Genomic DNA, 115,645 nt, shown 5'->3' with positions numbered 1-115,645 from the left:
ATATTCAGAGTTTAAAATAAGACTGCAGCAATGACAAACCCACTTTTATTCATACACAGTGCACATTTAAGAACTACAAGAAGAGGAACGCAGATGTTGCACCACTAAGAACAGGTAATCGCCATGCTGGTTTTATTGTACATTCTCATTTTCACATCATTCATTTATATATCATTGTCTTAGCATTTAGGAATGTATTTTTGTCAATTTTTATATATTGTATTAACCAGCTGAAAATGGTTCCAATAAACTGAAACATGTTCTGGTGAAATGTAAAATAAATTTATTTCCATTATTTAATAGTGTAATTTGTTTAAAAGTGTACTGAATAGGTGGAACATTATAATTACTTTCTCTTAGGAGTACATATAAGTCAATACGGAACTATCATGAAGTTTATTGTGTGTAACCTAACCTAAAACATGTAATCTACTGAATGTCTATGGAATTACTCAATGTAAAATTTAAATAAATGTCAATAATCTCATTAGTTTAAACTCTAGATGCACCCAGCAAAGTAGAAGAGTTACTAGCCGGTCCTTGACTACCTCAAAATGTCTTGTGACTCTTCAAATTGTGAATTGTATCTAATTTATTATTGCTTTCAAAACTATTACATTGGAAACAAAGTGCATTGCAACATTTTATTTTCTAGGTTTTCTTGCAAAATATTTCATTATCTCCATTTGCACGTACGCCGTTGCTATGAACAGAAGTCATATAACCACCACCTGACTCATCTGGTTGAGAGTGACATCACAGCATATTAGTACTCTCAGAGTACTGTGCAACGTCAGAAGCGTACTTACCATTTTTCAGAGTCTCATGAGACTTGTCTCGTCAACAAGACATTAAGCTCTCAGGACATGCACTCTCATTTCTCAACCCTAATTAGAAGCAACCGATATCCTATGGTTTTTCCTCATACACAACTATGACTTTACATGTGTAAATAGTCATATTAATAGGCTTGTAAAGATTTTAAGATCTATTTAAACACACATAACATGGAGAAATGATTTCTAATGTTAAAAATGCTTCAATAAGCATTAAATGATAGGCTACAATTTGTTTGTGATACACATGTTAGGCTTTTAATATAAAGATGCACCCCCACTGAAAGAGAACTGAAGGTACTTGTTCCCAGTGACCTGATTCATTTATATACAACAGAGTCAGCACATATTTGATTGATTTTAGTCCAGAATTATAAATTTATTGTCTTACAAAAATATGGCACACATACAGACATTGAAGTTTTCTCTTCATGCACACATAAATGCATTTTTTCAAAGCATATTCTTAAGGTATGTACAGAGTAACATCAAGAATTAAGGCAGACAATCAACAGAGAAACAACAGTCAAGCTTATGTAGTATTAAAAAAGTTTGGGCAGGTTTTTAACTGTTCTTCTGTGGAATCTTGACAATAACAGTCTTCACCTCTGTGTATGCCTGGAGGCCGTACTCTCCCAGTTCTCGTCCATTGCCAGACATCTTGTAGCCACCAAATGGAGCCTGTGCACCCAGTACATTGTACGTGTTCACCCTGAAAATACCAACAATTGGACAGTTATATTCCTCCAGCTTCAACGAACTGACTGATTTTTTAAAATGTAAAAATAAAGGATTTCTTTGTATTACTATAGCTTGCTTTCTGACTACTGAACAAAGGATACTGCAACAGAAAAAGAAGTCAGTAATGCAGGGACGCGCTTGGGGGAAATAAGTAATTTTCAAGAGACAGGATAACAATACCAGCTTTAACTTACTATGCGCACAAAGTAAGAAAATCTTGAGATGTAAACAAGTGCCAATTTACTTTCATAGTGTGTTACCTCTTACCTTGAAACCAGATTTAAAAGGCAATGTCTTACACAAATATTTTATAGTTACCCAGACTAACAATTAGTTGAAAATTGTAGTGTAGTGATTTTATTAGATAGTATATTGCCTAATATATTCATGTGTTATCCTTGTATACGGTAAACCTCTCGATACTCCAGCATTTACAATGACAGTTTTCATTTCTGTGAGAGCATAGAAGGGTAAAATAATAATAATAATAATAATAATAATAATAATAATAATAATCTGTCATGAAATGAAATGGCATATGGCTTTCAGTGCCGGAAGTGTCAGAGGACATGTTCGGCTCACGAGGTACAGGTCTTTCGATCTGACTCCCGTAGGCGACCTGCACGTCGTGATGAAGATGAAATGATGCACCCAGGCTCCATGCCAGAGAAATTAACCAATGATGGTTATAATTCCCGACCCTGCCGGGAATCGAACCTGGGACCCCTGTGACCAAAGGCCAGCACGCTAACCATTTAGCCACAGAGTTGGACATAATCTGTCATACACATGTAGCTTTGTTGTGTCATCCGTGAGTAGTTCTTGAGAATTTCAAATTTTAATTGCAATTTTCATCTCCGTTTGCCTGTAGTAATAACCTATTGTAATTATAATAAGTCTGAATGCAGTTTAAAATTATTGTAGTGTAGGTATTTTATAAGAAATTAGCATGCTTATTTTATTATTTGCAAAATATCTGTGTAGTAGAAGTATCTCCCTAGAAACCTAGCTCTTATAGAATTCTATTGTAATTAGGACAGGCTTAACTGCAGTTTTCAGTAATTAATGGCAGTTTTCATTCTGTTTGGGCACTGTAAGATAAAAATATAATACGACTAAGTAGTATTGTAGTGTAGTTAGTTTATTAATTTACCTTAACTGTTGTGTGATCTTTATATACTATCCTAGACAATACGGTATTTCTTTCCTGTGATTTTTTTTCACACAGAATGAGTTATTTTATCTTTGCTTTTTTTTTCAGTATTCTGTAAATAATGGGTAAAGAATGCAGGTGTAGGAACTGTGGGTATGGCCAGGCATTAAGGAGTCTGAGGGAGGAGTTTGAGAGTTTGAGGGAGATAACTGGGATTCTCTCAGAGGACAGGAAAGAAGGTAGGCCTCCCTCAAACAGTGTTCGGAGTACAGTAGATGTACAAGAGGGATGGGAAGGAAAGTGGGGGAGTTGTAGAAAACAGGTGGTCTAATGTTTTCAGGGGAAGGAAATTGCAGGCTAAGGGCTTTACTCAGGAGCAGATTTCAAGACAGGTGTTTGTGAGAAAATAGTATGAATCAGTGCAGGTAGAACAACAGAGGGCAGGTGATGAACAGAGAACTGTTGCTAAGGAGTGCAGAAGTAGGAAGAAGGAGAAATATAGAGTAAAGGATAGAAAAAGAAAGGTGGAACATGGTCATGGGAGGGAGAAAAGGGAGGAAGAAGTAGCATCTACAGCCATCAAGAAAGATAGGGGATCAAATGAGGTCAATCAATCAATCAATCAATCAATCAATCAATCAATCAATCAATCAATCAATCAATCAATCAATCAATGATCTGCATTTAGGGCTGTCACCCAGGTGACAGATTCCCTACTAACTGTTTACCTAGCTTTTGTCTTAAACATTTTCAAAGAACTTGGAAATTTATCAAACATTTCCCTTAATAATTAATTCCAATCCTTACTACTTGTTCTATAAATTAATATTTGCCCCAATTTGTCCTCTTGAATTCAAACTTTATCTTCATATTATGATCTTTCCTACTTTAAAAATCTCCACTCAAAGTTATTTGTCTACTTATGTCATTCGATGCCAACTCTCCAGTGACAGCTTGAAACATACCACATAAGTAAATTCTTTCTTGAATAAAATTACTGTGTCCACCTATTCAATACAATTATATTTTGTAGTGATTAAATTCTACATGAAATATAAACACTAGTTAGGGACATGTTTCGCCCTAGTTTTGGGCATCTTCAGCCTAATACTAATCTTAAGGTCAAGTCTTAAATCTATTGACACTGGAACTTAATACTAAACTTAAATTAATATCAAATACCAAATACAATGGTCTTATGCTTATTACATATTTACATAGTTTACAATATGTACATTAACTAAATGCCAGAATTTGTGAACAAGGAAGCACTAAAATAATTATTTTACCATGACTAGAAGACGTTTGAGACGTCTGGATGAAAGTTTATGCAAATGTGCACATATTGGCTAGAGATTGATCACAGCGTTAATATGTACATTAACTAAATGCCAGAAATTGTGAACAAGGAAGCAATAAAATATTTTAATTATACAATGACTAGAAAACATTTGTGACGTCTGGATGAAAGTTTATGCAAATGTGTACGTATTGGCTAGAGATTGATCACAGCGTGAATTGGAGTATTTCCAACTGTTTGACTATAGATTGATCACAACGTGAATTGGGGCTTCTCAAACTTTATAGATGAACATTAGGTTGAAGGTTTTTTCAAAGATGGTTATGGTTATTATCATAAGTATATTGTTGCAAAACCGGAACCGTGGTTAAATTCGATCGTGTTGGATTTGAATATTCCTTTAGAAAGAAGCTTGGTTGGTCAGTAATGTTTAATAGGCTAAAGCATGGATGTTGGAAACATATTGTTGGTATTGTTCATTGGAGCTCATCTGATTAAATATTGAATTTTGTGCCATTCTTGTCGATTAACGTTCCCATTGGTGCATTGTTCAACCTTGGGAGGAATTATGAGATCTCTGTAACTGAACAAGAGAAAAAAGGAATTTAAAATGTGAATGTGGAGCCCAATTAATCATAATTGTAAAGTGAAAGTGTTTGCTGCATGAAAGTGGACGAACTTACTTACATCTGATATGTTTTTGACATGCTCTATTGGTGAAAAATATCTAATTCCCTCCATGGGAATTCAGAATTTTCCATTCGGAATTGCTAGGCGGGCAATAATTCCATTGTGGAGATTTATCTCCCGTATGCAGTTATCAGACTGTGCCTCTTATATAGGCTTCTGATAAGCTCACCTGCATACACCCAGCGTTAGTGGGTAGGGTTTGACACATCCCACTCTGACGAGTCTAGTGTCAGACCTAAGACGAAGCGCTGGTTAATAGAGCAAACGCCTGAAAAGCCTTACATCTGATATGTTTTTGACATGCTCTTTTGGTGAAAAATATCTAATTCCCTCCATGGGAATTTAGAATTTGTGGAGATTTATCTCCCGTATGCAGTTATCAGACTGTGCCTCTTATATAGGCTTCTGATAAGCTCATCTGCATACACCCAGCGTCAGTGGGTAGGGTCTGACACATCCCACTCTGACGAGTCTAGTGTCAGACCTAAGATGAAACGCTGGTTAATAGACACGTCTGAAAAGCCTTACATCTGATATGTTTTTTACATACCACATAGTCAAGCATCTCCTCTCCCTACTCCCAAGTCTTCCCAGCCCAAAGTTTGAAACATTTTTGTAACACTATTCCTTTGTCAGAAATCACCCAGAGCAAACTGTGCTGCTTTCCTTCAAATTTTTTCCAGTTCTTGTATCAAGTAGTCCTGGTGAGGGTTCCATACACTGGAGCCATACTCTCTGCGGTCTTGCCAGAGACTTACCATACATGCCCTCTCCTTTACATCCTTACTACAACCCCTAAATAATCTCAGAACCATGGGAAGAGATCAGTAACCTTTTTTAACAACTCGTTAATATGATTTCCCCAATGAAGATCACTCCTTATATCAACACCTAGGTACTTACAGTGTTCTCTACGAGGTACTACGTAGGTGGATCAAAAGGTTAGTTGCACTAATGCACCGCAGCAGTGCGCTGTGTGTCGCAAACGTGGGCACAGCGGAGAAAGGGACAGATACTGCCCACACGTCTGTTAGGCAGGTCGCTGTGATGTCTCGTCTAGTATTGTGTGAATAGCGGCCAAATGCAATAGCGTGTCAACTGGACGTTCACTCCAAATATGAGGTGCGTGCGACAATCCGATTCCTATGGCCCAAAAGGAAGAATTGCACGGACATTCATTGTGAAATTAGTGCTGTGTATGGGAGCGGGCCATTTCCCGGCAAGGTATCGTAAAGTGGTGTCAGCAATTCGAAGCTGGACGCACGGATATCATGGACAACCATCGTGAAGGCAGGCCCGCAATGTCCAGGACCCGTGCACAGGTCAACAGTGCGAATGCGATCATCAGACAGAACCGGCGCATTAAACTGAGAGAAATCACGACGTAGCTGAACATGTTGTATGGCAGTGTGTTCGCCATTGTTCACGAGGACTTTGGATATCGTAAGCTGTGTCAAAGATAGGTCCTATGTCTTCTCACCGATGAGCACAAGGGACTACGTTTCCAATCCTCCCTGGCATTTTTGCAATGCTATGCCACAGACGGCAACGGGTTTCTGCGGCGAATCGTCACAGGCAACAAAACGTGGGTCCACCACTTCACCCCCGAAATAAAGCGAACATCAATGGAATGATCATCACCACAATGAAAGAAGGCCATTCAACCTTCAGCCGGTAAGGTTATGGTGACAGTGTTCTTTGACATGGAGGGTTTGCTGCACGTGGAATTCATGCCAAAAGGAATGACGATCAACGCGCCGTCGTATTGTCAAACGTTGCACTGGTTGTGTAAAGCAATTAAAGAGAAGCGCCGGGGGAAATTGAGCACCGGTGTGATTTTGTTGCACAATAACGCAACACCTCACAAGGCCCGCCAAACGAGAGAACTGCTGCAGAGTTTCAAGTGGGAGGTCTGGCAACATCCACCCTACAGTCCCGACCTAGCTGGGAACTAATATGATGGGAACAGAAAATCAGCAAAGCCTCGCTGTTTCTCGGGTGTCAATTAATTACCGGTCATGTACGAAAGAAAGCCCAGAAGTTGTGGATGGCAAGCTCCATTTACAAAACTCGGTTGCATAGTATTGACGAGAAGATTTAACATGAAGGGAGGAAAGGTTAACAGTAACAAACAGAAGAGACTAAGGGATTTTTTCCGAAGGTGTTAACGGAGCTATGTTTCTTGTTTCACTACTGTATGTACTGTATCCTGTCTTCTAAATAGTTGCTACAATAAGTGTTATAATTAAAGTGTTGCCATAGAAAAGAGTTTCTTTGTATATTTTTAAGTACTGTTAAAAATACTGTATTCAGTAAAAGCCCGTAGATACATATGATTCAATTATGTGCTATACAGGCTCAAAAACGGTATTCTCTATATCTCAAAATTTCAATAATTCGAAATAAAATTTATCTCCTGAGGTGATTTGAGATATCGAGGTTCCACTGTATTTATATTACACAGACATACGCAACAAAACGCATAATTGTTTCCTTTATTAAACTGTAAAATGAATGGAAATTTAATTTTATAGGTATCTCTGAGCACTTGGAGATAAGTGAGATAACGTTTGTTATGTTTTTGGCCATAACGTGAAGAGAAAATACCAGAAACTGTCACCGACACAACTCCCTGAAATACATTCAAACTCATTCAAATTATGAAGTAATAATGAACAAAATTGCATCGAAATACATGAAACTACCACATACAAAACAGATCGGTATGTTTCATGCATTATTAACATACGACTCTGACACGGGGAAAAGCACGGAACTGCTAGAAAAAACATGTGGCCTACAACTCCAATGAAATTACACACAGAAACGATGTTAATAGTGCGCGAACTACACAATAAGAAAGTCATTCTTTTGTCCCGATTAACTGAGTCACTGATATAGATGTTGATTCCCATAGAGAACCTGAAATATTTGTCCCGAATGAGTACATTTATAATATCAATATAAATGGTCCGTTATTGAACATTATAAATTTTCCAGCTAACTCATTCCTGTTTGCCAGCGTTTTGCTCCCGTGTGCTAAGTTGGGCTCATCAGCTGGTACTTAGCACACCCACCAATGCACATGGCTAGTGCATACCGTGGAGGCCACTGTGTAGGCTACTTGGAGCCACACTTGACAATTTGAAGGAGACTATGAACACACCCGTGGCAATGCCTTTACCGTTGACTTTGCGTGTGATGCGCCGGACGTGTGTCTTGCTAAGGTGCTTCATGTCTTCCATCAATTCATTATCAGTGTTCAGAATGAGATCACAGTGGAAGATAACTCCACGAACCAGATTCAAGGTTTTATGCTCTTCTACTTTGACAGGGATTTCGCCAAAATGGTCACACTTAAGCAACTGATCTGCTTGGAGAGCAGTGCTGGTCTTAAGAAACAAACTACCATTGAGCATTTTCTTAAGATCCTCCAGTTCACCGTATACACCTTCGATGTGTCGACTGAAAAGGATCGACTTAACCAACTTGAAATCTTGCCCAACAGTTCTGGCAGCAGCCAGAAACCTAGGGAAACTGGAACCCAAACTAATTTGCTGCACTTGTTACCACAGGGTTGCCCCCCTTAGGGATTAAAATGTTAAAGACTCGGGTAGCGAACCACCCTGGTAAGGTAAGGGTGTGTTCTGCCCGAAGGCAGGTCCGAATCTCCGCAGAGGTGTACCTGAACTGGAGTTTACGTACGGTAAGGTGGCCAGTTCCTTTCCGCTCCTCCATTCCTTTACCCCCCACCAACAGCGTGTGGCAACCCATCCATTTCTCGACCACGCCCAATGTTGCTTAACTTCGGAGATCTCACGGGATCCGGTTTTCAACACGGCTACGGCCGTTGGCGAACTACCCTGAATAATTAAAAAAATGAATATGAATAGATGAGTAAATAAATAAACAAAGTATCAAACTTAGCTCACTACGAAAATCATACCTGCCAACTTACAAAAAAAGAGAAATCCAGAAGATCCTAAATTGGAAATATTTTAACAACACGCGCATACGTCAAAAAGTTTTGAGACACAGTGAAAAAGGATGGCAAGGGGGGGGGATTATAAACAATACTAATACAAGTCAAATACATGTAATGATCACCTCCGAAATTAAATACACAAAGTTACATCTTGATGAGTGCTCGTCTGTTTTCACTTAACACTGGGAACAGTTCACACAGTACACAAACAGTATTTTTCTGCACTTTAAATTTGCGGGTCACAATATGAATGTCACCATCAAAATTAAACTAAACATGTACACTTATTTACAAAATTTTGTCAAGTTCACAGTATGCAGGCTATTATCCATCACAGGTTGGAGTGGACAGATGGAGATGAGTTGCTTTCTTCAGAAATTCTGGAGGTAAACTACTTGAGTAACACGGACCAGTAATTCTGGTTTTCAAAACAGAAATAGAATCCAGAATTTACTTTGATATTGAGGACCTAAACTGACTTTGGTTCTTTTTCACCAAGCTGAGCACACGTTCACACTCAGTGTTGCTGTGCGGTAGAGTCAGAACAGAAAGCATTAGCCTGGATACATACTTAGGAACACCATCAGCTTCATGAATGTTCATCAAGCAAGCCCATTTGGTGTCATCTGTCAGATTCTCACTCTCAACAGTAGCTTAGTCATCAATCTGAAGAGTTACAAATTGGTTCTGAAGCACATTCATTGCATCCTCATCCGACTCACTGTCCTTCCTCGGCAGCAATGATGGAAATATTTCTATAAAGAATTGTACAGAAGAAAACTGGGCATCTTCAACATCTGCAACCTTTGCAAGTTTCAGTACTCCATCATTGGGAGGGAACTTGTTAATATAATCACATGCTGTGCAGAAATAACCCCTGGCAGATGAAAAGAATGGTGATTTTCTCTATCATTAAGTTTCTTCACCAAGTTCATTGTCTCAATGCCAATGACTAGCTTATTATTGATTCTCTGATTGTCAATAGAATGGTATGGAACTTTTAATAAAAGGGAACTTTTGATCACTTTTAGTTTAACAAATCTGGAAAGCACCTGCTTTAACAGTTCGTCATTAGTTCTAGTAGTTTATGAATGTGAGGGGAAACGCTCTGAAGTGTAGAACTGAGATTATCAAATAAAGGAATGACAACATATGGGAAGGCACAGTGTGCCTTATTTAAGCCTGATGACAGAACCATAAAAAAGAATTTCTTCACGATTTTGAATAATGTTCTTATTCTTTAGAACAGGAGTGTCAGATTTTGAGACGCAAATCTTTCGAGAGCGACCAATTCTGACAACTCAGTAGCTTTCCTCTTTTCATGGTCTTTGGAACTACCAGGCTTGGCTTTTGGCATTGTAAATGATGTTAAGCTAGTAGTTAATGCACACTAAGCATTAACAAGCACCTCGTCTTTAAAGAAACCAAGTAGTGGATCCCATTGCTTTAACAGCCTCTGCAGACACCTTCCTAACGATAGTCATCTTGTGCAAACATGTTTCAGTATCTTCTTCGTTTCCTTCTTCTGAAGCTCTTAGAATTTCTTAAGGCGTTCCTTCCTCTTGCAACTCTTTTCTAAATAATAGAAGATGTCAACTAGTAGTTCATCAACTTTAACAGGCAAACTGCTTGCACCTTTCTCAGCAGCCAAGTTAATCAAATGGCATGAGCAACCCAGTACGAAGACAGATGACTTTGCTTCTCTTAAAACAGCAGCAAATCCATCCTTATTTCCAGTCATGATTGGAGCATTGTCGGAACAGAATGCTACACAATTTTGAATGGGTATTTCGTAACACTCTAAGTGTGAAATTACCAAATTACCAATGTTACATTCTGTTGAATCACCCACCAACTCTGGGACAGACAATCTTTTCCAGCTTTGCCACAAAACAGGTGACGACAACAGGGTAAAGTTAGCATTACTATTATTGCTCCCATCCGTAGCTAAAGAAAATGGTTCACGCTGCATGTAACCAACAAGTTCACTTCTTGAATCCGTAGCCATTTCTGTCAAAATGTGTGTGGTTTTCGTACGACCACAGCCATATTTCTTTGCAATTTCTGAACCTGGAAACATATTCCTAAACAGAGCCCCAGCATGATCAGAAGCAGCTAACGGGTTATGTTCAATTAAAAATGAAATGAACTAGCATTCTGCTTTTACTATATCAAGGTCGGCTGTAGAAGAGGTGAAGAAACTAATTAATTTTCTGACCGCCTCCTTAAATTTTGTACTGGAGATGTGTTTAACAGATTTACTAATTCTGTTCTTCCTCCGTGAGAAACATTTACATCACATGAGCACATGGAACAGAATGCAAATGTTTCATCTTTCCATGATCGTATAAAACAAGGAAATTCAGCAGAATATGCCTCCCTAAGAGACTGATAATGTTGTTTCTTAGTTGAACTCATTAAGCCTCTGTGGCTCAGGCGGCAGCGCGCCGGCCCCTCACCACTAGATACCGTAGTTCAAATCCCGGTCACTTCATGTGAGATTTGTGCTGGACAAAGCAGAGGCAGGACAGGTTTTTCTCCGGGTAGTCTGGTTTTCATTGTCATCTTTCATTCCACCAACACTCTCCATTAACATTTCATTTCATCTGTCAGTCATTTATCATTGCCCCAGAGGAGTGCGACAGGCTTCGGCAGCCGGCACAATTCCTATCCTCGCCGCTAGATGGGGGCTTCATTCATTCCATTCCTGACCCGGTCGAATGACTGGAAACAGGTTGTGGATTTTCAGTTGAACACCACTAAAAATACTAAATCGCTTACAAATTCCATGAGTTTCAGAACTACCGCCAATGTTACTCACACCCACATACAAACAAAGCCTTTCAGCTGCTACAAAGCATGACGCAGTTACTAAAGTTGTTATATATAAATTCACAGCCTGCTACTTTTCAGTGATTTCTTTTCTTAAAAGTCACAGACTGCTACTTGTTTGGGAACATCTCAGTGAATGAAGTAGCAGCTGAGGTCGAACAGGTGACAAAAGCACGGTGATAATAGACAATGTGATTATCATATACTTTTACTGGTCGAATTTCAAACACTGCATCTCGTAGTACCAGCTACTATTGAAAGTGAAAACAAATCCAATTTAACTGCAGAAAGCGAAATCAAGTGCAGATATTCAAAATCCATACAATAACGTTTACCCATACAATAGTAAAACACACTCAAAATCCGTATATTTTACAGAAGAACGGAATACTTAGCAGATATGGAAGATTCATCTCGCTTCATACCAGACCCCGCCCAGAGAAATGAGATCACGGTTGGACATACATCAAATTTAGCTCACCAAAGAAGTGCTGATCTAGGCAGGGTTGTGTTCTAAGAAACCTCTTATGTCAAGGAGTACGTCAGTAATTTAAAAGATCATCATCCACTGTTCCCTCTTTTTCCTCTGGTGTGTGGTCCATATTTTCTTGATCAGCAAATATATTATTGAAGTATCTGTGATAAGTTGCAGGAATGTAAAGAAGTGAGCAAAGATTTGTAAGCTTTTCTGGTGAAAGAACTACAGGTTTAGTGTACTTATTTCGCAAATAAATTGATGAAGGTTTGAAATGATGAACATAACTCTTTTTACGTCCTTTCTGCATATTTACTTAATAAGGTTCTCCGTTGTAAGCAGGTTTAATACCAAATCCCATTTTGTGGTTGTTGGAAAAACAAAAGCTCTTCCCTCTGAAAATATTGTACCCTTAACTTGCTATTTCATTATGCGATGTTACAGAACTCCTACATCTTTAATTGGGTCTCTCTTTGCTAAAATGACATCAAAAGTGCCCTTCTTTCTGCAAATTCTAATTAGTTGGCCACAATGAATCACAGTAAACACTTCTTTTCTTTTTTTTTCCTTAGATACAATTCTATATTCACAAAATCATGATCAAAAGGTAGATACGAGTGGCCGGGTACCATAAATATGTGCTCAATTTTTGAGAAATGGTCTACCTGAATGTACCTGAGACAGGTCAAAACCATATTCAATTTTTTTTTCTGCCCATTGCTGAAAATATATAAAGCACTTCTGATGGTATTTTATTTTCAGTATAGTCCATGAGGCAACTTGAAATTTCAAATGAGCCTTGTGTTCCAGTGCTTTCATCCCATAGGTACATTGAAGCAGTTCTGTCCATTGTAATGTGGACATAAGATTGTACATCTATAAATTCCTCTTGTCAGATTGTATTCCAGAATTTATATTTGATGTTGGAAGTGCTTGTTATATGTCTATGGCAATGACACAAACTGTTGGATCCTTGTTATCAGCTATCTGCTTTAACAGTGTTTGTGCAATCTTAGCTCTTTACATTCATGCAAATTCATTTCTCATTTTCATTCCTTTACCTGTTCAGAATCAATGTCTTCTCTCATCGCCTCCAGTTGTCACTTTCTTTTGTCACAATAGTTGCAGGTGTTAGACATGGGAGGTGAAAATCCAACATTAAATTCAGAGTTTAGAGTTTGGTGGTAGAATGATCCAGAAACTGGGCAATCCTCAGCATGATTTTCAACAACCCAATCACAACAGGCTTCGTACATTTTGGAGATAACTAAAACCAGATGCCAAATACCATATTTCTCCAAATCCAAGAAGACCCCCACTTTTTCCTTTAAAAAAAATTAAATCTGGCTTAAAAAGTACTTTGTGAAATCATAATTTTATAACAAATTTCAAAATGTAATGTGAGAAATAATATAAACACAAGTATCATGAAAATCCTACCTACTTCCCTAATCATTTTCATTAGATGTATCTGATGCTGCCTTTGAAAGTTCAGGGAATTCCTATTCGCAAGCCGACATTCGTACCGCATGTTGTGTTACGGCCATTTCAACCTTGTGCCTTACACCTCATGTGTTTTTTGACATGCTCTATTGGTGGAAAAATATCTAATTCCCTCCATGGGAACTTAGAATTTCCATTCGGAATTGCTAGGCGGGCAATAATTCCATTGTGGAGATTTATCTCCCGTATGCAGTTATCAGACTGTGCCTCTTATAATGGACTTCTGATAAGTTCACCTGCATACACCCCAGTGTCAGTGGGTAGGGTCTGACACATCCCACTCTGATGAGTCTAGTGTCAGACCTAAGACAAAACGCTGGTTGATAGAGCAAACGCCTGAAAAAGCGTTACATCTCATCTGTTTTTTGATATGCTCTATTGGTGGAGGAAAAAAAAAAAAAAAAGAAATCTAATTCCCTCCATGGGAGCTTAGAATTTCCACTTGTGTCTTTTGTGCACATACCTCACAATTCCATGTTAGACTTCTTTAAAGAATCCTTGTTGCGGGCCACTGAATGCCTTTCTTCTATAGTACGCATTTTTAGACTACCTTTGTCTTCAAGTCAATGCCAAACATTGGCTTTAGGTATACCGTATTTTCTTGTGGCTGCACAATTATTCTTTATTTCTGCGTGTTTAATAATAATTAATTTAAAATGGGCACCAGAATATCGAAGAGAACTCGTTGAATATTTGCCGGCAATACTTGTTCCACGTGCCTCTACAATATGACGATCCATCATGAAAGTATTCCTGTTGTCTGTAAAACTCTTACTAAGCGTCTGGTACTTCAGACTGCTGCTAGACACACATCTCACTTGAAGCTTCAGCCGCCTTCAGTGGCTACCGATGTACAGTATATTAAAGATGCGGACACTGAAGGTCACCGAGTTTTGTGCACCGTGATATGGCCAATCTGCCCTTGCGTTTTTCGTGCACATACCTCACAATTTCATCTTCGACTTCTATAAAGCATCCTTGTTGTAGGCTACTGAACGCATTTTTTGTACAGTACACTTTTTTAAGCTATCTTTGGCTTCACGCTAATGGCGAACATTGGCTTTAGTTATGCCATATTATCTTGCGGCTGTACAATTATATATTTCCACATGTTTAATAACAGTTAACTTATAATTTGTGTCATTTTATCGATGAGAACCCACTGAAAATTTTCTGGCATTACCTGTTCCACGGGTCTCTTCAATACAACAATCCACTGCGAAAATATATCTGCTGACTATAAAATAGTTTCTAAGCGTAAGGTACAGCAGAGGTGTTATAACTCCGTTACTGAGTAATTGTGGCCTTTCTAAGAATTCTAAGGGTTGCAGCCTTGCTATTCCAATTTGAATGTCATTTCCTACACAGCTGGGGCTTGGAAGTATGGTACATTATAGTCGATCTTGCAAATAGCTCAAGAGAATAGGCAATACTTGTTCCACGTGCCTCTAGAATACAATGATCCATCATGAAAGTATTACTGTTGTCTGTAAAACTCTTACTAAGTATCTGGTACTTCAGACTGCTGCTAGACATACGTCTCACCTGCAGCTTACATTAAGAGTTAAATACTTAGAATATGAATGAAATAATAATAATAATAATAATAATAATAATAATAATAATAATAATAATAACAACAACAACAACAACAACAACAACAACAACAACAATAATAATAATAATAATAATAATAATAATAATAATAATAATAATAATAAACTGACTGTAGTAATACATTAGTGGCCTCTTCATTGTAAATTAATACATTCTGAACAATGCGCCCTCTTCACAGTGCGAGAAATGTTACCGCCTTCCTTGCAAGGCGACCTGTGATTTTTCACCTGAAATTCTGAGAAAAACTGTCGTCTTGAATTTGGAGAAAAATGGTATTTCCTGTATGGACTTTTAGCTCTTCTGTAATGACTAGATAAGACAGGGAAACTGTTAATGTGTGCAATTACTTTTTCTCTGTCTGAATCAGGTATTATTCTAGTGTTTTCTTGATGGCCATAATGATCTCTATCAATGGTCCCAGTTCCTCTAACTTTATCACGAACAGTACAAAGACTTTTTTCACTCAAACCACGAATGTTCCAAAAAGCTACTGTGCAAACTTTATAACTATTATTAACACGAATCACTTTATAACCTAATGTGCGCAATCTGCGAGAACCCCTGCCCGTTACACAAGAACTTTCCACATCCACACTTGTCATTCGTTTTTTTAAATAGGTTTTCTGTAAATTGTAATCTCCTATTTACCAAACTTCTCAAAATAATCAATTTTATCTCAACCCCTTTCCTCAAAATAACCACATCGGCAAGGAGGCCCTACTTTCTTTACACTTACAACATTTATAGTTTTTGAACTGTAATATTCTTCACTTGTATTTTTCTTCTTCTTGGCCATGTTTATTTTCTGTTTGTGCTTCAGTATAAAGCACTTTCTAGGATAACTTATGTGATAAGAAGGAGAAGCACTGCCTGTATCACTCTGTTTGTGCTTAATAAAAGAAAATAATAATGAAAAGTCTACACTACAAATTTCATTCCTTGAATGATATGGTTAAAAGCACAAATTTATACACACAACACTAAATACACCAAATAGATATTACTGCAAGATACTGAGAATGTGTGTTATAACTAGCTTTTAAAGCAAAAGACAGAACAAAAAGCTAAACTTTCAAATATATACCAGCATACAAGAAAGATTAAATGCAGACAAAAACTAAAACAAGAAATAACCATTAAAATACTTAAGGTATTTATGAGGATGAAAGGACTGAAAACAAATACTACTCTTTGTTAAGAGATTTATTGACCTGTGCTGTTAAAAACATCCTGGCTGGCATACTGGCTCACATGCCTTTGCTATTCTCGAGATTTAGCTGCAGTGCATAAGGTTGAATGCCATGCTATATTCAAATGGAGGTTTCCTTCATAACCAAGGCGTATTGACCATTCACACTTAACCGACATGAAAGAGTACCTTTCATACTATATACTGCAGGCAAAAAAGGCATACTTTGGCACATACGCCTCTTCTATTCTAAGAGCCTCATATATACTGCAATGTCTTATATGCACAGACATCACCTTATTTACAATTCCTTCAAACCTACTTACCAAACAGTACCAGCTCTTAGACCTTGGACAATATGCATAGCTTTGTCAATGTCCTTTGTGAAGACAGCACCTGCCAGACCATAATCAGTCTTATTTGCTCTTGCAATCAACTCGTCCATAGTCTTAAAACGGATAATTTGTTGAACTGGCCCAAAGATCTGAAAAATGTTTGATAACACATTAGATCAGTCAACATTCAATACTATGTTTAGTCAATTCATAAATAATTAAGCGGGTTGTCAGGATTACATGCATTTAAACTGATCGTACACTTAACAAGAAAGATCTGCTCAAAGAAATTAATGGCACATATTTGTTAAAACTATAAAAACCACAATTTTCTATTTCAGGCCTACTTTACATTGTGGAGTGTGGTAACTACTATAAAGGATCTGATTTACATTAAAAACAATGGATAATAATAGTTCTTGATTGTTTAAATATTTGAAGTCGTCATCGTCAAGCCATTTCCAGTTGATCTGGTATGCTGCAAAAGTACTCTCCATCTCTATATATCAATGTACACTTCTTCCCTATGGACGTAGAATCTTTCCATACATCTTCCTCCAAGGTTTCTCCTCTTCACAGATACTATGAAATTTCCTTAGAATGCTAACTCCCTCTGCAGCGATTAAACATTGTAATCTTGGTATAAACATGATGTGAGTAAAATGGTGTGTCAGTAAGAGACGAAAACGCATTGTTTCTGCGCAGGTGATGTCACGCGAGAAACACTGCGAGAAACTGGTCTCCACAGCCACATGGCTTGCCGCTGTTGTATTTTTACTGTGATAAACATGTGTTATGTATTGAAATACGTGCTGTAATATAATTTGAAGCTCTGTAATTATTCTCATTAATGTACACGGATCACACCTTTGAAAATGCTGGGCTGTGCAGTAGGAGGCTGTTTAAGCTACTACAGGAAAACTGAAGGATCAGACATAAATTATTTTTCATTCCCGAAAAATGAAGACCTCGCCAGACTATGGGAAAACGCACATCGGTGCAATGATAAATTTAGTTTGAAACATGGAACGTATTTATAAAACATGATAAATTATTACTATATTTATTCAATACATGCTGTGTTTAATTAATACAAAAGTTTCTTATTACTTTAGGTCGAGTTTGCTTGCTTCATTTTGCTATGACGTGCTTTGAAATCCCTTCAAGACAACAACTACTAAATTATCAGAATACGAACAGCCATAATTTAAAACTGGATGCGTGAGAATATATCACTAGGACGAAATATATTAACTCCTAATAATGACAGGAGGCTTGAGAGGGAAGAAAAAGAGAAATCTACATAAGGATGTAGCCGAGCTTCTAAGATCGCTGGTTGCTGATTTGAACAAGTAAGTTAAGAAACCAATAAATACATGTTTAAATGTTATATAACATTACCATTTTTTTTCAACAGAAAGAATAAATAACTTGTCTATGTTGATTTTAGGGAAGATAGAAGAAAATGAGGACTGTAACGGAGACAATGGAACTAACGAGTTGGATGATTTGAGAAGCAAGATCCTACTGTTGGAAAGAGGAAATAATGACTTAAGGAAAAAATGTGAACAACTATTAAAGAATGAATGGGAATTACAACTAAAAAAGGCAAATTATATTTCTGAGATAATTACTTCAATGTTTGGACATATTTTTTTCTCTTGGGCAAATAAAAGTGTTAATGAACCATGAAAATAAAAGCAAAAGTAGAAGTGAAAGAGTTTGTTGGACTTCAGACGATATATCAACAGCAATACCATTGTGAAGTGTTAGTTGAAAGGCATACCGTTGCCTAAGAGCCCATCATTACCTATTTTCGGCTCATCAACATCGCGCACATGGGCAGCATGTTTCAATGTAGAACTGCATGTACTATGCGATGCGTTTGTTTTAATAAAAATGAAGGCCCATGAATTAAGCAGTCAGGAGCATTTAACCATGCTGGTATTTGATTAAATTTATATATCGAATGAAATTTGCATCGATAAGAAATTGCAACAGAGCGTAAGACCACACAAGACTTGTCAAATTGTCATAGCTAGAGGCTTAGTAAAAGTGTGGATGACTCCAGAACATGTAAATATCCTTGAAGCTTTCAAAGTTATGCTATCAAAAGAAACAATTAATCAGGAAGTCTTGAAATACATTGCTGGCTATATCGCTCACAAATTTTGCAACAAATATTCCTATTTAGGTACAACTGTTCAGCATCCAAAACAAACAAACAAACAAACAAACAAACAAACAAACAAACAAACAAACAAACAAACAATCAAACAAACAAACAAACAAACAAACAAACAGACCAGCTCCAATGTGTTTCAAGAGGAAATTTAATGAGTCCCAGTGAAAAGATACTGAAAGTTACACATATACTGGAGAAAGAATTTAATGACATTCACAGTAATTACCGTTGCGGGGAACCCTACATATTTGACAAACTAACACAGAGAACCATGATGCAATTACCGCCAGTGGTGAAAATTCCTCGAGAAGTGATTTTAACCTTAGCACGCACAAAATCTTGTATTGGTTTAAAACCATTAAACAGGAAGAGCATTATTTTATATACTCAGAGAAAAACGTTCAGGAAAATTTAAAAAATTACAAACTACTAGTGCCATAACGCTTATGTATAAGGTATTAATTACATAAATATAAGAGTTAAATACTTAGAATATGAATGACATTTGTAAATTAATACATTTTGAACAATGCACCCTCTTCACAGCGCAAGAAATGTTACCACCTTCCTTGCTTTGCTACCAGTGTGACGTCACTGCAGTAGAGTGGATGCGCACTGACACACCATTATACTTACATATAAATTCCATTAAGGCAATGTAAATTCTCCCTTGGTTTAACAATAGTCTTAACCACAAATATCTCTATTACAATTGCTTTTCTGATGCCAATGATGCATTGGTCTCCCAATACTACAACATTACAAACTCAGTAAGAGTCCAATTCCAGATGTGGTATTCTAAAGCAAGTGGAGTTTGCACTTTGTAATACAATATACAGATTTAGCCATATGATTTTTACAAAACTTTTTACCAAAGTTAATTTGAAAGTCTGGTGTGCTAGTTTTGCTCTGGGACATTAATGTTCGACCACATGTTAAAACAGAGCACCTTGATGAAGGATACTGCAGATGATGCAGTCTCCTGACTGTTTCAGGAATTTAGGCCTAAAGGGGAAGCAGTCATTTGAGAGGGAGAACCTATGAAGCTTACGAGTACTTACAAACTAATACTGACCATTATGAGGTCATTTGTCATAATAAAATATACTACATTATAATCATAGCAGGCATTTTTTCACCTGTTATTGTTACATTTTTATTTAAAATAAGCATGCATCCGTGTTGAAATTATACATAGGTCACCAGATGGCAAGACTTCAAAAGACTTTCACAAAATTGCCACAATCACATTATTATCGTTATTACTATTATTAGCACGATATACCACTATTAACTTGAATTTGCATCATAATCACCTGGCACGCAAAAGACATTCCCACATGATAATTTCTACTCAATCAATCAATTCCTACTGATCTGCATTTAGAGCAGTTGCTCTGGAGGCAGATTCCCTATCTGTTGTTTTTTCCTAGCCTTTTCTTAATTGATTGCAAAGAAATTGGAAATTTATTGAACATCTCCCTTGGTAAGTTATTCTAATCCCTAACTCCCCTTCCTATAAACGAATATTTGCGCCAATTTGTCCTCTTGAATTCCGCGATCTTTCCTACTTTTAAAGACGCCAATCAAAATTATTCATCTACTGATGTCCTCCCGCGCCATCTCTCCAATGAAAACTCGGAACATACCACTTAGTCGAGCAGCTCGTTTCCTTTCTCCCAAGTCTTCCCAGCCCAAACTTTGCAACATTTTTGTAACGCTACTCTTTTGTCGGAAATTGCCCAGAACAAATCGAGCTGCTTTTCTTTGGATTTTTTCCAGTTCCTGAATCAAGTAATCCTGTAAACCCCAATGAAGATCTTTCCTTATATTAATAACTAGGTACTTACAATGATCCCCAAAGGGAACTTTCACCCATCAAAGCAGTAATTAAAACTGAGGGGACTTTTCCTATTTGTGAAACTCACAACCTGACTTTTATCAACATTTATCAACTGTCCATCTCACAACATTATCGAGGTCATTTTGCATTTGCTCGCAATCTTGTAACTTATTTATTACTCTGTACAGAATAACATCATCTGCAAAAAGCCTTATTTCTGATTCCACTTCTTCACACATATCATTGATATATATAAGAAAACATAAAGGTCCAATCATACTGCCTTGAGGAACTCCCCTCTTAATTATTACAGGGACAGATAAAGCTTCACCTACTCTAATTCTCTGAGTTCTATTTTCTAGAAACAGAGCCACCTATTCAATCACTCTTTTGTCAAGTCCAATTGCACTCAATTTTGCCAGTAGTCTCCCATGATCTATCCTATCAAATGCCTTAGACAGGTCAATCGTGGTACAGTCCAATGGACCTCCTGAATCCACGATATCTGCTATATCTTGCTGGAATCCTACAAATTGGGCTTCAGTGGAATAACCTTTCCTAAACCCAAACTGCCTTCTATTGAACCAGTTATTAATTTTGCAAACATGTCTAATATAATCACAAAGAATGCTTTCCCAAAGCTTACATGCAATGCATGTCAAACTGACTGGCCTGTAATTTTCAGCTTTATGTCTATCACCCTTTCCTTTATATACAGGGGCTACTATAACAACTCTCCATTCATTTGGTGAAGTTCCTTCATGCACAGAATAATCAAACAAGTACTTCAGATATGGTACTATATCCCAACCCATTGTCTTTAGTATATCCCCCGAAACCTTATCAATTCCAACTGCTTTTCTAGTTTTCAACTTTTGTATCTTTCTGTAAATGTCATTGCTGTCATGGGTAAATTTTAATACTTCTTTCGTATTAGTCACCTCCTCTATCTGGACATTATCCTTGTAACCAACAATCTCTACATAATGCTGACTGAATACTTCTGCCTTTTGAAGATCCTCGCATACACACCCCTCTTGTTCATTAATGATTCCTGGAATGTCCTTCGTGGAACCTGTTTATATCTTTAAGTACCTATACATACTCTTCCATTTTTCACTAAAATTTGTATGGCCACAAATTATGCTTGCCATCATGTTATCTTTAGCTGACTTCTTTGCAAGATTCAATTTCCTAATAAGTTCCTTCAATTTCTCCTCACTTCCACAGCCATTTCTAACTCTATTTCTTTCCAACCTGCACCTCCTTCTTATTCTCTTTACTTCTGTTATAATATAGTGGATCTTTACCATTCCTTACCACCTTTAAAGGTACAAACCTATTTTCACATTCCTCAACAACTGCTTTAACCCATCCCAGAGTCATTTTACATTTTTATTTACCATTTTCCACCGATCATAGTCACTTATTGAAAACTCCCTCATGTCTGTTTTCATCAGCCATATGGTACTGCCCAATAGTCCTAATTTTAATATCTTCCTTTCTTTCACATTTATTTTTAATTACCACAAAAACAGCTTTGTGATCACCAACACCATCTATTACTTTCGTTTCTCTATAGAGCTCATCTGGTTTTACCAGCACCACATCCAGAATATTCTTCCCTCTAGTTGGTTCCATCACTTTCTGTATCAGGTGCCCTTCCCATATTAACTTATATGCCATTTGTTGGTCATGCTTCCTGTCGTTCACATTACCTTCCCAATTGACATTTGATAAATTGAGATCACCCGCTACAATCGCGTTCCTTTCCTTATCGTTTCCCACATAGCTGATTATCTTTTCAAATAATTCTGAATCAGCATCTGCGCTACCCTCTCCTGGTCTGTACCCTCCAAAGACATCAAGTTGCCTATTATCTTTAGAGATAAGCCTTACCCCTAGATTTTCATGTTTGTCATCTTCAACTTTTTCGTATTTTTCAATTCAAAACAAACACATACAATCCTTTTAATATTTTTCTATACTTTATGCAAGAATGTACTAAGTATTTTCACACTGAGATAGCTTGTTTCTTCCTAAAAATTTCACTGGGATAAAAATTTGAAATTATGTATTTCAAAGTTTAGTTAATATTTAATTCAATTTAATTTGTTTCATTTGGTCTCAAATATTTATTTGATTTATTGTTGAAGAGGCATTTCTGCCCACTCTTATTTCCAATCTTACTGTATAACTACTGTGATATACAACAAAAATTAAAATATGAAAATTAATACTATACTTATGGACTATCAACCGTGGTAAGTATGTATTTCAAGTTAGTATTTTAAACCTTAATTGGGGAGCTTGGTAGACAATGGGTCACTCCCAGGTGGGGAGCAATTTCCCTGATTGAAGAAAATATTTAATTATTTGCTTAAAAACAATCTTAGACTAAAATGAAATACAGAAGAGCCCTAAGAGAAATATTTACTTGAATATAGTATATTTAACTGTATATTTAATTGTTTTCAATACTTTGCACAAGAACATACTAAGTGCTTTAACACTGAGATACCAAGCTTGTTTCTTCCTATAGCAAAGCTCTCGTTTTCGTTTATACAGTAACTTATACCTAAATATTTTAGGCAGTTTACATGTACTTAAAAGATTTATAATGGAGTAATTTATAATACTCATGAAATTTTTTGTTATGTTGGTTAGCGCTTTTGAGGGATCCAGTTTATATACCTACAATTCAAAGTGACACACACAACTATATTACAGTAGACTACAGTAATATTTACAGTATCTACAGTCTTCACAGTTTTCTGTATTTTATAGCTATTCATTATGATACGCACGGAAGCAGATCATGTTACGTACCCTGTTCCGGCTTCGAATAATTTGTATGATTCCATTCTGAAACGAGATCTTTTCTTGGTATGTAAACTTTCCAACCTAGCCACACTTTCCATAACAAGAGGTTCTCAACAATTGACACTTTGCCATCAGGGGTATAAGCTTCCAAAAATGTTGCTACCAGATGGTCAAACACTGGGTTTATCTTGTATATTTTGGGAGGAATTTGTCCATTATATACCTCATTGTCAGATAAATGAAAAAAGCTGTGGAGGAAAATCTAATAATAGTAATAATAATAATAATAATAATAATAATAATAATAATAATAATAATAATAATAATAATGATGTTTATACTTTACGTTCCACCGACTATTTTTACGGTTTTCAGAGATGCTGAGGTGCCAGAATTTAGTCCCGCAGGAGTTCTTTTGCATGCCAGTAAACATACAGACACAAAACTGACGTATTTGAGTACCTTCAAATACCACTGGACTGAGCCAGAATCAAACCTGCTAAGTTGGGGTCAGAAGGCCGGCCAATGCTTCAACCGTCTGAGCCACTCAGCCTGCCGAGGAAAAATCTCTTCCATGTCATCAGCTCATAGAAAATACGTGTAGTCAACAAGCAATTGCAAGAAATATGATGTCCTAATTTAGGTTTCTGTACAATTCCCTGTGGCAACAGTATGCCCTTAAGAAGTTTATTTCATCCTTACTTGTCTGGACCTGGTCTTGATTTTGACTCCTTATTTTCATCTTACTAAACTAGGTTTTATGTGCGATTTTCTTCTGGGCATCTTTTGTCTGTTCAAAAAATAATTCAAATATTTTGCTCAGTTTTGTTTTCCATTAAAACTCTCCCTTTACATCATGATGGAATTTTGGATCAAAGCAGGACCTTCTTGTCCATTTTCAGTCTAAGCTGAAGAAGAAGTTGCACGGTTGGAACATTATCTGTATTATCGTCACCACTGTCATAGTCATGATCACTACTTGAAGTGGAATAGAACAAGAGTTGTCTTTTTTGCGACTGCTGAAAGTATGCATCAGCTGAGCCCAAGCCTATTTATTTGAGCCTGCAGTATTTGTTCCAAATAAATTCCTGTCACTTATGAATTCCCCTTCAGCAGAACTTAATTCACAAAGATCACAATCCTCCCCACTAAATTCCAACATTTTGTTTATCATGACCCGTAAATCATCTTCCCCTTATGGCGGGGGCCTGTAATTCCTTTCAGACATTTTAGCAGGAAAATGTACGAAGAAAAAAAAAAAAATCAAATATAACTCTGCAGTTTGGAAGGAAATCATGAATTGTGCCTGTATTACAGAATACATGCGTGCGATAATAAATGTTGTGTAACTCGCTGTACACACACACTCCAGTCGTGAAGGAATAACTCAAGACTGGGCATAATAAATCAGGTCATTCTAATGTGTCATCAAAGAGGTCTGTTTAATATAATAATCTCCAGAAATTCCATCTACAGCAATATTATTGTATCCAAGGGATGATTAGGCGATGAGCTTAAGCTTCAGTGCGAGGCTATTATGCTTTAGGTCTTTCTTGCCTGGACGTAAGATGCGTTCTTTATGATGCAACTTGTGGATGACACATTGGTATTAGAACATAGTTGAAAAAATTCACATCAGAGGGCAGACTCATCCAGAACACACTGCCGAAAAAGAAATAAACCTCTGTAGGCAGGCAACTGAGAAATTTTTTTAAAATTAGAATCGGTGGATATATCTGCATTCCCGCCGAGCAAGCGACTTGCAGCCGCGGATCTCACCGCATTGCCCACCGAACGGGTTAATGTCTCCTAAAATATACATTTTAATCTAAATTCATTTAAGGACTAAAACTATTCATATCGATGGTACACAAGTATGGTACTCTATTTAAGTCTCCTTTCTGTGTGAGTTCCCTTCTGACTGACCTTAAGAAGATCCTCTCCTCGTCAAATGTCTACGTTCTGCACTTTATTAACTGACCGACATACGCTGTTTAAAAGTGAGTTCATATGGTGATTGGTGTTTGACCTTTTAATAAAGAAAGTTAAATTATTTCTGTTACTTTCAACTGGTGAATACAGATTTATTTGGTTATCTACTTTACCTTTGAGAATTCTATGTAGGTATTTTAGACAATTAATTAACAATGCTTTTCTGTCAATGGAGCTTTACTGTAACAGTTTAATGTTACTAATTTTTTAAGATCATAATTTGATTCAAATACTAATAATAATAATAATCATGTTATTGGCTTTACGTCCCACTAACTACTTTTACGGTTTTCGAAGACGCTGAGGAGTCAGAATTTAGTCCAGCAGGAGTTCTTTTATGTGCCAGTAAATCTACTGACACGAGGCTGATGTATTTGAGCACCTTCAAATACCACCAGACTGAGCCAGGATCAAACCTGCCAAGTTGGGGTCAGAAGGCCAGCGCCTTAACCGTCTGAGCCACTCAGCCCGACAAGGTTCAAATACAGTTGGGGGAATTGCACCACTATACTGCAAGTGAATTTAACAAAGTACTCTTACCTCCTCCCTCGCTATTTTCATATCATCCTTAACATCGGCAAACACAGTAGGCTCGACAAAATATCCTTTGTCACCATGACGAGAGCCTCCAGCAACAATCTTAGCACCTTCCTTTTTGCCACTTTTAATCAGATCTAAGATTTTGTCCATCTGTTCTTTATCAATCTGAAATTAAAATGATGAAAGCAGGTTTATAACATATTCAGTTCAACGTATGTTAAATGCCAATCATGACAAATGTATTGCATTCCAAAATATAGTAGGATTCCAATGTTGCCATTAATTTTCTGTCCCCAATGCTTTACTTAATTAGCTGTAATGAGTATACCACCAAATAATGAATACATAGAAATGATTTAATCACCAATAACATACAAAGAGAAACAGTCTTAAATGTGACAGAGCAAGCTGACTGCGTGTTTAGGGCTGCGTAGCTGTGAGCTTGCATTCACAAGAGGGTGGGTTTGAATGCCATAGTCAGCAGCCCTGAAGATAGTTTTCCATGGTTTCCAATTTTTAAATGAAAACCTTTGATGCATTATTGCAACGTTAAACCACTAACAAAAAAGTCTTAAAAAGGCTTGACTTAGTGAAACAGGAAAGTTAAAAAAATATACAATAAATAATTCAGGCCAATTGCTCAAAGGTCACATTCCCCCTTTGACTAGGAGTTTAAACTAGACTAAGTTTCACAAGTCTTAATAACTGCAACATTATGTGAAAAACTGCATAGCAAGAAATGTGTGCTGAGTCATGAGAAATCTGATTTCAATCTAGTCTTTCAATCATTGAAAAGGTGTACTCTATGTAGGAACAACCACATATCTGAGTTAAAGAACAGATTCCACTGGTAACTCAACCATCATCATCATTATTTCCTGTTTCCCAGCTGAGACTGGGTGGGGGAAAATATTGTTCCTCTCCACTCCATCCTGTCTCTCCACCATTCCTCATCCTACATTGTGTTCCAGTCCAGGTTCAGTTGTCTTATGCTGTTCTTCACAGAGTCCATCCATTGTAACATTGGTCTTCCTCGTCCTCTCTTCCCTGTCATCTGTCTTTCCATTGCTTCTCTTGGCAGTTTTTCTTCTTTCATTTTTATTTAGTTTTTGCACATTTAGCTCTTTTCGTATGTCTTCATTTCTCATTACATTCTTCCTTCATACCTGCCAACTTTACAAAACCAAAAATCAGGAGATTTTGATAAGAAAATCAGGAAAAAATCAGGAGAAATCAGGAAATACATTATTGGTCAAAACTGCTTATTCTACGTCTAGCACAGTTCAGCACTATGATATATTTATAACACTTATTGTCTCAAAGCCCGACTGTTGCTATACGAAGCTACAATGCTAAAAATTACACATCTCTATTCCCTCACAGGAACTATGTGAGTGAGATGATCGGTCTCTGATAATATTTCAAAAAATAGCATGAATTCATGCTCCACACGTGTGAATCAGTCATGCACTTAGATGCCATTACTTAGCAAATGCATAGATTAATATATTGCATCAAGTTTCCGTGCGATTATGCGAAGCACAATACTGTCTGTATCAAATAACTAGCTGATGTACTCGTGCTTGCTACGGAATTCTCAGAAAGACTGTCCTTACAGTTTTCCCAACTGAAGTGTCAACATAGGTCATTACAATCACGTCAGTACGAATGTTAAAAGCAACGCTGTCATATGAAATATTCGAAAAAATTTAAAACAGCACATTATCTTACTTTTAACGAAAATAACACGGTGTCGATCTAACAGTTCAAAGTTCCAGAGCTAGAATGACCAGGACGCAGACAGCCATGAACACTCCTGTGTAATTATTCCATTTAAGTGTTCACACTGCTCATTCCAATCACTGCCCCAGAGTAGGGATTGAATAGCTGGAATACTATGATGATCCAGTGTGTTACGTACCAGTAGTATCAGAAAATTTATGAACCAGAGGAATAGCATGCTAAAGAAGAGCGAGATCTAACTTCCCTGTTACTTTCCGCCAATATTCAGGCAGGCTGTTATACGTAATAACAGTACGCAGCAGTTGGCTAAATGGTTAGCGTACTGGCCTTTGGCCACAGGAGTCCCGGGTTCGATTCCTGGCAGGGTCGGGAATTTTAACCATAATTGGTTAATTCTGCTGGCACTGGGTCTGGATGTATGTGTCGTCTTCATCATCATTTCATCCTCACCACGACGCGCGGGTCGCCTACGGGCGTAAAATCAAAAGACCTGCATCTGGCGAGCCGAACTTGTCCTTGGGCACTCCCGGCACTAAAAGCCATACGCCATTTTCATTTCAGTACACAGCAGTAATCCCATCTATCGGAGATAAATGGCAGAATAATACACAAAGCACATCACATCAAACAATGGCCAATGTAATGTTATTGTTGATCAATTTTATGAGCTTTCTATACTGCAGGCCTTCACATTTAGTTTTCTTCTGACTCTGTGATATTAGAGCATCTAATGTAAAGTGAGTCCTCCTTTCTTTCATGACTCCCTCTTGTGTTATTATTCCAGCGATCGTTCCTTCATGACTTTTTTCTCATTCTTATAATCATCTTCACAATTTAATTTAATTTTAGTCGGTACACTAAAACTGAATAAGACATAAATAATCGGAAATTGTATTCTCTATTAGTTATGTAGTAATTTTCGATATGACTAAGATAGGTAATCAAAAATTAAATTTCTGGCACCTTCCCTTAAACTACCATTTTGAACAGAGTGAATAAAATTATGTATAGCATAGACTGTAGTTCCTTATTCCCCGACATAACATACCGATTTTCATTAAATTCTGTTCTCCCATTTTCTCGTACCTTGGAGCTTATATGGACTTAGCAACTAAAATCCAAAGTCATAAATATCTCTTATCATAGCCGGTACGGTAAAAATGTATAAGACATAAACGATACGAAATTTTAAAATATATAACTTTAGTTATATAGTATTTATCAACAGGCCCAATAAAAATATAAATATTTGAGAATGACATCTTAGGCCTTCCTCTAAACTACCATTTCACTCAGTGTGAATAAAATTATTTATGGCCTAGACTGTAGTGACCTATTCCCCGACTTTATATAGCGATTTTCATTAAATTCTCTTCGGCCGTTTTCTCGTGATGGGCGTACAGACAGACAGACAGACAGACAGACAGACAGACAGACAGACAGACAGACAGACAGACAGACAGACAGACAGACAGACAGACAGACAGACAGACAGAAGTTACGGAATATTAAAACTTGCATTTCCCCTTGTTACTGTGGTCACGGCCGGTATGGAGATATTCTTTTTTAATTCTGAGCAATGTGCAGACAAAACTCTTATATTCTATTTATATTGAGATAAAATTAGTCAGAATTTTCTCCAAATGGCTCCTAAAATCTCTAGAAAAGTCACTAGTCATTATCATTGAAATTCTGTCACTAAATTACTAAAAAAGACTCCGTATATAACGACTAGTCTCTAGAATCATCTAGACTGATGTGAACGAACACGAAAATAGCACGCGAGAACGAGAGATTGACAATCTATATACGCGTCGCGATATACAGGTTTCAATAAACGTCGATATTTTGTTTGAAAGCGGCCAATGAGCGAAGGATTTCCGGCCACTGGCATAAAAAAAAGCTGAAACAGCGGGATTTAAAAACAAATGTCTGAAGTTCACCAAAGAATAAGCTAAAATCGTGAGAAATAATAGAATAATCGGGAAGCGGGAAAAACTGTTGAAAATCGGGAGTCTCCCGCCTAAATTGCGAAAGTTGGCAGGTATGTTCCTTGTCTTCTGTACCATACTCCTCAGGAATTTCATTTCAGCTGCCTGTACTCTGCTCTCATCTCTGAGTCATTGTCTAGGTTTCTGCTTCATATGTCAATGTAGGTAAGTAAAATCCCTTGTACATTATTTCTTTAGCCTTCATCAGTACATCTTTATTCCATATTAATCTCCATACCTGGTGGTAAAAGGTACTCCCCAGTTGTATTCTTCTACTAATTTCCATATCCAGCCTTCCATTTTCTATCATTTCCCTTCCCAAGTATTTGAAGTGTTCTACCATTTCCAGTTCCTTGTCTTCAATTTTGATAGCTCCTTTTCCTTTTTTACTTCCTCTACTCATCATCATTGTCTGCTCTTCTCCACGTTGATCCTCAATCCCCATTGTTCAATCTTTCTATTCAGTACATTCAGTTGTTGTTGTACCTCCCTATCTTCACCCAGATCACATCATCATCATCCACAAAAAACATTACATTAATTCTTTCCCCTCTATATTCTACCGCTCCTGCCTTTACGATGTCATCCATCACCTTTATGAACAGTAAAGGTGTCAACAAACTCCCTTATTTTAATCCATTGTCATTTCTAAACCATTCTGTTCTACCAAATAGTGTCTTCATACAGCTGCAAGAGTTACCATATATTGCCTTTATTGTCATAATTACAAAGATGCACATAGCAGATGCTGTTAATTGTGTACACTGTTTTATTTACAAATTATATACACGTTTATACACACAAAGTAATGAACTGCTATCTTGAACAAAACACTGCTAAGAAGAAGAAGAAGAAGTAGAAGAAGAAAAAGAAAAAGACTGCCACATTGGCATGTCAACCCTACCAACACAACAAAATCACAACATTTCACACAATTGACTAACGACTTTCACTAGCAACTCTCAGTAACAACTCAACTCCACTCCCAAGACTGTCTCTTTATATACTTTGCCTGGCCAGGCTTCTAGAAAAGTATGACATAATATGTTTTCTCAAATTTTCTTGAAGTCACCAATAACCTATTTACAAATGAATAAAATGTTCTATACAACTCTAGTGACAAAGATGTGCTGCATTGTTCTGGACTATTACCCTGTGTTGCACAACATTACATTGGATTTATACATCATATTTACATGTGTGTGTGTATGTTCAGTCCTCAGCCCTAAGGCTGGTTGGATCCTCAACAGCTCTGCCATCAGCTGTCATAGATGGCCTAGGTATCACTGAAGAGGCATACTAGGGAAATGAGGAGTGAAGTAGTTTCCCATTGCTTTCCTCACCGAGCCAGAAGTTGCTATTACATATCAGTCTGCCATTACAGATAATAATAAATTATATACTGTTAATGACATGTTCTTACATTAAATTAACTCTTATTAATATACATACAGCAAATGTACCGTGACATGTTTTGTTACACAAGACAGATCATACAACACACAATTAGTAAATGATACGATCACAAATTATACCAAATAAAATCCGTACATAACTATGTAAATAATAATAATACTAATAGACATAAATGCACTATCTCCCCTTCTATTCAACATTGCACTGGAGAAGATTATCAGGAAATAAACTCTTGTACCTGCTGGCATCATATTGGGGAGACAACATAAAGTCTTTGCATATGTGGATGATGTTGTTCTTATTGGCCGCAACGAATTAGAAATTAGGCAGTTATTTGTTGAACTAGAGGAGGAAAGCAACTGGAAACTACCTCACTTCTCATTTCCCTAGTACGCCTCTTCGGTGACACCTAGGCCATCTATGACAGCTAATGGTGAACCTGTTGAGGATCCAACCAGCCTTCGGGCTGAATACCCAACATACATACACAGAGGAAATGGCAGCAAAAACTGGCTTACAGGTAAATGATAAAAAGACACATTACATAGTTGTATAGAGACTGAATCATGAAGAGGTTGTCAGACTGCCTTTGAAGATTGGGAAATATATATTTAAAAGAGTAGAGGAGTTTAAAATTCCTTGGTGTATTAATCAATGAGCAAAACTGAAGGCAACAGAAAGAATTAAGAATGCAAATAAGGCATTTTATTCTATGAGCCCTATATTAGGCTCCAAATTTTTAACAAGGAATGCAAAAATGATTATCTACAATACAATCATTTGACCAGTACTTCTATATGGTTCCGAGACATGGGGTATAACCAAGAAAGAGCAGCAGCAGTTGCAAGTCTTTGAGAATAAAGTTTATAGAAAAATATTTGGCCCATGGTTCGATCCTATCTCTCAAAGCTGGCAGAAAAGATCTAATTATGAAATGTCCACCCTCTCTCAACAACACACTACAATGGGTGTGATGGAATCCAACAGACTGCACTGGGATGGACATGTACTGAGGATGCAGGATAACAGAGCACTAATAGATCTATACAAGGGATCTCTTAGTGGGAAAAGACCTTCAGGAAGACCCCGAAGCACCTGGAAGAAGGAGATCAGTAAGGTATGCTGGACCCTCCAAACTGATAACTGGGAAGAGCGGGCTCCAGATCGAAAAGGATGGAAGAGGATTGTTAGATTGGCACGGGAACTTCACGTCCCTCAGAAGCCTACAGAGTGAGTGAGTGAGTAATAGACGTAAACAACTTCACAGCCCCACCTCACAAGTCATAATAATAATAATAATAATAATAATAATAATAATAATAATAATAATAATAATAATAATAATAATAATAATAATAATAATAATAACAACAACAACAACAACAATAACAACACCTACTAACCGAGCTCGATACTTTCACTATTTACCCATGGGTTTAGAGAATTGTTTCCAAGTTATACTAGTCCATTACACTTGCATCATTATAATTATTACTAGCTTCTTGCCAATATTCCTGTGTGTCAGACTTCCCAAACTTTCGTTCTAGGAATGCTGTCATATGCCTTTTCTAAGTCTATACAAGCCAGCACTATATCCTTCCCATATTCCCAACATTGGTGTTATAACCCCCTTTACTCAATCCTTGGGCACTTTCTCTCTCTCCATACACACTGGAGTATTCTACCGGGTGAGCAGAATAAAGCGGAACCGCTCCATCCTGTGCACGGGAATTCCTGAGTGAGTCGGCTGGTGACAGAATACAAGGAGTGTGGTGCGCTAATAGTGGCGAGAGAATAATAGCCCCATTTTTTCCAGAAGTTATCAATAGTGATAGGTATGTGCAAACCATTTTGCGGCTGTTTTTTGGAGAAAGAAGCATCGCATTTTTCTAGCAAGACTCTGCGACGGCACATACACTTCTTCTTACTTCTTACTGGAAATCTTGTTGCTTGCTTGTTGTTTTAAGGGGCCTAACATCGAAGGTCATCGGCCCTTACAGGAAATCCATGCCGTGTTTGAAGATAGTTATCACTAACAACATATAGCCTCCTCAGTCCCCCTATTTAACCCCCTGTGATTTTTATCTCTGTGGGGCAATGAAAGAGAAAGTGTACAAAACAAACCCACATACTTTAGATGAACTTCAAAATAACATTCATCAAGAAATTGCTGCCATTTCCCAGAGGGAACTGCAGAGGATAATGAACAACTTCTTAAGCAGGTGCCAGAAATGCTTGAACAACAAAGGGAGGCAGTTTCAACATCTCCTGGTGTGATATATGTGAGTATTTTTATTTTTTGTATTGTTTTGTGTTGTTTGTTTGTTAGTTAGAAATAGCTTACGCGACAATGCATTTACTGTAGACTTCCTGTCACGCATGCACCTCCTGTGTGCAGGCTGCGCTGCGGGACTGGTTCCGGTTCCGCTTTATGTTGCTCACCCTGTATTAGTCCACTGGAGTCCTGCTGGTCCTGCAGCCTTGATCATTTCTACGACTACTTCATCTATTCCCACAGCTTTTGCCATCTCCACCTTTCCAATGGCCCATTCCACCTCTTGTCATTGTAATGTCTGATTCCTTCTCTGTTACTTCTATTCCCGCTGCCTGGAAACCTTCTCCACATGTCTGTTTTCTCATGTTCAGCAGTTCACTTAAATATTCCTTCTGTCTGTTCATTATCTCTTCTGGTTTTGTCAGTTTTACCCCTTCTTTATTCTTCACAAACTCCATGTTCACTGTTTCATTCCTACAGTATCTTATAATGACAAATAATAATTTTCTCCTATATTTCAAATCCTCCTTTACTTTCTGGGTGAATGTTTCCAAACTTTTCTCTGGCTACTACATTTATTTATTTTTTTTGCTTTTTTTGCTGTGTATCTTGCTCTACTCTTTTCAGTCTTGTGTGTTTTCCATTCCTTCCAAATTTTCTTCTTTCCCTTTACTTTATCTTTCACTCTATCATTCCATGTTGTCACTTTCCCCCATACCTTTCCTGATGTTCTGCCACACATTTTCCCTGCAGACCTTTCAAGTGCACTCTTAAAATTATTTTATTCCTGTTCAACATGGCTAATAAGTAGGTCGAGTCATAAGTCATAGCAACTATTTTTTTCCCTCACAAACAGGAGACAACACGGAAAATCTAAGAAATGCATTTGGAAACGTATGGTATGTACTTGCGTATGATGCCACAGTGTGGATCTAAATATGCCCCCAACTTCAGTGTGTGAGTGAGAGCATCACAAGATTGAAGTCAACAAGCAGGAGCAATGATCATACACAGAGATGCCAACTTTCAAGAAAGGCAATTAGTAATGCAGCCGAGAGGGCACGGGCGGGGGGCACGGCGGCGGCGCAACCAAAGATTCTTTTTCGAGATCTCACTACCTTACACATCATTGAAAAATCAGTGAACAACATACAATTCAACCAAAAATAACATACTCAAAGATTGGCAATATAAACACTGTATGATTCTTACCTGCTAGAGGAACAGGTGATCTGCAGTACCTATCTGAGTGGAGGTTGAAGGGTCATTTCTTTTGTTCAGTACTGTAGTTGCCCCCTTAGCAGCTTGTAGTTCCTGTTTCGTAAAGGTACACTGGTGACAGGCTTTTTCTTTTGATATCATATGCATCTTCTGCACTAACAGAGCACTTAACAGTTCGGTGTTCATATTAGCACGGAATTCAGTCTTATTCTTCCTCACCAAACTAAAAACTCTTTCCACTGGAGCATTGCTATGGGGTACTAGAAGAATAGCCATCATTAGTTTACTCAGTGAAAGGTACTTCCTCATACCTGAAGCATCAGTGATCTTCGATATTTCGAACCAAAGTCTGTCAGCCTTTTCATCCTTGTCAAAAGGGAATCCATCAAATTGAAAACGACTAAACTCAGTTTCCAAAGAATCAATTTCTTCCGATGACAGTACTTTAGGAAACCGATCAATCATAAATTCTACTGATAAGAAACTCTTCAATTTCCTCTGGAGAACATCAGCAATTTCAGCATGCTCGAGAAACTTATCCCTAATTGGCCATTTGTTAACAATGTACTCACATGTTTTTGTATAGAACAGTCTCACATCGGAATAAAAGTTTTTCAATGTAGTATCATCTAGAGAAACTGCCCTTATGTAAGCCCTTGTGTTTGCCCCAATGACCAACTCGCTGTCACTTTTCTGCAACTTAGCAGAACTAAATTTCACATCAAGCAAATTAGTATTGGACTCGGGAACAGAGGATGCTCTCACAAAACGAACAATAAGGTCACTGAAAAATTCATTTAACTTTGAGTGAAGTTTATGAATAAGCAGTGTCTCTTGTTGGAGGAATACATTTAAGGAGTTGAAAAGTGGAAGAACAGAGCTGAGAAACAAAAGGTAAAGCTTAGTAGATGGATTTTCTAATTGTTCCTTAACTTTCAGAAATTTTGAGTTGGCATTGTCAGAATCTGATTCACAGAAGAGCATTTTTAAAGGGTCCCACTGTTCTAAGACCCTTGATACACACTGTAGAAGAGATAACCACCTGGTAGAAACATATTTCAAAATTTTGTATGGCTTTTCACCAAAGACTTCCTGGCACACCTTTAAAGCATTTTGCCTCTTTGAACTCTTCATCAAATAGTAATAAATATCAATTAAAAACTGTTCAATATTAACATTTACAAGAGCACTGCACCCCTTTTGAGCAGCTAAGTGCACAAGATGGCAAGCACAGCCTTGCACACGAATATTAGGATTTTCTTTACAAATGAAGGAGCTCACACCTTTGGAAACACCAGTCATAGTACTTGCATTATCACATGCAAAACCTACGCAGTTATCCCACGGAATCCCCCTCTTCTTCAGTTCATCATCCAAAATATTGAATATTCCTTTGCCTGTATTGTCGCTGGATTCCCGAATTGTAAGAATTATCGTTGAAATCTGCGTAGATTCCTCATCGAAAAGCGTCACAACTAATGGGTAGAGCTTTTTGTCATTCATATCGTTACTGCCGTCTGTTGCCAGGGCAAAGGGCTGGGACTTCATTAACTCCGTTACCTTTCCCTCAACTGTAGAAGCCAAAGTTTTAACTAGCGCTCCCGTTTTTGTCCTCGCACAACCGTACTTCGAAGCTATTTTCGAATCGGGAAACATTTTCTTGAACAAACGTCCCGCAGGGTCACTGCAGGCTAAAGGCAAGTTGTGTTCAACAAGAAAAGTCGTAAACAACAACTCCGCGTTTGTCACTAAGCTTTCATCTTCCGTGGATTTAGCAAAAAAGGTTAAATTTTTGTTTGTATCCCTCAGCTTAACTGTATCCGTATGAATTTTGCTAGCCATGTGTTTACGACAGTCGTCTCGCCCAGCATGCGCAACTGAAAAATCGCGGCTACACACACTACAAAACACGTGTGAAGGAGATTTTGAGGGCCATTCTTTCGAGTATTCCTCTCTGAATTTTTGAACGATTTTTGGTTTCTTACTAGCGTCACTGGTCACGGAAACTTCACCACACATATTTTCCTGAACAAGAAATCGCTTCATTGTTTATTTCAAACTGTTCTCATTTCGTCACACGCGATTAGTATATAAATACTAGAAGAGCAATATTTGAAAATTTGCCAACCTAAATTGCAATAAATACTTATTCAACAGTCACGCACACAGTATTCACAATACACAGAACACCACCACCGCCACTTTACCGCCAAAACAAAGAGAAGAGAGCTCAGATACTAGCATGGATGTCCGATCACGTGACGAACAAAGACAACAACTCAGCAAGATATACCACTTCACAGGCGGCTGCTTTTTCCGATACTGGAAGGACACACTGCGTTCGGCGCGTGAAACTCTAAATATTCTTAAACGAGGATTACTGAGAAATCCAAAAAGAATATTCTGAGACTTCAAGCTGACATGGCATTCCTTGTGTATCTTTTTGAACACTTCATACACTTACATTTAAAAAACATAAAATCGTAATTTGTGGTGTGTCATTCGTAAAGGCGTAATAATGATGGGTAATTCGTAATTATTACGATTGAATCGTAATAGTTGGCATCTCTGCATACATTAAAATAGCAATTTCTGCAGCAGATATGCATGTTAATGCCATGCAGGGCTGCGGGAAACATTAGGTGTGCATGCCATGCCCTATACAACAGTTGTGAGGTGGGCGGAGACGATCAAACGGGGTAGAGTATCAACTGCCGATTTGCCTCGCCCAGGCCGTCCAGTGTCCATTGACAAAGATGTACAGATAATGGTGATTGATCAGTGTTTACATGAGGACAGCGCTGGACTCTAGTGGAATTGCAAGAACATACAGCAATACCAGCGTCAACAATAAGGTGCATTTTACACAAGGACCTACAGATGCGTACCACATCACTTAACTGAGGTACAGAAGTGGACTCGTTACGAAAAATGTTGCATCAATCTGGAGAGGTTTCAGCAAGAAGGACAAGCCATGTTGAATTGCATTATTGCCGTCGACGAAACATGGGCACATGCTTAAGAACCTGAGCTGAAGAGACAGTCAAGTGAATGGCGTCATCAGGAGTCACCACGGAGACACAAGGTTCAACAAAATCAGTCGCCCAATAAGCTTATGGTAATCCTGGCATACGATGTTCAAGGTGTTCTTGTGTGTCATCCATTGTGTGAGAGGCACACTGTCAATGCAATTTATTACAATTCCTTTTTGTTGTACCAATTGCGCCGTGCAGTGCGAACCAAACGTCCAGATCTTTTGGACAACGCCATAATCCTACATGATAACGCGACAGCTCACACAGCAGCCATCGTTCAGCGTCGATTACACCGGTGGGGATGGGAGGTTCTTCCATACCCGCCTTATTCACCTGATCTGAGCCCATGTGACTATGATCTAATCCCCAGAGTCAAGAAGCCATTATGTGGACAACGGTTTGCTAACAAAGAGGACAGCGTAACAGCATTTCGGAGAGAGGTGTCACACGTTAGCGATACACATGCAGCGAATGGTATTCAGCACCTGCCCCACCACTGGCAACGCAGAGTGGAAACCTTGGGTGAATATTTCGAAGGTCTGTAACCAGTGGAGACCTGTCCTTTGTACATAGTCTTGTGTATTTGCTGTCTATACCATAATAAAACAATGTTTACCAATGGCCTGTGTTCTGTCACTTTCCTACGAGAATCTCCTGAAGTCAGAATTTGTCTTCAGGCACTATGCGTAAGTGCATGCCAAAATATTTCCAAATGTATATCTTAGATTTTCTGTACTGTCTCCTGTTCACGAGAAAAAAAAAATAGTTGCCATGACTTATGACTCGACCCTTGTATCTGTCCTTGGTATCAGCTTTTGTACTTCTTTCTTAAACTCTTCCTGAACCTCCTTTTCTTTCAACCTCCAGATCTTAATCTTTCTTTCTCCTTTTTCTTGTAGTTTTGTGACCTTGCCTACTTTCAACTTTGCTATCGATGATGATGTTTGTTGTTTTAAGGGGCCTAACATCGAAGGTCATCGGCCCAACTTTGCTATCACTGCTCTATGGTCACCCCCAAATACTTTCTCAGACATATCGATGAGATCTTTCCGATGTTCATTTTCCACTAATATGTAATCAATCAAAGTTTTTGTTCTTCTGTCTCCCCATCTAAACCTGGTAATCTTCTAGCTATTTTCGTTCCTGAACCATATGTTTCCTATTATTAGTTGGTTTCTTTGGCAAAAGTCCATTAACATATCTCCTTTCTTCCATATCCATATGGCCCCAGAATCTTTTCTCAACCAATCTCTCTCTTTCTACTTGTGCATCCAGATCTCCCATTACAATTACTTCCTTATCTTCAATGTATTTCTCTTCTTCAAGGAATTGTTCTACAGTATATTCTCTTTTTTATTTCCAGTTTGTGGAGCACATATTTGGAACAAATCTCATGTTCCTGTCTCAAACTGTATTCTTGCTATGATAATTCTATCATTGTTCTTCACCTTCTCCACATATTCCAGGACATCTTTTCTAATGATCATTCCTACTCCATTTACTGCATACTGTCCTCCACTGTAAAACATCCTGTACCCTTCCTTCACTTTTCTTTCTTCTCTTTCTTTTCTTTCCCCTCGTCTTCTCCATTTTGTTTCACAAGATCAAGGATGGCTATGTCCTTCTCTTTCATGAACTCTTATCAGATCTTCGGTCTTGTCTGCTAGGGTTAGGATGTTGACTGTCACGATTCGGATATATTGTGATACTGGTTGCCCACTTCTCACAGCTCTCCCAGTACCTGAAGAACTGTGCTTCGACTGCAGGGGCGTTCTATCATTTTCTGAGGCCACAGCACATTTTCATTCATTTTAGGCTTTTATTACGATGTGTCTGCCATCCTAAAGGCATTTTAGAGCTGCTGCAAGCACGTTACAAGGCTGGTCCTAACACGAAGTACTGATGCCTTTTGCAGCCACCCCTAACCTAGGCACATGTTGCTTGATGGGTTCCAGTGTCATTTCCTATATTGAGAGGACCATAACCCCACCTGAGATGACTCATCTGCCCAAAGCCGTTGGTCCCCTTAGGGGTAGAGTTATTTCTCACTGCCTGACACTTGGCACAGAGTCACTAGCTGTATGGTCTACTCAACAATTCAAACAAATCAACAGTAACCATGTATCATAATACAATAAAGCTGCCTCTGTAGACCAGTGGGAGGTGTAGGCCTCCGGATCCCAAGATAGCGGGTTTAAACCCAGCAGAGGTAGTCGGATTTTTGAATGATGAAGAAAAATCCATTCGACACTCCATGTCGTTGGATGTCGGCATGTAAAAGATCTCTGGTGACACATTTGGTGTTTACCCGATAAAATTAATTAAATCTCAGCCACAGACGCCCAAGAGAGTTTTGGTTTACTTAGTCTGCCATCTAGTAGGCCTAGCGTAAAGAGGAACGTCAAAATTGATGAGCAGACAGCCAGATGACGTCAAATTGAAATATCTGCATACAGTAGCTGAGGCCATACGATTATTATTATTATTATTATTATTATTATTATTATTATTATTATTATTATTATTATTATTACTATTATTATTATTATTATTATTATTATTATTATTATTATTATTATTATTATTACAATATGATATTACAGTTGGATATCAGAAAAATTTCCAGAACAATGGACAACACCTATAATTAATCCAATTCATAAGGAAGGTGGAAGAAGTAATCCAGACAACTATAGAGGTATTTACATCCTTGAATGCACGTATAAGATTTTCTCCAAGATACTACAGTATATAATCGGATTAAAGAACAACTTGATCAAGAGTTAGGTGAATACCAGGGAGGCTTCAGACCTTGGAGAATCTGCTCTGAACAAATCTTTGAAAGTAGTCATGGCATATTACAGAAAATGAAACAAGCCACTTTCAATAATGTTTATAGATTTCAAGAAAGCTAGCGACTCCATCCACAGACCATTATTATTAAAAATTTTAAGACATTTCAGACTTCACCCAAAGCTAATCAAATTGACTGAACTTACTCTAACTATTGGTTTAACATTGCACTTGCACTTTTTTTGCTAGTTGCTTAACGTCGCACCGACACAGATAGGTCTTATGGTGACAATGGGACAGGAAAGGCCTAGGAATGGGAAGGAAGCGGCCGTGGTCTTAATTAAGGTACAGCCCCAGCATTTGCCTGGTGTGAAAATGGGAAACCATGGAAAACCATCTTCAGGGCTGCTGACAGTGGGGTTTGAACCCACTATCTCCCGGATGCACTTGCACTTTGTGACGCTAAGATGGGAAAGGGCTACGAGTGGAAAGATAGCGGCCATTGTCTTAATTAGATTAATTAGACATTTGCCTGATTTAAAAATAAGAGAAGCTACAAAAAAAAATCTTCAGGGCTGTTGACAGTGGTGTTTGAATTTACCATCTCCTGAATACAATCTTACAGAAATACAAACCAGCCCGTATAGCCAATTTGTTCAGTAACGTGTGTTTTAATTTCCATATCCCCTTCACTATATATTCAACTATATGTTAATGTATAATCAAATTTTCTAAGATGATCTTAGCAATATCTTAAAAGTGTCTTCTGAGAGTTAACCAGTTTGACTTATTTTGCACTCACCTGAGGGCCTTGCTCAACAGAGAAGTCAAAAGGATCACCTACAGTACGTTTCATTGCTCGTTCAGCACTTCTCTCCACAAATTTATCATAAATGGAATCCTCCACGAATGTTCTGGAACCTGCACAGCAACACTGTCCCTGAAACAAAGAACAATTTCAGAAATTTATTTATTTTTATAGAATAATATTCACGCATATGCTACACATGAACCATTATTACCATACCCTGAAGAAGAGATAGAAGAGTTAGATCACTTTCCTCACACCTATGGTAGGGATTGCTTTGGACTCATCAATGCCAGCGCTGTGATTGCTGGTTATTGTTGGTGAGCTGCTTAATCTTCGAGTTACGTGCAAAAAGGAGTTGTATCGTATATAGTTTTAATTAACAATGTGTGTTAATGATATGCAGACATTCTGACTGACATAAATGCTAAAAGTAATATGTCATTGAAATGTCAACCTGTCTTCCACCAGTACTTATGAATGGATTTGTATCTCTTATTATTCATACTGTGTTTATTTAATTTTAAAAAGCGTGTGAGTGATTTATAGTCCTTGTGGGGCTGGGTTGAATGTTCAGACAGTTGAGGCGCTGGCCTTCTGACCTCAACTTAGCAGGTTTGATCCTGGCTCAGTCCAGTGGTATTTGAAGGTGCTCAAATAGCCTACATCAGCCTCATGTCGGTAGATTTACTGACACATAAAAGAACTCCTACGGGACTTAATTCCGGCACCTCAGCTTCTCTAAATCCTTCAGAAGTAGTTAGTGGGACGTGAAAACAATAACACTAGACCTTGTGAATAACATATGTGAAAATATATAGCAGAAATGCCATCCAGTTTTGTGCCAGGATGTAGAAATGGACATGGTAAGTATCCATACAAAGGGAATCGCTTCTTTAGACCTCCTGGAGACAAAAAAATCTGTTTTCAAAGTGGTAGAGGCCCATTCCCTGGAAAGGTGTCTTACTTACAAATCCTATATTTGTCAGGTTCATTTTTCAGATGATTTGATTGTGAAAGGTGATTCATTTCTTGTAAATAATGAAACAGTGGAAAGTCTGTGACTGAGGTGGATCTTAAAGCCTGGCGCAGTACCTCATATTTTTCCAAATTTGCCTACACATTTATCAAAACCTCTAAAAGCTACAAAAATTGCCTGCAAGAATAATAATAAAGTAGGCATAAAAGAATGATGGAAATTACCTTTCATCTAATTCTACTGTGACAGAAATAATTAATTCAGACCAACCACCAGACTATTTTGCACTGAAACGAACAACTAGATGAGCCAAGTGAAATAATGTCATTAAAACAGAAAATAAAAATCTAAATCATGCTTTGATACAAACTAAGAATAAACTGTGCGGTGAAAAAAAGGAAAGTTATTTTACTGGAAATGAAACTTGATAGGTGACACAGTTGTGTCATGTTCATTTGCCTTCTCCTCCAACATTTTAGTTGTGGCCTAGTCGCCATTGAAATCTGTATCTTTTAATTATTTTTTCCCAAACCATCCTTTCCCCCAATTTTTTTTTCTATGAACTTTTAATAACGTGTGGTTTTACAAACCTTGCCTTCACATTCTTCAACAGTTCCTCCAAAACTGACTGCAATAAGTGGACGTGTGGCATACTAGACTGAAGAGCTATGGTTCGTTTGCATTCTCAAAGATATCCGTAAAACTTCAGAGAAAAAGGCAAAAAGATTTATGTAAATTTGATGAAAGAAACATGAATAGTCGTTCTTCGCATGGCAAAGCATGGCTTTTAGCGTCATCATTAGTTTCATTTTTGGGGGGGATGAAACTGATGAGTGGGTTTTCCTTTTAACTGAGGAGTGTTGTGAAATGTTATGACAGTGCTTCACCTTTTCAGACAAACAAGACACATCTGCACTTAGACTGTGCTTAAGAATTTTGTAGTCTTCAAAGTTTCCATCTGAGAATACTTACAATTTTTCTCCTAAATAAAGTAACCAAACGGTGTTGCAGTAAAATACCATCTAAACACTTTCTTATTGATAACCATCGAGTAAGCACATGATTCAGAATTTTCCTGATCTCTGTGTTGTGTATAAAGTCTCAAATTCTCTGAACTTTTCTTTCCTCTTTGCACTCCTTTCCAGATAATGAAATATATCAATTATACTTTCATCTACATTTACAGACAAGCACAGCACACCCTTCTCTGCAGCAAAATTAATTAGGTGACAACAGCAACCTACGATGATTATGTTACTACTTTCCCGCTTCAAACATCCTGCCACGCCATTCTTTAATCCTAGGCAGCTTTTTAATGGCAAGCAGAATTCCTGAAAAGTTGAGGGCAAAAGATTGGCAATGTTAGCTCTAGAAGCATCCCCTTCTTAATTAGGGACTCTGAATTCAATCAATCACCATTGATCTGCATTTAGGGCTGTCACCCAGTCGGCAGATTCTCTGTTGTTTTTCTAGCCTTTCCTTAAATAAGTGCAAAGAAATTGGAAATTTATTGAACATCTCCCTTGGTAAGCTATTCCAATCCCTAACTCCCCTTCTTATAAATGAATATTTGCTCCAATTTCATTGAGTTCAGGCCTAAAAAATATTGCAACAATAGGATATATTTTCAAGTCGCTTTTATTGCTACCATCAGTAGTAACAGAAAATGCATTCGCCTGCAAATGTGCTACAATTTTTGCTCTTTCTTCCATGCACATTTCTGTAATGATAGCCGCTGTTTTTGTTCTCGCTCACACATATAGTTTTGCGATTCCCAAATCGGGAAACATTTTGTGAAACAAAGACCCTGCGAGGTCAGCACAATTTACAGGCAGGTTATGTTCTGCAATAAATGACGTAAATAAAGCTTCAGTGTTTTGTCACAGGATTTACATCTTGGTTTTTACATGAAAAGTTCAATTTCTGGTTTCTTTCAACACACTGGACACTCTCCTTATGTTTTTTTCCGTTTACACATGTTTGAGTATATCGCACTTCCCACCATGCACAACTGAAAAATCACACCTACATATAGTACAGAATGTGAATGTTGGTCCCTGCCTGGATTCATTGAGACACAGAAACTCTTCGCTATAAGCGCTTTTAAACACTGCATCATATTTCTTTTTTGACATTTTGGCCAAAACAAATATTAAGACATACAACCAAGAAGCACTACTACATGACGTAATACAAGCACTTATGCAGGTCCTGCCCCGTGTAGACGTCTATGGCGTGCTACTTCTGAGGTTAGGTTACTCGCTTGTGACTTCTATTTCCTATTATTAAGCTATTTGAGTATTTGACGTATTAAGCCCTTATTGAAGCGCTCATTTAATTAATCAGTCATTTATTCGAGTGTACAGAGAATATTTCATTCTTATTAAGTACTAGTAACTGGCAGGAAACATCTACATTCAGCAGAACATGTTGCAATTTCTGCAGGGAGCTTAGAGCTCGGGTTTGTTTGCTCGCCAGCTAAGTTTACAAGGTGGAATTTGGACATGACGTATACAAAGCAGAACAGGGAAACAATAGAACTCCAACGGACAACATTTCAGAAGCCCGGCAAGGGACTCGAGAAGCCTGCAAGAGACGTTTGAAGTAAGCATCACGAGCACGATGTGCTGGACCAATGATATGATAGTGTCACGGTCATCTTGGCTAGACATTGGTCTATGTAGGTGATGGCCCCGATCGAGGATACAACGGCGTCTTAGAGGATGAATTAATAAAAACGATGACTGCATGGGCTAGCTACCCTCTTATTCGGTGAGATTCTGTGCAGGTAACATCGTGAGAAGAAGTTTTCATTTACGCGAGTGATCGTGTGGGGACTTGTAAATTTTGTTGGAAGATGCTCAGTCTGCATTTAATCTATTCAAGTTTTTTTAATACTGGGAAAATGGCATTTAACTTTCGATTTCCAGAGGGAGAGAACAGTTTCATTTAATCATTTTGAATGCATAGTAGCCTGCCTGTGTAAATAGTTTCCCGAGGGCATACACTTTACAATTTCCAGTCCAGCTTTTAAATGGAAAATATTTGACCTAGTTATGGGATTAGATAAGAGAAGTAGTTCCGCAACTGAATGGGAACTGGTTTCACGGTCAGTGGAAATTACCCCGGCTGTAGTATTCTAGTAACTGGCTGGTTTAATCTTGACCTATTTTCTACATCTTGAACGAGGGGATGTTTTAGACGACATCCAGAAGCAGAAGCAGCGACGGAAAATACAACATCACTTTTCGACACCAGAATGGAGACCAAAGGACTGATCCAAGTCTTTTCTGAAGGCATCATCATTGAAATGCCTGGCTAAAACATGATGGGGGCCAGCTGTTTCAAAGGCTGGCGACGATAAGTCAACGAAATAGATGAGTACAGAATTTTCAATGTAATTGTGTGAGTGTGAACGTGTGTTAATGTTGCAAAAGGGGATAGGTTAGTTTTAATATTTAGTGACAGTAAATTTTGCTTTGTTTGGAAGGACTACGTCCTATTTATAGTAAATGATAGGAAGCTTGTTAATGTAAATATAATTGTAACATGAATGTGGACCGTTTGCATAAGGTCACACCTTGCTTTCTTACATTTTATTCTGATTTATTTAGCTGAGTGCTTAGCGTCATTTCTTTTACGAGTTAGTTTCATACTTTAGCCTCATATATTTTTTTGATTTGTTTTGCTTCAATGTTTGAGATGCAGTGTACGTCTCGGGGCTTAAATTTAAATGTAAATAAGGATTGAAATTAAAGTCAGGAAGGACTAGATTACAGTATTATTAATGGGAGTTCAAGGTGTACGGAAACATGGCGTCACGTTTTCTGGGATTTATTGCATGATGTGTGAATGAGAGAGTGTGAGACGGTGGAGTTTGGATCCACAAATTTTGATAGCGTCATCTTCACAACTATTTTGTATATCAAGATTGTAAATTAGTAATTGATTCACAAGTTCCACGTACGCAGTTTCATATTTTGAGTTCCGAATATTATAATAAATTTTCTGTAAAATTTATTATTATTATAAATGCGAATTTCTCAAGTTGTAGGACTGAGATATTTCAGTAACTTTCCGATGTTCAGACATGATCGATTGTCTATGTGGCAATTTCTTAGTTTCAGTTTATCTTATTTATTATAGAGATGGTCACTTTATTATACATGTTTAACTTTGAGCGCAAGTGCTTTGATTTGTGACCAGCACAGTCTTGTTTCTTTTCATGCGAGCGTATGTTAGACGTCATTTTATATACTTTTCCAGATTCAGCAATTTTAGGACATGAGATATTATTTAGTGTGATTTGAGTAAGAGGACAGGTTCCTCATCTGAAAGACCTGCATCTTCGTGTTTTTGTGACTTGTCTCGGGTAGACTGTTGAGCAGCGTGTGTAAAGGGTTGGACCCTGTGTTTTTGGTGATTGCTGCATTATTTTGGGAGACTGAATCTCCACTTTTGAGTCATTCCGCCGTGTGTTGGCGAGGGTGATATGTGCGTCTACTGAGGAGAGTTTATTTTAGCGGCCTATACTTCGTGATGATTTTATTGGGTTTTGTCCATGTCACTACGTGTTGCCATAGACGATTTTATATCGTGACGTTTATTTGGTTTTCTTTCATGATATAACTGCACTGAGGAATATTTGTGTCATGAGATTTATTTCAGGAACCAGCGCTGAATTATGTGTTGAAAGTCAAAGCCTCCTCTGTTATTATTATTATTATTATTATTATTATTATTATTATTATTATTATTATTATTTTGAATTTGTGTCCTGTAATTTATTTCAGGAACCTGCGTTGAATAGGAAGTGTTGCTTAAAGTGTAATTTGCTTCCTTATATTTTCCATCGAGGCTTAGAGTGAATGAGAGTTGTGTGAATGCCGCATGCTTTCTTGGTGAGCCCTGGAAAATATGGCATCATGTTTTTGTTTCTTTGAATGTGTATATTTGCCATTTATGTGGTTTTGATTTTGTGTGGTTCTGATCCACATTGTTTGTTGTGCTCATGAGATTGCTCATGATTTGAGGTGTATATATTTTTGCGTAGGATGTTTAACCACTCAGCGTGTTTTATTTTGTACAGTTAGATTAGTTTTTGTCTCCCCTTTTTGCGCATTAAATCACGTCTTTTCTTAAGGTTAGGGACCCCCACTGCAATGTCAAGTGTGCAGGAAAGGGCAACATACTCATCTACAGTTCAAAGTGTTAACAAAAAGTACAGCCAGGAGCATGGTGTGAGCACGCAAACCCAAGGCGTAAAATTAATAAAACTTCAAGATTTGATATGATATGTTAAGTATGTGTGTCGGCATACATTGTACATTTATAATATATTTTTGATTCTCAAGATGGACTTTATCAAGCTGAAAGAAAATTCTGAGTCATGTACAAATTTGGATCATTTGGTACTTCTTGTTTTTTTTTGGTTTTTCTTCATAGTTTCTTGTTTATTTTAATAAACAGATTCCTCAAAAAACTGACATCATGCTTCGCCTTGCTTTATTTGTAGGTTCTTTTTGTTAACCTCACCGTGTCCATATTTAGTTATATGTTCCTCATCAAATTCAGGGTGTACGTAATTTTAGGGCAATTTTTTATCATAGTTCGAACTGAGCATCCCTGGGAGCGGCTGACTAGTCTGGGGCAAATTACCTTGATGGTAGAAACGGGGACAGAATGATAGACCAAAGAGGAGCACATGGCTGGCCACTGTGCCCTGTACTGCCATCTGGTTGTGATTATTACTATCGACCAGCCACACTCAGTCATATATCGATAGAACAAGGAAACGCACGGGGGTTTAAAATAATACGAAAATTACTGAAACTGCTCTGAAAATCGGGAGATTGGTCCCGGCGATCACGAGATCGGGAAGAGCGATGAAAAATTGGGAGTCTCCCACTTAAATTGGGAGAGTTGGCACGTTTGATAGTTCCATTTTGTTAATATAATAAATTTATTGATTTTATGTCCTGCTAACAACTTTTACTGTTTTCGGAGATGCTGAGGTGCCAGGATTTTGTCCCACATGAGTTATTTAACGTGCCAGTAAACCTACCAACTTCATTTTGTTTTTTCTAGCATAGAGAAATTAAGTTGCTATCATAATTAGGTGAAACTAATCACTTTCAAAATGATTGCTCCCCGGCAAAAATTTGCATGTGACTTTCGTGTTTTCATTGTTTTCAGGACATTCCAGTCCTAAAATAACTTGTTTCCTGGAAAGCGATGTAGGCCTGTACTTATGCAGCCATCTAACATTCAGTGCCGAAAAACATTTCCGCCAGTTACTGTATTAGCAAAATAATATGTTGAAATGTTGTTTTATTTCAATATTTGTATAAACTACTGGTAAAGACTTTCAGATATAATTTCATAAAATAATATGGTAACATGACAAAACTGACAAAATACCCTAAAGAAACAAAATTCTCTAAAATATGACTGAATAATCAAAGAAAATGCTCTTAAAATGAAAGAAAAAATCCTGCAAAAAATGCAAAATAATAAGAATGTATTTGTAATCGGAACACCTTGCACAAGATTTTATATACATATATATATTGCAGATTTACACAAGACCACTAAACAAAAAGATGAAATATCATCAACATCATCGTCGTCGTTCAGATGTTCAGGGAATGTCACATTTTTTCTAGTCATTCATTTTGTCTATTTGTTGGAAGCATGAATTGGATGTTTCTGTGGAGTATAACTGCTATTTAGGCCTAGAGATTACACTAGATCCCAAGCACTTGAAATTTGTTATTATCCCATTTGTGAGGTGTGGATATAGGAGGAAGAAGAGGAGGAGGTCACCTATGATAGCTTTTGCCAGTACCCAGGTTTGAACCTGAATCTCAGAATGATGCTGCTCAGACTTATAATAATGGTGTAGACTTAGCTACTCAGGTACAAAAGTGGTGAACAGTGGAAAAAAAACAACAAAAAAAACAAAAAAAAAAAACCACACAGATCAAAACTGTTGTTCTGAAACTTGAAATGAAGTGAAAAGATTAAATTATCTGATGCATAATTAGACACAACTTACCATATTGAAGAAAAGGCCAAAGTGTGACTGCTCTACTGCATAGTCCAGGTCTGCATCGGAGAAGATTATGTTCGGAGACTTGCCACCCAGCTCAAGAGTGACTCTTTTCAAGTTACTCTTACCTGCTCCTTCCTGGATCAGCTTTCCCACCTTCAAAGGAAGGAACAACACTGAGTGAGTGAAATGTGTCAGCATTTCTCTGTTCTCATTTATGACATAAGTCTTGCATATACAAGTAGTTAAACTATGTTCATACATCCACAAAAATATATTTGACTTCGAAAGAACTGCAGCTTTTCAGGAACAGATCATTAACTTGAAATTGTCAAAAGTAGAATGAAGTAATAAATCAGGTTAAATATATATACCGGATGGTTCACCAGCCTCTTATTTTTTGGAGACAGGTAACCCAAATTATGCGTATATCCTAAAGATCCTTGTAATTTAGTTTTATAAACAACAAATAACATGAAATGGTCGATAAGGCTCTCCGCTACCTGTGTGTCATCACTGTAAATTGATCCATGGACCTGGCAATGGAAAAACTTCTATGCACTATTCCACGCCAAATACTAAGGACCATTCTGCAAACATGTGATTTATTGTGCCTTGAAATAAAATGGGTAGCCGTAATATGATCAAATTAATAGATTATCATAAGTTATGAATTTCATTATGGTCTGTATTGACAATTGATCACTATCAAAGGGTAGAGAAGGGTCCACCTATTCAATACCATTAGCTTGTATAGTGTCCTATATAACTGGGACTAGTTTCGACCCCACATACATTTGGTTATCTTCAGCCATGACTCAATCGGAAAACATATGCTCACTTACAACCAATAATAAAGAAAACAATCTGGTATGTCACAATTTAAAATCCTTACGTAGTCTATCCACACAAAAAATATTTGCTACCCTTCACTGTGTCACTCAATACTGAATAAACTTCTAACTTCAGAATGGAATTATAAGTTAAAAACTTCATTTTCCCGTATTGAACTGAGATTCACAATTAGAATTAAGGAAGGTTCAACCTTTTCAATACAAAACGTGTTGTATAAGATGTTCACAACATATTATTTATTATATTATTAGAACCGGTTTCGATGCTTATTGCGTCATCATCAGCTACAAAAATCACAAATGGGCAAAGTACGTATCATAAAAATTGCATAAATGACTCTTGCATGGCTGAATCAGCAATTTTTATGATATGTACTTTGCCCATTTGTGATTTTTGTAGCTGATGATGAGACGCAATAAGCGTCGAAACCGGTTCTATTCATATAATAAATATGATGTTGTGAACATCTTATACAACACGTTTTGTATTGAAAAGGTTGAACCTTCCTTAATTCTAATTGTGAATTCAGAATGGAATGCGAAATACAAACAATTTACTCTCTAAATTTCCGGAATTCAAAGCCATTTTCTGTTTTCACTTAACTTTCCCCGACCTGCCTCTGTGACGAGAGCTCTAATCTATTTTGGAAATCACGTTCCTTTCACAAGGAATGACAAAGAACAATTTCAGGGCTGGGAAAAATGTGATCGTACTGAGCGGTAATAATTAACATTTTTGATGTGGTAAGTGAGGTATGTTTAAATAAATTTAATACGACGTGAACTGGGACTTCGAATTTACAATGTACTAAATGAGAAATCATCTTAATGAGGAACGCACTACGAGGTTTCACTGTATTTTCTCGCATCTGGTTAAATTTCGGAAAGGCTATTTCCAGAGTAATTTATAGTGAAAAAGTTGTCATTACTCTACTGGTGCTTGAAATATGTGAGGTTAAGTTAGGTTAGGTGACTCTGTTTGAATAAGAAAACTGAAAAGTTCGTCACAGAAGCCACTGGAGTGATACTACTCGAATTTTTCAGAATGAAATTGAACATACACGTTCACGTTGTTTTGGAATTAGAAAAATAACTTACTAGTAAGTTGCAGTAGACGCAAGTTTGGAACAAACGGATTGCCATTACATACTTTTACAAAAAACGGATATAACGACAATCTGCTATAGCGAGTAAATATTTTGCCGTTATGAATTCTCACTATAATGGACGTCTACTGTATTTCTGTTGTTGAAATGATGTCTCTTTCTTGATGGGCTTTCTTTGATGTTGTCACACTGTTTCCTGTGTAGTGATATTACAGCAGAACCTTGATGCACCTTTCCCGAGACTGTTGTTTTCCTGTCTGCATCGTTCAATTTATTTGGTCCCAAAAATGTTCCAAATAAACTAATATTACATTTTCCTACATTTAAAGTTCTTCGAACTATTGTTTTATTCTATCGATCGCCAAAAAAATATTTTTTCTCAGCCACAATCTTCTCGCCCTGATCATTGTGAGAAAAATATGCGCAAAAGTTTTTCTTGGAATTGAAAATAACAGCAATTCCGAGTTGTTAGGCTTGAGCAAGGATCATGTAGGCTTGAGTGCAGTGTGCAGGTTATGCATGCGCTACCACACTATATAACCATGCCTATGAGCCTCCCGGCGCCAAAGCTTCTACTGTCCACAACGAGTCTACTTTTATCAATTCTAAATAATGAAAAATTACGCTTCTTTGAAATAATTCATAATCAGCTGAAAATGCAGGTTATTGCCATAATATCCACTTTTAGCATTAATATGCAATCAGAGAACTGACTTTAAAAGTTTTCAATTGTTTTACCAATATGAGATGTAAATAAAAGCAAAAATAAACTGCATAAAAATTCGGGCTTCTTATTTTCAGTGTGTATATCGTGGTTGCAATATTTTGATGCCTCTATGTATACTATGAAGTTTACATGAAGAAGAATGTCAAAATACAGAACCCATATTTAATTTTTTTTTCTTCTCCCCTATTTTTTTAATGTTATACACATTTATTGTTTTCCTGCATATTATCATTTCGCCCCCTCCCCTTGAAAAACAATGCATCAAGGTTTTACCGTATAACAATCTTTAACCCTTCAAGGATCGGGTTTTTGAAGCACTGGCATACCCCACAATTTAGGTTTTTGTACGCTCATAAACAAACCCCATTATAAATGAATGTAGAGGCACATAATACATTATATATTTTTAAATAGCTGTGATACATGAAAAAAGTGAAAAATCACACAATCTTCTTGATTAATAAATTTAAAAAAAAATTATTTTTTTCTTTTACATGGTATTTCACAAAATGCGGTGGAGGTCACAGATGTTGTTACAGTCTTTGTACTGATACATGGTTCTTTGTTTCCCCTTTTGAGGTGATTTTGTCAGTTTGAGGTAGGGAACTGTTATCATTGAAATGAAAAAACTGTAGAATAGATTTGTAATGATCACAGAGCATGAGCCGAGGAAATATTTCAGTGTGAATGAATGGATCAGTAGACCTGTATTCTTATACTTCTATGGTATGTTTGTGTATATGCTGCTCAGCTTAATTCCTAAAAATCAACACAGTCCTGTCACAATTACATCAGTCTGTTTTTGTATTCAGACTAAGAGAAGAGTTCTGGATAATTATTTTCCACAAACTTTGCGAATACAGTTTTTTCGCCTCTATGAACATGATGATTGTAATTCTTAGTCACTATCACTTATTCCCTCACCCTAGATTATGATATTTTTGGGAAGGAAGTTGTCATAAACTTCATCTGTATGGAAAAAATCAGGTCCTCACTTACATTGTCAAAATATCTAACACTTTCTCACTATCTAGTACTACAGTAGAACCTCGGTTATACGTTCCCGGAAACTACGTTTTCTCGGATTATTCATTCAAATGACGTGGTTCCGCGAGCATCCTAATTAAATCACATTGTAAAAATTCCGCATTATTCGCTCCTCAAAGAAATGATTTAATAATAAAGAGGAAAAGCGCACAATGTGCAGGAAAAAAAATAGTTAACAATAGTTATTAGGATAGCCACTGTCCCTCACTGCACTTCCTTTCACTGCATATCATTGCGTGATATCGATCACAGCTTCTGTTGCACAAAGCACAAACACAGGTGACGTCTGGATCATGATATTTGCTGGTCATGTACACCTTGAAGTGGAAGCCATGAACAGCGTAGCGTGTCACTAAATGTCTCAGCTCATAGTTCCCTTGTTGCCAATTGCTGTAAACCATAGCGTCTGTAGCGTAGAACTCGGACCATATTTTCATTTTTCTTTTTCCAAAGCACTTCCATGAGGCCTTTATATGCAGGAGTTGCTGGCAAAAGTAGCTGCAGTCGTAGTTCCTCAATGAAGAAAGGCTCCCTGGTGAGCTCGTATGCGAGCCAAGAGGGTGTGAATTTGGAAAGGCATAATAATTTTTTCAGAAAAGTGGCTTTCACTTTCTCATTCTGTTTCAGATTTCTCTGTGTGAAGTGTATCCAAATTAATTCTAGTCCATATGTTATGATAGGAGTGATTTTAATTTTGAATAATTTCATTGCCGTTCCAATTGATAGTCTATTGATGAGTTTTATGTCGTTCATTGCCTTGATAGCCATATTTGTTTTGTCTTCTATGTGTTTTCTGAATATGATGCCACGTGTTTGTAAGGTCACGCAGAGATATTTGAAGTGTGACACTGCTGTTAGTTTCTTTTCTTGGTAGAAGAAAGAGGCCTGTGGTCCCCCTTTTCTGAAGCTCATGGACACTGTCTTTTTTCGTTAATTTGTAGCTCATTTTCCTTTGTCCATTGCACCAGTTGATCGAAGGCAATCTGCAATTCTACCTGGTCTGTTGATGCTATTACCATATCATCTGCATAGATATATAGACGTACCTTTTCTGATGATATTGCTTGAACTACGTCAGCTGTTGCTGCAATGAAGAGCAGAGGGCTCAGTGGATCTCCTTGGAGTACCCCGTTTGTTTGATGAATTGGTCGTGAGATATGTATGCCGTCACTGATGATTATGCTGTTGTCATGCAGTATGCTTTGAATAATTCGCAATAGATAGTTCTCTCTACCAACCAATTGCTGTAGTTTCTCTATTATTAATTTCCGACTGATTGAATCGAAAGCTTTCATGTAATCTATAAATATTGCATGTAGTTTTCATCCTGGATTTGAAAAGGTAGTCTGTATGTCGTTGAGTAGGCAGGTAATGGCTTGGATTGTGCTTCTATTTTTCCTGAAACCAAATTGTTCCTCAGGTAATTTCAGGGCTGTTTGTAAGCCTCTTGCATAGTAATTTAGTCAGTAACTTGAACATCGTGCATTCCAGGGTGATTCCTCTGTATGAGTTAGGATCCCCTGTGTCTCCTTTCCCTTTGTATAACATTTTGACCATAGGTTTCCTCCAACTGTCCGGAATATTGCTTTGCTCTAGGCATCCATTAAGGAGATTGAGTATTTCATCTTTCATTTCAGGCTATATTTCTTTAATATGCTCACCGTATATAGAGTCGGGTCCACTTGATTTGTTGTTCCGGATACTTCTTCTGACCTCTGCCACTTCTTCCTCCGTAAAAGGTTCGACGTTCGTGACATCACTTGTCATTTCCAGCTCAGGGCGTTTCTCTAGATTGAACTACATTGCGTAGATGTTCCTCCCGAATCAACCATCTAGAAATTTCAGTCCCATCAATGCTAAATCCTCGATTAAGTGTTTTTTCAAGAAACTGTATCTCACAAAAGGACGGCTATGGCATAGTTACAGATCTTGGTATTAATGTCTCGTCATGACAATCATTAGAGCAAGTACTGTACTGGAAAAGCGATCGGTGGTGAACTTGCACAAAGGACCATTGCATTCGGGTGATACTATTTAGAGAACACTCAGAAATCATAAAGCAGACAGTGGCTACAACAATTAGAAGAAGACAAAGCGTATTTCGACAGCTCTACTTGAAGACAGAACGAGTTTTGTCAAATGTTCGTTTTTGAAAAAGTCCACATTATGTTCAGCGTTAGATGTTTATTATTTTACTTTTTTCTATTGTATCGCCGAAAAGGTTTATGGCACTTCCCTCAGGGCACTGTATAGTCACTGGGCTTTCAGGCAGGAATTGAAACTGCTCCTTTTTAACAAAAGTTTAGTATTTTAATATTATCGTATACGATTATGTTATCGAGACCAGAGCAAATGTTGCACCTTATGTACATAAAGTCATGGGAGGTTTTGGGATTGCCTATTACAGTTTTGATCCTAATATAAGACGGGGAATTTTACGTTTTTGTGTTAAAACGTTATAAAAACTACAGTCGTTTTATTTTGCACAAGTTACATTTAAAAAGTTTGTATCATTTCCTACTCGTACTGATTTGTACAGCGAGCACGCTTTCTAGCTGAGCTCAAGGTCACGAATAACCATAATTTCTGAAGTTTTTCAATTTCATTGTGGTTAAGTTATGGGTAGAATTGAATATAATGCATTCAAGAACTTTTGAGAATCGATACTTACATTCGAAACCATATTCTTGAGTTCAACATAACCTTTAAAAGCCGATGTAGGCCTAATTTACATGGTACAAGATTTCCAAAAACTGACTATGAACAGTAGATTCATGTTAAGGAGGAGCAATTTCGATTCCTGTCTGAAAGCTCAGTGACTAAACAGTGCCCTGAGGGAAGTGCCGAAAATCTTTTCGGCAATACAATCAAAAATAGTAAAAAATAAACATCTAAACCTGAACATAATGTAGATGTTTTACAAGTACGAACATTTGACGAAATTTCTTCCATCTTAAAGTAGAGCTGCCGAAATGCGCTGTCTTCTTTCAATTGTTGTGGCCACTATCTGCTTTATGATTTCTGAGGATACCCTAAATAATACCAGCCAAATGGAATACTAAGATGGTGATGGTCCCTTATGCAAGTTCACCGCCAATTGCTTTTACAGTACAGCACTTGGTCTAATTATCACAATGACAGGGCGTTAATGTCAATATCCATAGGTATGTCAAGCCATCTTTTTGTGAGATACTGTTTCCTGAAAAATGCTTGATCAAGGATTTAGCACTGATGGGACTGAAATTTCTGGACGGCTGATCTGGGAAATCGCTTCTTCAAGGAATGGATAATACAATATTCTTCCAATATGTTTTAATTAGGATGCTCGTGGGACCATTACACAACCACTGCTTCCTAACCAAAATAGTCCAGAATCAATCTCTGTTTACAATTTTTATTTCTAATGTCCTCTATTTGTTTTTTAGGTTCCCCTCCCCCCACCTCTACAGATTAAATATCTACAAAAAATGTTCACTGCTGCACTTGCCTCAGCACTTCACTATACTCATCAACATCATCATCATCGTCGTCGTCGTCATCATCCCCGGTGGGAGACTCGGCTGCTGTTTGTTCCACAACCAACTCCTCCACACTTCTTTCCTCTGCAGTTATCATAGCACCACCAGAAGAAAGTCTTCAGTAGTGCAGTTGGACTGTAACATTCTCCATTTTTAAGGAAGTAGGCCTTCTTTTTCTACTTTCTCAGCTGGCAGCTGAAAATCATGATGATTCTTCAAGAATCCTGCTTTCAAGAAACAATTTGATATGGTAATCTGCTTCACAACCTTCCAAGACTTTGCAATGAAGTGAAGCGCATCCAAGATTGAAACTGTAAATGATGATGGATCCTTTCCAACATCCATAAGGAATAAAATTCACTGCACCAGACTTTTCCGAAACAGTGACTTAAAGTAGTATATAACCCTTAAATCCATAGGCTGCAACTTGCTTGTGCACAGACCAGGCAGAAATTATAAGTTAACATTCCTCACCTTAACACCTAAGGAACGTACAGGACAACGGTTTCTGTAAAGGAGGATCTTCCTATTTTGCACACTCATTTTTGCAACCAGGGGAGCCAACTGCTGTCGAAAAAGCATCGAGGTCATGCAAGCTTTTTGGCAGCCGTCATAGGCAGTTGGTAATGACTGCACATGCTTGAAGCAATGAGGCTTTTTAAATCTCTCTATCACAAAGGGATGGAGCTTCTCAGAGCCATCAGCATTGGCTCCTAACATCACCATGAGCCCTATTTTGCTGTGTTTCCCACCAAGGCATTTATCCCTTTTGACTGTCAAAGTCTTGCAGGGGAACACACTGAAAAACAGTCCAGTTTCATCTAGATTAATATTCCTGGGTTCGTATTTGTTGGTCCTCCTGCAATCTTCCACTGATCAACTCTTCCACAGTTTCGTCACTAACTGCATTTGATTCCCGACAAACAATTTTATATGTTATGTAATACCTTTCCCTAAACTGGTCAAACCAGTCATTGGACGAGTTGAAATTTTCAATGCCAAGAATGTTCGCCACTTTACATGCCTGGAGTGCCTGTGGCTCTTGAAATTTCAAACTAACCTTCTGCTATTTTTTCCAATTCTTCATATTTGGAAAATGATGCATATTTCCTTTTACTGGAGTTTGGTCCGCATTCTGAAGCATTTGATGTTATGCTTCCTCTGCTTTTAATTAGTACACTTGAGGCTCCTTTGGCATTAATAGTGGCACGTCTTGGCATACCTTTCAAAATAAACCGGAGTCTGATCCGTGTTTCCTATCTGTGATAGGAGAAACTGGTGTTTGTGCCACTGTCGAGACATGAACCAATGAAATTTTAACACTTTATCCATGTATTCATCCGGCAGTCGCTGACACCATCCATAAAGCCAGGTTGTTTCCTTGCGTGAAATGCACAGCCCAACCTCTGCTTGCTTTAAACTCATTTCCACTGATTCCAAAACTCTTTATGATTTCACGTGCCATAATTTGTAGCATTTCATGAGACACGCTGTTGCTGCTGTTCCTGGTTTCCTGTACCCACACCAATACCTTCTTATCCAATTCAGAATATTTACCCATTTGCAATCCGCAAAAAGCTCTAATATTCTCTTTTTGTGACCATTAGTTTTTCTTGTTGATTGCCAGTATCTGACAATGTTTGGTTGAACAGCGATTTCACAGGCGGCATCCCGCACACCATTCTTATTGGAAAACGTAAGAACATTTAGTTGTAGACATGATAATGTTGAATACAGGAATGTAAAAGCGGAATAATACTGTATTTTGATGGGCAACGTCAAACTGGGTTTTTGAGGCACACGGTGTTCTCTTCAATTTGTCGCAGCAGGTCCCTTAACTTTTTACCTGCTCTGCCCACAAATATATATATAATATATATATATTACTTTTTAAATGATAGACCTTATACTTAACAGTCGAAAAGGCAACCGGGTGCCTCTGCAGCTTTTCCAATACTCAACAGCCTTTTGCTTTTTTAGTCCATATCTATATAATAGTAGGTCATGTTCCTGCGAGAGCAATCAGTGGCAATCAAATTATCGTAATCAGATTTATGTTACTGTCATACGATAGCTCATTTGAGGTGACAGTAAGAGTAAAATAGCTATCAACATTTATGCTACTGTTCTCCATGCAACTGGTTATGATACCTGTAAAAATCATTAAGCACAACAAATAAACACACTGATTACAAGAGACAAAAGCCACAAAGGAAAGAGAAACATCAACAAACCATCCAAACTGTCCAACAGGTCCTGTTCTTGAATGCACAGAGGCATTTTAACACATCTTTCATATTTTTCCCCCAGACAAAAAATAACTTTTCCAGTGTTGACATTTGTCATTCAAACCACGGGACACTTCCCATACACAAATATAAGCATTTGTCGTGTCGGCCGTCTCTCATCAAGTGACTGAACCCCAGAGTATGGGGAGCACTGTATGGTAGGGAAGTGACCTCTAGCACCGCCGATGAAGCATGCGCGACTGATGCACCAGTGGAGAAGGGCATGCTTGGGATCTCACTTCAAGACAGAATACCAAAAAAAAAAAAAAATCCACAGAAGAACTTGTGTGATCAACATGATCCAGCGCATTGCCACATTCAACTGGAAATGACCAGGACATGTTGCGAGACAGGATGGAAGCCAACGGACCAAGACAGTGTTGAGGAGGCAACACAAGACCACAGCTACGCTGAGCTAATGACATAGAAAGACGGTGGAGAAGAACTGTCTCCAGACAGCAACAAACTGAGCTACTCCCTGGGGAGTGCATGACAGCAGGCTGATGATAGTAGAAGATGACATGAACAAAACCAAACCATAAGTAGATGTGCTACATTCACTCAAACATAATTGGCTTGTAAATTAATGTGTAGATTAAAAAGCCTCTATTTATTCAGAATTCTACTACAGACAGCCTACAAAATGTGGTTTTTAAGTATGAAGTGAATAACAGTGAATTATTCCATAAAAGTTGCTTGTCACTGCATAATGAGCCTACAGACCAAAAGTTCAATATGCAGAATAAAACATTTTCTACACCTACATACTACAGACATTTTCTCAAAATGCTGTTCATTACGATCATGATGATCTGCAAATGCATTACCTCAGTGGAGCCAGTGAAGGCTACTTTGTCCACATCCATGTGCCGAACGATTGCTGCACCTGTCTTTCCATCCCCTGGAACGACATTCACAACCCCAGGAGGGAACCCAGCTTCCTTCGCAAGCTGGGCAACGTATAGGGCTGTCAGAGGAGTCTGCTCTGCTGGCTTCAAAACCACTACGTTACCTGTAGAAATGATACAATCAGAGCACCTATCAAGTTATGCATTCTAACAGACATACATGCAAGCAAGGATTTTGAGCTTCAGAGCTAATCTTTTAAAGCTGAGTGGGAGATCCACTATAGGCTATTCAGTCAAGATTACTGAAATATGTTCAGCGACTACCGTATTTACTCACATATAAAACCCTCCACCATTATTTGGTTACCAAAAAAAGAAAATTGCCTTGCATATTAGACCCAAAATATAGGTAACGATGTATGTTTACTATAGAGTTCTTTTTACTAAGCATTGTATAATGGGAAATGATCGGGTTATTGCTATTTTTAATACAGTATTCTGCAGACGTTCTTGCATTAAATATCAGGAGTGTGCGGTATGAACTGCTGTTATCGTAGGTTACTTTGTGGGCGACAGTACAAGAAACTGCATTCTTTCGTAACTGGGAGAAAGGTTGTGGCTAGTTGCTGTTACAAAAATAACTCTAAAACCCCTGCCGCAAGATGGCTTTCCAAGCTAGTCAGTCACCTTGAGCCATTCCTCTCATTCTTGTCTTCGTCAATACACTTTACCAAGCAGTGGTCGTTCAGTCAAATTACAGTAACCCACTGGTAGTTACGGAAAGCTACGATATCACTGGAATTAGTTGTGTACTACTATGAGTGGTAACGTTGATACCAGTAAGCGTAAAAGTTATTCTGCTTCTTTTAAACTAAATGTTCTTACGTTTTCCAATAAGAATGGTGTGCGGGATGCCGCCTGTGAAATCGCTGTTCAACCAAACATTGTCAGATACTGGCAATCAACAAGAAAAACTAATGGTCACAAAAAGAGAATATTAGAGCTTTTTGCGGATTGCAAATGGGTAAATATTCTGAATTGGATAAGAAGGTATTGGTGTGGGTACAGGAAACCAGGAACAGCAGCAACAGCGTGTCTCATGAAATGCTACAAATTATGGCACGTGAAATCATAAAGAGTTTTGGAATCAGTGGAAATGAGTTTAAAGCAAGCAGAGGTTGGGCTGTGCATTTCACGCAAGGAAACAACCTGGCTTTATGGATGGTGTCAGCGACTGCCGGATGAATACATGGATAAAGTGTTAAAATTTCATTGGTTCATGTCTCGACAGTGGCACAAACACCAGTTTCTCCTATCACAGATAGGAAACACGGATCAGACTCCGGTTTATTTTGAAAGGTATGCCAAGACGTGCCACTATTAATGCCAAAGGAGCCTCAAGTGTACTAATTAAAATGACAGGAGCTGAGAAATTGCACTGTACGGCGATGCTGGCAATTATAACTGATGGAAGGGAACTCCCTCCGTATGCTATATTTAAAAGTATAACCTTGATGGCGTAAAAGAGAAGATGCAGCAAAAGAACACCCATGCCACAATAATTTCTGGGGGATTAATTTCTATCCTTCAGCCACCCAAAGTCTCTGTGAACAAGCCGTTCAAAGACCACATGAGGCGTTTTTATGTCAACTGGATGGAAGCTGGAAACCACTCACTGACAAAAGTTGGGAAAATTAAAAAAAAGTCCATTGAAACAGTGTGCAAGTGGATAGTTTGGGCCTGGGGACTCATCACACTAAAAACTGTTGAACAAAGTTTCAAGAAAACTGGAATTTTGTGCGCCTTGGATGGATCGAAAGATGATGCCATATGGGAAACAAAGGATCCTACAGATGTTACTAATACAAAAAGCAGCTCAGACAGTGACATTGGCAGCAATTATAGAGACCTTCACGACAGTGATGAATGGAATGTAACAACAAATGAATGCAATTTATTTTTATTTTGAAACTTTCTCTCCTAATAATAATGCATCTACTTTTAATTTTAAAAGAAGAATATAGTTAACAGTATTTTTCATTTATTTCAAACACAGTGAATGTGAAATTAGGCCTACCCTACCACGCGCGGATACTTGCCACAATTGTGGTAGATTTATATCAGGCTAACACTGTATAATGGTCCATAACTGACCGGGCGAGTTGGCTGTGTGGTTAGGGGCGTGAAGCTGTGAGCTTCCATGTGGCAGATAGTGGGTTTGAACCCCACTGTCGGCAGCCCTGAAGACGGTTTTCCGTGGTTTCCCATTTTCCCGCTAGGCAAATGCTGGGGCTGTACCGTAATTAAGGCCAAGGCCGCTTCCTTCCCATTCCTAGGCCTTTCCTATCCCATCATCGCCATAAGACCTATAAGTTATTTTATTAAATAAGAACATTTATTGATTACACCGGCCTGCAAAGATTTTCTGGCAAAAGTAATTGTATGTGATGTATGTTACATTTAGTGTCCTTATGTAAAAAAATAATACCAGTTGTTTCTTATCACATACAGATTTGTCACAAGTCCATCTCATGTTTATGCTAATGGAGCTTTGTTGTTGTAAATGAGGTTTGGATTGGTTGTATGGAATGCAGGTATGGACATATCTAAGAGAAAATATTGTATGTTCTCTGTTTTGGAGGGGAGTAGGTAATCATACAGAAACTCCGGAAGTTCAATTAGAACAGTTGCAGTTCGCGCATGTGCAATGTCAGACAAGGTCAAAACACCAATATCGCGTTTCTCTGTAGTCTGAGAGGAGAATCTGAGAATGTGTGTCGCCCCTTTGTCTTCAAGTTACAACGTGCACTTGAAGTCGATTAACTGAATAAGTGAGTTAGTTTGTATTAAAATGGCAAGTGGCAGTGATGTTCGGGGGTGAAAATGTGTGAACAATCCCAACTCTTTCTGTTATATATGTGGCCAGTACACAATTAAAGGCCAAAAGCGAAATATTACACCATTTATAAAAAGCCTGTACTCGGCATATTTTAACATGAAGTTAGGCGATCAGGACAATAATTTCGTACCCTATATTGTGTGTAAAACATGTGTAGAAAACCTGCAGCAATGGTACAATGGGTTGTTGCCGTCAATGCCATTCGGAATCCCAATGGCTTGGTGGGAACAAAGGAATCATTTTGACGAATGTTATTTTTGTGTATGTAACGTGTCCGGGTTCAATATGAAAAACAAAAAGCACATTGTGTATCCCTGCCTTCCACCTGCCATAACCTCCGTACCACATGGACCCGATATTCCTTTCCAAAAACCACCAATACAGTTACCAGAGAGTGTGTCTTCGTCACCTTCAAGTGCGGAGGATGGTGATGATGATACCTTTGTACCAGATGTTGAAGATAAAACTCCACGTCTTTTTAATCAGCGTGACTTAAATGATTTAGTACATGACCTAGGTCTCACTAAAGAAAAGAGTGAACTTTTAGGATCAAGATTAAAAGAGAGAAATTTTTTACTTCCTGGGACAAATTCATATTGTTACAGAAACCGGGAGGAAGAATTCCGGCAGTTTTTGTTCATGAAGGCGAACTTGTGTTTTGCTGTGATATCCCTGGCTTGATTCGCAGTCTTATAACTATTTATCAAGCAAAGGACTGGTATCTATTTATTGATAACAGTAAAAGAAGTCTCAAAGGTGTTCTTCTGCACAATGGAAATAAACTTGCTTCAGTGCCAGTTGCCCATTCAACATCTCTTCATGAAAATTATCACAATTTATCTATGGTGTTGCAGAAACTGAACTATAATGAATACAGATGGTTACTGAGCTGTGATTTAAAAGTGTGCGGTATCACATTAGGGCAGCAAGGAGGATATACAAAGTTCCCGTGTTTTCTGTGTGAGTGGGACTCTCGGGACAGGGATCGTCACTGGTTAGTGTCTGAATGGCCCAAGAGGAAACAGTTCGTGTCTGGAGAAAAATACATTGTAAATTGTCCATTAATTGATCCTCAAAGTGTGTTATTGCTCGCTTTACATATTAAATTGGGAATTAAGAAGCAGTACATGAAAAGTTTGGATAGAGGCAGTTCCTGTTTTTGGTACCTCTGTCAGAAATTTCCAGGACTGTTGGATGCCAAAATTAAGGAAATGTGTTTTTGACAGCCCCCAATTTCGGAAGCTTATGAAGAATCCGACATTCAGTACGATGATGAACGAAACAAAGCTTCAGGCATGGGAAATTCCTTGGTAAATAATGAAATGGCGTATGGCTTTTAGTGCCGGGAGATCCCAGGACGGGTTTGGTTCGCCAGGTGCAGGTCTTTTGATTTGACGTCCGTAGGCGACCTGCGCATCGTGATGAGGATGAAATGATGATGAAGACAACACATACACCCAACCCCCGTGCCAGGGAAATGAACCAATGATGGTTAAAATTCACGACCCTGCCGGGAATCGAATTCAGGACCCCCGTGGCCAAAGGCCAGCACGCTAACCATTTAGCCATTGAGTTTAATTCCTGGGTAATGTTAAAGATGTCAACTACCAACAGATTGTGGAAACCATGCTGTACAACTTCTAGAAATCAGGTTGCTGCATGAGCTTAAAATTACATCTTCTGCACAGTCATCTGGATTATTTTCTGCAAATTTAGGAGCATTCAGTGAGGAACATGGCAAGCAGTTCCATCAGGATCTAAAAGAAACGGAACGAACGTATCAGGGGCGATGTGACGTCTCCATGATGTCAGATTACTGTTGGTGTCTAGTGCGAGATAACACTACTGAGGAACACAAACACAAATCAATACAGCATTCATTCACATCAAAGTGCAGCAAACAATAGTGTTCTTGTAGTGAGATTCATACATTCTAGCAATGAACATGTTACTTTAAAAAATATATATATTCATTGCAATTTGATCATGTCCCATCAAAATTACATATATTCTCTATTATGGTGTTTTCTATCAAAAGTACATCATGTCAAATTTGGATTTTAAATAGCAAAAAAAACTGTACGTGATAGACAAAAACGATTTACATATTTCAAATCAGCACACCTAAATTAGGGTAATTCACCTCTTCAACCTTTTGCCGGAGATAATTTAAAAAAAAATTTTTTTTTTTAGGCCAGTGTTATCTGCCATGTAAGTCAAGTTGGATAAAATACTATAATCCCATTTTCCTCTCAATAGATCACTATAACTTACCTGTGGCCAAAGCTGGACCAAGTTTCCATGATGCCATTAGCAACGGGAAGTTCCATGGAATTATTTGGCCACAAATTCCAACAGGCTCATGACGAGTAAAACAGAAATAGTCTCCATCCAATGGAATTGTTTTTCCATGATTCTTGTCAGCCCATCCTGCACAGTAGCGTAAGACTTTAGCACTGGCTGGTACATCAAAGCTGTATGACACAGTGTATGGCTTCCCATTGTCCAACGTCTCCAAGCTCTGAAGACATAAACACCAAACAAAAAGTTAGGATTATAACCAAACAAAGTTGAAATCTCTGGAAAAGAACCAGCTTTTGAATTCGTTTAAGCAGCTTAGCAATCCCTATTTGTTAACATGCACAATTTTGAATTCGAAATATATTTATACTGCTGAATGGGATAGTCAACTTTGTTTCAAAAATGGCTTTCACGGCCGCAGATCTTAAAATCTCGGGAATTGAACCAGCTTTTGGGAGGTTAGGCCATGTGCGGTTGCAGAGTTTCACCCAGACATGCCATGTGGGCTCATCAGTTGGACTGGCTCACCCCTCCAAGACTCTGCTTAGCAGTAGCAGACCAACTGCATGGTCCTACTGTGTTAGCATATAGGGATTGCTAACCTGGAATTGTATCTCCATGGGGAGTACATATTTTTGAGAACGGAGATAATGGGTTTGAACCCAATTGTCGGCCCCTCAAGATAGGTTCCTGTGGTTTCTCAATTTTTACACCAGGCAAATGTTGAGACTGTACTTTAAATCAAGGCCATCGTCGCTTCCTTCCCACTCTTAGCCCTTTCCTGTCCCATTGTGGCCACAGGACCTATCTGTGTTGGTGCAACATAAAGCAAATTGTAAAATAAAATAAAAATCTAACATAGGAGCAATGGCATGACAAAAACGCATGTGACTTATCGGGGGTTAAATAATGGACAGGGATTCATGTGCTACAGAGATAGTGGGTAGGACAGCTAACTACAAGCAGCAGACCCTTATTTTTTTTTGCAAGTTGCTTCACATCGCACCGACACAGATAGGTCTTATGGCGACGATGGGACAGGAAAGCGCTAGGAATGGGAAGGAAGCGGCTGTGGCCTTAATTAGGGTACAGGCCCAGCATTTTCCTGGGGTGAAAATGGGAAACCACGGAAAACCATCTTCAGGGCTGCCGACAGTGGGGTTCGAACCCACTATCTCCCGAATACTGGATACTGGCCGCACAGAGCGAGCTGCAGATGTGAGACTTTGTAGAGGGTAGACAATATATAAATAATAAAATATAGACCAAAACTTGAGAACTACAGATTCCCTAGTTTGTCACTTTCACTAGTTTGCCAGAGTGGGGACGATATGTAAACATTCTACACTATTCTTTAACAAAATTATGAATGTACAGTGAGAATCTATTCTGAAATGATTTCTGGAGATGGTCTCTGATATTTCCAGTTGGTGTATGTGGAGCAGAAGCCCCTCCCTCCGAACAAAGCCGTGCTTTGGTAGAAAGTGTGCCAAACAACCAGCTGATAACTAGTGTATGTTATGAGTTGTTCTTCTGAATGTAATACATAGTCACTGGAAGCGTTCTTTGGATAACTGCTGTTGTTGAAAGCCAAACCCTTATTTTAAAGTATATTTCATGCTTGTTCTCCATATTTATCGCATCAGGATTTACCGAAACAGCTGTAAATGAAATAAGAGAGACTGCACTGTTTAGGTTAGGTATGCTATCAAGCACCTGCATAGTGCCAGAAGTTCCACGATGGGAACAGGAAAGTTTGCTGCATTTATGGATATCTACAGGTGTGGCGGCAGTGCGCTTTGTTATCATAATATTTAATTTTGTACGATTGTTGTCTGCATTTTTTTAATTAATGCATAGTATGTTCTGTTTGGCATCTCCAAAAATTGTTAAGTTGGGACGTAAAATTATTAATATTTGTGAGGTACATTGGCAAGTAAAACAATCGTTATAATTGGATTGTTTTTATCACGTTTTAAATTTACTTCTCTCCAAAAAAACCCCTATATTGGCCCAAGTTACTGGTACGAGATATTCAACGATCACTTTGTTAAAAATCTCGTCCGCTATATTAATAGCAACAACCGTGAATATTTTGTGACTAAAGTAAACTCGTTTCCTTATCCCGAGGTGGTGCAGCTCTTTTTAAGCAGGCCCCAGTGGATGGGAGTTGCATGTACCATTTTTACTGCATATCAAGCTTCCTGCCATTCGTAAATCTCTGGCAATACAGTATCGGGAATCGAACTCAGATTCCCAAGAACAGCAGCTAATTGTGCTAACCCTTACGCTGGTGGACATTCTTAACTACAAAACACACATATATAGAGTACATGACTGAAGCGTGCTTGCAATGTGCGAGTCGGACATGAAACTATTCACCTATTTGTGTGACGTCATTAGAGCTGCAGTAAGGCTTGTACCTGCTTCTAAGCGGAATCGTTGTTCTTCTCTGAAAATTACATTAGGGGGTCTTGTATGCAAGATTTATTTTTTTCATTCTCTTCATCTTGAAAAGCCAAGGGGGTCTAATTTCAGGTTCCCTATGGGAATCAACACCTATATCATACAGAGATCCTTCATAATTTTCTGACATCTATATATTCAATGCAATATGAATGAAAATATGCTATAACACTGTATAATTTAAAACCTCTAATATTGTAGAAGTTAAAGGAAAAATGGATGCATCCACTAAAGATACTTAATCAGGGTGACAACGGTTAGCATTACATGTCAGGTTGATAACTGCCCCTTAGAAGCAGTCGCATACCTATTTTCCCTTTACCTGTTACCTATGATGATATTTTAGCTTTTAAATCACATCAGCTTCAAAGCTGAGTAACATACATTGATTAATGTGGGATCAAATGACCACTTTCAACATTCTAGCTTAGTACTTACTGCAAGATACACAGCATCTCTCTCCAGCAAATCAGCCAGTCTGTTGAGCAGTACGCCTCTCTCTGAAGCATCCATTCGCCGCCATGGGCTGCCTAATTTGAATGCATCACCAGCAGCCTTGACAGCAAGGTTAATATCATTCTGTAACAAAACACACATTACTCTTTAGCAAAGGTGGGCACAATTCAGCTCATTAAGCATCGCTCCAGCTTATGCAGGTAAAGGAGCAGTGTATGCACTCTGTATGCTGTTTGCACAGCTCTCAGCTATGACTTCGGAAGGGACGCATATCAAAACTGATTTAAACTTTTAACAGTTTTAATTTAATTAGGCTATGCATAGGAAACAGGATTCATTATTTTGACATGTGATAACTAAATACTCCTTTAACTATTACATGTAAGGTGCTCAAATACTCCAGCCTCATATTATTAGTAGATTTACTGGCACGTAAACAAATTCCAACAAAACAAAATTATGGCACCTCGGCATTTCAGAATACCATTAAGTAACTGGTGGGACATAAAACGAATATTATTATTATTATTATTATTATTATTATTATTATTATTATTATTATTATTATTATTCACTGTCCTTCCCTGTTCTATGCTAAGCGGTGAGTTTGACTTAAGGGGACTCCCATTATATTATGCAAACAACCATATCAGGAGGCTGTTAGTCAACTTTCTAATCTTACACCTAGTACAGTACTTTCCTTTCACAAAAATATTTAAAACTAGCAAGATACCCGTGCTGCGCTACGGTATTATACTGAAATTTATAATTGAATGCTTATTGTTTTAGATATATAATCCGCCGAAATTCGCGATCTGACTCATTTTCTGCAAGAATCCACCAAAATTCCCGATCTGACTCGTTTTCTATTATTTTACGGCACGTTTCCTCCATTTTTCAATCTTCCTTTCCAGTAATCGATTTCGTACCTCCCGGGCTAGGCTCAGGTATTCCTCCCGGTCAGTTGGGTCCGTAAATCTTTGCCATCTTTTCCTATAATCATTTTTAACATGGATAAAATCCTTCAGGAGATCCGGCGTGGTGTCATATTGGGTGCCTTGGCGGCACTGAACCCGCGGCCGGACTGCATTCTTAGTCATTACCCGTCCAGGAGCCGTTTCCAGCGCGGTCCGCCCATTTGACGACGGTCCGGAACATTATTATTATTATTATTATTATTATTATTATTATTATTATTATTATTATGTGTTGCTGGAATGGCTGATGACAGGGAAAACCGGAGTGTCCGGAGAAAAACATGTCCCGCCTCCGTTTTGTCCAGCACGAATGTCACATGGAGTGACCGGGATTTGAACCACGGAACCCAGCTGTGAGAGGCCGGCGCGCTGCCGCCTGAGCAATGGAGGATCCTTATAAGTACATTAATAACAGTAAAATCAATTGGTCTCACCTCCTTCTACACCCCACCGCCGTTAAGTTTATTTACCGACAACCCCCCCCCCAACCAAAAAAATTAAAAGAAGGCTTGTTTCTTAATGTTTAAGGGAGATTCCAAACACCAATGTTCACGTCTATTACCTTCAGTTTTGAGATATAAGTATCCCCATAAAAATAATCTACTTTTTTCACTTCATTTCACACTAAACCCCCCCCCCCCCCCAAATGAATTTTCCCGCAAAAAATACTTGTTTCTTTAATAGTAAAGGATCTTCTAAATACCAATTATCACGACTCTAACTTCTTCAGTTTTTGATTTATGTGTCCTCATGAAAGGAATTCAACTCCTTTACACTCCTGCCCTCCAGGATGGTCCCCCCCCCAAAAAAAGCGTTTTTCTTTGTTTTTAAAGGAGATCCAAATACGAATTTTCACGTTTGTAACAACTTTAGTTTTTATTAGATGTATGTATTCTCATACAATTAAATCAATTAATTTTTCAATTCTATCCCCCCCCCCCCCTTCATTGGATTTTCTGAGAATACGTGTTTCTTTACTTTTAAAGCAGATTGCAAATATCAAATTTCACGTCTGTAACATCTTCATTTTTGAGATATCAGTAGCCTAATTAAAATAATTCAACACCATTTTCAGTCACTTTTACCCCCCTCCCCCTCCACCCAAGTGGTATTTCCGAAAACCAAAAATACACGTTTCTTTATGTTTAATAGAGATAAAAAATACCATTTTACACTTCTGTAATATGTTAAGTTTTTTAGATATACTGTAAAAATCCTCATTTTAAAATTTCACCCCTTTTGAGTTCCCCGTAAGTGGAGTTTCCAAAAATAAATCACCTGTTTCTTTACATTTACAGGAGATTACAAACACCCACTTTTTACGTCTGTAACATTTTACGTTTCTAAGATATTCTGTAGATATTGTCTTTCAAAAAATTCACCCCAATTTGTCACTCCTGTTTAACCGCCATTAATTGGATTTTCCTATTGGGATTTACAGGAAACAAAAAAACACGTGTTCCTTTCTTTTTAGAGGAGATTCTAACTACCAATATTTACATCTGTAAATTTTAAAGTTTTAAGATGTAGACTCACTCATTTAAAAAAAATTCACCCCCCCCCCCTTTTCACCCCCAATATTTGGATTTTCCAAAAACGAAAAAATTCGTGTTTCTTTATTTTTAAAGAAGATCCCAAACAGCAATTTTCAGGTCTGTAATATCTTCAGTTTCTGAGATATAAGTAACCTCATTAAAGGCATTCAACCCATTATTCACCCTTTTACACCCTTCCTATTGGGATTTTCCGAAAACTAAAGAATACGTGTTTCTTTATTTTTAAAGGAGATTCTAAGTACCAATTTTTACATCTGTAAATTTTAAAGTTTTAAGATGTAGATACACTCATTTTAAAAAATCACCCCCTTTTCACTCCCCCCCCCCCCCCATTAATTGGATTTTCCAAAAACAAAAAAATACGTGTTTCTGTATTTTTAAAGGAGATCCCAACCACCAATTTTCAGGCCTGTAATATCTTCAGTTTCTGAGATATAAGTAGCCCCCTTAAAGGCATTCAACCCTTCTTTCACCCTTTTACACCCTTCCTATTGGGATTTTCCGAAAACTAAAGAATACGTGTTTCTTTATTTTTAAAGGAGATTCTAAATACCAATTTTTACATCTATAAACTTTAAAAAATTTGAGATATAGATACACTCATTTTAAAAAATCACCCCCTTTTCACTACCCCCCACCCATTAATTGGATTTCCCATAAACAAAAAAATACATGTTTCTTTATTTTTAAAGGAGATCCCAAACACCAATTTTCAGGTCTGTAATATCTTCAGTTTCTGAGATATAAGTAGCCTCATTAAAGGCATTCAACCCTTTTTTCACCCCTTTTCACTCCTCCTATTGCGATTTTCTGAAAACAAAAAATACGTGTTTCTTTATTTTTAATGAAGATTCTAAATACCAATTTTTACATTTGCAAACTTTTTAAAAGTTTGGAGATATAGATTCACTCATTTTAAAAATTCAGCCCCTTTTCACCCTCCCATTAATTGGATTTTTTAAAAACAAAAAAAATACATGTCTCTTTATTTTTAAAAGAGATCAAAAGTACCAATTTTCAGGTCTGTAATATCTTCAGTTTCTGTGATATAAGTATCGGTATCCTGATTAAAGGCATTCAACCCATTTTAACCAATTTTCACCCTTTTTCACCCCTCCTATTGGGATTTTCTGAAAACAAAAAAATACGTGTTTCCTTATTTTTAAAGAAGATTCTAAATACCAATTTTTACATCTGTAAACTTTTAAAGTTTTGAGATATAGATACACTCATTTTAAAATTTCACCCCCCTTTTCACCCCCTTAGCGAAGGAATATCCAAAAATACTCTCTTAGCGAGCACCTACATCTTAATATGAATATATCCCTAAAATTTCATTTCTTTATGTGCAGTAGTTTTGGCTCGGTCGGTCGGTCGGTCGGTCAGGACATGTTATTTTATATATATAAATTTCTATAGATTTTCCATTGTTATCAGTATACTTATCTTTCAGAGAGACATTGCATGGAACTCAGAATGGCCTCATTAATGATAGATAGATAGACAGATAGATAGATTAGATAGGTATATAGATAAAGACCTACCTGATCACCCTCCTGAACTTCTGCTATGACTTGACCAGTTGCTGGATTAATAGTTTCAAAAGTTTTAGAAGATGACGATTTACGCCATTCATTGTTGATGAAAATCTGAAACATAAAAAATTATACATCTCTGCAAAGATAATTTACAATAACAATAAAATAAATAGCCTAATAAAACCAAATGATCATTTACTGAACACAAACAGACCATGGCTACCATCATGTACTTCTTCCTCTGCTACAACAGTGTAAGAAAGTGCCCAGAGCCCTAAATTAGCCACCAATAAAGAAGATATCTATCTATCTAACTATTGAAATTCTTAACTGGAAAGTATGAGTTAACTGCAGAGAAGGAGTTAAAAATCCTATGCTATGCAAGTGTCCAGAAGGAAAAGAAGACAACTTTGTACACTGGATGAGAGACATTATTCTAAATGAGCCTGTTTGACATCTTTCTAGATACAAGTACTCTTCTGAATATTTATCAGCATCAACAGAAAAAGTTTCCAACCTAGTACAGAACTTGGCATATACAGGATGGTTGGAAACAATGTGAACAACAATGAGCTGCAAAATTTATAATGTCCAATAACGGACCAACTATAATGCTATTATAAATGTATTCATTCGGGACAAATATTTCACATTCCCTACGGGAATCAACATCTATATCATCTGATGGCCAGGCAGGCATCAATTTTTGGTAATAGAGACAAAGTCTCTCATAGTGCATTGGCACTGCAGGTAGCTCCAAGTAGCCTACACAGTGGCCTCCTCGGTGGACACTCAGTCTACAGTACATGATCGGACCGGAATCTCTACCCGTCGACAGTCTTACGTCTACATATCAGGAAGTTTCTGGAAGTTACGCGATGACTCCTTCACCGCCGCCATCACCTGCGGGATCACGTTCACCCAGGTCGCCCCCAAAGGACATGGAAACTACTCAAACAAAACAACCTCGTCGTTTATCGGAGTCTGGTTCGGGAAGTCCTGATGGAGAAAGGAAAAGAATTTGTCCGACACAATCCCTGATACAACGTTCTCCAGGCTCTGTCGAAACCTCACCGGGATCTATTGCTCGTCTGGAATCTTCTGGAACGGACCTTGGGATTCATTTGCTGGGCCCTGGACCATCGACCGCCCACCAACTGCCCAACCTGCTGGACCAACCTGCACCGTACATGCCTGCACATATACGTAGTTATGCTCAGGTGGCGCAAAACCCAGCAATACCACCTAATATTCGCCAGCGCAGTATTGTTACTCCAACACTCCAGCCAACTGTTCAACCGCCTTTCTATCTCATAAAGCTTACAAATTTGGACATCACCAAGGCCAACGTCAGGTGCATCTATCAACTAATTGCAAAATTCATGCCCAATCTTCAGGATTATAAACTTGAAATCCAACGGACGAGAGATGGTTATAATCTTAAAACCTGACAACCATTTTACCATCACTTCACGAATAACATCGGAGCTCATCAACTGGGGACACATGCACGGGCCACTAAAGTCACCACACAGCGTCCAGCACAACGTCCTGCACTGCCCACCTGACCAGCAACAATTCTATCTGTGGTTGCTTACGGAGTCGACCGAGACTACACCGACGATGAGGTGGCTGCTCAACTCCAACTCGAGGGCCACCACATCTACCGAGTCATCCGTATTCGAAACGCTCAAGGACCCACTTCATTGGTTTGCATTCTATCACGCGACGTCTCGACGCTCTGCTCCGTGACGGCGCCATGATCTACGCCCGGCGCCATCGGGTGGAACCCTCCAGAACATCACCACCTCAGAAGATCCGCTGCGGGACGTGCCAGAGGTTCGACCACGCCCCAGGGACACCATGTGTTCATCCGGAGGTATGTGCCATCTGTTCACGTGAGGAGCATCCTACTCATGCTTGTCCCAATAAGTCGAATCCAAAGTGTGTTAATTGTAATCAAAATCATCCTGCTTTCAGTTATAAATGTCGTTCCAAACCTGCTCCTGAACCTGATCATCCTGAAACCGTTGTCCCTGTTCAATCTCAAGACCTACCTACCCCTGCCTCTTCCTCCTCCCTCCCCTCCCCGAGTTCTGAAAACATCATTCGTTTTATTACGATGGTGTTACAGAACGTCCTCCCCTTCCATCGCCCACACATCCTAAATCAGATCCAGCTAGCGGCTCGATTGGTTTTGAACACTCATGTCGACGTGGCGTACTCGGGGAATAAAATGCATTTTGCATTTTTTCCCCCTAAGTACTGTTCACTTTATGCGTTAGCGTATTGAAGCTCTACTATGCCAACATAAGATCTCTTAAGTCCAATCGGCCGCTGCTGGATACCTCCCTTTCATTGTATGCCCCGGATATTTTTGTTCTGAATGAGACATTTCTGACGCCGGCCCAAATGCCTCAATTTCCCCGGTTTACTTTCTATCGCGCTGATCGTCCGACTCAAGGCCGTGGTGGCGTGGCTATCGGCGTCAGACGGGATTTTACTGTTATTCAGCATTACTTTCACTTCCCTACTAATTTCTCTGAATATCTAATACTCGAAGTAATTACTCCTCAGAAAACTATTACAGTAGCTACTATCTACATACCGTCTAAACCTTTCATTCCCTCTGATTTCATTAAATACATAGACGCTACATTTTCTGAATATATTATAGTTGCAGACCTTAATGTTACTTCATATACCCCTACTCAAATCTCCGAGTTCACTAATTTATGTACGTCTCTCTGGGGCATGCGCTTCCATTTTCCTTTCCACACCCTCCCAGCCAATAATTCCACCCCTGATGCCCTCCTTCATTCTCCCTCCCTTGCGACATCTATCACCATCCAGCAGCTCGTTTCTATAGGTAGCGATCATGCCCCAGCCCTTCTCACCTTTCCTGGTGTTCTTCCCCGTCAGACCTTACCCCCTCCTCGCCCCCCCCCTACTCGTCATTTCAATCACACTAATTGGAATGCTTATCGCACTACTCTCACTAACTTACTCCGTGATGCTGTACCGCCTACTAATATTCCCACTCTATTCGCCCTAATTTCTAAAACAGAGCGAGCTATCCTTACCGCAGATTCTCTTCATATTCCTCGTCACTCCTACCACCCCTCCAAACCTCCTATACCCCCCAAAGCTCTCTGTTTATTGCAGCTAGCTCATGACTACTTTACTGCATATACTCGAACCAAGGACCCTACTAGGCTTCAACAACACCGCCGAACTTTACGCCACGCGCGCTCATATATTAAAGCTATTAAACGTAAAATGTGGATGGACAAGTGTACTGAGCTAGCTGATTATCACGACCCTCGACGTTTTTGGACGACTTTTCGAAAACTAACCAAAACTACCAACCCTCTTCCTCGCTACCCTATTACACATCCCCCCAATCATCCACAAACTGACCAAGACAAGGCTAATCTTTTCGCTGACTATTATCAAACTGTGTTTTCCCCCTCCCACGCCCCTAATTTCCATCATCCTCACGAACCCACAATCATTGCTTACTCTGATCCTACCCTCCCTGAACTTCAACCTTCATTCCTCCATTTTTCTCATGTTGATTATACTCATCCATTAAATGCTCCCATTACACCCATTGATATCCGGCTTTTCCTGAAACATCGGAAAAACACCTCCCCTGGCTCAGATACTATCTCATATCGTCATATTCAAGAAGCCCCTCCTATTCTTTTTGATCTTCTTAGCATTATTTACACCTACATTCTCTATACAGGCGCGTACCCCGATCATTGGGGTAACGCCAATCTTCTCTTATTCCTAAAACCCCATAAACTCCCAACACCAAGACCCAATTTATTGTATTTCGGAAAAAATCCTGCCTCACTAGACCCCGTCACCGAGTTCTTTTAACGTTGTATAATATTCCACTAACAGAAACTAATACCCTAATCTACCTTGGTATTCAATTCCAGAACAACCTTCATTGGAAACATCATTTAACACAAGTCTACAAACGTGCCCTTCAACGCTTCCGAGCCCTCCGTATTCTTACTGGTAAAATGTGGGGCCTCCGTCCTTCCCAAATCCTCACAGTTTATAAATCTTTTATCCGCCCTGTCGTAACATACAGTTCATTAACCTGGCTCACAGCTGACAAACAACAATACGTGACCTTGCTTAAACTTGACAGACATGCTATACGTATTGCATACCATCTCCCCTTTGACACCCCTTCTGCTGACTTCCAACCTCTTTATTCTTTCCCCACCATCCTTACTCATGTCCATGATCTTCGTCTCAAATACTTACAATCTGCCCTAGCCATCAATCATTCTGCGATTAAAGAAGCCCTCAACCTTTCACCTCTTGCCACCGCTATCCTTAATAATGACCGCTCTCCTGCTATCTCTTACCTTTTCCCCACCCCTATCACGTAACTTCCCCCTCTGTCCCACTGCCTTTTTATTCTAACTTTTCTTTTACTGGATATTATGGTGCTCCTCGTGGCAGTGGTACCGGCCTCCAATATCTGTGTCTGAGTGCTTTACGACACTACCAGTGTCATCTCTATCCGTGTTCATTTTCAATCATTCTGTGTTTTTCGCATCCTCATAGTTTCACTAGTGTTCGTCCATTTCTTTCTGCTTCCACCATAATGTTTTTCGTATCGTACGTCAAGATGAACTGAAGACATTTCTCTCTCAGTACGATGTGTTGTGCATTTATACTTTGTGTGCCAACCGAAATCAATGAAAAATAGACTGACATGGAAGAAATCACATAATATTTCCTTGTTCTATACTTGTTTATGTTTTACATTTTCTCTGTTTCAATCTGTATTTGATTATGTTTTGTTTTCAGTATGTACGAGACATACTTCTATGTATGTGTTCCAAAATTCAACTTTTATGTACTCACTGGCCAAAGAGCTACATGTTTACCGGGCAGGAATGAAATAACTATTTGAATGAATGAAGCCTCCTCGGTATGCACTAGTCATGCGTCTTGGTGGGTGTACCAATTGATGAGCCCAATTTAGCACACTGGGGCGAAATGCTGTCAAACAGGAATGAGTTAGCTGGAAATATTTATAATGGCCAGTAACAGACCATTTATATTGGTATTATAAATTTACTCATTCGGGACAAATATTTCAGGTTCCCTATGGGAATCAACATCTATATCATAAATGGTATGTTCCGAGCTGTCAGGGGAGAAATAGCATAGAGAGACGTTAGTAGACAAATAGGCTTGAAATGAGTTTTTAAAAGTAGGAAATATCATCAAATGAAGTTAAAATTGGAATACAAGAGGGAGAGGTTCAATAAATTTCCAACTTCTTTGAAATCATTAGGTAAACAATTGAAGGAGCATCTGCCACCCGAACAGCAGCCATAAAAGGAGATCAGTGGTGCTTGAAATATAACAGTCGTTCATGTAAAAACAGAATAAGCTAATAAGCCCTATAATCTACAAAAGAAAAAAAATCATAATTGTAAGAACAACAGAGATACAGTTAAACTACACAAACATAAGACTGCAGGGTACAGTGGAGATAAGTGACATATTGCAGGTTAGTTGCCTCGGTCCTATGGTATGTTCTACAAAATCGTTTCTAACATGGACATACAAGTATTCATTAGACAACCTGTTATTTATAAATTCAAGTAGAAGAACTTTGTTCTGAATATGTATTGCTTACTCACTAGAATTTATTCAAGAACTACAGACTCCTTTGGTCCTTTTACCCCAGCAAGTGACCTGAAATGTTTTCTCTTTTTTTTCAGTCCCACCTTCCGAAAGGGTAAAGCGGTATCGTGTGGCAAGTCATAGTAAGTTATGACTTGTTTTCAAGCGTCCTTGTCTTGGGCAAGATGGACAGACGCATGTGTGTTCTGTCTAATCATACTCTTCATTTGGTCCACCCATCAAGTTGGTGCTCATCCTCTTGGTCAACGACCGTCAACTTTTCCCTCTACAAGTTTCTCGAACACCTCTCGTTCTCTGGCTATATCCTGGACAGTATGTCGCAATACTGATTCAGTGCAGCAACATGCTGTCCAGGATATTCAAAGCAGCAGTCTATAACAACACATTTCCATGGCGTCAAGGCGCTAGCAGTCAGCCTCCTCAATGGTCCCTGTTTCACCACCATAGGTGGCGATAGAGAAGGTCAATGTTTGGAGAAGTCTGATTTTGGTGTTAATGGCAATGTGATGTCTTTCCATACATGGACTGGTTTCACAATTTAGCTCTTTGCTATCACAATACATCAGTGGATTTCAGGTTCACAATCTCCTGTACTGATAATAACTAATCCCAAGTATTCAAAATGGCTAACATCATATCTAGCCACTTCACAATGTCAGGGTTCTTGCTCCTGGTGTGATCCATGATCACACCTTTGGTTTTTAAATCATTTACGTTATTTCCAAGCCATTTCTACTCTGGGTGTTTTACATCTCTGGTAAGTGTGCAGGAATGCAGTATTTTTGCACCCCAACTTGTTACTTGTATAGTACCTTAATGAATCTCTAACAACAATTAAGAGCTTCTGCATTGTAACCCCTACTTTCTGCAAAATGTTCCAATCAGACGTAGAATTAGTACAGACACTCTCCCCCAAAACATTTACCTAAAACACAATGGCGCATACACTGTTGTTTACATGGGAATGTCTATTCTTTAGTAATGTGCCAGCATCAGGAGTAAATATACAGAAATTACAGAAATTATAGCTACTTCTTAAAATTTATTTTTAACTGGTATAGGCTACTTATCTCATTCAAAATGTGCATATAATATGGTGTTAGGTTTACAAACTGCCAATACGGACATCTGTTGACACTATCATGGTTTAGCATGCTTCAGAATAACTTAATTTTTAATTAGAATAAATATGCCACTGAGTGTCGTGCAATACTGACAGAGCTTAGGTATTTAAACTATTTACTAAAATGAACAATTCCATCAATCAGTCAATCAATCAATCAATGATTTGCATTTAGGGCTGTCGTCCAGGTGGCAGATTCCCTATCAATTGTCAACCTAGCCTTTTTGTAAAAGTTTTCAAAGAACTTGGAAACCGATCAAACATTTCCCTTGATAAATTATTACAATCCCTTACTCATCATCCTATAAATGAATACTTGCCGACCTCTTGAATTCTAACTTCATATTATAATCTTTCCTAGTTTTGAAAGCTCCGATGAAGTCAATAAAGACATTCATCTATCTAACATAGCATCTAGCTATCTAGCATCTCGTCTACTTATTCCCAAGCCTTCCTAGCCCAAACTTTGCAACATTTTTATAACACTACTCCTTTGTTGGAAGAACAAATCTTGCTGGTTTCCTTTGGATCTTTTCCAGTTCTTGTATCAAGTAGTCTTGGCATGGGTCCCCATACACTGGAACTATACCCTAATTCCTTTCCTCTTTTTTTTTTTTTTTTTTTTACAAGTTGCTTTAGGTCACACCAACACAGATACTGTAGGTCTTATGGCAACAAAGGGATAGAACTGGGGAGGAAACAACCATAGCTGTAATTAAGGTACAGACCCAGCATCTGCCCGGTGTAAAAATGGGAAACCACAGAAAACCATCTTCAGAGCTGCCGACAGTGTGGTTTGAACCCACTATCTCCCGAATGCAAGGTCACGGTTGTGCGTCCCTAACCGCACGGATAACTGGCTCGGTAATAGAAGTTTTACCAGAGACTTTTACACCCTCTCCTTTACATCCTTACTATCACCCCTAAATACCCTCATAAGCATTTGAAGACATCTGCAAACTTTCTTAACAACTTCGTTAATGTGATTACCCCAATCATTCCTTATATTAACTTAACACCTAGGTACTTACAGTGATCCCCATGAGGTACTATCACCACATCAACACAGTAATTAAAACTGAGAGTAGTTTTCCTCTTGGTGAAATTTACTACCTAACTTTTCATCCTGTTTACCATCATACCATTGTCCGCTGTCTGTCTCACAAAAATGTCTAGGTCTCCCTGCTGTCGCTCACAATCCTGCAACTCATTTACTATTCTAAATAGTAAAACATCATCTGCAAATAGCCTTATGTGTGATTCCACTTCTTTATTCATATCATTTACATAACAGTACAATAATAATAATTCGCCTGTCTCATACTGCATTTAACTTACAATACAGGTGGAGAAGTTTCTGATTTCTGGACCAAAAAGAAGTCCAAAATACAATACAGATAAAATTACTAACAAATGTGTGCAATATAATTCAATGATGTGAGAATAGCACTGTAGTCTGTACTGATGCAACTAAGCATATCATACCAGTAAACAGTGGCGTAGCCAGAACTGACCGATAGTGAGGATTATAGTTACAAAATGATGATAGGACATAATGAAGTGTGCTTGCGCGCACATACATGTGTATCATTATGATACTGATACAAGTAAATTATGTTGATATTCAGATTGTAATAACAGTACACTACAAAAGGTGAATAGTTTTACGGTGAATGATATATTCAGATTAACTTACAATCTAAAATCCAACTTTCGAGGCTTCTTAGAAAATGGATTCAAGAGATCTGTTGGTTTTACAATTATATCTCTGTGAATGCTCAAAAGAAACAACCCACTGAATCGACTTTCACTTGTTTATTGCCCGTTTCTATTTATTTTCTTTTTAAAATGTCTGTTGTTCATGGTGTGGGTTACTGTAGTCCCGTCCTAGTTCGTGAACCATGGGCAACGGCTGAGTGGCCTAGTAAGTGGTCCTGAGAGTCAGGATACCAGTTGATATGGAATGGGAGTGGGCATCTCGGATATATTCGGAGTCATGGCCCTCCTTGTACTCAGGCGGCTAGGACTATACAATCCACCGGTGGTCCATAACCCGTTAGAGGAGAGATCCTCACTTGGACTATGTGTAAGCAGGGTCGCATCCTGCTTCAAGAATTTATCCAGCTCAGAACATTTTAAGCAAGCCTCGGACCTATGGGAGTAACGGAGTCCCACTCCAATTTGAAAGGCGAGGGACTCCTCGGAAACAACTTGACGAACGAAATAGAATTCGATGGGGAGGTATCAATATTAACAGGGCTTATGGAAGAAAGAAAGTAGAAAGCAGTAATTGCACCTATCTATAAGCAAGGGAACAGGAAGGATTGCAACAACTATCGAGGTATCTCATCGATTAGTATACCAGGCAAAGTATTCACTGGCATCTTGGAAGGGAGGGTGCGATCTGTAGTTGAGAGGAAGTTGGATGAAAACAAGTGTGGTTTCAGACCACAGAGGGGCTGTAAGGATCAGATTTTCAGTATGTGCCAGGTAACTGAAAAATGCTACGAGAGGAATAGGCAGTTGTGTTTATGTTTCGTAGATCTACAGAAAGCACATGACAGGGTACCGATTGAAAAGATGTTCGCCATACTGGGGGACTGTGAAATTAAAGGTAGATTATTAAAATCAATCAAAGGCATTTATGTTGACAATTGGGCTTCAGTGAGAATTGATGGCAGAATGAGTTCTTGGTTCAGGGTACTTACAGGGGTTAGACAAGGCTGTAATCTTTCACCTTTGCTGTTCAGAGTTTACATGGATCATCTGCTGAAAGGTATAAAATGGCAGGAAGGGATTCTGTTAGGTGGAAATGTAGTAAGCAGTCTGGCCTATGCTGACGACTTGGTCTTAATGGCAGATTGTGCCGAAAGCCTGCAGTCTAATAGCTTGGAACTTGAAAATAGGTGCAATGAGAATGGTATGAAAATCAGCCTTTCGAAGACTAAACTGATGTCAGTAGGTAAGAATTCAACAGAACTGAATGTCCGATTGCTGATACAAAGCTAGAACAGGTAGATAATTTCAAGTATTTAGGTTGTGTGTTCTCCCAGGATGGTAATATAGTAAGTGAGATTGAATCAAGGTGCAGTAAAGCCAATGCAGTGAGCTCGCAGTTGCGATCAGCAGTATTCTCTAAGAAGGAAGTCAGCTCCCAGACAAAACTATCTTTACATCGGTCTGTTTTCAGACCAACTTTGCTTTACAGGAGCGAAAGTTGGGTGGACTCAGGATATCTTATTCATAAGTTAGAAGTAACAGACATGAAAGTAGCGAGAATGATTGCTGGTACAAACAGGTGGGAACAATGGCAGGAGGAGATAAGGCTAATTTAGGAATGAACTCGATGGATGAAGCTGTACACATAAACCGGCCTCGGTGGTGGTGGTTGGGGGGTCATGTGAGGCGAATGGAGGATAGGTTACCTAGGAGAGAACGCTGAAATGCATAACAGTCCGTAATGATAATGTACGTATGTAAAAAAATTCTATCGGTTGGAGGGTGGTGGTCTCTAACCCCCAGTAACCCCCCCCCCCCCCGCATTGGCTACACCCCTGTCAGTAGGCTACATGAATTAGTTGGTAACATGCCTTTTTTTTTTTAAGTTCCAATCTGCAAAAATCGAATCCCGTTTCAGATGACTAATATTTAGATTTAGTTAACTGTGCGAGACCAGAATTGGTAAATTTATTAACACATTCAAGTGTGAATCTCCAATTCGTATTTTTTGCATTATTATTATTAAATATTACAGAAAACATATTCAATGCTGTGATATCGTGTGGCCCCCAAACGCACAGTGTTTAATGGCCATTTAAAGAACTGTAACTAACTTACCCCAGTGTAAAGAATCTCGGGATTTGCTTTGGGAGCCGGCAATGCAGCTGTTGACATGCATGCTCTCTGCACCTGTGATACTCCTGATCGTAAAAGAACACGCAACATTGACATTCTGTGGAATTTATCGAGCAATCAGCTGGTCGTCAACGATCCCCAGACACCAGCTCCTATGAACAGTTAGAGTGGATGAACCGCAAAGAGAATATGAACCGTCATGAACTGATAAATTTCCGGCCAACTCACAGCACCTATCGCCAAGACAAGGTCAAACAAGAGCGCAACTTACAGACGTCCAAGGCCGCCTTGTTTACATGCCGCTTCGCTTCCCATCCCACTGCTCCCCATCCCCACCATGCGAGTGAGGTGGTCCAGTGATGCCAAATCAACATCTACCATACAAACAAACCTGATTATCATTGTAACACTTCTAAATACATTCACTTCGGCTAGATATGTCTATAATTTACAGCTGGAAGGGAATTCCACTAACTGAAAATCTGTTTTACACTGTTACATATCAGTTATAACAAATATATCGGTCTACTGTACGTCGCCACAACACCGAGCGAGAAGGGGAAGTCGGCGTTCTCGCTCTCACGGCTCTGCGTTCTCACTCGCACTTTTCCCCTCACCGGCTGTCTTCCTAGCTGGCCCGATTTTATTTCGGTACCGGTACCGGTACTTCTCTGCTGTTGTGAAATAGTCTATATTTTCGGCTCACGTACGAGAAAGAAACTTTCCTTTGAAAAAAAAATGAAGGAGAAATACTAGGTGAAATGAAGTTTGACTGCCTTCAGGATAATAATAATAATAATAATAATTTCGTGTGGCTATGTCAAGCTGGGTGTAGCCCTTGTAAGGCAGATCCTCCGATGAGGGTGGGAGGCATGTGCCATGTGTAGGCAAGTGCGTGTTATTGTGGTGGAAGATAGTGTTATGTGTGGTGTGTGAGTTGCAGGAATGTTGGGGACAGCCCGAACGCACAGTCCCGAGCCAAGGGAATTAACCATTTAAGGTTAACATCTCCGACCCGGCCGGAAATCGAAGCCGGAACCCTCTGGACCAAAGGGCAGCACGCTAACCATTTAGCCATGGAGCCGGACTGTCTTCAGGATGACATGCGGGAGGGAGGATTACGCTTCACAAAGACCTACGCAATCAATTAATCAACGTCGCCTTAAGTCACCACAGCTCATCTCTTGGCCTGAGAGAGGCCCGGAATAAAAGCTTTAAAAAAAGTCTACACCACCGAATTGATCGCTATGGTGAGACTGCGTTCGGGAGGCGAGTAGGTTCAAACCCAACTGTCGGCTGTCCTGAATATGGTATTCCGTGGTTTCCTAGTTGTCACTTCCAGGCAAATGCCGAGGCAGTTATTATTATTATTATTATTATTATTATTATTATTATTATTATTATTATTATTATTATTATTATTATTATTATTATTATTATTATTATTATTATTATTATTATTATAGTTGTTTAACGTCGCATCGAGACAGATAGGTCTTATGGTGACGATGGGACAGGAAAGGTTTAGGATTGGGAAGGTAGTGGCCAGTAGGCCTACACACAAACCTTGTGCCCCAGCCCTTAACCGATTAAGCCACGATGTCAACATACATAATGCTTCCTAGAATTTAGTAGGGCCTACTTAAGTATGGCCGTTCCACCTCAAACGTTAACATCCGTGTCAAAGTCTTCAAGGATGGTTTACAGTGTTCATTTAACTTCTTTACGTCACAGAGCACGTGGCATAATCCATTAATTCGATCGCATTACATGTTCTTTCTTTCTTAATCTGTTTACCCTCCAGGGTTGGATTTTCCCTCGGACGCACCGAGGGATCCCACCTCTACCGCCTCAAGGGCAGTGTCCTGGAGCGTAAGACATTGGGTCGGGGGATACAACTGGGGAGAATGACCAGTACGTCGCCCAGGCGGCCTTACCTGCTATGCTGAACAGGGGCCTTGGTGGAGGATGGGAAGATTGGAAGGGATAGACAAGGAAAAGGGAAGGAAGCAGCCGTGGCCTTAAGTTAGGTACCATTCCGGCATTTGCCTGAAGGAGAAGTGGGAAACCACGGAAAACCACTTCTAGGATGGGTGAGGTGGGAATCGAACCCACCTCTACTCAGTTGACCTCCCGAGGCTAAGTGGACCCCGTTCCAACCCTCGTACCACTTTTCAAATTTCGTGGCAGAGCCGGGAATCGAAACCGGGCCTCGGGGGGTGGCAGCTAATCACACTAACCACTACACCACAGAGGTGGACCGTATTACATGTACCTGTATTATTTCAAGGCGCAATAAATCACATGTTTGCAGAATGGTAGGCCTATTTGGCGCGGAATTGTGCATAGTAGTTTTTCCTTTGCTTGGTCCATGGATCAATTTACAGGGATGACACACGGGTAGGGGAGAGCCGTATTGACCATAAGAAGAAATGTCAAGTTAGTTTGTGTTCATAAGACTAAATTATAAAGATCTTTAGGTTATACGCGTTATTTAGGCTGCCTATCTCCAAAAAATGCAAGGGGCTGGTGAACCACCCGGCACACATAACATCGCGATTCCACGTTAATCTGCTGTCGAAATATAATCCTGTACACACAGGGAAGTTGTGCGGTCCAAGACGAATATAAGATTTTACATATGTTTTCGATTTCTTGTGAATATCACCACTGAGGATTTGGTGGGCGAAAGTGTGAGGCCGGTCTGTCAAGTCGAGTTTAAGAGTGTCCTTGTTGCATTCTGCATCCATAAACGTGCGATTGCAAAGCTGGGAGATGAATAATAGATGAAAACGTCATCAGCGTATTGGAGAATCTTAATATTTGGAGTGAAGATGTGGTCCAGGCCTGCAACATACAATGCGTATAGGAGTGGACTTAAAATGGCGGCTTGGACTAAGCCTCGTGTTGCAATTCATGGTCTAAATAGAGTGTTGTCTTCTTGTTGTACGTAAGTGGTGCGGTAGTGTAACAAGGTATTAATCCCTCGAAGATAAATTTCAGGAAATCCTACAAGTCGAATTTTATTAATAAGGATCTTTATAATGACATTATCGTAAGCTCGGGATATGCCTAAGAGAGAGCCACATGATGTCCATTGATGCAGTAAGTCCGTTATATACTGTATCCATCGCAAATATGCTGGGTTTGTCCTCAGTACTCTTTGATTTCCGGAAACCGTATTGAGAAGTTGGCAAGGTATTGAAGTGCTCCACCCACCATTCTATACGGAGTTTCGGAAGCCGTTGGAACGTTTTCGCTGCACAGGACCATGACGTTATCGGATGGTATGACGACGCATCGTTCAAGCCTTTACCCGGTTTGAGAATGGGAACTATTATCTGTGTGAGCCTGTCCTTAAGAAACACACTTCTTGTCAAAATATCCGAGAATAGTCGTAGAAGTATCTTCATGGCTTCAAGTGGTAATTAATTGAGTGATAATGGGGTGATATATCTGATCATAACCTGGTGCAATATTTGATGAACACTTTACTGCTATGAGCAATTATTGAAATGTAAAAGGTTTCAGCAGAATATGCTGAGAGGGTGTAGAAGAATCAGCATTAGATAACAGGGGCTCTGCAGTTAATGCTGTGTAAGGGCGATATATCACTATAAAATTTGTCACAAATGGAACATAATAATTGCTTTTACACATATCAAGTGAAAAATCTGCGGCAAATTGAGAAATATTTGATTTTTGGAGAATATTATGTATACGTACTTTACCACTTTACAAGTACATTTGGTGTTACGCTCACAGTGACAGACGTATTTTTGTCTTAACACTTTCAACAATTTCGTGTGTGATGTCTGTGTTCATTGAAGTTCTTTGCTTTCGTTTCATTGCTTCAGTCGTCAATGACATCATTTCCTGAATTGTATCGCGATATGCAATATTTAATAGGCGACAAAATGGTATGACCAATGTACATAAGAAGAATTCTGTGGACTAGTGATTTATTGGTCCAGGGATCGAGCTACTTTCGTTCGAACAAAAATAAAAATATTTATTGGTCTGGCCGCTCTTGTCATATGGACAAAGATAATGAGAATCCACAGACATAGCTCTCCCATTCCAAGGCGCTAGCCCTGGACTTGAAGAAAGTAACAAAAGACGGCCAGCAGCGAATGGACAAAGATAATGAGAATCCATAGACATAGCACTCCCATTCCACGGTGCTAGCCCTGGACCTGAAGAAAGTAACAAAAGACGGCCAGCAGCGAATGGACAAAGATAATGAGAATCCATAGACATAGCTCTCCCATTCCAAGGCGCTAGCCCTGGACTTGAAGAAAGTAACAAAAGACGGCCAGCAGCGAATGGACAAAGATAATGAGAATCCATAGACATAGCACTCCCATTCCACGGTGCTAGCCCTGGACCTGAAGAAAGTAACAAAAGACGGCCAGCAGCGAATGGACAAAGATAATGAGAATCCATAGACATAGCTCTCCCATTCCAAGGCGCTAGCCCTGGACTTGAAGAAAGTAACAAAAGACGGCCAGCAGCGAATGGACAAAGATAATGAGAATCCACAGACATAGCTCTCCCATTCCAAGGCGCTAGCCCTGGACTTGAAGAAAGTAACAAAAGACGGCCAGCAGCGAATGGACAAAGATAATGAGAATCCACAGACATAGCTCTCCCATTCCAAGGCGCTAGCCCTGGACTTGAAGAAAGTAACAAAAGACGGCCAGCAGCGAATGGACAAAGATAATGAGAATCCATAGACATAGCACTCCCATTCCACGGTGCTAGCCCTGGACCTGAAGAAAGTAACAAAAGACGGCACCAGCAGCGGAGTACGACATAAACCAGTCCTGTCTACAAGCCTTAAGTATGTTTTCATATTTCTCAAATAACGACGGTATTTCTTAATTTGCCGCAGATTTTTCACTTGATATGTGTAAAAGCAATTATTATGTTCTATTTGTAACAAATTTTATAGTGATATTTCAGGGATACGAATGCGCATCGTACCCGCGATAATGTCTGCAAATTATTCAGTCCAGTTCCGAAGAGACTTGTGGCGAGTAGGTTTCCTTTTGAGTTTGCTAATTATGCACCAGACAATGGACAGAGGAGTATCGTTATTTATTGTCTTACAATATTGCCGCCAACTATTCTGTTTTTGTCGTTTGATAAATCGTTCACTTCGGAGTCCATTTTCGATATGCCAGATAATGATCCCAAGTTGACGACTGTTTATAGATATGGCAATCATTCGGGAGCATTCCGGAGTCCACCACGGTGCTGGAGGTCCCTTTGAGTAAACAGTTGTCCTTCGTTGCGGGATGGATGAAGCTGCAGCTGAATTAATGATGTCTATGAATGCGTCGTACTGAATTAGTGGGTCACCAAACATTGTCACTGTATGAAGTTGTCCCTGGATGGAATTACGATATTTTATCCAGTCAGCTTCTTTAATTACTCATTTTTAAATGGGATATCACGTTATCGGTGTACCTTGTTTTGATCATCGTAATTTGTATAGCATAATGATTAGAACCCAACGTATATGGTAGAACGTTCAATTGAAAATCGTTAGAGATGGACGCTGAATAAATTGTAAGGTCTATAGCGGAAGGTCTATGTTCTGGGGTGGGTACTAAGGTTGGCGAGCCATCATTTAAAAGGAAATAATTATCGTCTTCAATAATGTTCATTATGACGTACTCACAACCGTCATTGAAAGCACAACCTCACGAAATGTAATGAGCCTTAAAATCTCCACAGAACATGTAAGGGGTTTCCAGTTGTTGGAGAAGTAAATTCCAGTCATTCCTATTAATCGTCATTCTTGGAGAACTAAATTTTGAAGAGAGACGCGACATGCGGTTGCTTGATAACTGTCTATATTAGAATGATCAATGTTAATATGTCTGGCTCCATGGCTAAATGGTTAGCGTGCTGGCCTTGGTCCAGGCGGTCCCGCGTTCGATTGCCGGCCGGATTGGGGATTTTAACCTTCCTTGGTTAATTCCTATGGCTCGGGGCTGGGTGTGTGTGCCGTCTTCAGCATTAGAATTCATCATAGTTAGGGCCTCATTCTCATAGACGCGCAGGTCGCCTATACGGTGTCAGCTCGAAAAACCTACACCAGGCCTCTTCGGAGGCCACGCGCCATTAATGTTAATATTAGCTTGAGGTAGTGAATTCTTAATGAGCAAAGCAACTCCTGCACACCCATCGTTACGATCGGCACGTATTGTATTGTAGCCCCTGAAATACACAATTGATCCGGGGCGGAACCAAGTTTCAGCGAGAGCGGCGATTTGAATTTCTTGAGCGTATAATTCGTGTTGTAAAGATTCGCGATTCACATTAACAGATCGGGCATTACGCTGCAATATCTTACAGTGCATTGGAGTTGGTTAAAAATGCTGGTAATCATTTGACGTATAGAAGCCGGATGTAAGATCTGTGACGTAGGGGACTGCAGTTGGGTGATGATGACCATAATAATGTTAAAGATTTGTTCGATCAGTTGTTCATATGATCGCTCTATGGCTGGGTGCGAGGCACTTGTGGAAGGTACGGATTATATTGTATGAGAGTTACAGGTAAATGTTGAGGGATATAAATACGTTCAGAAATAGAGGGATAGTTCGGTTGGCGAACGACTGCAAAAGGCTGACTGATAGGATGATTTTGAGGGTAGGATAGAGTAGGAAGAGTATTTTGAGGTGCATTAAAGGTTTTTGATTCAACAGTCCCTGTAAGCGAGAAGTGTTGACCGGGACTTGAACTGAGATTGTAAGATCAGAAACATCTGTTCCCGAAGTTGGGGTGACAGGCCTTTCATTTCGTATTTGAGGGGTTACAGTTGGGAGAGGAGGAAAATCCTCCCTACTTTGTCAGTTGCAAGCAGGGATGGAAGCAATCGTTACATACGCTTATTATACACGTAAGAGCAGCTTGGTGGGTGATGTTGTTCAATGCCATCAGTTGTTTCACTTCAGCCCATTTCTTGTGCTCTAGACATCGTTTGTCTGTAGATAGATGTGCACCCTGATAGTAAATACAGCACGGGTTGATTGATGCCGGGCATGCAGTAACAGCGTGAGGTTCTGTACAGCGGCTGCAGAGTTGAACACTGCGGCATTGGATACTAGAATGGTTATAACGTAAACAACGGTGACATTGGACAACAGATAGCACATACGGAAGAACAGCACAGTGCGTTCCGTGTATGTAAACAGCTTCAGACAGGCGCTGCGAGTGAAATGTAATTAGGCAGACTGGAATTGGCCTAGTTTCCTTAGATGGGGTTTGTTTGGTAAATTGTTTTACGCGTGTTATCGGATATTCATTGTAAATCTCACTTGTGAGTTCCTCTTCGCTGAAAGAAATGTCAACATTTTTTAAGAGACCTTTCCAATGAGTGGTATGGTGAGGTATGTAATCTTCTAGATTATTGTGCTTGAAGTAGGAAGACTCAACTAAATGATTTGCCACTGCGCCTGATACTGTTTCGATGCGTAGTCTATTTGTCCCCACAGAGTTTATATTTACAATGTCCGGTTTACGTACTATAGCCCCCTTAAATATCATTTTCCCGAGTGCCACAGGGTGTAAATTACCAATTGTGCGGGCCACTCATTCTATATAAACATAAAAAGGTCCATTGTCTGATCTATTATACCGGTTATCATTACTAGGTGCGGGTGGGGGTTTTGAGGTCCTCGAAGAACGAGTGGGGTTTCGGAAACGTTTCGGTTTAAAGTCAGAAACACTATTGAAATCAGATATTAAATCGTTACCTGAAGTTGTTGATAATGGTAGTGTTACAGTATACGTGGAACTTGTGATCTCCATTGATGGGTACTGATGGTCTGCGACGGGAGAACCGCCTCCTTGGCGGTGGTTGACACTGATGTGAAATGAATTCTTGAGTATTAAGGTTGTGTTGTAACATCGACGATTCCATGTTCACAGTTGAGTCAGATGTGTTATGTGTATAATGCTTCTCCTTGGCGAGCGAGACAAGACTGGATGTTGTGAGATGCACAACAGACAATGGTGTGATGGTAAATGGGATGAAAAGTCAAGTTGTAAGTTTCACCAAGAGGTAAAGTCTTCTCAGTTTTAACACGTGTTGACGGTGTGATGTACGTCATGGGGAACATCCTAGGTGTTAATATAAGGAATGATCTTCATTGGAGTAATCATATTAATGAGGTTGTTAAGAAAGGTTAAATACCTCTTTCATATAGTTATGGGAGTATTTAGGGTTTTTAGTAAGGATGTAAAAGAGAGGTGTATAATTATCTGATAAGACCCCAATTAGAGTATGGTTTCTTTGTATGGGACCCACACCAGAACTACTTGATACGGAGAACTAGAAAACATCCTAAGGAAAGCAGCACGATTTTTCTGGGTGATTCCCGACATAGGATAGTGTTATAAAACTGTCTTTCATCTGGGAGCACTTGAGAGGAAGGAGGCGAAATGCTCGGCTGTGTGGTACGTTTCAAGCTGTCAGTGGAGAGATGGCGTGGAAAGACATTGTTGTCTGTTTGTCCAACCCTTGTCCCGTTTTCCTACGGGGTCGGGTATGAGGTGAGATGAATCTGTCGTGGCGGGTTTTTATGACCGGATGCCCTTCCTGACGTCAACCTCATCAAAGGAGTTAATGAGATGAAATGCTTTTTTTTGCTAGTTGCTTTAGGTCGCACCGACACAGATACGTCTTATGGCGACGATGGGACAGGAAAGGGCCAGGAGTGGGAAGGAAGCAGCCGTGGCCTTAATTAAGGTACAGCCCCAGCATTTGCCTGGTGTGAAAATGGGAAACCACGGAAAACCATCTTCAGGGCTGCCGACAGTGGGGTTCGAACCTACTATCTCCCGAATACTGGATACTGACCGCACTTAAGCGACTGCAGCTATCGAGCTCGGTGAAATGAAATTAATGACGTGATATATGATAGTAGGGAGAGTGTGAAACCCTGTGCCGATACATAGCCTACTCCCGTCGAATAGCACCAAGGGGTCTGCTCAAGGCTTAACGTCTCCATCCGACGGACGAATCACCATCAACAGCGTCATATGCCCTCACTCCATATGAGCACTGCGGAGAGGTTTGGTATTTAATCCCAGCTTTTGGCACGCAATCTAGTGATTAGAAATTGTATACCACCACCTCACCTACCCTGCCGGCCAACATTCGATAGTGAAAATTTTTTCGACCGACGGGACTCGAACCGGCTAACCTCGGTGCCAGACCGTTTTAGACTTCAGCACCTTAACGATCATGGCCACCAGGCGGGCTAATGGCGTAGAAAGGCATTAGTAAATGAATAAGCTTTAGCAGGACGTTTAAAATAGGAAGGATCGTACGTAATATGAAGATAAGTTGGAATTCTTCTTCTTCTTCTTCTTCTTCTTCTTAATGTGTTTACCCTCCAGGGTCGGTTTTACCCTCGGACTCAGCGAGGGATCGCACCTCTACCGCCTCAAGGGCAGTGTCCTGGAGCTTCAGACTCTGGGTCGGGGATACAACTGGGGAGGATGAACAGTATCTCGCCCAGGCGGCCTCACCTGCTATGCTGAACAGGGGCCTTGCGGGGGATGGGAAGATTGGAAGGGATAGACAAGGAAGAGGGAAGGAAGCGGCCGTGGCCTTAAGTTAGGTACCATCCCGGCATTTGCCTGGAGGAGGAGTGGGAAACCACAGAAAACCACTTCCAAGATGGCTGAGGTGGGAATCGAACCCACCTCTACTCATTTGACCTCCCGAGGCTGAGTGGGCCCCGTTCCAACCCTCGTACCACATTTCAAATTTCGTGGCAGAGCCGGGAATCGAGCCCTGTCCTCCGGGGATGGCAGCTAATCACACTAACCACTACACCACAGAGGCGGACTAAGTTGGAATTCACGAAGACAAACTGGGGCAAATATTCATTTATAGGACGAGGAGTAAGGTGGAATAAATTGTCAAAGGAAATATTTGACAAATTTCCAAATTCTCTGAAAATATTTAAGAAAAAAAGTAATTAAATAATTTATAGGGAATGCACCACCTGGGCGACAGTCCCAAATGCAGATCATTGATGACGATTGATTGATTGATTGATTGATTGAAACTGCCACAGAAAGCGGCCTTTTACGTTACGAGTGAGATTTTTACGTCAGAGCCGCAGGCTAGTGCGGTATTTCGAAACGAGTAATATAAACTTATCACTTCAGTGTACGCTTCCGTAGCGTAACGGTTAGCACGGTTGGCCCGTGTTCGATCCCCGGTACTGCCAGAAATTTAAGAATGGCAGGAGTACTGATATGTATGTATTTATGTTGGGTATTCAGCCCAAAGGCTGGTTTGATCCTTAACAGGTCCGCCAACGGATGTCATAGATAGCCTAGGCATCACTGTGAGGATTCTCTTGGTGAGCCTGCGGGTTTCAGGCAGGTCATGTGCTCGTAGAAGGTCAGTCACCTTTCCCTCATACAAGTGACTCTGTCTTCCTGATGTTCGTAGAGCTCGTTGTTGTGCCTAATCCGGTAGGTGCCATCCTCCTCTCTTATGGGTCCTAGTACCTCCTTAAGATCTTCCTCTCTTTAGTTCTACCCAGTTTCCTGAATGGGCCCTTTCGATTTATCAAGAGGCACTCAGAGGCGTAGAGTACAGAGGAATTTACTACAGAGTTGTAGTGCTTCAACTTTAGGTTCTTGAAGAGGTACCTACTTTGAGGTGTAGATGCTTTTACAGCAATGATATGCCCTCTCTAACTTGGTGCACCTCGTGTCTATGGCCAAAGTTTTGCTCTCGCTTGCTAAGATCCATTCTCCTAAGTATCTGACTGCAGGAACTTTACTTATGGTATGGTTTCCTAGTGGGATTGTAGAAGGAACTTGCTTTATATTAGTGATAAACTCCGTCTTCTGTCGGTTAACCCTCAAGCCAGTTTATGCTGCAATACTGTAGAGGCTCTGTATTTGGTCTGTTAACCAATACGGTGAGATCATTAGCAAAGGCTAGACAGGGTACACTGAGGTTGTCTTTCTTGTACCCAAGCTTCAGTCCTGCTTCTCTAGTTCGCATGGGTGTAGAGAAAATATTGTACGTTACAAACAACAGGGAGATGCCTCTGTAGTTGTTGAGGTCGGTCTTACTTCCCTTCTTGTGTAGTGGATGGATCACTGCCGAGGTCCATCCGTCTGCCAAGACCTCTGTTCTCCATATGTCGTGGATGATCTGAGTGATACTCTGCAGGGACTGTTCATCTACATGCTATATCTGCATTTATTTATTTATTTATTTATTTATTTATTTATTTATTTATTTATTTATTTATTTGGCACCTGAGCTTAAGCTCATAATGTTGCAGTGGAATTATACAAACGGTGTCTGGCATGAGGTACGGTAGTTAACTAGTTTTACCGATACGCTTAAAAGTAATCAATGTGAATGTCTCTCTTATATCATCAGGTAGGCTATTGAAATATGTACCTCCCGGGCTGAGTGGCTCAGACGGTTGAGGCGCTGGCCTTCTGACCCCAACTTGGCAGGTTCGATCCTGGCTCAGTCCGGTGGTATTTAAAGGTGCTCAAATACGTCAGCCTCGTGTCGGTAGATTTACTGGCACGTAAAAGAAATCCTGCGGAAATAAATTTCGGCACCTCGGCGTCCCCGAAAACCGTAAAAGTATTTAGTGGGACGTGAAGCCAATAACATTAGTATACATATATGTACTGAGTAATTCCGCAATGAATTTGTACCAAACTTTTGAAGCACTTCTAGTATAGTACCTACGGATATCTGAATATTAGTCTTAGGGCTACAGGAAGTACCTACTGGAGTGTAATGTGTATCAACTTATGCTTTAGCTTATACACCATGATAGCTGAAGAGGCTTTTTGACGGAGACTAGTGAGTAAAAGGATGTTATAATCGTAAATGCTAAGAAAATAATTACTTTGTATAAGGAGAGATTGGAGATTCAGAGGCAAAATTTGCTCAGAACACAGAATAAACTGAATGTTGCTGAAGCTAAAATACATTTACTTAAAAAAAAATTCGAATGTGAAATCAAATCAAAACAGTTCGCCTTTCTCAGCAACATTTAGAAAATAGTAGTCTGTGCAATGTTAAATACATGTCAAAGTAAAAGGAATAGGAATTAGATACAGTAATTAGTTTCTCTAGGATTTTCTACATTCAGATAGGTTGGTCTGGTGACCATGATCTGAAGCCGAGGTTAACCCGTTCGAGTCCCGTTGGTGGAAACAGCAGCAGGATAGGAGAGGTGGTGGTATACAATTTCTGATCACTAAACTGCGTGCCAAAAGTCTGGATTCAATTCCAAACCTCCCCACAGTATTCACATGGAGTGAGCAGAGGCCTTAGTGTTATTCGACAGGAGTAGGCTATGTGCCGACACAAGGTTTCATCCTCCTCGTACCTCATTATCCCATGTATGTCCAGTTCTCAGCCCTAAAGCTGGTTGGATCCTCAACAGCTCCGCCATCAGCTACCATATATGGCCTAGGGAAATTTATTTATTCGTGTCAGAGGTACCAATATATACAATCAAGTATTACAAGAAATATCTACGTTATATATACACTATTTACACAAGTTGTGACCAGTATTTGGCCAAATACTGGGGAAATGAGGGGCGAGTTAGTTTCCCGTTGCTTTACTCACCGAGCCAGAAGTTGCTGTTACATACCAGTCTGCCAAGCCCGACCCTAAGTGCAACATTTTCACACCGTTCATAGCAGGGACTGGCTGCATAAGGAATGGCATTGCTAGCATCGCCCATACCTCAGTCACTTTTATATTGTCAAAGCCAAGGGTTAGACTGAGACAGGTCTATGAAAGTAACAAACTTGCTCTAGCCTATACCAGAAGACATAGTGCACTGTGAACACTAGATCCCACCACAAAGGCATCATTACCCCATATCCTGCGTCAAATTAAAAGACCTGCATCAGACAAGCCGAACACGACTATCTTCGAACACTCCCGGCACTAAGAGATAAATAAAAATGAGATAAACTTGGTGCTTTATGACTATCAAGCTTATGTAACATATCACCAGCTATAATAACATCTTTTATCATTCTCCAAAAAAAAAAAAAAAAGTTGGCAAGATACATTGCATACTCTAGCGAGTTGCGATAAAAAGGAATCGCCCCTAGATTCAACTACGGAGCAAAAACTGGAAAGTGAATTAGTGTTAGGAAGTCTGGCTGGTTTTTGTTTCTTTTTATTTTTCCTAGAGGAGGCCTAATTAATTCATCCCCCAAGTGTTAGCACATAGTTTGCGAACTAGAATTTTTTTATTTCAAAGGTTTAAAGAAGTGTCCAAGAGTGATGAAGGAATTGATAGGCTAGTAATATAAGCAGACCTAAACATGATGGTCAACGACTTTGCAGAAGGGCTGGAGGGCTATAATCCCTCAATAGATTCGGCCCGAATCTACGGAGAGATGTGATCTGTCTGTCTCAGTGCAGGAGAATGGGAAACCACGGAAAACCGTTTCCAGGACAGTCGACATTCCGCCTCCCGCCTAATAAAACCAGCCGCTCTTAAGCCGAACCTTGCTCTACTCGGTCAATCCTGTTTAATGTTAGTACCGTATTACTCGCTTTATCAGCGAACTTGTGATACGCATGGCCGCTCGAGAGGTGATTCAGCATTGTCGAACAACAGATAAGATAAGACCTGCAAGTCATCTTCGTCAGCGATTTTTTAAATGTAAAGTCATTGGAGGTGTATCAGACAGGAGCGACGTCTCAAAACACGCCTACCGGTACCCGTCTTTTACTCTTTCCTAAAGTTCTAGACCCATTTCCCGGCAGTCGACTAGTTCGGTGCTGACAAGTTATATTGAAAACTAGCTGTTGTGTTTAGTTTATGTAATTGCAGCAGTATTGCCATCTAGTGGAGACAGACAGCAGCAGAGGAGACAAATCACACCTCGTTATTGTTATTGTTATTAGTACTTTAGGGCATTGTAGGCCATCATATTATATTGTTACTTTTCCGGCTCAGAGGTATTAGGGCATTCGAGGCCTTATTAATCTCGGCAAGTAGTGCATGTAAATGCTGAAGGTTTGCAAGTTGCAAGTTCTTATTCCTTCTTTCCCTCATTTTTTCGAGTGATGATTGTACGTTTCTTTTCCTCTCAGTGGTAGTGGTGATTATTGTTTAAGAGTAAGTACAGCTAGGCAACCATACTCTATATAACACTAATCAGAGGGAAAACATGGAAGGGATCCAACACTTCGAAAAATGAAGATATCGGCCAAAGGAAGACAAGGGCTACGAAGGGCATGAAAATGAAAGACTCCCTAGCCCTCGCAAACCTAATAGCGTCGGGGTCGGAAAAGAACAAGAGTTGACCCAGAGAGGTCAGATAGGATAGATGAAAGTAAGGAGCCTGGCACAAGTAAGTCGAAGCAATGCTAGGACTCAGCTAAGGGGCCCGTGGTCGCTAACCCACGCTCCAATGTTCAGAGCCCCTGGGGCCCCTTTTAGTTGCCTCTTATGACAGGGAGAGGATACTGTGGGTGTTATTCTACTGCCCCCACCCACAGGGGGATTTTCCTCTCAATTCGGTATTCGTCTTCATTATCTTCCTCATCAATGACCTCGCTCTTTTGCAGCTTGTAAAAGCAAACATGGCAACAAACGCTAACATCTTTGGTTAGGTCGTTTACCATGACGTTTAACACCGTTTCCAGGTCTGCCTTTGAAGGGCTTAGATATAACATTCTAATACTGCAAAAGCCAGTCATATAGGCCCACCCCAGTGCTGTCCTAAGCCTCTTTCTTTTCCGTACCACCGGTGTGTCAGAATATGAAAGCTCCATAGCTAAAAAAGGACTTGAAATTGCTTGTAAATATTATATACGGAAGATAATAAATATGTCAATAACTATTCCAATAACTCCAATAACGTCTACTGGCTTTCCTAAGAGCAATGTAGAAAGCAGATATCAGAAGGGTGGTACTCCTTAAACAACAATCTACTATCTGCGGGCAGCAACACTCTATTCTTCATTCACCGTAACCGCTCTAAGCGATTCCCGCGTAAAAATATAGGTCAGACAACAATCGGGACTCAAGGTGACCCGAAGCGATATGAATGGAAGATGAAAAAAACTTCCTTCGGGTCACCGGTGGGCCGATCAAAACTAGCAGTATGCCTCGATCCTTTGCTTCAATTGGAACACTATGTTGCCATTAGTTAACGGAAATTCGTAACTAGGACGTAGTTACTTACTTCGCAATTCTGGGAAGTTCGCACCGACGGATAAGAGTAACATGTTTCGGGGCACATGGTGACCCGAACCGCACGGAACGTGTTAAGCAAATCACTGACATATTTTCGCATGAGGTACCAAAGTTTCCGAAGAAAAATATATTACTTCATTTTGTGTCTTTAGAGCATTGAGACATTAAGTGACTATCATCACTAAATGAGACTAAACATGATATCTTAGAACTTTCAAAATGTCTTTCCCACATTTGGTTAGTGACTTTAAGAATTTCAAACAATTTCTTATTTACTTCACAAAACAACCTCGACCTCTTGGGGAAAGTACATCTTTACATTATTGCTAAAAAGACGTTGTACAGGAGAACTTGAAGGAATGTCTGTGTTTAATTTTGAAGACATCGCCAGCAGTGGTGGATACTGTACGATAAGTCTGAAGTCTTTGGAAGTATTGGGGATGTAAGAAAGTATCTCATCCAGCAGTGATGAAGCTATTGCTTCTGCTTTAGTAGAACTGAAAAAGTTATCCTCCTCAATATTATTTTCTCGTTTCTCCTATGCTGTGTATATCGATTTCTATAATAGAAATATTTCAAGGAGTAAATTGCGACTAAAAATCACATTTTGTTAAAAGTGACGAATAACAATAACTAAAAAAAATATTTGTTATGTACAATTAATTAGATTACTTTTACTCAATTAGGCTACTTCCCAACTTTGATGATGATGATGATGATGATGATGATAATAATAATAATAATAATAATAATAATAATAATAATAATAATAATAATAATAATTTCGTGTGGCTATTTCTAGCCGAGTGCAGCCCTTATTAGGCAGACCCTCCGATGAGAGTGGGCGGCATCTGCCATGTGTAGGGAACTGCGTGTTATTGTGGTGGAGGATAGTGTTATGTGTGGTGTGTGAGTTGCAGGGATGTTGGTGACAGCACAAACACGCAGCCCCCGGGCCATTGGAATTAACCAATGAAGGTTAAAATCCTCGACCCGGCCGGGAATCGAACCCAGGACCCTCTGAACCGAAGGCCAGTACGCTGACCATTCAGCCAACGAGTCGGACATGATGATGATGATGATGATGATGATGATGATGATGATGATAATAAAAAAATAGTACCACAAATAACTTTTGTTTGTTTGAACATTAGTCCGTTAGCAGAATATGAATGACAATAATTCCTTTTAATAAACGTTACAGAGCAAATGTTAGAAAGGGACAGGAATTAGTTTCTCTCGGCAAGTAGTGTATGTAAGTGCTCAAGGTTTGCAAGTTGTCCGTGCTCGTATCATAGAAGGCCGTTCAGTCAGTTTACAAGCAACTGGCCAGACAGTAACGGACATCAAATTAAGTATTTACACAACTTCCTGATAGAACAAGTGATCCCCTGAATACATTTTAGAAATTGCACAAGTATTAACTTATGTTGGAATTGTTCAATACACGTTTTGCCCAATAAACTTGTGTCGTTCTTCTTAAAAAGTGATCGGTTGAAAAAATAAGCCCTCGAGTGAAACTCAACTGAAAAGAAGGAGCTAATTACCAAAGATATTTCTTGAGACGTTAATACAGTGAGATTTATAGCCATTTTGCCAATGAAAAGTCGTCCTATGCTTTTAGAGCGAGTTCAAACAGCATTCGCTACAGATTGCCCTAAACGCTGCTTCTCACTTCACTAACATAATATAACTTCAGAAATTTATTTGCAAAACGCGTGTTGGGCAAATACACATTAGGAAAAAGAAAATAGCACGGGGCGAGTTACAGTATACGAAGTTTGACTCTGATTCTTCTGATTCATCGTCGTATGACGTCAGTGTACCGCATGCAAGTTGCCTGCGCCTAAATTCCGACGTTCCATTTTATTCTACTAGATGGCAGAGTCAACCGAATCTCTGTTGGGTGATCTAAGGCTGAGTTTTAATTATGTGTGTTACCAAGTAACTTGGTTACGTACGTACTTTCCGTCACGTAGACGTGAGATAGTGGGTTCGAACCTCACTGTCGGCAACCCTGAAGATGGTTTTCCGTGGTTTCTCATTTTTAGACCAGGTCAATGCTTGTGCTGTATCTTAATTAAGGCCACGGCCGCTTCTTTCAGTCCTATCCATGTCCTATCCCATCGTCGCTGTAAGATATGTATGTGTCAGGCGTCTTTAGAATCAAAATCGTCTTTGTTATTGTCATCTCTCTGAACACCACCTGTCACAATTTCTAGTACCTTTTCATCCTTTAATACAAAATTTATCTGCCATTTCCATCATAGACCGTTTTCTTGATCTTCAAGCTTCTCGACGATGCATTTGAAATCTAACTTCCTATCTGTCATATTTCCAAACGTTGATACAATAACTCAACATAAAATAAAGTGAACCGGTCGAGTTGCCGTGCTTTTAGGAGCGCGCAGCTGTGAGCTCGCATGCGGGAGATAGTGGGTTCGAACCCCACTGTCGGCAGCCCTGAAGATGGATTTCCGTGGTTTCCCATTTCACACCAGGCAAATGGTGGAGCTGTACCTTAATTAAGGCCACCGACGCTTCCTTCCCATTCCTAGACCTTTCCTTTCCCATTGTCGCCATAAGACCTATATGTGTCGGTGCGACGTAAAACAAATAGCATATGAGAAGAGACGTAATGAAATAAGAGTTTTGTCTGTACATTGCTCATAATGTGAAAAGAAAGGTATTTCTGTATCGCTCACGTCCACATAAAATAAGAATTTTGTCTGTACACTGCTCAGAATTTAAAAGGAATGGTATTTCTGTATCGGTCGTATGCACATGAACAAGGAAATGCACCTTTTAATTTTCCGTAATTTCTGTCTGTCTGTTTGTATGTACGCGCGTTTACGAGGAAACAACTGAAAATAATTTAACGAAAATCAGTATGTAAAGTCGGAAAATAAGTCGCTACAATACAGGCCAAAAATAATTTTATTCGCGCTGAGTGAAACGGTAGTTTAGGAGAAGGCCTATAATTTAAGGGGCTGCCTGGCCAAGGCGGTAAAAGCGTAGGCCTACTCAGTTCGCCCGGAAGGACGTTGGTTCGAATCCCCGTCAGGAAGTCGTAAAATTTAAATGAGATTTCCACTTCCGGAGGTGCATATGGCCCTGAGGTTCACTCGGCTTACACCAAAAATGAGTACCAGGTTAATTCCTGGGGGCAAAGGCGGCCGGGCGTAGAGCTAACCACTCTACCCCATCAAGCGCCGAGGTTACGAATAGTGGAAGCCTTTACCTTCCACCACTCCCAGCGCCTTCATGGCCTGTACGGAGATGACTTTGCTTTGCTTTGCCTATAATTTAATTTTCAAATATTTATGTTATTTACGGTCCTGTCGTCTGTGGTGTAGTGATTAGCGTGATTAGCTGCCACCCCCGGAGGCCCGGGTTCGATTCCCGGCTCTGCCACGAAATTTGAAAAGTGGTACGAGGGCTGGAACGGGGTCCACTCAGCCTCGGGAGGTCAACTGAGTAGAGGTGGGTTCGATTCCCACCTCAGCCATCCTGGAAGTGGTTTTCCGTGGTTTCCCACTTCTCCTCCAGGCGAATACCGGGATGGTACCTAACTTAAGGCCACGGCCGCTTCCTTCCCTCTTCCTTGCCTATCCCTTCCAATCTTCCCATCCCTCCACAAGGTCCCTGTTCAGCATAGCAGGTGAGGCCGCCTGGGCGAGGTACTGGTCATACTCCCCAGTTGTATCCCCCGACCAAGAATCTGAAGCTCCAGGACACTGCCCTTGAGGCGGTAGAGGTGGGATCCCTCGCTAAGTCCGAGGGAGAAACCGAACCTGGAGGGTAAACAGATGATGAAGATGATGATGGTCCTGTCGATAAATACTACATAACTAAAGTTATATAGTGTGATATTTCCGATCATTTATTTTTACTGTAGCCCTACCTGCTATGATACCAGAGGTATTCATGAATTTGGATTTTTGTTGCTAAGTCCATATCAGCGCCGAGTCACGAGAAACTGGGTAAACAGAATTTAGTGAAAATCGGTATGTAAAGTTGGGGAATAAGGACCTACCTTATAAATAATTTTATAAGATGCCCTGATATCACAGAATCGGAAGAAAACTAAATATGAAGCTCTGCAATATATAAAGCTCACAAAACTGATCAACTACAGTATAACATTGCATTTGACCACTATTTGTTGTGATGTGCTTTGCGTCTTCTGCTGCCACTCATCTCCGATAGATGGGATTACTGCTGCTTAACGAGTATAACAGCCTGCCTGCATATTGGCGGGAAGTAGCTGGGGAGTTAGATCTCTCTCTTTTTTTTTAGTAGGGCATTCCCCTCGTTCAGGAATTTTCTGATTCTACTGGTACGTAACACATTGGTTCATCATAGCATTCCAGCTATAGGGATGTACTGAAACACTACCGATAGATGTCTCACGTGTAGTACCCGGTATGCGCTTGTCGATCGTCATTTGTTTGCATGTGTTTTTAATGGAAGTTACCTGGTTAAATGCTGAAGTTAAAGATTTAATATATCGTTACGACAACAAAGACGACAAGAAAATTGTGATGCCTGACTATTGCTGTGTCCCAATGTCCCAAAATCAAGGTCGACCGTATTCATACCATCAATTTCCTAAGCAAGATGCTTTCCGTAAAAAGTGGTTGCATGCGATTCGTAGGCAAGACCTACGAAATAAAAATATGACTTCTAATATCAAAGTCTGCTCGAAACATTTTACAGTTGAAGATTATGTCATTATCGAAAATGGTAAGTAAGCTAATTAGTATTAATTAAGAAATAATTCTATAATAAGGTAAGTAGTACATTCTGAAAAGTTAATATGACCTATTTCAATAATTTTAGGCGAAAGACGAAGACTTAAGGAGAACGCTGTACCTTCGATATTTAATGGTGTGGCACCGGTACCTTGGAAATAACTCCGAAAGCAAGAAGAAGATATAGAAGTAGAAAAACAGCCATAACACTGTGTGTGGTACGGTACCCTGAATCACACAGTGACCTATAATTCGACACTGGAGCACTATCAATTTCAGACTTCCTGAACAGGAAATAACTCATTACTTCCAAATTTGAAATTTTTATACCGGTATTTGTCTCATGGTCCGAAACAAGTTCCTGAAACTCGTGCGCTACTGGATGTAGCCCCAGGCACTGCTGTCATACCAGTGTCGTGCCTTATGTACGCCTATAATCGGCAAGGAAAGGAAAAAATACCGTATTAGTAATGTTTTCAAAATGCTATTTGTACTTTAAGAATTCAATCTTAACAAAAACGCTAAAAGAAGGAGTTGCTGCATTTATTCCTTACTGGTACCTTTCAATCAACTCTTGCATTTTTTCGGATACTTTTTCGCCCCTTTTCTTTTATTCTGCTTCCAAATCCCAATCGTCATTGCACCTATACCATTTCCCGTCTTGTTAAAAACAGTAGCAGAATATGGTAACTCCATTTTAATGCATTTAAAGCAAAAGTTTCGTTTTGATGATCGCAAATGTAGGAATACTCCATATACGTCTCATGTAAAACAATCGAGCAGCGGAAAGCGCATACCGGGTATTACCATTACGCTGCCTAGCGGACAAGTTTTGCGTGATACATCCCTATTCAATCCCTACTCTGAAGCACTGATTGGAATGAGCAGTGTGCATATTTAACGGAATAATGGCAGGGGAGTATTTGGGACTGTCTGCGGCCTAATCGTTCCAGAACTGGAACTTTGGACTGTTAGACCGGCACCGTACTATTCGTTAAAAGTGAGAAAATGTGCGGTTTTCCATTTGATCGAGTATTTTTTTATGATAACATTGCTTTAAATCGCTACATCCCTACTGACGTTATTGTAATGACATACGTTGACTTCACTTGGGAAAGTCACAAAGACACTCTTTCTAAGAATTATCTAGCTTCTTCTACGCGTGAGGAATGTGTCCTGAAAGTTTGGCCTACCTTATTTTTACACTACAAATACCACACTTTGAAAGTCTAGTCCTCCTAATGTCACTCAGTTTTCTAGGGAAGAAATGTTCTTGCGCCTGCTGATATCCTATGTAACTCGCATGATATGAAGGCTAACCGCTGGAAGTTTGAAAATTCGGCCGGATCTGTGATATTGTCGATCAGTCTCTGACAGGTCGAATATATACCGTTTATTTGGTCTATTTTTCAGTTTTCTAATTGAGACCTCTTCCTATCAGCCCTAACAGTTCTCAGCACAACGGAAGATTACAACGCTATGCAGAGGCGTATCGTTAGAGCCTGCAAGGTCTGCAATGCAGGCGGGCTTGCAGACTTCCCCAGAAAAAAAATTAATAAACACCCTCAATGGAGGTGATCTACTTGTACCTTTTTTAAAACAACAATCTTACATTTCTGGTAATACCAGGAATCGAATCCGGACCTAATAGTGCTAACCGTTGCACTGCGGAGGTAAATACTATCTAGTCACTAAAGTGCCATGGATCTAATATACGGAAGGAAGGAAGGAAGGAAGGAAGGAAGGAAGGAAGGAAGGAAGGAAGGAAGGAAGGAAGGAAGGAAGGAAGGATATTTTCTTATTGTAGACAAAATGTTGTATTCTGATTGCTGTCTAGAAGACTGGATAGTAGACAATTATATGCAATTCTAACATAAAGTGACAATATTGCTATCGCTTTCTTGTAGGGATAGGAACTTCGTATTCATAGATCATTTGTATTAATTGTGTGTGAATCTCTCCTAATGCATTCTGTTTTGAAGTTTACAGTAGTGTACTATCTACGTCTGACGAGATGTCGTGGCAGCTTGTAGGTACGGTACGAGTAACAGATGCTACACTCTTAGCTACAAACATCAGTCGTGACAGACAATGCGCGTTCTCTGAATCAATGCATATCCATTCTCAAACTGTACATTATGCAGTAAATGCAGTAAATGCAGTAAATGCAGTAAATGTGTAACTAAGGCACAATTGCCTTACCACTTTGAAAATTCACGACAGCAGTTCACTTCTCAAGAGCCACGCGGACGGAACAGATGTTTATTGTCAGGCCTCGAGACTTGAGATAGGTGCCTGCGCAGCAGCCATGCTTACCCCTCGCACCTCTTACCACGCAATCATGTGACATCTCGTCAGACGACCACAGATATCGTATTAAAAAAATTGAAAAAAGGAATTGCCCCAATTTTGATATGGAGTGGATGAGATTAACCATAGAGACTACTTTGCGGACAGCCACACAACGTAAATATGATTCGGGATCGAGCCACTGAGATTTGAGTCTTTGGCCTATGTTACATCAGACCTTGCTGTCGACACTGTCGGCCATTTTCAGGCAGTTCAATCTGCTGGGCACTTAAAAAAAGAAAAACAATTGAATCTGAATGTAGTAATGGCTACTGTGTTTGTAAAGTATGAAGTGATGTAGGCTGTAAAAATAAGTGGTTTTTCATTAAATTCAGTGCAGGCGAGCTTCCATTTTCAATTGTAAGACTTCCTTAAAATATGTTCCTGCGTGTAACGGTATTACACTACATTTAGTGGCTACCGTGGCAGGACATTTACTACTTGAATGAGGAAGAATCATTGTACCCAGTTGGAATATGGAGCGCGAAAGCTCGATAAATTACTGAAGCAAAGGAGAGTGACAAGGACTTCGTTTACGAAAATTACTAAACAGATTAACGATTTGACTGAAGAATAAAATGTTAATAGTAGGAATTCAATCATTATACACCCTGTTAGAAATTAAGATAGCAATTTTTAACGAACTGGACGCGAAAGTGCTTGATTTGTTATTAGACGATGACGAGGCTGATACTGCCAATGAAATAGAAGGGGCTGATGAGTATGGGGAAAGGTGTCTGCACCTTAAACTGCGTATTTCGGGAATACGAATTCAACAAACCGAATACAGAGTGGATAGTGTTGGTAGTACAGTAGGTCTAGCAACCAAAAAAACAAGAAATTCAAGTTGCCGAAGTTAGAATTCCGCCCTTTTGGAGGGGACGTAAAGGAGTGGCTATCATTCTGGAGTCAGTTCTCTAAAAGAGATGAAGATCCTGAAATATCTGTGGAGAATAAATGTCAGTATTTGATACAGGCAACAGTAAAAGGATCCCGTGCTAGGGAGGAGTTGAGAGCCCCCCCCCCAACACGAATAAATTACAGCAAATCAATTAAACGCCTAAAATCTCGTTTTAGCCAAAAAGATCTTCTTGTGGAAGTTTATGTTCGTGAGCTGTTGAGATTAGTTTTACACAACGCCTCGCAATTCAAGTCCAGAATTGCGTTGTTTCATCTTTTTGATCAGTTGGAAACACAGTTGAGATCACTAGAATCACTTGGTGTCACAACGGACAAGTGTGCCTCTATGTTATTTTCCCTGCTAGGTGCGCGAAAGACCGCTTGGAGGGGTTAATGAAATTCCTAAAGTCGGAGGTGGAGGGTTAACAGAGAATAAACCTTGCTACATCTGGTTTTGACATAAAGTCTGAACGGACAAAAGAAAAACTGAAGCAAAAGGGGGAGAATTCTGACGATAACATTCCTACAGCTATGGGGTTTTTAACATAAAATCAACGCAAGGATGACAAATGTGCGTTTCCTGAGGGTCATCACGCCAGTGTAGATTGCTTCTCCGCTAGAAAGATGTCGATGGAAAGTAAACATAAACTGTTGAAGGAAAAGAGATATTGTTGTATGTGCCTGAAGTCAGGATATATGGTAAATAATTGTAAGGCCAAAAACATAAAATATATAATTTGTGGTGCGAAACATGTTGTTTTAATGTGCAGACGGTTGTTAGAAAAACAGCATGCTATCCCCAAAGAAGCTAGCAACAGCGAAGAAAATACAACTCAAGAAGTCACGTTGGCAAATGTTACCACTTCACCTAGGGTGTTGTTACAAAGCCTTCGTGTAAATATAAGATCCGATAGAAAGACTGAATGTGTTTGTGTTTTAGTGGATATTGGCTCCCAAAAGTCATACATTTTGCGCAAGACGGCTTTAAAGATGGTTACAATTCATTGCGAAAGGAAACCATCTCACATTCTCATTTTGGTAGTGTGACAACACAAAGGAATGAACATGAAATTTACAGAGTGCGTGTAGGGGATCTAAACGGGGAAATCCGTGTAATTTTGAAGCTTTAGATCAAAAAGTGATCAGCGGTGACATTATTTCACATGTTACGGAAGGGGAATGGATGAACGAGCTGAAGAAATTGAAGATAGATATCACCGATAATGAGGCAAGTTTGGGGTCGATAAAAATACTTATTGGGGCAGACGTGGCTGGTAAACTTTTAACAGGAGGTTAGTTGTGGTTTAGTTGAAGTAGAGACATTGTTAGGTTGGACTTTGATGGGAAAGATTCCTAATACCAAAAGAAGTGAAGAAAATGAAGGTTTGCTTGCAGGCGCGACTTCATAATACGATCTGCAGCGGTGCAGAGCCACCAGAATGAAAGAGATTAATATACAGTGATTAGCCATCCGATCCCTGATATTGAGAGCCCCCCTATCTTCAGAAGAGATCATGGCGAAGGAATCAACGGAAAATTTCTAATCAGTGCTGGGTTAAACTTTAGATCTTCATACATGACTGTAAAGATAAAACTCATTAATTTATGTTAATATCCCAAGTACTGTCAAATTGTAGACCGTATTTATATATCAATGTTTATGCAAAAAACAAAAACAAAAAAACAACAACAAAAAACAAAAAATAAAAAACAACAAAAACAAAACAAAAAACAAAACTTAGGCATAGGAAACATTCCTCTCCCATCTCCTCCTTCTTCACATCCTTTTACCCACCTCCTTCTTCCCTCACATCTCCCCAACCTGCCCGCATCTCTTGGCCAGAGAGAGGGCGTAACCCTCTAGGTGGCCCGCCCCACCCCTTCAGGGTGGGGAATGAAAACTTTCTCAGACAGACAGACAGACTGATATTGAGTATTGCCAAAGATCGATACCCATTCAGATACTGGTGATCTGGCAACCTTCTTAGGATCTGTGAACGTCAGAACATCAGGTTCAAAGCATGAGAGTGCGCACTTAACTATAGGTTTCTCTGATAGGTGGCTAAGAGTCGCCTATAAGCGTCTGTATGAACTGCGCGCCTTGCAGCTTGGCTGGCCTGTTCGTCTGCATTGGAGAAGCAGATCATACGAGCGTAGAGTTAGAAAATAACACACTAGAGGTACCACCAGCGCCATCGCCTGCGAGAGAAACACTGCAGCAAGCAGAGCATGTTTGAATCTCAGCTGTTTGGCAAAAGGCTCCCTCCGCAGTACTCTCAGTGTAAATAGAGAACGTTTAAAACTGTGTGGATATTGATATGATTTCAAATTCTTACATTTCAACATTCTCAGATATTACACTGTAGTTGTGATGCTTCTTTTCACTAGAAATAAAGTCCAAATAGTTTAAATACAGGAGAAGGCGTGATAAAAGAGGACGGTGTTGAGTTGTGATTAACATAAAATCAACTTACTCTTCATATTAAGTCTTCAAACAACGTACTTTAAGATTGGGGTACGTATATTTTTCTATCTTTTGTTTAAATGGCCAGGACTTAAGCATAACTCTATCCAACGACGTACGAAGCGAATGGGCGAGTTCTTAGGTCTACAAGTAATCATGAATATGTTTCTCCGCGATGGTAGTGAATTCTTCCGAGTTAGGTAGTCATGAATAAAACCAGGAACGTTAGTACCATCAGATGATGTTCCCCCCTCAATTAAGAAAGTCGGCTCTCAAAGATGTGTGGAGGTCTCGGAACATCTGTAAATGAGTGTGTCGATACTAGAGCAACATTCTTGCGATAAGCGGAAGAAAGGATTTTTGGAAACTTTTTCATTCTTCTTTTGTACAAGTCAGTTATTTATATCGTCGACGTCCCTCAAAATCGGTGTCTTACAAATTGAGATGTATGTTTACCTGTATTTTTTCTGTTCATTTTCGGGAACTTCGAACTGATAGGGCATGGAGTAAAGCGTTTCTGCGGGGATAGAGGACGGATGCACACGAGCTCGGTTGGCACTTCCCGTATGCAATACAAATTTAGATTTGTCTATTTCACTTACTGCAATGGACTAGGCGGCACAGAATAGAACCACCAATATAATTCAGCACGGGCAGCCACCGCTTGCTTGTAACTTCCATGTTTATTAAAGAGGTCAGTATTATTGATTTGTGGCGGTTGGATGTAATACATTTCGGATCCTATAGAGAAATTTACGAAGAAGGAACGAGAAATTGCTGCGAAAGATCATTTCCTCCGAAGTGTTCATCACACTGAAGAAGGTAGATATCAAGTTCTGCTACCTTGGACTGAGGAGCATCCCGTGTTGCCATCAAATTGAATCTCGCTGAAAGAAGACTGGGTTCGATGAGAAACAAAATATCTGAAGATTTCTTTTTGAGATTACCGCATAGAACAGTTGTAAAGAAAAACAGTGCAACTACAAGAATCAGACCTGTTTTTGATGGTTCGGCAAAATTAGGCAGTTCTCCATCTTTAAATTAATGTTTTGAAACTGGTCAAAATCTGATTGAACTCATCCCGAATGTTCTGTTAAGATTTAGAGGAAAGAAGATATGAGTGGTTGGTGATATTAAGCGAGCATTTTTACAAATTGGTATTCCCCTGAAGACAGGAACTTTCCAGTGGCTAAGCGTGCTAGTATCCACTGTTACCACTGGTAACAGTTTGAACATATAAAAATAGAATATTCTTTCATATTAATATTTTTGTTTCTTCGCCTGGACGTGTCGCGAAAACTCCATTGCAGTAGATTTTCACCGCCAAATCTGAGCGAGAGGCTGTTACCAACTCCACGCAGTGGTTACGCTTTGAATCTCTTCTAACAGCTAGGCGAGTATTACTGCGCTTGCGCCAAGCAAGGCCTCTTTCCCCTCGACACTGAGATGTATCCTGCTACGTTCTCCGGTCGTGTTACCACAGTGGAAAGTGAAAACACAAGCTTATAACGTTCTGTCCGCTCTTTCCACCGCGCTCAACAGTGCATTGCTATATTATTGTGTTATTTTTTTACCTGTTGTAATACGATACTACTTTTCTTGGTAACGTGTGAATTTATCTTTAACTTATGTTAGGTAAGGATAGGACTGCACAACGTATTAAACGTTAAAATGAGTGCTGTCGCTTCCACCTCGAAAATAAGTGAGTTAGCGGGCCCAGAATGTTCATGTATACGGTAATAGAAAGCTTAAGTTAAGAACTTTTGAAGAAAAGGAAAACGAAAAAGCTAGACTCACACCTTTTCTTAAAAATTTAGTCAAGGAATCGAAAAGAACAGTACGATATTTTCATTTTCATAGATCTGGACTGATTATGTGGTTGTGTAAAAATTAATAAACTATATTGTTGGCCATATATTCTATTTTTCTCAGAAAATAATGCTTGGAATAAAGACGGTGTGGATAATTTAGATAGTTTCAGCATTATAAAGAGACGCCATGAGGTGTCTCAAGCACAGATCAACGCTGTTGCCGATATGATTCAGTTCGGAAGGTCCAGAATAGAGTTCTGTTTGAGTACAGCTTACAGAAAGAAAATTGACGAGCATAATGAGTTAGCACAAAAAAAAATATAGGTACATTATCAGCGCTTTAATAGATACTGTGTGTTTTCTTTTAAAGCAAGGATTACCTTCCAGGGATCATCGAGAAACTGAAGAATCTGGTCGCAGAGGTAATTGCAGGGGGTTTCTAGCGTTAATTGCTAAAGAAGATGATATATTTCGGCACCACTTAGAAACATCTACAGTTTTCTCAGGACTTTCATCTGATATACAAAATGATATTCTTGAAACCATAGCTACATTTATGTTCGGCGAAATTAAAGACAAAGTTAAGAAAGCAAACTTTATTTCCGTTACTTTGGGTGAAAGTACAGACGTTTCTAACAGAGCACAACTCTCATCTGTATTTACAGATATGTTAGTCCCGAAGGCGAAATTCACGAGAGAGTTTTGAGATTCAGTGATGTAAGCGGTGACCGTTCTGCTGCTTCTCTCTCTAAACATCTTTTTGGAGTGTTACAAGAATTTAAGTGTAGTGAAAAGTTAGTATCAGAGACATTTGATGGCGCAGCAGTGATGGCGGGACAGCACAGTGGGTTGCAGAAGTTCAGGGATAAATATGACCAGACTATATTTGTTCGCTGCTATGGTCATAGGTTCAACTTGGTATTACAGCAATCTGTTAACCTCATCAAGGATTGCAAAATATTTTTTCAGACCTTGTCCTGGTTAGCAGGATTTTTCATCATCCCCTAAAAGGGCCGCTGCTCTTGATAACGTAATACACAGACGATTACCAACAGTAGCGCCTGCCCGATGGATATATGCTGGTTGTGTCCTCTCTCTATTCAGATCTCCTTGAAGTCTTCAGAGAAATGAAAGATAACGCAGACGAATGGGACGGTGGAACGAGAATTCAAGCTGAGGGTTACTGTGTTACCCTGCAAGACTTTGATTTCTATTTCCTACTAAATTTATTTGCCGAAGTGGTCCGTCAATCTGATGTTTTGTATCAGATACTTCAGAAGAAAATATGTGATATTGTCTTCTACTCCAAAGAGATCCAGCAGTTTAAAGCGTTTTGGCAGACGACGAGAAATAATTTTGAAACTATGTGGTCAAAAACACTGAAGCTCTTTAGGCTGTTTCAATCGTGAAATTACCAGCGTTTCGCCCCAGTGTAGCAGCGGGCTCATTAGCTTTTTGATATGTGGTCAAAGTTGCAAGACAATGAAGGGAGGCAAGATTACCCCCAAAAGCGCCAGATTATTTTATAGGAACTACCAAAACATCGTACCTCCGATTGTATTCGGAAATAACTGACATCATATCCGTGCAACTATCAGATAGATTTTCTGATATCAACAAGCTGGAGTTCATTCAGTTAATTGATATTGACCAGTAATACAATTTCGCGAAGTTCCCGAACAGTGCCTATCAGTCGCTAGTGAAGGCCGATGGACGAAATTTAGACTGCATAAAACTTAAAAATTACGTGTCTGTCCTCTACACGAAGCCAGACCTTGTGAAAAATATTGCATATGACCTCTACCAATATTTGCTCAATAGTGGTCTTAAAAAAGCATGTTCAGAAGCAAGGAAATTGATTGACCTCAGGAGCCGATGACCTTACATGTTAGGGCCCTTTAAACACCAATCATCATCATCATCATCATCATCATCATCATTATCATCATCATCTGATTTGCCTCATTCCCATCATCCCAGTAACTAGCGTTTCCGCTGAAAGCAGCTTCTCGGCCTTAAAAAAAGGATACATACCTTCCAAAGAAATTCACAAGTACAGGACAGGCTCTCTGCACTTTCTTTGACTGCGATAGAGAAGACATTTGTGAGCTACTTAATGAAGAGGCCTAATTTCTACGATGCTGTGATAGACATTTTTGATGCCACAACATGCCGTCGTATCGACCTGAAGTATAAATAGGAAATACTGAGGTAAGCCTTAAAGCTCTGTTAGAAATTATTTTTAAATTTTATGTTTATGAGTGCATGAGGTGCCTGCCATACGTTTTGCATGACGTGAACTATTTTCAGTTACTGCATGATCAAGACTGCTAGTTTCTATGATGTTGATGTTCAATATATTATGTGCCATTTCATCTTTTTTAAATTATGTTTTATTATACAAAAGTAATGTCCGGCTCCATGGCTAACTGGTTAGCGTGCTGGCCTTTGGTCCAGAGGGTTCCGGGTTCGATTCCCGGCCGGGTCGGATATTGTAACCTTAAATGGTTAATTCCCTTGGCTCGGGAACTGGGTATTTGTGCTGTCCAAACATCCCTGCAACTCACACACCACACATAACACTATCCTCCACCACAATAACACGCAGTTACATACACATGGCAGATGCCGCCCACCCTCATCGGAGGGTCTGCCTTACAAGGGCTGCACCCGGCTAGAAATAGCCACACGAAATTATTATATTAGACAAAAGTAATATTAATTATCAAAACTTTCACTTTTATGAAATGACATCTGTTCTGTTCATAAAAATGCTGCGGTGCGAGCGACTCTCAGAAGGAGTGTGGTAATACTTTCCAAAACGTCAGGCGTCGCCACTGGAACTTTCTATGCTTTTTTATGGCGGAGCAATTATGAAACAATGGAAGTTAGGGTATTCCAGCACGCAAGAGTGGTTTTTGGTGTAAAGTGTAGTCCTTTCCTCTTATGAGGAAGAGGATTCGGATCGTTATCATCTGAAAAAAAAGTTGCTGCGGAGTTTTTATGCTGATAATGTTGTTTCCAGTGTGGACACTGAATCTGAACTCAATGCATACATGTCAGAATAGGTCAAAGTCATGGCAAAGACCAAATTTGTTTTTATGTCTGGGAATGGTAAAATGAAGAAAATGTCAGACTGTTCGTGAGTGCTCTGCAGTACTGGGTTTGTTATGGAATCGAGAATGTGATGAACTCAGAGTTAACATGAGTTGGATTAGAGATTTCCATTTTGACACCATTACCAAGACAACATTCCTGTCGATCTCTCACAATGTGTTTGACCCTATATGTTTTAGTTGTCCTGTTATATTGTGTCCTAAATTTCTTCTGAAGAAAACGTGGACGATGAAATTTGTTTGCGATACAGAAGTTGACGATACTATCAAGAAAAGTTTTCTGTTGTGGTATGAAGAACTCCCTCAATTAGAAGAAATTGGCATCCGCGATGGGTACAGAAACATGTGAATATAGAGGAATGCAGTTTACACACCTTTTTGTGATGCCAGTTAAGAGGCATATACTGTACAAGAGTAGTTTTCTTCAGGGTAGAGACAAGCGACATGTTCAACTTCATCTGCTGGCTGTCAAGACACGAGTCTCTCCTATGAAGATTTCTATGCCTCGTTTGGAGCTTATGGCTAAAAATATAGGAGCAGGGCTTGTGAAATCAGTTCTGGGTGGATTAGGATGGAAAATGTGAAGACTTTGCTCTGGAGCGATTCTACTACAGTAACTGCGTGGATTACCAGGGGAGACAAATGGATGTTCTTCATCAGAAATAGAGTTAACGAAATTAAGAACATCACTTACTCTGAATCTTGGAAGTATGTTTCAGGGAACTTAACCCTGCGTATTCACCTTCCAGGGGCTGCAAACCTAAACATTAGTTGCTTGTAGATGGTGGGAGGGATCTGCATGGTTGAAAGAATCACCAGGAAAGTGGTTTGCTCGCAATGATGATCCAAAAGAAGACGAGATCAACATGGAGAATGTTAGATCCACAGCTTTTGTGAATGTTAACTGTTTGGTTTTCGGAGAATCAAAAAGACTGGTATTTCAAATACTTCTCAATTTTTTAAGAATTGCCCACATGTTGGGCCTTGTACGTAATAGCCGTTTACCTGTAGATATGCGTCAGAGAAGGGAATTAACTCTGAAGGAGTATGTTATTATTATTATTATTAAGCGTATGGAATTTACATACTGGACAAGTATATACAATATTATACAAAATAAAAACCTGCAAAGAATACATGGTACTGAGTAGGGAACAATTACACATAGATATCTAAATTATTTATCCACTGCACTAGGGATACTGAGACATCAGCAAAGTCTCCACCATAAGCGCGCAGAGGGCATTCGTCCATTATATGATGCATGGTCTGGACCAATGCACCACAATCACACGCTGGAGAGTACCTGAAGCCCTACTGGTGAAGGGAGAATGCAGATCTTCCACAATTAGTGCGAAACCTGTTTAGTGATGACCACGTTCTTCTTGGCAAACTGAAACCAGCTGGGGCGTGATTTGGATTAAAGAGTATGCTACTGGGTTGAGGGACGATAGATTGTGAACGTTCAGAGCGTTTCAAGACAATGAAGGAGCAATTAGGCTGGAAACAATAATCACCTACAGAGATGACCATAAAGAATTTTGTCAGCCATCAGTACTTCCATCACGACACGAAGTAGTGAAGAGGTTAATCATGACAGAACACTAGGATTGCATATGCTGCTAAATAAATTCAGGGAACGCTACTGGATTCTAAACGGTCGGAAAGCTATAAGGTCGGTTTTGTCCAAGCGCGTCATATACAAGAGACAAAGTGAAAGGCATCTCGAAGGTATTTCACCTCCACTTCCATCCACTGGAGTACGCGATGCTGCCGTGATCGAGATTGTTGGACTCGATTTAAACGGGCCGTTATATCTGCAAGGTGGAATTAAAATGTGGGTGTGTCTATTTACTCGTGTGGTGTTTAAAGCTGTCCATCTGGAATTGGTATCGTCAGCTTTGACAGAAGCATTCTTGCAAGCAATCCGTCGATTTGAGCTCGCAGAGGAAGATGATCTGTTATCTACTGTGACAAGGGGACGAACTTCACCGGGGCTTCTAATTTGCTTCGAACTCTGAACTGGGAGGATATATCTAAGTAAAGCACTGCTAGGCGCATTGAGTGGCGGTTTAACGCCACCCCCACCCCCCGGTGCACCTTGGTGGGGTGGATGGTAGGAGCGCTTGATACGCCTTCTCAAAGATTTCTTGAAGAGAATCTTGGGCAGGTCATATCTTACTTACGAGGAGATGACGACTACATTACGTGCCTATGAGTGTTTGATGAATTCTCGACCCTTGACTTATATCATGGAAGTAGGTTCTGAACTAGTGCTGCTCTCCCCTTCTTTATTCCTGCAAGATATATGGGAGACTGGTGTTCCTGATATTTATACAGTTGACACACAGAGCCTCAAAATGAGGCTTAGGTACAGACAAACTTTGAAAAGGGATTTG

At 39.3% G+C, this 115,645-nt stretch overlaps 1 protein-coding gene across 1 annotated transcript; it reads right to left on the bottom strand.

Moving 5' to 3' along the window:
* Positions 1 to 1,185: 1,185 nt before the first annotated feature.
* Aldh (Aldehyde dehydrogenase) lies at positions 1,186 to 82,889 on the bottom strand. Its single transcript, XM_067137211.2, has 10 exons — positions 82,581 to 82,889; positions 71,939 to 72,043; positions 67,844 to 67,984; positions 64,913 to 65,159; positions 59,719 to 59,903; positions 49,358 to 49,507; positions 41,316 to 41,453; positions 26,040 to 26,204; positions 16,648 to 16,805; positions 1,186 to 1,548 (listed from the first exon to the last, which is right to left on the bottom strand). Exons 1-10 carry the CDS (start codon positions 82,692 to 82,694, stop codon positions 1,401 to 1,403), a joined length of 1,551 nt encoding a protein of 516 aa, XP_066993312.2. The 5' UTR covers positions 82,695 to 82,889; the 3' UTR covers positions 1,186 to 1,400.
* Between the last annotated feature and the right edge of the window lie 32,756 nt (positions 82,890 to 115,645).

The sequence above is a fragment of the Anabrus simplex genome, chromosome 1 (assembly GCF_040414725.1).
Source record: "Anabrus simplex isolate iqAnaSimp1 chromosome 1, ASM4041472v1, whole genome shotgun sequence".
Classification (NCBI taxonomy): domain Eukaryota; kingdom Metazoa; phylum Arthropoda; class Insecta; order Orthoptera; family Tettigoniidae; genus Anabrus; species Anabrus simplex.
The sequence above is the reverse complement of the archived record's forward strand: the minus strand, read 5'-3'. Positions and strand labels throughout refer to the sequence as shown.

What these genes read in the sequence shown, in the direction of transcription:
- Aldh (XM_067137211.2), bottom strand. Translation starts at nt 82,694, where the DNA reads ATGTCAATGTTGCGTGTTCTTTTACGATCAGGAGTATCACAGGTGCAG. An exon ending in AAGTTCAGGAGGGTGATCAG is followed by an intron (nt 67,985 to 71,938) that starts GTAGGTCTTTAT and finishes GTTTTGTTACAG; the next exon opens with AATGATATTAACCTTGCTGT. An exon ending in CCTTCACTGGCTCCACTGAG is followed by an intron (nt 49,508 to 59,718) that starts GTAATGCATTTG and finishes CTTCCTTTGAAG; the next exon opens with GTGGGAAAGCTGATCCAGGA.